At 33.4% G+C, this 140,029-nt stretch overlaps 6 protein-coding genes, 1 long non-coding RNA gene and 1 pseudogene across 7 annotated transcripts; 1 reads left to right on the top strand and 7 right to left on the bottom strand.

Moving 5' to 3' along the window:
* The first annotated feature begins 21,156 nt into the window (after positions 1-21,156).
* On the top strand, positions 21,157-21,946 carry LOC124915929. The gene is made up of 2 exons (XM_047456676.1): positions 21,157-21,632; positions 21,772-21,946. Exons 1-2 carry the CDS (start codon positions 21,157-21,159, stop codon positions 21,944-21,946), a joined length of 651 nt encoding a protein of 216 aa, XP_047312632.1.
* Positions 21,947-36,597: 14,651 nt separating this feature from the next.
* On the bottom strand, positions 36,598-39,186 carry LOC124915928 (probable LRR receptor-like serine/threonine-protein kinase At1g53430). Its single transcript, XM_047456674.1, has 5 exons — positions 39,035-39,186; positions 38,670-38,880; positions 38,339-38,576; positions 37,051-37,216; positions 36,598-36,988 (listed from the first exon to the last, which is right to left on the bottom strand). The coding sequence occupies exons 1-5, from the start codon at positions 39,176-39,178 to the stop codon at positions 36,608-36,610; spliced, it is 1,140 nt and encodes a 379-aa protein (XP_047312630.1). The 5' UTR covers positions 39,179-39,186; the 3' UTR covers positions 36,598-36,607.
* A 2,164-nt stretch (positions 39,187-41,350) lies between these two features.
* LOC124915927 (probable LRR receptor-like serine/threonine-protein kinase At1g07650) lies at positions 41,351-42,001 on the bottom strand. The gene has a single exon (XM_047456673.1). It carries the CDS (start codon positions 41,981-41,983, stop codon positions 41,351-41,353), a length of 633 nt encoding a protein of 210 aa, XP_047312629.1. The 5' UTR covers positions 41,984-42,001.
* Positions 42,002-61,240: 19,239 nt separating this feature from the next.
* On the bottom strand, positions 61,241-61,813 carry LOC124913930 (probable LRR receptor-like serine/threonine-protein kinase At1g53420). The gene is made up of 3 exons (XM_047454371.1): positions 61,579-61,813; positions 61,421-61,492; positions 61,241-61,349 (listed from the first exon to the last, which is right to left on the bottom strand). Exons 1-3 carry the CDS (start codon positions 61,680-61,682, stop codon positions 61,247-61,249), a joined length of 279 nt encoding a protein of 92 aa, XP_047310327.1. The 5' UTR covers positions 61,683-61,813; the 3' UTR covers positions 61,241-61,246.
* A 1,829-nt stretch (positions 61,814-63,642) lies between these two features.
* Positions 63,643-64,639, bottom strand: LOC124915926 (probable leucine-rich repeat receptor-like serine/threonine-protein kinase At3g14840). The gene is made up of 5 exons (XM_047456672.1): positions 64,513-64,639; positions 64,313-64,400; positions 64,147-64,215; positions 63,997-64,068; positions 63,643-63,899 (listed from the first exon to the last, which is right to left on the bottom strand). Exons 1-5 carry the CDS (start codon positions 64,637-64,639, stop codon positions 63,824-63,826), a joined length of 432 nt encoding a protein of 143 aa, XP_047312628.1. The 3' UTR covers positions 63,643-63,823.
* A 2,592-nt stretch (positions 64,640-67,231) lies between these two features.
* Positions 67,232-67,800, bottom strand: LOC124915924 (probable LRR receptor-like serine/threonine-protein kinase At1g07650). The gene is made up of 2 exons (XM_047456671.1): positions 67,720-67,800; positions 67,232-67,579 (listed from the first exon to the last, which is right to left on the bottom strand). Exons 1-2 carry the CDS (start codon positions 67,798-67,800, stop codon positions 67,232-67,234), a joined length of 429 nt encoding a protein of 142 aa, XP_047312627.1.
* Positions 67,801-68,814: 1,014 nt separating this feature from the next.
* On the bottom strand, positions 68,815-70,191 carry LOC124913931. The gene is made up of 3 exons (XR_007096791.1): positions 69,885-70,191; positions 69,742-69,801; positions 68,815-68,998 (listed from the first exon to the last, which is right to left on the bottom strand). It is a non-coding gene; the product is annotated as an uncharacterized LOC124913931 (long non-coding RNA).
* Positions 70,192-83,189: 12,998 nt separating this feature from the next.
* On the bottom strand, positions 83,190-95,296 carry LOC124915923 (annotated as a pseudogene).
* Between the last annotated feature and the right edge of the window lie 44,733 nt (positions 95,297-140,029).

The raw sequence follows: 140,029 nt of genomic DNA, 5'->3' as shown, positions 1-140,029 counted from the left end.
CTCCTCTCTTCACCCCCCCCCCCCGCGACCGTTTGCTTCCCCCCGCGACCGTTTGCTCCATTTTTTCCTGCCAGACGATCGCCAAGCCCTAGCCGGACGTTCTTTCTTTCTCTTTCTCGTTCTAATCATTCAGAAATTGAGGTTAGTTCTCCTTTCTCGTTCTAATCATTCAGTTTCTCGTAACAAACCTGAATGCAATGTGCCTAGATTACATGCTGAACAAACCTCCTTGCAGAAACCTAAATTACTGAAGTTTAGTTTAGGGATTGCTTCATTTCGGAAATGCTTAGTTAGTTCGACTACTCCCAAATGCTTAGATTACTGATGATTTTAATGAGTATGAAGGTTTGATGGTTTTAGGGTTTTAGTTTAGGGTTTAATTAGGTGAGTGCGTGGGGTAGTGCGTGGGCTTGGGCGTGGATCGTGGGGGTTAAGCGTGGGGCGTGGGGGTTGAGCATGGGGCGTGGGATGGGGCATGGGGTAGTGCGTGGAGCATGGGCTTGGGCGTGGGCTTGGGCGTGGGGTAGTGCGTGGAGTGTGGGCTTGGGCGTGGGGCGTGGGGTAGTGCGTGGAGCGTAGTCTTGGGCGTGGGCTTGTGCGTGGGGCATGGTCTTGGGCGTGGGGCGTGGGGGTGGTGCGTGGCTTCAATTATTAATATGATTTTACTGTTTTTGATCCACCAAACATTCTTTATATGATTTTATTGTCTGTTTTTGTAGATGGCACCAAACGAAACCGTTATTAATGATTTTAATGGCCGTGTTTCATGGAAATCCACCGGCCCCAGCTTGGCAAAGATAAAGGAGAGGTTTACTGACCATGATCTTTTGGATAGAGCTTTGCAGACCCAATTCCAGTATATATTCAAAGCCCCGAAATTATATTTTTCAGGAACTACACTCCATCAGATGCTTATCAAAAAAATCAGCTCAAATTCGAAGGAGATAATGTTCTTGGTCAATGGTAAAGAGGTCTGCTGGGGCATGAAGGATTATGCATTGGTGACAGGCCTCAACTTTGACAGATTTCCTTTGGTAGAGGAGGAGAAGGTTGAAGAATGTCCACCCCTTGTCCTCAAATATTTTAAGGGTAAAAATGATGTTAGACTGAAAGAGCTTGAAGACATTTTCGTCGGATGCTGTGTGATAAGGAGGATTCATGGAAGATGGGGCTCATATTTCTCATTTACCAGTATCTGTTCGTATCTGATAATAGGAGGAAGATAAGTTTCAGAATCTTTCACATGGTAGAAGACATGGAGATGTTCCTCCAATTTCCATGGGGAAATGTGTCATTTAGAGCAACCCTACAAGGTATTGACAAAGATATGAAACACCTCTATGAGTTATATCTCGCCAAGAAGAAAACCTTGGAAAAGAAAAGCATCTGTGATGTTGCTTATACTTTACATGGGCTCACACTAGCATTCCAAGTGTGGACCTATGAGCTTATCAATACATTCGTCCCCAAATTTGCTGAAAGGACACTAGAAGATGATCCTACAAGCCCAAGGATAGTGCTCTATAAATCTTTTAGGAGTTATACCCTACCGGAGGTATCCACAGCCATCAAGAAATACAATGTTCGAAGAAAAATTGATGAGTCTGTGGAGGAGAAGCGGAAGTACTTTGGGGACGACTTTGAAGATATGACAGACAACATTTATGATGAATTCTTTGAATTTGATGGGAGGAAGAGAAAGATTGAAGTTTGTGGAGAAGATGAAAAACATGAAAGGACTCCCAAACCGCCGACCAAGAAGATGAAACTAGCCAAGACAGCTCCCAAGCTCCCTGAAGTTAGCGATGAAACTAGCCAAAACAACTCTCAACAAATCCCTTCTGCGACGACTCCTCAAACTGACGAAGACAATTCTACATCTTGTGCACCCAATCTAGTGTCTCAAGCCCATACTGATGCCAAACTTGATGAGCTGACAAAGGATGTAAATGAGATTAAAACTGAAATCAAGCTCATCAAGGAGAATCAACAACTTATAATCACATTATTGGGGGAAATAAAGGGACAAAAGAATAATGGAGAAGAAGAAAAAGAAGATGCGGGTACTGTTGCACTTGATACTGAGAAGATGATGAGGACGAAGACGAAGAGGAAGAATAATGATGTTGCACTTGATACTGAGAAGAGGACGACGAAGAGGAAGAATGATGATGTTGATAATGAGAATATGACGAAGAGGAAGTATGATGAGATGATGAACTCTAAGAGGAAGAATGACGAGGAGATGAAGAAGAGTAAGTAGGATGATGTTGATGAGATTAAGAGAAAGAGGAACGAGAGGCGAGAGAGGCTGGCGAACTTGGCCAAGAAGAGGAAGGCTGATGAGTTGGCCAAGAAGATGGAGGCTGATGAGTTGGCCAAGAAGAGGGAGTTGGTCAAGAAGAGGGACTTGTCCAAGAAGAGGAAGTCGAAAAAGGTATAATTGCACACCCCACGCACTACCCCACACACAACACTTGCACTCCACTCACTACCCCACGCCCTACCCCACGCACAACCCCCACGCCCCACACACAACCCCACGCACAACCACACGCCCCACGCACAACCCCCACGCCCCACGCACAACCCCCACGCCCCACGCCCCACGCACTCACTCCACACACACCCCACGCACAATGCCCAAGCCCACGCATAACCCCACGCACACACCCCACTTCCCACGCACAACTCCACGCCCCCCGTCCAAGCCCACGCACTACCCCACGCACCCCCACGCACCACACTTACACCCCGTAAAATGTATATTAATCTCATTTTATTTTTGATTGTGCAGGTGGAAGAGGAAGAGGAAGAGGAGGAGGAGAATGAGGAGGAGGACGAGGAGGATGAGGAGAATGACGAGGTATAATTGTGCACCACGCCCCACGCCCTACACACAATGTATATTAATCTGATTTTTTTATTGTACAGGATGATGATTCGCCCCCCTACGCCACAAGTCTCTCGCAAATTGAATTTTGATCGCCCAGAGGAGAAGAATGATGATTCGCTCCTTACGCCGCCCTAATCCTCTCGCAAATTGAAGGAGGTGGAGGTGAAGATGAATAAGGAGGAGGCGGAGAAGAATAAGGAGGCTGAGGTGGAGGCTGAGAAGATGGTGGAGGTGGAGGCGGAGAAGAATAAGGATGCTGAGGTGGAGGCGGAGAAGAATAAGGAGGCTGAGGTGGAGGTTGAGAAGGAGGTGGAGGTGGAGGCTAAGAAGAATAAGGAGGTGGAGGTGGAGGCTGAGAAGGAGGTAGAGAAGGAGAAGAAGGTGGAGGTGGAGGTTGAGAAGGAGGTGGAGGTGGAGAAGAAGAAGGAGGTGGTGGAGGTGGAGAAGAAGAATGACGAGGTGGAGGTGGAGAAGAAGGAGGTGGTGGAGGAGGATAAGGAGGTGGAGAAGAAGAAGGAGGTGGTGGAGGAGGAGAAGGAGGTGGAGAAGAAGAATGACAAGGTGGAGGTGGAGGAGGAGAAGAAGAAGAAGGAGGTAGAGGAGGTGGAGGAGGTGGAGGTGGAGGAGGAGATTGTGAAGGAGATTGTGAAGGAGGTGACTAAGGAGGAGAAGAAGAAGATGGAGAAGAATAAAGAGAATGTGAATGAGGTGAAAGAAATGACTCCATCAAAATTTGTTAATAAAAGATTTCGGAGAAAGAAGTCGAAACAATTAGGGGACTACACCGACCTTGGTGGGAAAGAGTTTAAACTCAATGATCCGGTTACGGTTAATCCTATGTTACGAATTGACGAGGAAAAGATGAAGGGTGTGAGGAAATGGTTGAAAAGTAATGATGAAGACTTCAAGGATTTGACTATTTCCTTAGCAGATCGTGATTTATTTAACAGATTGCTCACGCCTCAAAAATGATTACACGATCAAGTAAGTATTTTTGTCTTTATTTTTTGTCATTATTTTTGTACAACCCCCACGCACCAGCCCACGCCCCACGCACAACCCCACGCCCCATGCCGAACCCCACGCCCCACGCACAACCACCATGCCCCACGCACAACCCCATGCCCCACGCCTAACCCCACGCACAACCACCACGCCTCACGCACAACCCCACGCCCCACGCACAACCCCACACCCCACGCATAACCCCACACACTCACCCCACGCCCCACACAAAACCCCACGCCCAAGACCACGCACAACCACCATGCACAACCCCTACGCCCAAGCCCACGCACAACCACCACGCACAACCCACGCCCAAGCCCACGCACAACCACCATGCCTAGATTCCCATATTTCTCTTGCTTAATCAATACTTTTTTTCGCAGGAGATAGATGCAATCATTTACATAATGAAACGAAGGGTTGTGCTGTTCCTTAAGACATATCCAAAGAATTTCTCAATTGCTGACTCTCATCTCTCTCAGAAGTTCGCGAAGCGCTATGATATGTTTGCCTAGAATCTTACAGGCTACAAGTTCGATGATTTCATGGATTATGTATTTGGTGATGAACAACACTTTATGTACCTTGGAATCTTGTTGATATGATATATGCACCTATGAACTTGAACCAGAAGCACTGGGTCCTATGTCAGATTCATCTACAAGATTGGTACATATACGTATATGACTGCGAATAGAAAATCTTCACAAAGGATGTATATGACAACTTCATGAAACCAATGTGTGAAATGATGTCATACTTGCTTGAACAAGGGTTCACCCTTGCCGATAAGAACAGATTTTCGTAGTGCAAATTGGAGAAGATGTCGTATTCTATAATACCACACCCAATAGTCCCAAAGACATTTGGAATATCTTACTGCCTCATTGGATATATCAAAAGTGGTATCCAAACAAATGACTTTTTGGAGAAAGAAATGGGAAGTAAGGTTATTCCGCCAAATTGTAGACCCATAATCTAAATTGAATAGATATATATTTTTGTTGGATTCAAGTTTCATTCTCAAATTAGTTAATTATTGTAGTCTTTGTTTTCTTCAAATGACTGAGACTTTCCAAGAATAATATGTATACAAAACCTTAAATTAATTCCAAGAATAATATATAAACGACCCACGCCCAAGACCCACGCCCCACGCCCAAGCCCACGACCCACGCCCAAGCCCACACCCAAGCCCAAGCCCAAGCCCACGCTCCACGCACTACCCCACGCCCCACGCACTACCCCACGACCAAGCCCACGCTCAACCCCCACGCCCCACACCCAAGCCCACGCCCCACGCTCAACCCCCACACCCCACGCCCAAGGCCACGACCCATGCCCCTCGCCCAAGCCCACGCCCCACGCTCAACCCCCACGTTCCATGCCCAAGACCACCCATGCCCAAGGCTCACTCCCCACGCTCAACCCCCACGCCCACGAACCACGACCCACTCTCAACCCCCACACCCAAGCCCACACCCCACACTCAACCCCCACGCCCCACACCCAAGCCCCATGCCAACTCCACGACTAAGCCCACGCCAATACCTACACACATGAAGACAAAACCTACACACATATAAAAACAAACACCTGCGCATATATTAAACCACCACCTACATATATATATATATATATATATATATATAACATCATTTTAATGAAAATCCCACAAAAGATATAAAAATCCCACAAAAGATATGAAAATCCCATCACCTATAAGTGCCAAAACATACAATTTAACCAAAAGATACAATTTAACCAAAAGAAATGTTGTCTAGAGAATGTGGCAAAGATGAAGATGGTGAAGGTTGGGCCAACTATGACGGTTGTGAAGGTTGTGAAGGTTGTGACACTTGTTGTCTTGAAGTAGATGGTGCAGGCATCACTACTTTGCATGTTGCCCTGTTATGGCCTCGACTGCCACATGAGTTGCACCGTCTCTGTTCCTTACGAGACTCACCTTGTGATGACCTACGCTTTGTTGTTGTCCGACCCTTCTTAACCTTGACGGGGGGTTTTAGGCAAACTCGTTCCTTGATATTTTCTAGAATATTCCAAGAACCTTCATTACAAACTGGATAACATGTATCTACATATTCCATGCACCACACTTTAGTTGTGAAAATCTGAAAAAAAATAATATTTAAGTTATATAAATTCAATCTTAGAATTAAACAATGCAGTCATTCTCTAACCTTGAGCAGTACTCATATGGAATAGTTTTCTGGGAACGGGCAGTAGCAAGGAAATGTTTACAAGGAAGACCAGATATATCAAATACCCTATAAGTACAAGTTCGAGTTTGGAAATCAACTTGAAAATCATGTTCACCGTCATTCACATGAAACTCGAATCTGTTAAGCGGATTAACGTTGTAGAATCTGGCCTTCTCGGCTTGTTCACGTAAGAACTTTTCATAATATGGAGATAAATGTTCTATGTGGTTGGAATCTTTTTCCCTTCTATTATGAAACCATTCTTGTAGTGTTAATCGTAAATACTCAGCCAATGTTGATATGAGATATTTCTTAGCATTTTTGCACTGACTATTAAAGCTCTCAGCATAATTGCTTGTCATTTGATTGTATCAAAAACCAGGAAAAAAGCACGACTCCATCTCTCCACTCCTATCTATTCCAGATAGGCAGCAATCCGAGGGTCCTTATTCTTGATCTTGTCAAAATGGTGATGGAACTGTGACACTGTGTATGCGCGTGAAGCCATATCAAACTCATTGTGGTAGTTATCAGTTTTAAATTTGGCCATAATATTCATTTTGATGTGGTATGTGCATGCAGCGTGATGTGCTTCTGGAAAAACAGCGGACAAGGCATTGACAATACTTGGGTGTCTATTAGATACGAACGAGATCCAGGACTACTCCAATTGCCACTCTTAAATGTTGCATGAAATATGTCCAAGAGTTATTATTCTCCGAATCAACGACGTCAAAAGCAACGAGAAATAGTTGTTCATTCGCAACCAATAGTTAACCTTCAATCTTGTGTTTAAGAAAACTGGCATCGACGCACAATATTGGACGACAATACCTGAAACCTGATTGAGCAGCCTAGGGACATGAACATATACCTGAAATGGCCATGCTCATCCGTCTAAATGTCAGTTATGGTACCTAGGTTATTCTTCGCCAACATGAACAAGTATGATGACAATTTTCCATAGGATTCCTCCATTGTTCCTCGCACCGCCATTAAGGCTTGTTCCTTAGACCTCCAAGCCTTATTATAGGTCAGCTTAAACCCATAATTTGTCTACATGTCTTCCATTATTTTCTTAGGCATGTGGTCATGGTGATGGTCCATGTACTTACGTTTGATGCACTCCGTAATTACCCATGAGGGTGCCTAGTCAAAATTGAGCATGAGGGTTCATTTACTAATTTTCGAATCTCAAACATCAGCTGGAATTTTCCTTTCACAGCACGCAATCTCCACTTGTAGTCCTCATTCACACATTTCACAAACCAGAGATCTATTGTTGACTTTTCGACTTTGAATTCAAAATGATTAGCCATCGCATATCTATGCACCCTCAATTGAAGTTCTTTTTTGTTCTCAAAAAACGTAACCACTTCCAATCCGTTTTCAAGGGTTAATTGAACATGTGTTTCAACCTGGATTGGTTCAAATGAATCAAGCAACTCAATATGGATGGATGTTTTCCTCATAGGGGAAGTGATGATGGCTGGTCGGGGTGAAAGAGTAGGGGTACTAGCAACCAATTCACTCGGACGCAAACATGAGACTTGTTGTTCTTCATCTTCTGCACGGTGTATGTCATTTTGACTTTGTAAGACATCCTGCTCAAATATAGGGAATTCAGGAACCTCCTCTCTTTGGATTTCATTAGTTGGGTGTGAAGGTAGTGACTTCTCTACTAAAGAGACACATAGAGGAGTGTGAAGCTCGTGTGGCGAAGTCGAAATTTCTTTTACATAGAACATCACATCTCCATCATATCGGATAGCAGCAGGAGGAGCTCTTTTAAAAGCCAAATTATACTTCACTTTCAACACTAAATCATATCTCAATTTGTCCACACCAATAGCACGATAGACAATGTCAGTTAATTCGTCATATGTAGTGTTTAGGGATAGAGGCACACCTACTAATGAACTTGAGTCAAAAAAACTAACACCATCATCATCTTTCCTCCACTCTCCATCAAATAGGACAAAACAGTTAACAAATAAATTGGGATCTGCAATTGATACAAATTTAAATGTAGTAAACAAAACCTGGGAAATTAATTAAATAACGTGGTGCATGGGTCTTGGGGCGTGGGGTCTTGGGCATGGGTGGTACGTGGGGGTGCGTGGAGCATGGGCTTGGGCGTGGGTGGGGTGTGGAGCGTGGGGCATGGGGTGGGGCGTGGATCGTGGGGGGTGGGGCGTGGGGTTGGCGTGGAGCATGGTTGGTGCGTGGGGTGTGGGCTTGGGCGTGGCTGGTGCGTGGGGCGTGGGCGTGGGTGGTGCGTGGATCGTGGGACGCAGCGGGGTAACATACCCATTTTGACAATATAACTTCCGTAATTATTATTTTAATAGAATTTATAGCACAAAATCAATCAATAAAAATATGTGAATATTAATAATTAATATTATTAACAAAAAATTACAATTCTTGATAATATAATAACTCAACAGCAATTATTAAAAATAAATAAATCAAATAATTAGTATTTTTTTTTTGCTATAAGAAAATTCAAAAAGAAGTTATGAAATAATATTTACTATTATTATAATGAATTTAAACTTTTTGTAAATATTTTAAACTAAAAACATAAATGTTTAAAAAAAAAATAGAGCACGATAGATACAGCACCTTATCGACTTCATACAGCGTCATTAATATCAAACATTCATAGAGCCTCTCTTCCTCATATTACTTCCTCATATTACTTCAGTAAACACAAATTAATATCAAAACAGTCAATAGTCTCTACATTAATTTCTATCTCCTCCACCACAGCCAATTTGTTGTCCCGTCTCTTATTGTTCATCTGGTTTGAATTATAAAGGTATATTCAAAGGAGGAACGATTTCCTCATTTTCTTCTTTTTTGGTTGAGAATGAGAATCATTTTTGTCATGTAGCTGTACCCTTTTTTTTAAGCATTTGTTCTGAATCTGATATATCTATGTCAAGCTTTACTTTCTTTAGTCCGAGTTCAATTATCAAGCAAGAGGATAATACTAATGGTATGTAGTTTTTTTACTCTAGAGTTAAGGTTATGAATCCTCAAAGAATATGATCTCGCCCCAACGATGCAGTATAATAAGGGCGAGCTATGCTTATTTATTTTGACAGAAGCACAAGGATTTAACTCTTACACATATATAACATCTTACCACATTTATATTATATTCAAGGAAAAAGGACACTAAGATTGCCTATTCTTCTCTATGCAAAATATTTTTGATAATCAAAGTAAGTGCAAGATTCATACATGTACTTTGTTTGGACAGGAAAAATAATTCACAGGAATTTCTCCACTTAATTTGTTGAAGCTAATATCTCTACAAAAAAAACTTATAAAAACGCACGTGATTTAATTTTATTTATTGATTTTATTAATTTTTCAATTTTTTTTTTATGGATTGTAATTGTTCTCCTATAATATTTAGGAATAGACTTGTGTAATTTTGTTGTTCAAACATATTATTAATATGTTTACATGTTATTGGGAGTGTATCATTTTCAATTAACGTTCTGTATGGTGTGAAATTTATTATTTTTTCTCCCTTTTCAATATGGAAAGATTGTTGAGGTGGATATGTTCCTAAATAGGTTTTCCATGTTTCTAATTTAAAAGTTCTTTCAATTATCGATATATAATTTTTTACATAGGTGCTTATGAGCCAAAGATAAAAGGGATTAAAACATTTTTTTTCTTTACAGAATTCATAGAATTCTTTTTCAAATTGTTTTATTTATCAAATGTGAAAACTTTCAAAAAAATCATTTTCTGAATTGGGTATAACCTGGATTTTTGAATTCATTGGAGATTATTTTTTTGGCTGGAGAACCAGCATTGAAGTCTATTTTGGGTGTACTATTCATCTAAATAGAAAAGTCAATTTCTGACATTGTCGGTTCTACTCCGTTTAGGGTTTGTGTATTATTTTCCCTAACAATATTTTGTCTATTGATATATAATTTTTCTGTAATTGAAGTTGAATCCTCTGAAAACGTTGTTTCCCTTATTTGAGAGGTGGATGCCCTTGAAGGGTATTCGACCTTGTAGTCTAATGGTGAGATATATGATTTAATAGAGCCATGTCTTTGTAATGGACATAACTTTAGGCTTGTGTCAAATCTTACTTCGACACTTCCCTCATCATTTTGAGAAATATCTAATATATTATTATAATTCTGGACTAGTGGTTTTACAGGTACAACTTGTTCTATTTTCTAGTTATCTGGGAATGATATTTCTTCCCATTTAATTGGTCTTCTCCTAGTAATGTTTTATTTATCACAATTTGTTTGTATTAAAGTTGTTTCATTATTGGGTTTATCCATTCTCCTACATAGTGGATTTAAAGTGAATAAGAGTTTATAGTATATTCTATAACAAACACACATTACTTCCGACCCGGGAGCATAATTATATTCATGTGTTTTAACATTTAATGTTTGGGAGTTAGTTATATTTGAATCAGATAAGATTAATTGTAAGTTTAGAAAAACGTTAAAATAAACTGGTCCCTGAGCTAGACTGGATTGTATTATTCCCATTAAGGATTGTTTCCAATTTAGATTTCTTCCATCTCTTAGAGCTGCCATAAAGCTTTCTAGTAAACCCTCTAAGGTTAAAGGTTTAAATGCAACCTGCACTAGTCCTATATGTAGAAATTTATAGGTTCGTTTATAATATACTATATCCATATCCGATAGTAATTTTATTATCATGTCACTGTTATCTAGTGAAACTGTCTCTTTAGTAGTTTTTACTACTTATTTTAAACCCATTTTTTAAATATTCCTAGTTGATATATTAATCTAGGTTCGACTTTTGGAATTGTCCACTTATTTAGGAGATCTAAGTCTTTTGGAATATCATATTCCTCTTTCTTAATATTCTTTATATTTTATATTTTGAGACCATGTTCATTAGATTCATAATTAGTAAGGTGTGTTGATCACTTAGCATAACTACCCCTGGCTCTGATACTATTATTTTTAGGATCGTATATAAATAATAAATAAAATAGAGCTCATAAAGAGTTTGAAGAGGGACAACCCTTGTTTAGGACATATAGAAATGTCTATCAACCAATTATAATACTTAACTTTAATTTAAAGTTCCACAATGTCCAACGTGCTAAATAGTGGTCAAATAGGACTAAATAGGAACACAAAATTAAAGTACCATATTATAAAAAGGATCGACACTTCATATCCATCCTTGATGTCCATTCAAACTTCTAAGATAAGCTTTAATTATTTATTAATTACTCTTTTTTTTAGGCAGGGTAGTATCCGACATGATCAACGCCTAATGAGATTAGCCTATTAGGCTTAACATTAAAACATAAAATTAAATACGTAAAAAGAATAAAAACGTACCCGAAACTGAAGGCTAAGCACACTGACCTTCACACTTTTATTGATTAAACTTGAAAATATATTACAAGAGGGTGAGAGTGATAAATAGAGAGCACAATAGAGAGAGAGAGTACAATACAGACTTCAGAGGTCGTTTTCCCTCCCCTACCAACCGAAAATGAACAGTTATTTAAAGGAAAACATTTTACAAAAGTTAAAAAACTGAACAGTGACTCCCGAGATTCCCAAGATAAGTTTTTCCCGCAAATTACGGATCTTGTCTCCTTCTTCTGCAAATAGTGTCTCCCGGGATTCCTGAGATAGGTTTTTCCGCACATTACGGATCTTGTTTCCCCTTTAAATCTTGAACTGGCTGGAAGATGATGATCCAACGTCTTTCCTTGAAATTTTTTCAACCAAAGTGTCTTTGATTGTTTCGAAAATGTCTTCAATTCCGACATCACTTTGAGCATCTTGTAGATAATCAGATCCCATAGTTGAATCTGATTTATTTGATTTATTATCATCTTCGAATTTGGACATAAAGTCTTTCTTCATTTCTTCAATGTATGTAGATATCATATGGCCTTTGGATAAGTTTTCTGACCTCATTCGGAATTTTTTGAAGATATAATCAAAAGGGGACGGCGCTTCAACTACTTGTCGTTTTTCTTCATAAATGCTTATTTGCTGGTGTAGGAAGTCCTTTGTCTCTTTCCCGAATCGCTCATGCGTTTCCTGATCTATTCTCATCATTTTATCCCAAAATTTATAATGGAATGATTTAAATAGACAGGAAATGTCTGTTTTGGTATAACCAAATTCAGGTATCCATTTCCAAATCCAGGGAATGGAATATTTTGTAAAAAAGAAACATGAAGCTATTCCTTCAATATATATATTAACTTCTTGTTTTTTCAGAAGCTGGGGGATACTTCGCTCCATTTATCAAATAGGACCTTGATTTCTTCTGGTAAAACCTTTGGGCTAGGACCAAAGCAGTAAAACCAATTTATGAACCAGTGGGGGATGTCTCCTCTATAGACATTCGCGCATACCTTGATGAACCAGGAATGTTTTTATTTATTATTCTCATAATGTAGTGCCTTAGTGAAGGCATCACAGTAGTCCCAATAATTAAATTTGATTGTCGTTGTTTTATTAAACTACAATTCTCTTTCTTTCATTGGGGATATTCCCCAATCCTCTAAGGAAATTGTCTTTTTTATTATCATTTTGCTGAAATTATAAATTTCTTTATTTGCGCCAGAGAAATGTGATATTTCACAAGATCCACTTTGAATAAGTATTTGTTCGTAAAATATTCGGGACTTATAAGTCCTCGATGGTGTGGATGTATTATCCAAATACCTTTGCATTATTGTCCATGGCTCACTTTTCCATTTGAGGTTTTTTTCCTCTAGGAGAAATATAATTTCTTTATATTCATTTATCATAAATCCAATATTATTAGATTCTGATTCCTAATCTCCCAGTATTTTGGCGTACGTTGGATTGTCCTTTTGACTGTCCGTACTTTGGGAGAGATCCATTGCTATCAACTTTTGTTTACCATACTGAGATATGATCTTTGGTGTTCTGCCTCGACCTCTTCCTCTGATAGAGGAGGATCCCCATCCTCTATTAGAGAAAGATTCATAACTCCTTCCGCTCATTCCTGTAAATTTAAAAATTTACGGGTCAAGAAATCAGGAAGATTATTATCTATCCCTTTTTTATATGTTATTTCAAAGTCAAATGGGGCTAAATGAGCTTGTCATCTAGCAAACATTTGTTTTGATACATCATGTTTAAAGTCTTTTTAAAACATAAATTTAGCTGCATTGCAGTCTGTTCGTATAATAAATTTTTGATTATATAAATCATCTTGGAATTTTAAAACACATTTGACTATGGCAAGAATTTGTTTGGCGACTATCGCATAATTTTTTTGAGAATTGTTCCATTTTCCTGAATAGAATCTGACAAGATAGACTTGTTTTGTTTCTGGATCTAATTGAGTCAATATTCCTTCGAAACCTATGTCAGAAGCGTCAGTCTCAATTACCTTTTCCCAATTTGGGTTACTTATCATTAAACAAGGAAGTACTTTTACTTTATTTTTAATTCTTTTAATTGCATCTGTATGATGGTTTGACCATGGCTTTGGGTTTTCTTCAGCCTTTCATATAAGATTGATGTATCTTTTGTTAGATTTTTATAGTATGGAGCCACATAATTGAGGCTGCCTAAAAATCTTTGTAACTGTGTTTTATCAGTGATTATATTCGGGAATTTTTTCCGCAAATTCTATGTTTCTATTAATAGGAGTTATATTTCCCTTTTCAATGATATGACCTAAAAACCTTATTTTTGTTTTGAAAAGATCCATTTTTTGTTTAGAAATTACTAATCCATTTCGAGTTATTATTGTTTTTAACATATTTAAATGTTTAAAATGAGTTTCAATTGTTTTTGAATAGACTAATATATCATCAATGTAAACAATTATAAATGTGCTATAAGGATTGAAGATATTATTCATAATTTTTTGAAATTCGGATGGAGCATTTTTTAATCCAAATGGCATCACATTCCATTCATAATGTCCTATAGGGACATTGAATATTGTTTTATATCAGTCAAAATTTTCAATCTGAATTTTCCAATATCCTGATTTCAAGTCAAACTTTGAGAATATTAAACTATCATATAGCCTATCTAATATGTCATTTTTATTAAGAATTGGATGTCTAATTCATTTTAATACCTTGTTGAGGGGTTTGTAGTTTATTACTAACCTTGGTACGCCTCTTTCGATTTCTGAATGTTTGTTTACATAGAAAGCCGTACATGACCAGGGTGATTGTGATGGACTTATTAACCCCTTTTATAATAGAGCATCTATCTCCTTTTTGCATAATTCTAGATATTCTGAATTCATTTGGCAAGATCTTGCCGTTGTAGGAATATTCTTTTCACTAAAAGATTCCTTATAGGGTAGTGAAACCATATATTTCTTTCTATCCCATAATGCATTAGGATGTTCATTACAAATATCTATTGAAAGTTGGTCTTTTAGTAGAGCTATTTTTTCTTGTAATTTAGGATTTTCTAGTTGTTCATCTATTGTTATAAGACTTATTTCTTGTTTTAGAAAGTATATTTGATCTTGTTTTGCTTTGATATTATCATATATACTATGTAACATTTTAGTAAGTGGCTCCACAATAAATTCTAGAAAAATATCATGTTTCTGAAAAGTTCCTGTAATACCTTTATTATCAATCATCTTAATCGGGTAGATGGTGTTTAAAAATGGGGTTCCAAGTATGACATGATTTCATATATCTTTAGAAATTATAAAACTTTGAGGAATGCACTTATTATCAGTACATATATAGGCTTTTGAAGCTTATATTAGATTTGGAGTTTATCTCCACCTACATGCCACATGGTATGGCTTATTTTATGAAAATACCTATTGGGGATTAGTCCTTCTTGAATAACATTTAAATCTGTTCCGCTATCAACAAGGGCAGTAAATGACCTTGTATAATGATTATCTATTAGGAGAGATATTCTTATGTGCCATTTTGGGATTTAACCATTTCTATTGTGGATAAAAAAAATTTCTGAGAAGATATTTTCTTCAATTTCTGTTTTGTTGTCATTATATTGATTATTTTCGTGAGGTTTATCCTCAAGCTTAGTTATTCTGGATTCTTGTATAATATTCTTCCTTTTTAATATCTTAATTTCTTCTTTTAAATTATTAATTTCCTTGTAAAGATTTTTGAGAGTTGTATTCTCTTCTTTGTTTTGAACCTTGTGTCTAAGTTGGTTCATTACTCCACTCATAGTGTAAGATTTATTATGATTTAATCTCTTTTCTTCTGTCTCTTCTTCTTTAGAGAATGAAGTTCCTTCTTCGGAATTAAACTGATCTATGATCTGCATTCTTAATTTTGGGTCTTTAATGGCTTTTAATAATTCAAAAGCATGATTTGATGTTAAAACATTAAATTTCATATCTAAGAATTGAGATATGATTCTATATAATTCTGATTTGTCAATATTTTGATTTCGATCTAGGTTATTTGTTTCTTTTTTAGGACAATTTAATCCTGATTGGCAAGGCTCACATTCGGAGTCTTTCATTATTTAGATCATCTATTTTAGAATCACTAATTATTGAATCTGAATCAGATTCTTCAGATTCTGAATTTTGTAAAGTTTGGATTATTAATCTTTTTGTGTTTTCTGAGATTTCAAGATTATTAATTTTTTTCTTTGCCCAACAATATTTTGATGTGTGTCCAAATTTTCCACAGTTGTGGCATTTCCTATTATTTTTGAAAAGTTTTGACTTGTTTTTAGATTTTTCTTCCCTTCTCTCATTTTTCATGTCTAAGTATTTTTCGGATGGTTTTCTATATTTGTGAAACTTATAATATTTCACCCTTCTCTCTTTTCTAGATGTTGGACTATCTATACCAAATTGTTAGCAGAATTGACTTAATTGTTGTCTTTCGCTTTGACTCTGTCTTTAAATTTGTTGGTTTAACTTTATTTCATTACATAAGGCTAGCCCTTCTTGTATACAAGTATCTATTAATACACCATATGTATAGGTTTCATATGGTATCATTGAATGACTCTTTTTGAGATTCCTTCTAACTCTTTCAACAAATAGGCATGGAAGGTCGTCAATAAATTTTTATTTCCAATGTACATTATTACATTCTGAGAGTTCCATAACTCTACTTAAAAATGTAGCTTTATACCATCTAAAATCTGAAAACGTCTTACACCTTAGATTTTGTAATAATGTTCTAATTGTATCACTATTATCATTGAACCTTCACGTGAAGTGCTCAATGATATTTATCGCTAGTGTATAAACCGCATGTTGAGTTAGACTATTGTTTTCTTGTTTTATAGTGTTAAGAATAGAATCTCTATTTTATTGGGAAAAATAATTATCCCACCAACCTTTTAATTGTCTAGTAAACTCAGCAACAATCATTGTTGCTATTGTTTTATCACTATTTTTACTATTTTTACAAAGTGTTGAGTACATCAACATTATATGTACTGTATTATAAATTTGTTTGTTTGAATATCCATCAAAATTCCATTCATATATTTTGTTTCATGAATAACTAATATCAATTGTATCTGTGTATTCTTCATGTAAAACATCCATTGGTATTGGTCTATTATAGTAAAAATTACTCTATATAGCTTATAAGCCCATTTATTAATTTTATTAATCTAATCTCTGTTTTCTTTGTCTAAGGTTTTAATACTTAGCTTGCTAAATTTTTCTTCAAGAATTTTTTTAGATTCTTGCATTGGCCTTAGTTTGAAATCAGATATTATTTGAAGTGGTTGGAAGGTTGGTAAAACTTCTTTTTCTTTTGAGGTTATTTTTAACGCACCTGATTTAATTTCATTTATTGATTTTATTAATTTTTCAATTTTGTTTTCTATGGATTGTAATTGTTCTCTTACAATATTTAGGAACAGACTTGTGTAATTTTAATGTTCAAACATATTATTAATATGTTTACATGTTATTGGGAGTGTATTATTTTCAATTAACATTCTATATGGCATGAAATTTATTATTTTTTCTCCCTTTTCAATATGGAAAGGTTGTTGAGGTGGATATGTTCCTAAATAGGTTTTCCCTATTTCTAATTTAAAAGTTCTTTCAATTACCGATATATAATTTTTTACATAGGTTCTTATGAACCAAGAGGTAAAAGGGATTAAAGCATTTTTTCTTTACAAAATTCATAAAATTCTTTTTCAAACTGTTTTATTTCTGAAATGTGAAAACTTTCAAAAAACCATTTTCTGAATTGGGTATAACCTGGATTTTTGAATTCATTGGAGATTATTTTTCTGGCTGGAGAACCAGTATTGAAGTCTATTTTGGGTGTACTATTCATCTAAATAGAAAAGTCCATTTCTGACATTGTCGGTTCTACTCCGTTTAGGGTTTGTGTATTATTTTCCCTAACAATATTTTGTCTATTGATATATAATTTTTCTGTAATTGAAGTTGAATCCTCTGAAAACGTTGTTTCCCTTATTTGAGAGGTGGATGCCCTTGAAGGGTATTCGACCTTGTAGTCTAATGGTGAGATATATGATTTAATAGAGCCATGTCTTTGTAATGGACATAACTTTAGGCTTGTGTCAAATCTTACTTCGACACTTCCCTCATCATTTTGAGAAATATCTAATATATTATTATAATTCTGGACTAGTGGTTTTACAGGTACAACTTGTTCTATTTTCTAGTTATCTGGGAATGATATTTCTTCCCATTTAATTGGTCTTCTCCTAGTAATGTTTTATTTATCACAATTTGTTTGTATTAAAGTTGTTTCATTATTGGGTTTATCCATTCTCCTACATAGTGGATTTAAAGTGAATAAGAGTTTATAGTATATTCTATAACAAACACACATTACTTCCGACCCGGGAGCATAATTATATTCATGTGTTTTAACATTTAATGTTTGGGAGTTAGTTATATTTGAATCAGATAAGAATAATTGTAAGTTTAGAAAAACGTTAAAATAAACTGGTCCCTGAGCTAGACTGGATTGTATTATTCCCATTAAGGATTGTTTCCAATTTAGATTTCTTCCATCTCTTAGAGCTGCCATAAAGCTTTCTGGTAAACCCTCTAAGGTTAAAGGTTTAAATGCAACCTGCACTAGTCCTATATGTAGAAATTTATAGGTTCGTTTATAATATGCTATATCCATATCCGATAGTAATTTTATTATCATGTCACTGTTATCTAGTGAAACTGACTCTTTAGTAGTTTTTTACTACTTGTTTTAAACCCATTTTTTCAAATGTTCCTAGTTGATATATTAATCTAGGTTCCACTTTTGGAATTGTCCACTTATTTAGGAGATCTAAGTCTTTTGGAATATCATATTCCTCTTTCTTAATATTCTTAATGTTTTTGTTTTTTGAGACCATGTTCATTAGATTCACGATTAGTAAGGTGTGGTGATCACTTAGCATAACTACCCCTGGCTCTGATATCATTATATATATATATATATATATATATATATATATATATATATATATATAAACTTAAAATGTGTTAAAACAAAAAACAACATTAAAATATGAAATTTTAAAGAGTGAACACTAATATATATATATATATATATATATATGGGGCCGGCCCTGGGTAAGCCCGGCAAGCTCTCGGCTAGGGCAGCCTACTCCACAGGGCAGCCCATTTGTTAAAAATATCAAAATATTTAGTTATATTTATTGTAATTTTAAATATAATTAGTTGTAGCTTGGTGGTTCAAGATATGCATTTAAAGTTTTAATATGGTTATGAGTTCAAATCTCATCAAAAATGAATTTTTTTATCAATTTTTAAAACTAGACTTAGGGCAACAAAAAGTATATCGAAACATTTTCTACCGAGGCTAGGGCAGCCCAAACCTCGGGTCTCTCTCTCTGGATTGAATCGAGGGCCTTTTCATGTCCGGGACAGCTCGGTAATTATGGTGGTGGTCGATCTTTCAAATATACTCATTTTATTCGGTTGGCTCATCCATTTTCAGCTCAACAGGTGGTTTGATCAACGTCTATAATTTGCATGACCTTCTTGAGACCATCGTTGGAGATCGAGATGCAATTTTTTGTGACGAAACTCGTGGCTTGGTTGTACGGGTCAGAGCTCCGGCTGGTTGTTGCTTTCTGGAATTTTTTAAGGTCAAACAAATATATTTTAAAAAATAAAAAGACCTTGATAGAAATAAAAATAAAAACATATACGTAAACAGAATACATAAGCCCTTCTCATTCATTTAGCAACAAAGCTTTTTAATTTTGCCTTATTTTTTTTTCATTGTAGATTAGTATAAAATTTGAATCCATCATTTTTTGAGGCTCCACTAAATTATTTATTTAGTAATAATATTCTTCATTTTTAAAAATACATTTTTTTCATTATTATTATATTTCAGCATGCGTTTGAAATTAATTAATTTTATAATTTGAAAAGATATATTTTTGATTTAAAATTAATGATATAAAAGTATATATTTAAAAAAATATTTAATTAAATTAATAAAATAAATATAAAAAAAGTTAATTATATAAATGATAGATAGATAAAGAACTTATAAGAATTATATTAATTTTATTAAATATATTCTAAATTTAATTATTTATATTTAAATTATTATTTTATATAATAATATAATAAATATTATCATCAATTAATATTTTTAAATATTACTCGTACTAATTAATTTAAAATATTTGAAGAATTATAATAAAATAATTTGAAGAATTATATTAAAATAACTTAACAAAAATATTATAAATTATCTTATTTTAAAATTTCTTAATATCTTATAAATATATGATTGATAACATCTCGTAGTCCTTTGTGGCTATACCTAAAAATTTATATTTCCTCAAGTAACTCGACATTACCGACCTTATCTTAAAAGAAAATTATGTCTAATCGACTTGATATTATTGACCATCACTTACTCTTATTTTGAACGTTAAGCACAGCCTACAAGTCATATTGATAATCGCATATAATCACTTTGAATATTTTACTTCATCCGTGACATGTCATATTATTGACTACATTATAACCTCATATTGTGCATTTTGCTCTAATTTAAAATCTGACCATTCCCTTAACCCATAATCGCACCCGCATATACCATCACCATTTTAATCTTATAATACCCCATCTAAAATTCGTATCAGTTGGGACTCGAACTGTGGTCTCAAATTTGAAATTTGAACACTTTAACCACTGCATCACTTGTGATTGTTGAATTTAATTTATAGTTTTGTATATATAAATTTTGTGTATAAACTCATAAAAATGAGACAAATAATAAAAAAATTCATCTGCAACTCGTCGTATTATCGACTACCTCCTACCCACACATTGATCATTTTTTCTCCATTCGATTGATCATTGTCAATCACACTACACCCTCACTTTAGGCATTTTGATCCAATTCTTACCATCATTCTCATTTTAATATTTATAATACCCTTAGTTTGCATTAATTCTCATTCTCATAATCGCACCCACATATACATTAATTTATTTCTCCATCATAAATAATTAATAATAATTTTTTAAGTTGTGCACAATTTGAATGTTTAGGAGTTAATAATTATAAAAATAAATTTTAGGAGTTTAATTATGTTCTATCAAAAAAATATAAACAAGTCTAAGAACAATTCTCGAGACATTTGGAAGTAATTTTAATATTATTATAAATGCAATATAATTAATGGATGTTATTTTGTAAGACTCTTAGTTTTCATATTCCACCATTTTGAAGATATTTGGTTTCTATGTATCTAATCCTATAAATAGGACACGTAGAAACATTGTAAATATCATTCCTTTGATAAATAATAATACATTCTCTCGTTGTTATCTCTCTTGTTAATTATCTTGTATGTTTATAACACGTTATTAGCACGATAACTCTCAATCCCGAAATAAAGGTCGAAGGCTCCCTCCTCGTCTGTGGTAGCCAAATTTCCGCACCTCATTTGTGAAAACCAAATTGATCAAGATTGATAACGATATTCTCTTATACTTTCAATCTTAACTATTTCATCTAACAATCTCATGTCAAACCTTACGAAATTAGAGTTCACGACTCTTGACATCACTAGAAAGAATTACTTTTCATGGATTCTAGATGCTGAAATTCATTTTGCCATTAATGGTCTTGGAAATACTATCAAAAATGAAAACACTGCGTCCGACCAAGATAAGGCCAAAGAAATGATTTTCCTTCATCGTCTTATTCACGAAGGTTTAAAAATTGAGTATCTCATTGGGAAAGATCCATTGGTCCTATGGAACAATTTGAATGAAAGGTACGATCATTTAAAAACTATCATTCTTCCAAAAGCTCAATTTGAATGGTTGCATTTGCGCATACAAGACTTTAAATCAGTGAGTGAACATAATTCTGCTTTATTTCGGATTACTTCTCAACTCAAACTACGTGGAGAAACTATTACTAACAGAGAAATGTTAGAGAAAACATTCTCCACATTTCATGAATGTGCTCCTACAACAGCAATATCGTGCAAAAGGTTTTGAGAAATATTCATAATTAATATCATGTCTATTATTGGCCGAACAAAATAATAAGCTTTTAATGAAAAATCATGAGGCTCCTTCAACTGGATCGAACCCATTCCCTGAAGTGAATGTGGAATCATATAATTATAGAGGACAACATCGTAGTCGTGGTCGTGGTCGTGGTCATTTTTCAGGCCATGCCCGCGAAAATAGTCATGGACGTGGTGGTGGTGGTCGACACAATATCCGCAACGATGATAAAAAGAATCAAATTAATAAGACCGTGGAAAACAAATGCTATCATTGTGGCATGAAAGGTCACTAGTCACATACTTGTTGTACGCCGAAGCATTTTATCAATCTTTATCAAGCATCGCTAAAAGGAAAAGGGACCATCGAGTCCAACTCGACTTCGGCTCTCCGTGATGACAAAATAGCTTTTGGATTCGATGACTTCTCCAGGTTTGACATAGCCGATTTTCTTGTCGAGCGTGAAAATAAGAATTAGGTCATTTGATATTTTGTGTTTTCTTTATAATATTTAATAAAATTTTAAAAAATAAATAAAAAATAATAATAAATATAAATAAAAGTAGTATTAATTAATGTCTTATATATATATATATTTAGTTTGATGATGCTTTTTGTATTATTATTATTATTATTATTTATTCATTATTAATTATTAATATTATATTTTATTTAACGAAGAAAATGAAGGTTCGTGAAAGCGAACATGTGATGAATGAAAAATGCAATTATCTCGTAGACAGTGCTCAACACATACCATTTTGAAAAGCAAGAATTTTTTATTTCTTTGGTGATGAAAGAGACATATGTGAATACAATATCGGGTAGTTCAAAAATTATTGAAGGCTTCGGAAGAGAAAATATTATATTACCTAAAGGAACAAACATTTGTATTGATAATGCATTGTATTTGTCCAAATCTTGAACAAACTTGTTGAGTTTTAAAGATATCCGCGGAAATGGATATCACATCGAGACTTCAAATGAAAGCATTAAAGAATATTTATCTATCACAAGTATCATCTCGGGTAAAAAATATTATTTAAAAAAATTACCCGCAATTTCCTTTGGATTATATCTCACAAACATAAGTGTTGGCGAAGTACATGTAGTTACAAACCAGAAGTTTGTCGATCAAAATAATTTTATTACATGGCATGATAGATTGGGACACCTTGGAACTATTATGATACGGAGAATAATTAATCATTCATGTAAGAATTCAATAAAAAACCAAAAGATTTTTCTATCCAATAAATTTTCTTGTGCTGCTTGTTCACAAGGAAAGTTAATAATAAGGCCATCACCATCTAAAATTAAGACTGAATCCTTGAAATTTCTTGAAAGAATAAAAGGTGACATATGTGGGCCTATTCATCCACCATGTGGACCATTCAGATATTTTATGGTATTAATTGACGTGTAAACAAGATGTTCACATGTGTGTTTTCAACTCGTAATCAAGCATTTGCAAGATTGCTCGCTCAAATTATCAAATTACGAGCTCACTTCCTGGACTATTTAATTAAATCTATTCATTTTGATAATGTTAGAGAATTTACCTCCAAAGCTTTTAATAGTTATTGTATGTCAATTGGAATAAGTGTTGAACATCTAGTAGCACATGTTCACACACAAAATGGCATCGTAGAGTCATTGATAAAATGTCTTCAACTAATTGAAAGACCATTTCTTATGAAAATGAAACTTCCGATACAAGCTTGGGGATATGCTATTTTACATGCAACAGTATTAATTCGTATCAGACCTACACATTATAATGAGATCTCCCCTTTAGAAATGGTTTATGGTCATGAACCAAATATTTCCCATCTAAGAAACTTCGGATGTGCGGTATATGTTCTAGTTGCTCCACCACAACGCACAATGATGGGACCTCAAAGGAGATTGGGGATATATGTTGGATATGAATCACTGTTTATAGTTAAATATTTTGAGCCATTGACGGGTGACTCATTCACGGCACGATTTGTTGACTTCCGTTTTAATGAAATGATATTTCCAACATTGAAAGGGGAAAATAAGCAGTTGGAAAATGAAGAGATCTCTATAAACTATGTTTTGACTGGAAAAAGATGGAATTGAGATGAAATAGACGTCGATGAAAAATTTTCATATGCTATTATAGCATTCGATATTGTTAAAGAAGATGAGGATCATGAACCAAAGTTTGTAGAAGAATGCAGATGGATAAATGATTGGCCAAACTAGAAAGATGCCATTGAAGCTGAATTAAAATCACTCGCAAATCATATTGTTTTTGGACCTATCGTCAGTACCCCTGAAGGTATTAAACCGATCGGTTATAAATGAGTGTTTATAAGAAAAAGAAATGAAAAAAATGAAATTGTGTTATATAAGGCACGACTTGTTACCAAGGATTCTCGCAGAGACCTGGTATTGATTATGAGGAAACATATTCTCTTGTGGTGGATGCAACAACATTTAGATATCTGATAAGTTTATCATAACACGAGAAATTACAAATGAGATTAATGGATGTTGTTACGACATATTTATATGGCTCCCTTGATAACAACATATACATGAAACTCTCTAAAGAATTTAAAATGCCAGAAGCATTTAATTCAGATCGTCGAGACCTTTACTCGGTTAAATTATGCGGATCTCTATATGTATTGAAACAATATGGACGTATGTGGTATAAACGTCTTAGTGAATATTTATTAAAGAATGGATTTCAAAATTATCCAATATGTTCATGTGTGCTTATTAAGAGATCTGGATCACAATTTGTAATAATTGCAATTTATGTGGACGATTTGAATATTATTGGAACTAGTGATGAACTATGTGAAACAATTAGTTATCTTAAGAAAGAATTAGAGATAAAAGATCTGGGAAAAACAAAGTTATGTCTTGGCTTGAAAGTTGAGCATTTAGATAGTGGAATTCTTGTCCATCAATCTGCTTATACATCAAGAGTACTAAAAGTATTTTTTTTATGGATAAAGCGTATCCCCTGAGTAGTCCAATGATCGTGAGATCGCTTGATGTAAATAAAGATCCATTTCAACCTTGTATGTGTAATGAAGGACTAATTGGTCCTAAAGTACCATATCTTAGTGCTATTGAAGCACTAATGTATCTGACTACTCATACTAGACCTGATATATCATTTGCAGTAAATTTATTAGCGAGATATAGTTCTTCACCGACAAGGAGACATTGGAATGGAGTTAAGCATATTTTCTGGTACCTTCAAGGAACTATGGACACGGGATTATATTATCCATATATATGTGAAGCCGAATTGATTGGGTACGCAGATACAAAGTATTTATCTGATCCTCATAATGGTAGGTCTCAAACGGGTTACGTATTCACATATGGTGGTACAGCTATATCTTGGAGATCTATGAAACAATCAATTACCGCCACATCTTCAAACCATTCCGAGATCATTGCTATTCATGAGGCAAGTCGATAATGTGTATGATTGAGATCAATCATTCATCACATTCGAGAATCGTGTGGGTTATATGTAAACAAGAATTCTCCAACAATTTTATATGAGGATAATGCAGCTTGCATTGCACAATTAAAGGGAGGATATATTAAAGGCGATAGAACGAAACACATATCACCAAAATTCATTTTCACTCATGATCTCCAAAAGAAAGGTGATATTGATGTTCATCAAATTCGTTCATCAGATAATCTAACAGATCTATTTACAAAAACATTGCTTACTACGACCTTTGAAAAACTATTGTTTAATATTGACATACGGGGACTCAAATTCATTGTCCACTATAATATAACATATGATAATGTTCAACCAATTCGTTTAATTAAACAAACTAATTACATATAAAGGAAAATTGATTAATAGAAAGAAGAGAAATAAACTTATATTTCACAAATTATAATATATGAGCTCCAATTAACTTCACCATGCAGATAAAAGCTTCCATCCGACCCAAGACTGAAAAAGTAACAACAAACCAACAATTTAACCAACAATTTAAGTTAAAAACTGAAAACCTTAAATTAATATAGAAGTTGAACAATAAACTAATAATAATATATGAGAACATAATAACATAAACAAACCCAAAAAATAGATCTTGTGAACATGATTTTAACCCCAAAACACTTAAAATTTCATATTCATTTTTATATTGAGTTATGGAATCTACATTTATAATAAACTCTAATTGTCAATTAGAGTTTAAAAAACTTAAAATTTCATATTCATTTTTATATTGAGTTATGTAATCTACACTTATAATAAACTCTACAATTGTCAATTAGAGTTTATTGGGTTTGTATTTTGTTTTAACTTGGGTCTAACAAAAAATTATTTAGATTTTATTATCTAAATGTTTACCCTATAAATATGTGATTATTAAGAGTTCACATAAATTAACAAAATTTTAGAAAGATAATGTGGGAAGAAAAAATTTTTATTACTTATTCTTCATAGTGAAATGCGGGTTAAAGTACACGTAGCTCAATTTGAGTAGACTACTATAAATCTGTATTTATGTTATTTTTTTTACATTTTTACAAATTATTTCAAACATGTCAAATTTCGGAGATACAAATCATATTCGTTTACCTAAATGAAAAGGTTATGTTTTAAAAAAAGTTACCATGAATGATTATAAATATAACTAATTATCAATAAAAAAAAAATGTATTAATAATAATAATAGATTGCAGTCAGAATCACTGCACCAATTACAAGGAAAGGAAATATGAACTACAAAAATAACAATTAAAATTATATAACTAACATATTTATTAAATGATACATTTAATAGCATATGTTGAATTCTAAACAATTATCTAGATTGAATTAAGACTATGAACAAAAAAAAAAAAATATTTATTTTATTGAAAAATGAGTTTAATAGATAAGATATATCATCAATATACAAATTAAACAAAATATATAATGTTTTGTTTGGAAGAAATACTAGTTTTGGTCCTCTGATTATGAACATATCAATCAATTTGAATGAATAAATATAATTATAAGATTTTTTAATTATATTTATTTTAGCAATTGTTGCTGGGCAATAGTAATACAATAACAATAAACTTTTGTTATAATATTATTAATAAATCAATTTAATTTTTCATTGATAAAAATTTATTAATTTTTGTGCTATTAAACTCAAACAAAACAAAATATTAAATATGTATTATATATTTCAAATAATATATATTTACATACTTAATTATTATTTTGATAGAATTTATAGGACAAAATCAATTAATCAATCAATAAAATATATAAATGTTAATGGTTAATATTAAAACAAAAAAGTATTATTATTTTATTATAATTACCCAACATCAATTGTTAAAATTAAATAAATATAAAGTATAAAATTAAATTAAAAAAGAAAAACAGAATAATAGACTTATCTTTGTTTCTAAATGAGAAATTATTAAAAAAAGAGTATTGATTAAAAGATGAGATAATCTTGAAGTAGCATAAAAAGAAAATAACATTTAAAAGACTTTTAGAGAGAGAAAATAATTATGGAGGGTAGAGTGTTATGAGAAAGAAATGATTTATTCTGTATTTTATAGGCAACTTTGGGTTATCAAAATCACGTGGGCCACATGGCCAGGCCTCGTGAGACTCGTGGCTTGATTGTACACATAGTTTTAATTTATTTAAAAAATATTATTTTTTTATAATTTTGTATTAATATAACGATTAAAATTAATAATATTTTGGTCAATAAAGTTTTATTTGAGTTTAGATCCAATAATGATTAATTATGATTAGTTTTTTTAAAACCCAACTCAACAAGCTCTAAAGTTTGTTTGATAGAATATTTTTTTTGAGTTTTTTATAGATTTTTTTATAAATATTAGTTTGATTAAAGAAAAAAACTAAAAACTTAATACTTAATATAATAACATGACATATGATCAAGTCAACTTATTTCCAATTTTCAATTTAGACTTCTAAGGAAAAATAATTTTTTGAAATTTTGATTAAAATTATTTAATAAGATTAAACTAATTTTTTAATATAAAAATATTATTTGTCCTATATAACACATATTTATTCACCCAAATTTAAACAACTTCATTATCAATTTAATCTTTATAATTTCTAAAATAACCCTCTCAAATATGCACCCACACTCTTACATATAATAATCTTTCAATTTTCAAACATATAATTCATTCAAATTTGCACTCATATTATATATGTTATATATGTTGAGAAATATATTTTCTCAACAATTGAAAATGAGCAAATATTGCAATATTTTCAACAAATTAAATCTCGTAAAATAAATTTGTCTTCTTTTGTACCGACTCATGGACAAGAATAATTTAGTAATTGTGCTTATTAGTATTTTGTAATTGTGTTTGTTAGTATTTTTATGTAATTACCAAGTAAAATTTTAATTAGAAAATGTATTTATTTGATCGCCAAAAAAATGCTACGTTACTATGTTTTTGCCACCCCGAGAAAATATTTTTAGTCCGTCACTGCTCATATATACCACCATCACAATATCTCTTCGAACACATATAATTTATTAGATTTGCACTCACATATACCACTATAATTCCCGAGAAATCCCCTCGTAGCTTAGTACGTGTTTGGAGGACACGTGGCAATACGTGATCTAGGGTGGCTCGAGATTTGATGGTTTTAATCTTAGTTTGCGTTTCATACATCTTTTTAAAATAAAATATTGTTTTTTAAAGATTTTGATAGTACTTGACAGTTTTTTAAAATTAATTATTGTAACCCACATGAAGCTCCCTCCGTAGCTTAGCACACGTGTCATCTAACACGTGGCAATACGAGGAATCACAAGAAAGGGTTAAAAATTCGATTTCAAATAACTATTTTATTAAAAATATAAACTGATAATCTGGTATAGCCGAAAATAAGGAATTTCATTGTAGTAGGATTCGAGGCCATCATCTTAGTTCTATATTTTCATCAAGTGTCCAGAAAGGCGCTACGCAGTCGGTTGTAAGTAAGCCAACGCTCGTCCGGGGCCACATAAAATCAACTAACGGAATGTCAATCCTGTAAGCTGAAAATGCCCAGACACGGACAGAACGTGACGGAACTCCGAAATGTCGTGTTTCGGTTAAACAAAACAACGTTGTTTTGATCTGTCTTCATCGTCGATGTAGGGAATCGCCGAAAACGCGATCGACGCTGGCGATTCTTCTAGAATAATTATCTCCGCCATTTTTTATCCTTATCCTCTGAAATTTCTCCCTCGTGCACGTCTCCTCTCCGTCATCATTTCCCCTAGGCTGCGAAGTCAAGACTTATCCCTTAGTTAGGCTGCCAAAGTTGAATAAGATACGAAGAAGAACAACTTCGATTGCCAAATCGAAGTTGAATTCGTCCAAGATAGTCGACCTAGTTGAGTATAAATACTCTCTAGGTCCTCCTCTTCCAATCCATCAAACATGAATCACATCTTACAGTCCAATTTAAAGAATCAAGATTCCGGTAAGAACTTGAATTTTGTAAAATCCTCTCCGACGATCAAAGCTTTGATCGAGGCTTCGGGAAAGCTTCTAACACTTCATTGGAGTATTCTCCAACTGTTGGTAAGATTCTTGATCCTCTATATTTCGATGTGATATTGAAAAATGATTTTTTTTCAAATTTGACCGTATTGATATGTTCTAAGGTTCAATTTTATGTTTTCTTTGTTTAGAATCACTCCTTAGATGAAGGATGAACTTTCTGTTGAAATAAATTTGATCAAATCAACTTAAAACGAAAATTTGGTTTGAAAATCTTGATTTTTTTTTGAAATTGATGTATTGAGCTTTTAGGCTTAAATTTTGATTCAATTATCCGCCTAACATGTTTGTAAATATGTTAGGATGATTTCCAAATCATTATATCAACATCACGATCATTTTTCATCCAACTGAAATTTTTGAATAATAAACTTTGAATTTTTGTTGGTAAATTTGTTATAGAGCTTGAATGATGTTCTTGTTTTGGTTGTGTTCGACTATGTTCATTGTAGAAATATCTTCAAATATGGAAAGTGAGTAGCAAATCAATCAATTAGACTAATTGATTTGTTAATTGACCGAGAATAGAATGTTATCAGTAGCAAATCAATTAGACTAATTGATTTGCTAGTTGATTGAAAATTTGATGTGAAATCAATTATATGATCTTATTGTTTAAATCATTTCCTTTTATAAAAATGTAATGTTCACTATTTAAGCACTGGAGTACTTATGTTCACTGTTTAAATAAAATTTCTCTATTTCCTTTATTTTTCTACATGGTATCAGAGCAGGTTTTTCTATCTTGAAAGAACCTGTTCACAACTTTCGCTGCCTCCTCCAATGGTGGAAATAGCCATTGGAGGAGAACTCAAATGATTATATTATTTTATATTTCTTAAGTCTTATTTTTCTTTATTTTATTACCTACTATGTTAAACAAGTGGGACGTCATTTCAAAATTGCATTTTATATTATCACTTTTCACTTCAAGAGCTGAGCCAAGAGCCAAGAGCCAAGAGCCAAGAGCCAAGAGCCAAGAGCCAAGAGCCAAGAGCCAAGAGCCAAGAGCCAAGAGCCAAGAGCCAAGAGCCAAGAGCCAAGAGCCAAGAGCCAAGAGCCAAGAGCCAGGAGCCAAGTGCCAGGAGCCAAGTGCCAGGTGCCAAGTGCCAAGTGCCAAGTGCCAAGTGCCAAGTGCCAAGTGCCAAGTGCCAAGTGCCAAGTGCCAAGTGCCAAGTGCCAAGTGCCAAGTGCCAAGTGCCAAGTGCCAAGTGCCAAGTGCCAAGTGCCAAGTGCCAAGTGCCAAGTGCCAAGTGCCAAGTGCCAAGTGCCAAGAGCCAAGTGCCAAGAGCCAAGAGCCAAGAGCCAAGAGCCAAGATCCAAGATCCAAGAGCCAAGAGTCAAGAGCCAAGAGCCAAGAGCCAAGAGCCAAGAGCCAAGAGCCAAGAGCCAAGAGCCAAGAGCCAAGAGCCAAGAGCCAAGAGCCTCAAGAGCCAAGAGCCAAGAACCAAGAGCCAAGAGCCAAGAGCCAAGTGCCATGAGACAAGAGCCAAGAGCCAAGAGCCAAGAGTCACTCCTCTAATTAAGTGAATCATGGATTAGAATTAGACAAATTGAAAGAATGTCATCAACATCTAGTGAAACTCGGCGTTTCAAGCCAACTCGTTCTCATCAAATTCCAATGAAACTTCGGCGTTTCAAACCTTTTCATTGCCATCAAATTCCAGTGCAACTTCGGCGTTTCAAGCCTTTTCACTGTCATCAAATTCCAGTGAAACTTCGACGTTTCAAGCCTTTTCACTATCATCAAATTCCAATGAAACTTTGGCGTTTCAAGCCTTTTCACTGTCACCAAATTCCAGTGAAACTTCGGCAATCCAAAGCCTTTTCACTGTCACTTCATCCCATCAGCAACACCCTCTTCAATCTATATCCAAGGCTCCATTGCACCCCTCTACGCTATATCCCGCAATCAAGTGGATGACATCTCACCAAGGCGATTCAATGAAGTATGTGGCAAGTTGGGCAGTCTCAACATCTACTACCCAACTTTAGGGAGAGTGTAGAATTATCCCGGAAGAAAAATAATTCTAAGAATGGAATGTTGAGAAAGTCAGTAGCAAATCAATCAATTAGACTAATTGATTTGTAAATCAATCAATTAGACTAATTGATTTGCTAGTTGACCGTTGATTGTCAAATTAATTATATGATTTTACTATTTAATTATTTCATTTTCTGCAAATGTAATTTTTAGTATTTAAGCACTAGACGTCTTATGTAAGAATCACAACAAAAACACAAGCAATAAAATTTATCTCTTCTATTTATTTTTTCTACATGGTATGAGAGCAGTTTTTTCATCTTGAAGAAACCGACTCACAATTTTCCGCTGCCTCCTCTAATGGTGGAAATAGCCATTGAAGGAGAACTCAAATGATTCTATAATCTCATATTTCTCTAAAATTATTACCAATAATCCCAGTGCGTTTTTTATAGTTCAGTCGAATCTGTATCGAGCATCGTTTTCGTGTCTCGACAGATTTAATTTTTCTCCTTTTTTTTGGCAAGCATCGTCTTCATGTCTCAACAGATTTCTTCCAACATTTCATCTGTTAAAAAATTATCACTTTTCACATCAAGAGCTGAACCAATAGCCAAGAGCCAAGAGCCAAGTGCCAAGAGTCAAGAGCTACTCCTCTAACTAAGTGAATCATGAATTTGAATCAGTCAAATAGAAAGAATGTCATCAACATTTCCATCTCCTCGACAACATCCTCTCCACTCTCATAGCTGCCCTATGCCTATCCTATTAGGTGACTAACATTCTAATCCAAGCTCTTCCAAGTCGATTTGAGAAAGTATGTGGCAAGTTGAGAAATCTCAACATCTATTAACCAACTTGAGGGAGAGTGTATATAAATATCTTCAAATATGGAAATTCATTAGCAAATCAATCAATTAGACTAATTGATTTGTTAATTGACCGAGAATTGAATGTTATCAATAGCAAATCAATTAGACTAATTGATTTGCTAATTGATTGAAAATTTGATGTGAAATTAATTATATGATCTTATTCTTTAAATCATTTCCTTTTCTGTAAATGTAATGTTCACTATTTAAGCACTGGAGTACTTATGTAAGAAACACAACAAAGAAACAAGCAATAAAATTTCTCTATTTCTTTATTTTTCTACATTCATCATTTAAAAGCTGTTGGAAAAAGAATTAGGGCATGAGATGGCATAATTCAAAAGATCCCAAATTTTGACCTAAAAACGGTTTTGAGAAATTGATCTTTGTAGAGATCGATTGATCGTGATTAAGGTTAGGGCTTTTAATTCTCAAAGTCATATGAGTTTATTGCAACTGACAAATCATGATTTAGAACCTCTATCAAAAGATATAAGACATGCAGTTCTTGACCAATTCAAAAAACTCGGTCTCTCTTAGACCGAGGTTCTTAGCCTAGGACTGAGGATCCTCGGTTCGGACCGAGACCAAAGACCGATGCTTTTGAGTCAAAACCGAGACCAAAGACTGATGTTCTTGAGTTAGGACCGAGACTTGGGACTAGTGTTCTTGAGCAAGGACCGAGGAATCTAACCGAGGTTTTAACCTCGAACCGAGAGGTCTGATTTGAGACCGAGCCTCCCATGTCCACAACCGAGAAAGTTAAACCTAGGACTGAGCCTCCTAGACCTAGGACTAAGCCTCCTAGACCTAGGACCAAACAACCTGAGTTTAGAACCGAGCCTCCTGAATCTCAGGACCGAGCCCTCTGGTCCCTCGACCGAGCATCCAGAGCCCTGGTCCAGACCTTCCCAGTCTAGACCGAGCTCGTCCGAGCCCAGATCAATAAGACTAAACCTAGACCCTAGGACTTCGGTCCTATGGTATGTTTGGTTCCACTTTTTAAAATCCAAAATAATTTTAATTTTGGAACCCCAATCCATTTTCAAATAATCCCGAAAGGTTATAAAATGATATTTAAATATTTTTGAAATATTTCCTAAACAAACACTTTTATAATATTTTTCAGGATTTTTACTCAATTTTATATCAACACAATCTCAAGTACGCTCTTTTAAATAATTTTGTATAATTATTTACGTAATCTAAACATATCCTTGTTTAGGATCTTGGACTACTAATTAAAGAAAATAAATATTATAAACAAATCTTATAATAGCAGACTTTGCTTTAAAAAATAAAACCGTCATTTGACGGGCACATAGTACATAGCGCGAAAACCCTTTCCCGAGCACAACAAAAACCGAACCCCTTATAGAAACTCTAGTATAAAGTACGTTTATACACGTACTCTTTACTGATTTTTCTAAAATCACTTGGCGACTCTATTTTCAAATAAATAATCTTTTAAATTAGTTATGTTTAATTAATTTAAACCGAGTTTTAATCAAATTATTATTTGTTCCAATATTATTAAAATTTGAATAAAATTATTATTTTTACATGATTAATTTTTAAAGTTTCTAATTATTTAAAAAAAAATTCTTTTAAAAAGATTGTTTGACACTCAAACTAAAGTTGAAACGCATCGAACTTCGAGCCACCCTACGATTCCCCTGTATTGTCACGTGTTGTCCAAACACGTGCTAAGCTGTGGAAGGGAACATTCCCGTGGTTACAAAAATCAATTAAGTTTTTTCTCCACATATAAATATATTAAAAAGATAAGACAAATTTATTTATTTATTTATTATTTTTAATTTATATAAACTAATATTTTAATGGTATTTTACTCTATTTATATATTTTAATTATATATATATATATATTTAAATATATATACAAAATTAATCAAATTTTTTCTTTACATATATAAATATATTAAAAAGATAAGAGAGAAAAAAAATATATTTTTTTTATTTCTAATCTACATAAACTAATATTTTTCTTATATTTTACTCTATTTAAATATTTTAATTATATATATTTAAATATATAATAAAAATATAAATTAAGATAAGGGAAAAAAATCAATATAATTATTAATTTAATAAAAAGAATATTATTCACTCCAATTAATAATAATAATAATAATAATAATAATAATAATAATAATAATAATAATAATAATAATAACATCGACAAAAATATTTGGAGGTGCAATAAAAGCATTGTTTTCCGCCCTAATCAATCAAGTTTTCTACCTATTATAATTTATATTAATTTTATTTTCTAATTAATCTATATAATTAATTAATTTATATATATATATATAATATAATTTTTTATTTATTCTATTATATAAATATTATATATATAATTAGTTTTTAGTATTTTTAACTTATACAAACTAATATTTTCATTTTATTTTACTGTATTTATATATTTTAATTATATATATATTTAAATATATATATAATGAAAATATAAATTAAGATGAGAGAACAAATAAAAAATAATCTATATGATCATTATTATCCCCTCTAATCTATCTATCTATATATATATATAATTAATCAAGTTTTTTTAGAGAGAGAATAAAATTAATTAAAAAAAGAAACAAATATCTTGATTATATATATTTAACTATATATATATATATATATATATATATATATATATATATATATTTTTGTGTCCAAACTAATTTTCTTGTAATGCTAGGTTAGATTGTTGTATTCTTACATGATAGTTTTTTTATTTATTTATAAGAATGTATATATCTGATGGATGAAGAAGTTGATGAGTTACAATATGTTATTAGATATTAGAGTTTGAGTGTGGCTTAGACAAGTGAATATGTTCAAATTAAATTATTTTTGTCAATTTTTTTTTTTATTCATTACACGAGAATTGAAAATGTTGAAAGAACTAATCAAATGATAAATTTTAGTTTTTTTTTTATAAATTTAATAAATTGAACTGTCAATCAATAATGAATACCAAAATAGCTTTTGAATAATATTATTTTTATCTAAAATATTTATATATAAATAATATTTTATTTATATAATTACCGGTGCATTTTCCTTATATTTGCTATTTTTTTGGTTTTGAATCAAATACTTTCAACCATCTTTGGGTTGATTAAATTCAATTAATGAGTCTTAATGAGTCTCCTTAGTTTTAAGAATATATTGACTAGTATGAGAAGAAATATGAAAATAGTCTAACTAAGTTTAATTTATCCTCTAATTTATATATATATATATATATATATATATAAATTAAAATAAATAAGTTGAGATATTTTAATAATTCTAATTTATTGGAAGGGATGAAATTAGAATACATTAGTTGTGATATTTTAGGGATTCTACTTTATTTTAATTCAGGAAAATCAGCTCTTACACGTGTATAAGTATGTATAACCTATTATGAACATATTATATTAAAAACATTTCTTTCTTTTCCATTAAAAAATATATTGACTAGTATGAGAAGAAATATGAAAATAGTCTAACTAAGTTTAATTTATCCTCTAATTTATATATATATATATATATAAATTAAAATAAATAAGTTGAGATATTTTAATAATTCTAATTTATTGGAAGGGATGAAATTAGAATACATTAGTTGTGATATTTTAGGGATTCTACTTTATTTTAATTCAGGAAAATCAGCTCTTACACTTGTATAAGTATGTATAACCTATTATGAACATATTATATTAAAAACATTTCTTTCTTTTCCATTAAAAAATATATTGACTAGTATGAGAAGAAATATGAAAATAGTCTAACTAAGTTTAATTTATCCTCTAATTTATATATATATATATATATATATATATATATATATATATATATATATATATATATATATATATATAAATTAAAATAAATAAGTTGAGATATTTTAATAATTCTAATTTATTGGAAGGGATGAAATTAGAATACATTAGTTGTGATATTTTAGGGATTCTACTTTATTTTAATTCAGGAAAATCAGCTCTTACACTTGTATAAGTATGTATAACCTATTATGAACATATTATATTAAAAACATTTCTTTCTTTTCCATTAAAAAATATTCACACTTTTAAATATATAATTATGTAATGATTTAAGATATGGGTGTAATTTTCAAGAATTTAAAAAACATTATGCACACAACAAAAGATAAAGCAAATAAAAAATGACTACAATCCTTGGGAAATAAGTACAACTTTCTTACTGAATTTCCTACAACCCTATGTTTGTTCCGAAAATGACTGAATCCGAACAAACATCAATAAAATGTCTCAACAATTAACCCTTTAACATCTCCTTATTGTTTTCATTATCATCTCAACACAAAGAATAAAAAAGAGAATGATGTTTCAAAATAATAATAAGAAAAAACTCTACCCATACAATTAGCCTGTTTTCAGAACCAACTTCTACAACAAAGTGAATAGAATTCTTGTTAGGATATGTCTTATTCACCATAGAGAAGAAATGAAAAGCCATTATCTCTAACATGTATTTCTGTATGTAGTATTATTTTGGTAGAGCTCAATCTGGGAGCCATGGGTAAGAAGTCTTCCACTATCTGTATATTTAACAGTAAGTTCATCTGTATCCACATCCGTTTGTTGCTGTTGATTCATCATGTTCAACATCTTCAGTTTACGAGTTATGGCAATCGAGTCCAAGTCCTTTAGCAACTCTTGAGGAATTATTCTATCCTCGAGCATGCTTACAACTGAAGACATGGTTGGTCTGGCAGTAGCCGTGACATTGGTGCAAATCAGAGCTATATTGGTCATCACCATCACCTCATCTGGCTTGAAATCTAGTCCTAACTTTCGATCTACCAAATTTGTAAGAGTTTCATTTTCTCTCAAAACATGTACCTAATTGAGAAAAAAAAAAAACAGAATTATCCATCAAACTAATTTAGTAAAATAAGGGAAACACATATTTGACTTACATAATCAAGAAGGCAGAAATATTCCTCCTCTGGTCTATAAGCTGTGTTACATATCCCACTGACAATTTCTAGAGCAACAATTCCGAAACTGTAAACATCTACTTTGTCTGTCAAATAACCATGCATTGCATACTCGGGTGCTATATATCCGCTGCATAAATAATCTAAAATTATTATTGTATGCCTTGAGGTTCTTCATCTTAAATAAATTTTGAGATGTGTTACATATATTAGGGGTTTGCATGAACAATTTGAAAAAGACACATCAACAATAAATGTGACTTCCATGTTAGTTAGTGTGGTGTCAAGTCATCCAACTAAAAATATATGAATGCATTTCCTATGTCCAGGGCGGAACTAAGATTTGGAATCTACCCGGACTAAAAGTTTTTCACGAAATATACCCGAGCTATAATGTTATTAAAATCAAGGAAAAAACAAAATCTACCTAGTTTGCTGTGACGGTTGTCCTTTAGTGATAGGAAGCGATCAATAACGACGACATTTCTCGTCGTTATTGAATTCATACTAATGTTAGTTATATATACACAAAATATTTTGGGTCACCCGGTTACAACTCAAGTAGCCTTATAGGTAGATCTCCTTGTCTCTACCTGATTTCACTTATGTAGGTTACAGAAAAAACAAGAATTAATACAAAATAAATTAAGACAAGATTTGTCCTAAAGACATTAAAAAAAATGATCTCTAACAATTGACACAACCATCACTCTTTACCTCAAAATTCAGGTAATCCAGTATTGACGTCCCTTTAAACACGTCTAGCAACCTATTTTTGAGCGTAATTATTATTACTTTAAGATAAATATGTTACTAGATAATTATTAGGAACTAGATTAAGATTTATTATTATTATTTTTTGATACCAGAATCTTCAAAACAGCAAGTTTGCACACACCTAACTAATCCCTAGTTTAAGATAAATATGTTACTTAATCCCGATGTTTTGGATGAAAATCGTACTTGAGTCCTCATGAAAGAGGTAAGTTCCTGAGGTCAAGCATCTTTCCATCTAGTACTCTAGTACTCTAATCTGTATATTTATTATTTGAAGTTCATCAGTTTAGATTAGCCTACAAGGAATGTCTCCATATCTTTAGGAGGATGACATGCACAACACTAACTTTTTATTTCCAAGATGTTGATGTAAAAATGAGATAGGAGACATAGAAAGTAGACTCATAAACTAAAGTGTCTTTAAAATTCCTATTATATTTACGTGTATAATAAGTTTGTTGATTAGAAAACTCACTAAGTCCCGGCAACTCTACTGCTTAGGTGGGTATTCTCCTCTTCATTAAGTTTGGCAAGACCAAAATCAGATATCTTGGGATTAAGATCCTTATCAAGCAACACATTTGTAGCCTTGATGTCTCTATGGACAATCTTTAGTCTTGATTCTTCATGGAGAAAAGCTAGACCACGAGCTATTCCAATACAGATCTTATACCTTGTTGACCAATCCAAGAATAAACGGCCATCATCAGTACCTTCACATTATCAGATCAAAAAATGTGATTACAAAAATAAATTTGTACCTAAAAAGTATATAGATGAAAATAAGTCTTATACTTATTAATTACCAAATAAAGAACTAGCAAGACTGTTATTTTCCATGTATTCGTATACTAACAACAACTGATTTCCTTCGATACAACATCCGTGCAGCCTCACAAGATAAGGATGACGCAACGTAGAAATCATCCCGATCTCATTTAGGAATTCGCGGTTCCCTTGTTTTGACTTAGAAGAGAGTTGCTTCACCGCGACCACAGTGCCATCTAATAGAATTCCCTACAAATTATGATGCATTTAATTGTATATCTAAGTATTCGATTTAGATTAATATGGAGAAGTTGTTATCATGACCTGTTTTAATTTTTTTATTTATGTTCAACTATTACTTATTATTTACTAGGGTAGCAAACTTTTTCTCAAAAAGAAATACCTTGTAAACAGGACCAAAACCACCTTCTCCAATCTTGTTAGCAGCATCAAAATTGTTTGTAGCAGCTTCAATTTGCCTCAACGAGAACAAATAAATCTGAAGATCCATCTCCTTTAGATCTGTGCAAGGAAAATTAAGAAACATTTCTAAGAAACTAAGGATAAAGTATCTGCAAAAGCAAATTATAACCGGTTATTAGCGCTTTGAATGAAAACGGAAGACCATGACTGGGGTGTCATGTTAATTCTCCTTAATTAAAGAAAAAAAAATATGTAACAGGTTACACAAATATCAATGTACATATTTTTAAATAGAATGAGATTGAAAGTACTGTAGATATAGTTAAAAAAAGATCAGAAAATCTCCACTAAAAAATGAAATCATTTAAAATATACTTCCAAACAATGCATGGCATCAAGCATTGTCAGATACTCACTCTCTCTAATAACCTTTCAATGCATGTAGTTCTAAACTTGAAGATCATTTGTATTTTTACTCTTTAGCTACAAAGAGAGAGAACCAGGGTTTGGAGATTTGAGTTGGTTGAAGGAAATAAAGAGAACTAAGAGCTTATGGGAAATTAGGTAAGGAAATCTATTCTTCTACAGTTTTAGTTTTTAAAATATATATATGTATAAGTATTTTGGGTATAAGAGGTTGGTTTTCATCAAACAGATGTTAGGGTTACAGATTTATTGTTAAATGAGTTTATAAATGTATGGATCAAGAATGCATGTGTATTTTGATGATGAATTTGATAAAATGATAGTTTAGGATAGATGATTCTGAAATTGTTTTGATAAGAGGATAGGTTTATAATAGTTGATTCTGAAATGGGTTTTGATGAAATGAGGGTTTATGATTGATGATTTTGAAATGAGTTTTGATAAAAGATTGGTTTATGAGAAATGGGTTTCTAAATAGATTGAGTGTATTATTTCGACAATGAAATGCATCACGATAGATTTGGACTTGAGAATGAAGTTTTACATAATTATGTCGATTGGACTATTTTTATTACTCTGGACTTGATTTTGCATTGTTTGTCTAATAATGAACTATTTGTGCCTCGAGTGCCGCTTACACCGGTTATATGCGTCAACGCAAGACACTTATGTCTTGGTTGATGGCCCATGCGTCAATGCAAGACCTATGTCTTGATTGATAGCGCGTCAACGCAAGACGCTTATGTCTTGGTTGATGGCTAATGCGTCTATGCAAGACTTAAAAGTCTTGACAGATGGCTTATTAAATTATTATGATAATACAGACTTTATCTGGATCCCAGAGTTATTACTAAAGTATATATTATTTTATGTCTAATGAGTATCTTAATTACTTAATAGTTGATTAACTTATATTTGGCTTCTTGATCCAGCTGTAGAAGGGTTTGATTTTCTTACTGAGCGTGTTTAGCTCATCCTTTTTAAATGGATTATTTTCAGATAAGAACAACGACTAGTCAAAGGGATTAAGAGACGGAAGACTATAGTAATATAGACTAGCCGGTAAAGAGTTACTCTCTTTTTGTATTAGTAAGGATATATAAAATGTATGTAATATGTAAGGAAGGTTTTTTTGGTAAGAATGGAAGTCATCATCTGTTTGAACTAGAAATGAATTGACCAAAATAATTGTAATGGAAAATGGATTTGGATAAGTTATGTGTTTCTTTTATTAGTAAGAAGGGTTAAAAGAAGTTTTTTTTGTTTAGCCTAGCATGTTATATTTGGCTAATGACATGCGGCCTCTGCACGCCTCATGTTCTTGGTTCGGGGCGTGACACTTTCAGCTCGACCAACATTATCAGATCAAATATTCACTGCCCAAAATTTGTGAAATTTGTCAAGCACAAATGGGAAGTCTGACCTACTAATCTTGCTGACTAATATAGAATGAACCTTCTTATACCTACTAATCTTGCAGACTAATATAGAATGAACCTTCTTATGTTAAGTAATATCGTAACAAAATTCCCTCATAGATATTGTTTTGGGCATAACTTATATATTTGAATATGGTAAGTCATGTGTATAGTAACTTTTCTGAAAACCACTTTCTTTATAACTAAGCTTAAAGAAAGAACATTGACATTAATACCTTGAGACATGGTGCTTCTATGTCCTATACATCCCTTTCTCCAAAGAACGCCAAGAATCAGGACGATTACAACCACTGAAACAACAATGCCAATAATAACACCAACAACAACGGATATTCCTCCAACTGCTTCATCTTCTGTTGCATCTAGAGAAAGAAAAAACATCTTATAGATATTGAATGAGATTTGATCGATAACAATGTTATAAAACAGATTCAAATCACATCTATTAGAAAGAAATATCTACCCCCGTGGAGTTGCACAGAAATAGCTGAAATGAGAGGACCGTATACTCCTCTAGTAGGAATCCCCACAGTTCCTTTACCAGACCAATATAATCTAATTTCTAACGTCCCGCTGGTCACAACAACATCAAAATCTGTCACAATTTCAATGCCAACCCCACCGGCTTCTTTCTCAATGTTAAACTCCTTCAGCACAAGCTTCCCTTGAATGTAAACATCAAATATTCGCCTTCCAAGGCTTCTATAGGTTTTGTCATTGGTAAATGTAATTTCAGCAAAGTGAAGCTTTACACTGTAAATCCCATTCATGAGACAGAATCCATAATATGTTAGTGATATGGGAGTGATTCGTGCATTCATGCTCAACTCAGAACTATTATCCAAGAGCTTAGATGTATTTTCAACGAAAAAAATATTGACAGGCGGGTCATCATCCATGAAATTCCCGGTGCTACTAAACGCCCAGTTACTTCCTCTGTAGAAATTTGCTGGCCCGCCTCGATCTGTATCACTTTCATACCTGGTACTTCCAATTTTTAATTCATTTCCTCCACAATTTATATACAAGGAGTCCAAAGCTGAAAGAGAACAGCAGAAGATCATCGCGGTTCATAAGAGTGAAAAAACAAAATGTATCTCGAGAATGCAAAACATACCGTTTGGACACGGAAACATTCTCAAGCATGAAGCAGTTTCACTAGAATGACAAAGTCAAATGATAACAGCGATTAGTCAATTATGGATTCAAATTCCTTAATAGAACAATGTAATGATTGTCATATAGTTGAAGTATTGAAACTTACTGTGCTAAATTTTCTGAATTGCTAGCAAACAAGTTTCTATAGGAATCAACAGAAAAAGAGAAAGGAAAAAACTTCATCATATCTCTTTATGTCAACGTAATGTTTAAATAGTCCCAAGTAATAATAGGTTTCTTACATTTGTCCTCTTGCACATCCATAGTTAGGAATAAAATTATTATAAGTGAGATCACTGCATAAGAAATTATTACCATTAGTTACAGTGACAATAAGGTTTAGAGAAGAACTTGAGATGAAAAGAGAAAAGGATTTAAGCCATGGAGACGGGACAGGACAAACAGATTTCAATACATTATTAATTCATGAGAATCTGCCTAATTAATGTCACGGCCCACTTGTCTTCCTAACCCAAGAGGCTTAATCACCCATGAAGGCCCAACCCAAAGAACATTCTAGAAAGCTAGAATGCCTTGTGAGTCATTTAATGTAGTGGTGGTTATTAGAGTGGTAGTTGGATAGTAACTCATTATTGTGGTGATTGGCTAGTACACCATTAATGAGGTAGTTGAATGTTATGTAATTAATGCAGTAGGTGAGGATAACCCTATAAATACCTTTGAGATATTCCTTTGTAAAGCACCAAGTATTCAAGTGAGATAATATTAATATTCTTTGTAAGAGTTTACTCTCTCTCTAGAATTCTTGTGTCAATTCTATTAAACGTCGAGTGTTGCGTCGAGAAAGGCTGACTAGTTACTCGTTCTTGCGAAGATCATAACTAGTGCCGCACGGATCGTCAGTGGAAAGACTGAGCCCGTGACAATTGGTATCAGAGCTGAAATGACGAAAAGATCGGATGAAGTTCAAAGGTCGTGGATGAAGTTGAGAATCTTCCCCACGGGACCGGAGAAGATGGTAGGATCTCCCGCAAAGTTCAAACGGGAGGATCCAAAGCTACCAAAGAAAGAGAGAGATCAATGGATGCTATTGTTGACATTATCGCCAGGTTGGAGAAGGTAGAACTCACTATGGCGTACGGACAAGATAATGCCGGGGACCTAGAGGAACGCATTGCCGAGCTCGAAAAAGAGAGAGACGAGCTCCGAGAAGAAATGCAAGGTGCCTTGAACGAGGTCTTGTCCAAATGTCAAGCGCAAACTCAGATCATGGAGCAGACCCTACTTGGCGAAATCAGTACCTTGACCGAGAAACTCGAGGTAATGTCATCTAAATTACAAGCCACTGAAGAGAATGTGGCGTTACTCAAGAAGGCGGTTGCGCAAGAGTGCGGACGTGCGCCTGTAGGAATCCTAAATCCGTCAAGGATAGATGTTCCAAGGCCTAAAGCGTATTTAGGCGAGAGGAATGCGAAGGAGATTGATAACTTCTTATGGGGTCTGGATCAGTACTTCAAAGCTCTCGGCCTGGTAGAAGAGGCGAGGAAGATAGATACTTCCACGACATACTTAGAAGACACCGCAATGTTGTGGTGGAGGCGAAGGAGTAGCGACATAGAAAGAGGTACGTGTTCTATTAACACTTGGACCGAATTAAAGGAAGAACTCAAGAAGCAGTTTTATCCTGAAAATGCTATTCGAGAGGCAAGAGCCAAGTTGCGGCGACTCTCACAAAGGGGGAGTATCAAGGAGTATGTCAAGGAGTTCATCGCTACTCTCCTTGAGATCCCTAACTACTCAGACGACGAAGCCTTGTTTGCTTTCACAGATGGTCTACAAATGTGGGCAAAGCTTGAGTTGGAACGGCGTGGTGTCCAAGATCTAAACACCGCGATCGCTGTTGCCGAATCTCTTGTCGAAATGAGAAGACAAGAGAAACCAAAGTCGACTTATGAGAGGAATGACGAGGGGGAAAATGGTGGAGACCATTTTTACAGCAATGAAGACCCAACTAAGAGGACGAAGCCCAATGGTAGAGGAGATCGGGACGAGAAACGTGGAGAGAGACCCCGGATAAAATGTTTCTTTTGTGAAGGGCCGCATAAAGCAAGAGAGTGCCCTATGAAGAACAAACTATCCGCTTTAATGGAGGAGCAAGAAGGCCTTCACGATGAAGCTCGATTGGGGTCGTTAAATCTCCTTAGTGCCGTTAAAGCAAAGTTTGAAGGGTCAAAGACCGCGAAGAAAGGACGATTATTCGTGGAAACAAAAATAAAAAGCCATATGGTTAAAGCTTTGTTGGATACGGGAGCCAACAACAACTTTCTAGAGGTAAAAGAGGCGGAAAGACTAGGGATTAAGTACACCAAAGAAAAGGGGTGGCTTAAAGCAGTCAACTCGGCACCAAGTGCAACTTATGGAGTTACTCGTAATGTAAAAGTCAACTTGGGGGAGTGGACTGGCCTTCTGGATTTCTCCATTATTGACATGGACGACTACAAAATGGTTCTTGGAATAGAGTTCCTAGACAAGGTAAATGCATTTATAGTCCCTTCTGCTAATGCTATGTACATTCTAGAGCAAGGCAATACTTACACAATACATTTAACACGAGAAGGCAAGAGAGAAACTAGGCACATCTCTGCCATGCAACTCTCAAAAGGTGTAAAGGAGGACTATTCATCATCTTTTGTTACTTTGAAAGAAGATGAGAAAGCTGTGGTCCAAGAGAAGACACCTCCGGAAGTTACAACTGTCCTAGAGAAAGTTCAGGATGTAATGCCCGCCGAATTTCCAAAGAAACTCCACCATGAGAGAGAGGTGGACCATAGAGAAGAGTTAGTCAATGGTACTAAACTATCGGCGACAATCTTTTATCGCATTGAATCTCCCAAATTGGAGGGAGTGAAGAGACAACCGGAGGAGTTGCTCTTCAAGAAAGGGAAGTGCGAAATTGACAAGACCGCCAAGAGAATGAAGAAATGTGAGGACAAGAAGAGAAGACACTTGGAGTTCGGAGGAAACCGAGTGGTAGTAAAACTTCTCCTCCATCAAGAGAGACGATTTTCCAAAGTTCACAAGGGGTCTGTGAGGCGATACGAAGGCCCTTTCTTAAAGAAGAGTCAGGTTAGAAAGCTAACATATTGCTCAAAACTTTTGTCACATTTGGAGACATCATTTAGACCTACAAAGAGGATGCGACGAGGACGTCGCCGGAATGAGTGGGGGAGAATGTCACGGCCCACTTGTCTTCCTAACCCAAGAGGCTTAATCACCCATGAAGGCCCAACCCAAAGAACATTCTAGAAAGCTAGAATGCCTTGTGAGTCATTTAATGTAGTGGTGGTTATTAGAGTGGTAGTTGGATAGTAACTCATTATTGTGGTGGTTGGCTAGTACACCATTAATGAGGTAGTTGAATGTTATGTAATTAATGCAGTAGGTGAGGATAACCCTATAAATACCTTTGAGATATTCCTTTGTAAAGCACCAAGTATTCAAGTGAGATAATATTAATATTCTTTGTAAGAGTTTACTCTCTCTCTAGAATTCTTGTGTCAATTCTATTAAACGTCGAGTGTTGCGTCGAGAAAGGCTGACTAGTTACTCGTTCTTGCGAAGATCATAACTAGTGCCGCACGGATCGTCAGTGGAAAGACTGAGCCCGTGACATTAAGCATGGAGAGATAATAAGTTATATATAGAGAGAGTTTGAAAAGCTATTTTATATATTATGATATAATGAAATAGACATGTACATTGAACATTGATCATATACACACTACCTTCCATCTATATTATGGTAATGAAATAAAATTAAATACAGTAAAACCAAATAAGGTAGAATAAACTGTGTAGGCCTTAATTCATCAAATTGTCTGCTTAACACGTTCTCTAAGATGAAATGTGTCGTGTCCCGATAGTTCACGTTTTCCAATAATGTACGTTATCAATAAATCTGTAACTCGATCTAGAATTATTTTGGTAAACAGGTAGAGAAGAAGAAGAAAAAAAAAATAGATAGTCCGGGTAAAGAAGAACAAGAAAAAGAAAACGAAAAAGAAAAACCAAGAGCAATTACTCAAGGTATTCTATTATCAGAAGAAAGATAATATGATTTACATCCAAAATATATCATATCATAACCATTAGTAATCTATATATATATACTAAGGAGTTCCAACTAACTAACTGAAATACTAACTGTTTAACTGAAATGTTCTAAGTAAAATTGATTTAGAGGGACATGACAATCCCCATTCCTTAAAAGTCTGCTTATAGGCTGAGCATACTTTCTCTTACTGTTTCACCAATGCTTTGGCCTCAATGTGATCTCTACTTACCTCCTCCTTAACATCATATAAACAAATCTTACTCTTCACTGTCCCCAAGTTTTAACCATTTCTTTAATTTGTCATCAAGTTCGATATTAAATAGTTGTCGATTAGCACATATGTGACATGTGCTATATTTCTCATCACATTTGAAACAAAGGCCTTGTTGTTTCTTTTCTCGTATCAATTCCCAATTTACATTTCTAGTTGATTGTTCCAAATTATAGTGACCTCCTGTATTATCTGTCCAGGCTGGTTTTAGATGATTTGTTCTAATTGAATCTCTAATCGTCTGTATGTGGTTCTGATATCATTCGGTAATGGAGCTAAAAAATCATTCTTCTTCATCGCTAACCTTATTTCTTTGTCCAAGGTTTCCGGTTCCAACAATTTTAACGTCTCTTTCAGTTCGTCACGCAGACCTCCTAAGAAATATTGCACATAGTAATTTTCGCTCTGGGTACATTCTTTGCAATAACTAACGATCGTAATTTCAACCATTGGTCAATGTATTATGTTAATGATCTTGTCTGTGTAAATTGATGAAATTCAATAATGATGTTCTGATGACCTGCTTCTTGAAAAGCTAATAAAACTTCATTAGTAAATTCGTCCCATGTAGTTATAGTATAATCTACCATATATTCGCTCGTCCTTTAAAGAAAATACCCTTATAACTTCTTCCTCGTTACTTTTTTTAGGTATGTTTCTTGCTTCAAGCTTGACTTCCAAATTAGTTAAGAATTTTGACTGTATCAATTTAAGACGCTTGGTCGCATCTTGTTAGAATCTTGCGGTTTCTTGGTGTATGAGTTCGAATTGTTTAGCATTTTCCTGTTGTAACTCTATGAATTGGGATATCAACTTTGTTTTTGTTACCCGTTGTTGTTCTTGAATTTTTGTTGTAACGTAATAAGTTGTCTTGCCACGACCGTTTCTAGTTTCTGTTGATTATATGGTCGTGTAAGAGGGTAAAATGCACAACTGATTTTTAGTGTCGGGTAGTTTATTTAATGAAGCTTCAAACGATTATTTACGCTCCAAGATTAGTGTTAGTAATGTATTGATCAAATATGTGGCGGTATGAAAAACATCAACCCAATATTCTGGTAACTTTGCATGAGCATGTAAGGTTAAACTTGTTATTTTTTTTTCAACAAAGCCATTTTGATCACTAGTGTATGGGTAAGAGGGTCTGTATTGTAACCATGAAGATCTATAATTGATTTTAAACTAAAATTTTGAATTTAATAAAAAAATTCAAGACGTCTGATTTTCGTGTAAACGAATATAACCACGTAAATCGACTATAATGATACACAAACAAAACAATGTATCGATAATCATATGAAGAATCAACTGGAGCGGATCCCAAACATCATAATGTATCAAATCAAGAGAGGCATGAGTTCATGTATATGAAATTGAAAATGGAGTTTGTGAGTTTTTCCAATGTTACACGATTCACAAAATGAGAGATTGTTTGTACCTACTATCCGTAGTTTAAAACGAGAAATGATAAAAATGTTGCAGAAATATAATGACTCAAACAATGATGTCCTGTGTCAACATTAGAGCGTGTTGTAATAAAAAAAAAACATCGTGATGTCTAGTTAGGTAAATTATCAAGACAATATATACCTTCTTTAAGTACTCCTCTTATCAGTTCAATCTTTGAAATCAGGTCCTTCACAACCCAGAAGGTACAGTGAAATTCAAAAAAGACATTGTTGTCGGTTCAAAACGAGTTACACTTAGTACATTTTTTGAAATATCTGGAACTTAAAAAATATTTTCGAAATGTAGTGGCCTTTGAATGCTCGGAGTAGTTGAGTTTCCAATATTAGCTATAGAGATACCCATGTCATTATGCACCGGAGTCGGGATACTATGCTGAATCCGACTTAGAATGGATAGAGTTCATTATAACTATTGGAAAAAATTGTTTCTTATCATAACTATATTTTTCTGTTTGCTGGAAATTATGATAAATATGAACTTGAAGTGCTACGACCTTCATTTCGATTATTATTCTGATTTCCTTGTTGATTTCTTTCATATGCAAGCAGTAAATTCTCATGTTGCTCGTGCATAAGAAAAATTCCCGTAAGTTCGTTGACCCTTACGGGTTCTCGTCTTATGGCGAACGCAACAACGATTGATTCAAAACTTGATCCCAAACCTCCAGGAATATATTGAACAAAATCAAAATTCGTAACCTTATGGTCAACCGTAGCCGAGACATAGTTTGACTAAAGAATTTTTTTCTAGGCTTTCCAAAATTTTCCAGCCGTATTATTAGCATCTGCTAACTTGTGTGAAAACAAATTCAGTAAAAATTGAGATTAACCAACTTTAAACTTTTGAATCTTCTCATTCTTTAAACTTTTGAATCTTAAAATCTGTTTTTGTTATCCCATCTTTGTCAATGATTCTTGTCAATGATCCTAATTATAGTTAATGAGGATTTTCTTCTCCATTAATATGTTGGATGAGACCACGTCCTTTAATGAGAGAAATAACTTGAGATTTCCATAGAATATAATTGTATTAATCAAGCTTCAAAGTAATTAAGGAGTTATCCTTTAGCTTTGATACCAAGAAAGAAATAAAAGACTTGTAAGTAAGGAAAGAAATGATCTCAATGTTCTTGAATGTTATTAATTGATATTTTATCTTTTATTAATGATTGGTATACTTTACAATATAATTGAACTATCATATTTATAACTGTAGAAATAGAGAGGGAAAATATTATTTAGATTAGTTGAGTTGAAGTTTACATAAGAAATTCAGATATTTAAAAGACATTGAGTGTGATAATAAGTAAACACTTACAACACTCAATAACACTCAACATGTTAAGCGTAAAAAAAAACATAATGTTGAGTGCAAACAAAATTACCCCAATCCAAGATGAAGAGATAATTCAACACTCCCCCTTAAGTTTGGTGTTACGAATGAAAGAATTTAATAATAGGATTTTCCATAGTTACAGCCTCTCCAATAGATGGAGATTATATATAGAGATAAGAGGCTTAAAACCTAATGTATCTGGGCCTTAATATATATATGGGTCTTAATACATAACACCCTAAATATATAAATACTATACAATATTAACCCATTATTTTAACACTCCCCTCAAGTTGGAGCGAAGAAATTCATCATGCCTAACTTGCTTATAATGAGAATAAAATCTCTACTACTAAGACCCTTAGTTAAGACATCGGTTAGTTGATCGTTAGTCTTTACATACGGGGTACAGAGGAGACCGCTGGAAATATTCTCCTTAATGAAGTGTCGGTCAATCTCAATATGCTTGGTTTGATCGTGTTGAACCAGATCATGAGCAATAGAGATAGCAGCCTTGTTATCACAAAATAGTTTCATAGGACCAGTTAGTGTGTAACCAAGTTCTACAAGAAGGGACCGAGTCCACAAGAACTCACTAACGCCAAGAGCCATAGCTCTGTACTCTGCCTCGGCACTAGACCTTGCTACAATTGCTTGTTTCTTGCTACGCCAAGTTACCAGGTTACCTCCAACAAAGGCACAATAACCTGAAGTGGAACGTCTATCATCCAAGGAGCCATCCCAATTTAAGTCGGTATATCCTTGAACATCTATGTGACCTTGATGCTTAAACAAAAAGACTTTACCCGTTACCCGATGTTGCCTTAAAGTATCTTAGAATGCGATGGACTGCATTTATATGAGTCTCGCGAGGATCATGCATGTATTGGCTCACAACACCAACAGAATATGTAATGCCAGGTCTAGTATGAGCAAGGTATATAAGTCTCCCGACTAACCGTTGATATCTCTCCTTATCCACTTCATTACGAACACCTCCGAAGAGCTTATGATTAGCTTCAAAAGGTGAGTCCGCAGGTTTGCATCTTAGTATCAGATAAGAGATCAAGGACATACTTCCGTTGGGAGAGAAAGATCCCACGAGACGATTTAGCTATCTCAATCCCAAGAAATTACCACAACGAACCCAAGTCTTTGACCTCAAACTCGGTCGCCAACCGTTGTTTGATTAAGTTAATCTCATCTTCATCATCACCCGTTACAATGATGTCATCGACATACACAATCAATATTGTGATCTTGTCTCCTTGTCTCTTAACAAACATTGTATGGTCTGAGTTGGTCTGCTTTAACCCAAACTTTTTTATAGCACCGTGAAATCTCACAAATCATGCTCTAGGAGATTGTTTTAGCCCATACAAAGTTTTCTTGAATTTAAACACTTTCCCTTCTGTAATGTGAGATGAGAAGCCATGAGGGACATCCATATAAATTTCTTCCTCTATGTTGCCATGCAAAAAGAAATTTTTCACATCAAGTTGTTGAAGATTCCATTCTAGATTGGTAGCACAAGAAATTAGGATCCGAATAAAGTTCATCTTGGCGACGGGAGCGAACGTCTCCTGATAGTAAATCCCAAGTGTCTGTGTGTACCCCTTCGCAACCAGTTTTGCCTTGTACATTTCAACTGACCCATCTGACTTATATTTTACAGTGAACACCCATTTGCATCCAACTGTTTTTTTTCCAACAGGAAGAGTCACAAGATCCCATGTGTCATTCTTCTTAAGAGCATTCATCTCTTCACCCATAGCACATTCCCACTTTGGTTCAAGTATAGCATTCTGCCAACGCTGAGGAATAGGAATAGAAGACAAAGTGGAAACAAATGCACAATAGGAAGGATATACAGAATCATAAGAAACGAAGTTAGAAATAGGATGATGAGTACATTTTCTAGAACCTTTTCTAGTAGTTATGGGAAGATCAAGGTCAAAAAGAGAAGGATTACCGTTTGTATAAGAAGAATGAGCAACTGTAGGACTAACTTTCGGATCAGAAAATTTAGGGACTCTGTAATACGTTTAAAAAATAACAAATTTGAAGTGAATGATGGAACATTTAAGACAGAGTTCAAAGGTAACTTAGAAGAAAGCTGAATAGACCATTTTCTTAAAATAGGTATAAGGTATCCATCTGCAACCGGTTGCAACTGTATTCTATTGAGATAAATAAGAGCTAAACAAGCTAGAAGAATTTTTCATATGGTCAGAGGCTCCTGAATCGATGATCCAAGACAGATGAGAGGATGTGGAAGAAGCAAAAAAGTTGGCTAGCAAGTTGCGAAGAGCACTCGTCTCCTAAACTGTCAAAGGAACCTCCGCTATAAGTGGAGGAGTATCCATACCAGAAATTTGTGTCTCCACTGAAAGGTGAACATTATACTGACGATGTCCTCTAGAGTCACGACCTCGGCCGCGACCACGACCACGACCATGAAGGTGAGGATGTAGAAGAAAACACCTATCACGAGTATGCCTTGTCTTCTGGCAGTGATCACACAGAGGTGGACTCACATCAATAAAGGGAGGTGCTACTGACGGGGCGATAACAAGAATATGGGTAGAAACAAGAGCAGAACGATCAGAGTGTTCCGATTGAGGAACCATAGTATGGCGTCGAGTCTCCTCCCCCCTGAATACGAGCATGGGCAATCGAAACATCAAGGAGTAGAACTTTCCCGATCAATTTTGTCTTAATAGGATCATAGTAGATATCTAGCCCAGCTAGGAAGTCAATCACGATCTTCTTCTACAATCCTTTGATAAACTTCTGCATCTTTCGTACATTCTGCTCTAAAGATGCGATAATAATCTAGCTCCGTCCATAACTCAGTCAACTCATAGTAATACTCTTCTAGTGTCCTGTTACCCTGTACTGTCTCCCGAACTCTCTTTCGAATCTCATAAACTTTCGAACAATGAATGGGAGTACGTCTTAGCTATCAAGCTCCAAATTTCTTAAGTAGTGACAAGAAAATAGATAGCTCTTCTGAATATTTGGTTCCATAGAATTAAAGAGCCACGTTTTCACCATGGCATTGTCCGATTCCCAATCATCCAATCTCGGATCATCATCCTTGGGTTTCTTAGATTTCCCATTAATGAATTTCTACATTCTATTGGCTTGAATTGAAAGTAAACAAGCTTATGACCATGCAAGATAGTTTGACCCATCAAATTTCACGAGGCCAAGAACGAGGGACGAGTTTAAATGATATTCCTGACTAACACCACCGTCACTATCTTTGGAACTAGGTTTACCTTCTTCTGACATGGCGAATAAATGCAAGCAATCCTCAAGAACAAACCCAATAATAATTAGAGAGGAAGGGAAAAACGAAAAAGAAACTCTAACCCTAATTCCATAGCTCTGATACCATGTTACGAATGAAAGGATTCAATAATAGAGTTTCCATAATTACAGCCTCTCCAATAGATGAAGATTATATATAGAGATAAGAGGCTTAAAACCAGTGTTCTAAATGGCGGTCGAGGCGGCCGCCTAGGCGGTAGATGGTCCAATATCGCTCCGCCTATACATGAGGCGGTCAGATTATTTAATTATTTATTATTTTTAATTAATTAATTACTAATATTATTATATATATAAATTCAATAAAAACTCTTTATCTCCCACTATTTATATAAATTTTGAAATGATTCTTTGCATTTCAATTCATTTATCTTATTCTTTTCCGTTTCTTATCTCATTCACATCACCTCCCTTATCATCTACATATCATTCGATCATCTAAACATTTATCTCTCCTACATACTTATTTTTGTTAGATATTACTATATTAGAGAATATTAATTTGACTTTTTGATAAAATGATAATTATAGAACATCTTTATTATATTTATATTTATTTATATTCAACCGCTTATGCACCGCCTAGGCACCTGAGGCAGTAGGCAGTCATTTACCGCTCCGCCACCGCCTACCGCCATTTAGAACACTGCTTAAAACCTTAATGTATCTGGGCCTTAATATATATATGGGCCTTAATACTTAACACCCTAAATATATAAATACTATACAATATTAACCCATTATTTTAACATTGGGTAATGTTAGCCACCTAAGAGGAATAGCCTTGGACAACTATGAGAGCGGAGAGGATGTTGCCGAGGGGATCGGATGTTGATAACAGCGAGTGACAGTTTGAATCGTCAGAGTGTCGCTGAATGTTGATGACAACGAGTGACGTATTAATTGACGGAGTGTCGATGGATGTTGATGACAGTGAGTAACGTTTGAATTGCCGAAGTGTCGTTGGATGTTGATGATAACGAGTGACGTTTAAATTTTCGGAGTGTCGCTGGATATTGATGACAGCGGGATGACTTTGAATCGTCGGAGTGTCACTGAATGTTGATAACAGCGAGACGCCTTTGAATCGCCGGAGTGTTACTGGATTAATTTTTTTTGTAGGCAGACTATACCATGTAACTGGACGGTGATAATGTTTGGACAAATTAAGTCCGGAAAAAAATTGTCGAAACACGAAGATGAACAGATCGGTCGAGATATAAAGTACAATTTTTTAAATGACAAAAATACTAAGAAATAGCTCAAGAACGTTATGGAATTTGTGATAAATGATTTCGGAAAATATGAGATAATAGAATTATTTGAGTTCTCCAAGGGCTATTTCCACAATTGGAGGAGGTAATGAAAAATTGTGAACAAGTTTATTCAAGATGGAAAAACCTGCTCTGATACCAAGTACAAATTTTAGAGAAGGGAAAATATTATTTAAATTAGTTGAGTTAAAATTTATATAAGAAATTCAGATATTTAAAAGACATCAAGTGTGATAATAGGTAAAGAATGACAACACCCAACATATTGAGTATAAACAAAGTAACATGTTAAGTGCAAACAAAATTGCACAAATTCAAGATGAAGAGATAATTCAACAATAACCAAACAAAAGAAACTAACTTACGAAAATAAAGAAATAAAAAATTAAAAAAAAATAAAAAGTTTTTATAATAATAGAAGTAGAAATAGGAGCACATTACTTTAATCAATTACTAAAAAGTCATTTGTCTTTTTAACACGAAAAATATTTTTTTTGCATTATTCATTTTGAATGCTTGAATGTATGTTTAAAATTGACTTTGAATCATGGTAGAATTGTTGGAAGATTTGGCCAACCACATACTTTTCTTTCTTTCATCAACCTACATTCATGTGCGAGATGTGTGATTATCAATAAAATGAGAACCATCAATTTTCATTCAAAGTGTTTATGCGGGGAATGTTGAGTTATGGAGCCTACACTTATAATAAACTCTACATTGTTAATTAGAGTTTATTGGGTTTATCTTTTTTTTGGTTTTGGGCTTGGGCCTGACCAAAGTTATTTAGGTTTATTACCTGAATGTTTACCCTATAAATATGTAATTATTAAGGGTTTACAGTGTGTAGATAGAATTCTAGAGAGATAAAGTGTGAGGCAAAAACTCTGTATTCCTTCTTCTTCTTCATAGTAAATCTGGTGATGGCTGAAGTGGATGTAACTCAATTTGAGTGAACCACTATAAATCTGTGTGTTTTTGTGTTCTTCTTTCTTGTGTTTTTACAGATTGTTTTCAAGCTGATAGGATTTGGGAGATACAAATCCTAACAACTGGTATTAGAGTAGCTAGGCTAGATCTGAGCATTGGAAATGATGGCAAGTGAGAACAGTATAGGATATGGGATTGGAAGATTTGATGGGACAGATTATGCCTTCTGGAGAATGTATATTGAAGATTATCTCTATGGAAAGAAGCTTCATGTTCCTTTGAGTGAGAAACCAGAGAAGATGGATGAAGCTGAATGGAAACTCCTTGATAGACAGGTTTTGGGAGTTGTCCGATTGACGCTAGCCAAGACAGTTGCTCACAATGTAGCAAAGGAGAAGACCACCATGGGTCTGATAAAAGCTCTTTCTGATATGTATGAGAAACCATCTGCTAACAACAAGGTACACTTAATGAAAAGACTCTTTTACTTAAGAATGGTTGATGGTACTTCTGTCACTACTCATTTGAATGAATTCAATACAATTGTGAATCAATTGCTATCTGTTGAGATTGATTTTGGGGATGAAGTTAGTGCCCTGATTTTGTTAGCATCTCTACCAAATAGCTGGGAACCTATGAGGGCAGCAATTAGTAATTCAGTTGGAAATGCTAAACTGAAATTTGTTGAAGTTAGAGATCGTATTCTTGCTGAAGAGGTTCGTAAAATTGATTCTGGTGAAACGTTCAAAGGTTCTGCTCTGAATGTAGAAAACAGGGGCAGAGGTAATGATAGAAATTTCAACTGAAGTAAGAGCAGATCTATGTCAAGGAGCAAGAGGAGTCAGTCCAAGTCTGGGAGGACATTTGAGTGCTGGAATTGTGGTAAACAGGGTCATCTGAAGAGGAACTGCAAAACACCGAAGAAAAACGGTGATGATAAAAATGATGCAGCCAACGTTGTTAATCTGTCACTGATGCGTTACTTCTGTCTGTTGATAGCCCGATAGATTCATGAGTTTTGGACTCAGGAGCGTCTTTCCACACCACTGCTCACAAAGAATTAATGGAGAATTATGTGGCTGGAAACTGTGGGAAAGTTTATCTCGCAGATGGTGAGCCACTGGATATTGTTGGCATTGGTGACATCAAATTGAAGATGACAAATGGTTCTGTTTGGAAGATTAATAAGGTGAGACACATTCCAAGTTTAATGCGCAATTTGATCTCTGTTACACAACTTGATGAAGAAGGTCACAATTTCAGTTGTGGAAATGGTGCATGGAAGGTGACTAAAGGAGCAATTGTTGTTGCTCGAGGTCACAAAACTAGAACGTTATACACGACTTCAACTTGCAGAGAAACAGTTGCTGCTGTAATTAATGACTCGAAGAACAGTGAGCTATGGCATTGCAGGTTGGGCCATATGAGCGAAAAAGGGATGAAAATTCTTTTGAAGAATGGACAGATTCCAGAACTGAAGTCTGTTGAACATCAGTTATGTGAAAACTGCATTCTTGGAAAACAAAAACGGGTGAGTTTCTTAAAAACTGGGAAGGAGCTCAAGAAAGAAAGACTAGAGTTGGTACACACTGATGTGTGGGGACCTGCACATGTTTCTTCTATTGGCGGATCATACTACTATGTGACTTTTATAGATGATTCAACAAGAAAAGTATGGGTTTACTTTATGAAGCACAAGTCTGAAGTATTTGCTATTTTCAAGAAGTGGAAGGCTTTGGTTGAAAATGAAACAAATCAGAAAGTTAAGTGCTTGAGATCCGACAACGGAGGTGAATATATCAATTCAGATTTCAAAGAGTATTGTGCTGAGAATGGGATCAGTATGGTGAAGACTGTTCCCTGAATGCCTCAAGAGAATGGAGTAGCTGAAAGAATGAATCGAACATTGAACGAGCGTGCTAGAAGCATGAGATTGCATGCAGGACTGCCTAAAACCTTCTGGGCAAAAGCTATTAATACTGCTGCCTATTTGATAAACAGGGGACCCTCTGTTCCTCTTGAATTCAGAATTCCTGAAGAAGCTTGGAGCAATAAAAAGGTAAATCTTTCTTATTTGAAAGTGTTTGGTTGTTTATCATATGTTCATATTAATGAATGTGATAGGAGCAAGCTTGATCCAAAATCTAATAAATATTTTTTTATTGGTTATGGTGATATTGAGTTTGGTTATCGTTTCTGGGATAATCAAAATCGGAAGATCATTCGTAGCAGAAATGTTATCTTCAATGAACAGGTTCTCTACAAAGATTGTGTTGGGAAGACATCAGATGGTGATTCCAAGTCTGAAGAGACTGGTACAGTCGATTTGAGACAATTTTCAGCTGAATATATACCGGTTGTCGAAGAAGAACAATGTGTTGTTCAAGATGAAATCGTTTTGAACGTGGCCCCAGAGGTAAATTAGCAAACACCGGTTATACAGTTAAGAAGATCGTTAAGAAATCGAAAACCAGTTGAGAGGTGGTCTCCATCTCTGAACTATATCTTGTTGACAGATAGAGGTGAACCTGAATGCTATGAGGAAGCAATACAATATGATGAATCAGTTAAGTGGGAGTCTGCGATGAAAGATGAGATGGACTCTTTGATGTTGAATCAGACTTGGGAGCTCACTGAGCTACCAAAGGGAAAGAAAGCACTTCACAACAAATGGATCTTCAGGATTAAAGAAGAACATGATAAAACCATGAGGTACAAGGCAAGGTTGGTTGTGAAAGGATTTCAACAGAAAGAAGGTATTGACTACAATGAAATCTTCTCTCCAGTAGTTAAATTGATGACAATTATAACTATTTTGAGTTTGGTTGTGAAAGAAGACCTTCATCTTCAACAAATGGATGTCAAAACTGCTTTTCTTCATGGTGATCTAGATGAAGAAATTTATATGCGACAACCAGAAGGATTTGAAATCAAAGGAAAAGATGAGCTTGTGTGTAAGCTTCGGAAGAGTATGTATGGTTTGAAACAGGCTCCAAGGCAATGGTACAAGAAGTTTGATAGCTTCATGAAAAGTAACAATTTTTTGAGGTGTGAAGCTGATCATTGCTGCTATATCAAGAGGTTTGATAAATCGTACATTATTCTTCTTCTCTACGTTGATGACATGTTGATTGCTGGAGCAAGCTTGTATGAGATTAACAAGCTTAAGAAAGAGTTGTCTGAAAAGTTTGCAATGAAAGATTTGAGTGCTGCAAAACAAATCCTTGGAATGAGAATTTTCAGGGATGAAAAAGTTCTCAAGCTTTCACAAGAAGAATATGTGAAGAAAGTTCTTAGCAGGTTCAACTTGTATGATGCAAAACCAGTTACTACCCCCTTAGCTAGTCACTTCAGACTATCTAAAGATTAGTCGCCTTCAACAGAGGAGGAGAAAAATTACATGGCAACGGTTCCTTATGCCTCTGCCATTGGTTGTATTATGTATGCGATGGTTTGCACAAGACCAGACATAGCACATGCAGTGGGAGTTGTTAGTAGATTCATGAGCAATCCGGGTAGACAACATTGGGAAGCAGTAAAGTGGATACTACGATACTTAAGAGGAAGTACGGGCCTTGCTTTGTGTTTTCGAAAGTCTAATATGGGATTGGAAGGATATGTTGATGCTGACAATGGTGGTGATGTTGATAGTAGGAAAAGCACAACAGGGTACATTTATACTCTGGGAGGTACTGCAATCAGTTGGGTTTCAAAATTGCAGAAGACTGTTGCTCTTTCTAGTTGTGAGGCAGAGTATGTTGCTGTGACAGAAGCTGCTAAGGAGATGATGTGGTTACAACCTTTTTTGCGAGAATTGGGTCAAGACTACGAGGGAAGTGTGTTGCGATGCGACAGTCAGAGTGCCATTCATTTGGCAAAGAATCTTGTTTATCATGGCAGGACGAAACATATACAGGTTCGTTATCATTTCATCCGGTCAGCTTTAGAAGATGGAGTATTAGCTCTTGAGAAGATTCTCGGGAGTGAGAATCCAGCTGATATGTTGACGAAAGCTGTGACAAATGAGAAACTGAAGTTGTGTGCAACTTCAGTTGGTCTTCTTCGTTAAGAAACCGAATGGAAAGCCACTACCGATCGAGAGATGATGAAGTTAGTCTCCAAGTGGGAGATTGTTGAGTTATGGAGCCTACACTTATAATAAACTCTACATTGTTAATTAGAGTTTATTGAGTTTATCTTTTTTTGGTTTTGGGCTTGACCAAAGTTATTTAGGTTTATTACCTGAATGTTTACCCTATAAATATGTAATTATTAAGGTTTTACAGTGTGTAGATAGAATTCTAGAGAGATAAAGTGTGAGGCAAAAACTTTGTATTCCTTCTTCTTTTTCATAGTAAATCTGGTGGTGGCTGAAATGGATGTAGCTCAATTTGAGTGAACCACTATAAATCTGTGTGTTCTTGTGTTCTTCTTTCTTGTGTTTTTACAGATTGTTTTCAAGCTGATAGGATTTGGGAGATACAAATCCTAACAGGGAAGTCCTCAAAAGTCATTAGTGAAAACGGGTTGGATGGTGAGTATTTGATGTTAAGAAAAGATGATCGAACTAGAAAATTTACATTTATTACACTGAAATAACCCATAATGGACTCAATAATGAATAGTGATGGAATAATTTAGCCAAATATGGAAAGCTTGAATGTACAAGTCTACGGTGACACAACATGATTTCATAATGTTTATTAGAGAAAGATGAACAACAACTCTTGGGTTTATGGTAGAGGAAAGAGTTATTGTAAATGACTACGGTTATGTGATCCGTAGCGCTCAAATCCACAATCCTTTGCTTCATAGAGTTTACAATTTTGGATAAATTATAACCCGAGAAAACTTTATGGGCTGAAGTCACATTGGGTTGGAAACAACAATGGACGGTTTTTAATATGGTTAAGTGAGTCTTATCTTGACAACAAGACTTTGATGAGTTATGGAATGCGTTAAGCTTTGCAAATAAAATGAACAAATGTTAAATAGATGACTGACACTTGGCGACATAACAAAGTTGATAGAAATATCCCTTGGATCTGAAAATGTGATATATGAAGATTGGAGCTTGATATAAAGATTTGATCGTGAAGACACACTGGTCTGGAGTGTGTTGAAGATAAGGGGAAAATTGAGAGAGTTTCAACTTACAGAATTTAATAAAACCCGTTCTGATACCACGAAAAATATGCCTATAATAAGCGATACAGAGGAGAGAAAGCATGAAAGCTATTTCTATATATTATGATTGAAAGAAATAAACATATACACATTACCTTCCATGAAAAGAAATTAAATACAATAAAAGCAAGGTAGTATACTTTAATATATCTTGATTTCAAATAAATCTGTGATTAGATCATTAGGTAGTATCCTCCAATTATCTTGATTCCAATAAATTCCTTAGATCTCAACGGACAAATATCTTATTTGGAATAATTGACTTTAACTATCCAATTCATAAGTGTCATAATACACTATAGTCAACTAACTTACTTTACTAACCTAATCACAATATTAACTTTATCAACCTCAAAACCCTAATATATAACAGTACTATATACTATCATGATTTTGGAAGATGACTTACACAATATTAGCATGATTTAAAAGCCAATCAGGCACAAATCCACTAAGCAAGTTTCCTGTAAAATATCTGCATAACATCAACTTACAAAGTGTTGTTATGTATTTAAAATCAAAATGTCAAGCGATAATTCACATGTCTAGTATTGCCCATTTCATGTAATGTTAGAAGAGTAAAGAAAATTCAAAGGTATGTTATATGTATTTTAAAATCAAAATGTCAAAGGAAAATTCACATGTCTTGTACTGCCCATTTCGTAATGTTAGAAGAGTAAGAAACTAAATGAACCTATAATGTAACATCACGCCCCCATCAAGACTTTCTTGTCCACAAGGTCTAAAATTTTAAAGCTCATCTTATAGAACAACATTGGGCCTGAGTCATATTCTTTGAGACTTCTTAAATTTTTCTTGAGAACTCCTAATCAATTGGTTGCATAACCAGTGGCTGATTAGGAGTTCTCTAGAGTTAAGGCAACGATTCAACATACTAATGTTATGAATCCTCAAAGAATATGATCTTGCCCCAATGACGCGTTGTAACAAGGGCGTGCTATGCTTAGGCAAGGAACTGAGCTCTTTAATTTATTTATTTTGACAGAAGCACAAGGATTTAACTCTCGACACATATATAACATCTTAACACATTTATATTATATTCAAGGAAAAAGGACAATAAGATTGCCTATTCTTCTCTATGCAAAATATTTTTGATAATTAAAGTAAGTGCAAGATCCATACATGTACTTTGTCTTGGACAGGGAAGAATAATTCGCAGGAATTTCTCCACTTAATTTGTTGAAGCTAATATCTCTGCAAAAAACTTATGAATTTGAGTGCATCATTTCCAAATAGAATAAATTTTACATACAACATTTAAAAACAATCAAGAAAAAAGGTGCAGATCATCATCAACTAACAAGGTTTGCAATGGCATTGTGCTGAGATAATCTGGTAATGGTCCAATGAGATTGCAACTCCTCAGAATCCTATAGCATTTGGAAAATATGTGAGGATTGAATTTAGAAAAGAATAGATTGTCATATAATATTCAACTTACAGTATTTCAAGGTTTTTCAAATTACTAATGGGTGGAAATAGTGATTCAGGTCCATTTATATCACTTATTCTCCTGAAAATCATTGAATAAAAGCAAGTATAATTATCCAGCTCAACAATATAATAAGAGTAGATATTGATGAGCTTCAAAGAGATTACAAGTCTTTCATATTTGTTAATGCAGAGATTACATTAGGGATTGGACCCTCCAAACCACTAGCCTGAACTAATCTGCATTTTAAAAGTTTTTGTTTCAAAAACATACCAGATTGAAAGAAATATGGATAGATAAAGTTGAGATTTTAGAATCTAACAATTTACTGAGATTAAGCCAGTTCTGGATGAAATTAGGTATCCTTCCTGTGAAATTGTTATCACCAATCCGACTGCATCAATAAGTTGAAGAATGTCAACATCAAATGAACTGGAATGAGAAAACAAATATGTAACATCTAATACTTACAAGTCCTTCATTGTGATCAACTTTCCAAGTTCTAATGGCAGTTCCCCAGATAAATTATTTGATGTCAAGAACCTTAATAATCAAATAAACAATATCAAATCTTATTTCCCTGAAGTTTGTTTCAAATGAATAAATATCTAAATTTTCGATCAATCAACAAAACAACCTCCTTGCTCAATATTTTCCACAAGATTCTCATGCTTCTGAAGCGAAAGAGTAACTTCAGATTAACACATTTAACATGACTTGAACAAAGCTCACAACTTGGTACGAATATTGTTTGGATTATTAGAAGACGATGACCTTGCCACAATTTTATTCTTACGAACTTTAACAATAAAAAATAGTAATTTTAGAGTGGAAGATAATTGTTTTAACAGACAAACTATAAAATTGTTCATATTTTCATGTTTGATGATAAAGAAGCTGTTAACTCAGCATAGTCAGTGCTGACTTGACCGTCAACAAAAATTGCGAAGGAAAGCCCGGAAAAAGCATCGTTTCTTTTTCTAAAAGTTCAATTTTTATATTAAAAAGAATGCAAAGATTCGTTCATGGGTAAAACAAGAAACACAATAAAAACAGGAAAAGGAAAAACAAAAATATTAGATTCCTAACAAATTGAAATAGTCTCATCTCGTGCAAACCCCCCTTCCTTGATGGATGTGAAAGCGTTGAGGAGGAAGCTTTGATCCTTTTTTTCCCATAACTATTCTCTTCAAAGGTTCTTTTGGTTGTGTTCCTTCCAAATTGGTCACCACATAATTAGGGGGATGGGCTTCCAATCTGCGTTGATGGCCCTTTGTGTTGCACCAACCGGTCCATTACTCCCATAACTCATCGACATTGTGTGGCATAACTCATGAAAGTTAAGAATGCAATCCAGAAGGGACCAAAAAAATCTTTAGCGAGATTGCAAAGGAAAAGAATGTGGTTAATTGTCTCCTAGTTCTTACTATACATGCAACACCTTTTGGCCATTTGGAATCAGTTCCTTTTGAGTCTATGAAAGTAATTACCCCCTCGTGGATGGCTTATTAAGCAAAGAAATAAATTTTGGATGGGATCTTAGTTTTCCAGGTATCCTTCCAAGGGTAACTCGATGCAATGCCCTGAAGAGTCAAAAGATAAATGTAGCTGGTTTGGAAGGCAGGGGAACCAACTAGGGATAATTCGTCTTGAGCTTCGGAAGGCAACTTATAAAGCTAGAGTACCTCCTCAAGGCTAGCAAGTATGATTGCCTCGTCAGAAGATAAGCAAAGTGAAAAAGTAACCTTCCAACCAATACTATCACTTGTAGAAGTCTGTTATTCTTGCCTCTTTGTGTTAGAGACTTCGAAAAAGTCCTGAAATGTGCCACAGAACTTGCCACTAGGGTGTCATGTGTCCATCTGAAAAAGGATATACTTATGATTGCCCACTGTAAAGGAAATGACAGGGTGCAAGGTGGCCCATGTATTAGTGATTCTGCCCCAAACACAATTTCCCTTGAAAGATCTTCTCAAGAGGGGTGGCAATTCAAAATTTTGAAGTCCTTGTACTTGGTGGTGATTGCAATGACCCAGAGGCTTTCTCTAACTTTAAGAAATTTCCACCACCATTTAAAAAGAAAAGGAGTTAGAAAGCAAAAAGTCCTTGATTCTGAGTCGTCCATCCAACTTATACTAAGAACTATGTAAATAATGTAAAATAAAACTGGATATTTGAAATCAACTAGAATAACTAATTCATTAGATATTAGGAACTGAGTAAATTTTGTTAATTAACTTATATATATTTAAATTTTGAATCATTGGCGTCTTCTCTCGGATACTCAGCTAATTTACTTGGTTTACTTAGATGGATCTTTAACAAGACTATGCAATTGAAAGACAATGAGCAAAAGCAATAAAAAAATTTCAGAAAGAGCATAATATCTTCCAATTGGAGTCTATTTGTTTCTTACAAGTACTCTATATTGGTGAGATTTCCAAGCTCCGGAGGGATGAGCCCTGATAACTGGTTGATCTCCAAATCCCTATAATCATATCTCAAACCAACATTAACATTAAAATTTAAAACCCAACCATGAATTTGACATGCATAGAGAAAATAGGGGTAATTGATACACGTACAGCCTTGTAAGTGTGCTTATGTTTCCCAATTCTTTTGGTATTCCTCCACTTATTCGATTTCCAAGTAGCGAGCTGCGTTATAATTAACATTAATATAATCACAATCACCCCCATTTTGAACCATGAAACAGTAGAGATAAAGCTACGCACATCTTTTGAAGTTGGGTGGTTCCCCATTCTGGAGGGATGGTTCCGTTAAGATAGTTGCGTTTTAGGTCACTGCAAAGATACAGTTACTGAAAACGTTTGTTTCTTTCTACGCGATGATGATGACAAATTGAAACGAAGAACTAAAGATTGAAGTAGACTTGCTCACATTTCTTGAAGGAAGGGTAGGTTAACAATTTCTGCTGGGAGACTTCCCGCTAGATTCTGTTCTTTAAGAAATCTGCAGCTCTTTTCTTCTTAATATTTTTGGCATAAACAAAACTAAAATGACAGTGAAGACATTAATTACATCTTAACCACATGGCAGACGGTATCAGTGCAGTTACATTGGACGGAGTTAATCGGAACCTTCTCTCCTGGCGGAGGAGGGTTGTCCCAGTTGGATTTTCCAGCGCATGGATCGACGCTGAAGTCCCAAGGTGTCTTCTTCTTCCCCAACGTCCTTTCGATTTGCTTCAGAGCCTCCACTAATCATGTAACATATTCAACTATATATATATATATATATATAACTAATTGTATACTTCTTCTTCTTCTTCTATGATCAGCTGCTACAACTACAGAAAGAAAGAAAAGAGAAGAAGACGAGGAGTACCTTCATTAGCAGGCAAAACAGCCGCTCCTTCACCATCAGCCAAACAAAATATTACTATTATTATTATTAGTCCAGAGATTCGTAGAAAGTGCATCTCGGATCTGAAATAATTATGAATCTTTAGTTGATTTTTCAGGATGAACCGACAGAGTTGGCCAGGTATACGAAGAAGAAGAAGAAGAAGAAATATGGAATCAGACTATAAGAGCAATTATTTTGGTGGTTGGCGCGGGCCCTAGTTCTTCATCTCTTAACTAATGAGTGGTCCGGGTGACTTAGACTTACGTTTCATCATTTTAGTTTCTTCACAAAGAAGCCGCCGCCGTACTAGAGTTATTTGTCATCAAATTCTTGAAACTTCTACCATGCATGTGTTGTTGTAGTATCATAGTTTTAAAGTTTGAATTTCATTTTTAATTTTTCTTTATAATATTTCTTAATAAATTAATATTTGACTTATTTAAATAAACTGCTCATAACATAAGTTTAACTAAAATTTGAGCAAATGATACTAAAAACAGGGTGAATTGTCTTTGGTGAGAGTGAATAAATTAAATAGCGCTGGTGATCCTTTTTTTTCTGACGAAAATGTCCCTATTGCGTCACGCATCCTCAGGTTGCGTGACGCAATTTTTTATTTTTTTATTTTTCAAAAAAATTTAATTATGAAATTTTTTGGACGAAAATGTCCCAGTTGCGTCACCTAGTTGCGTCACCTAGTTGCGTGACGCAATCGCGAGACGAAAAAAAAATTGGAAAAAAAAAATTCGGTTGCATCACGCAACTGGAGTTGCGTTACGCAAGGGTACAATTGTCATTAAAAAAAAGAGGGTCACCAACGCTATTTAAATTATTCACCCTCACTTTCCTCATTTCACCCTATTTTTAGGGTTATCTGCTCAAATTCCCTTTTTAATTATAGTCTCTTTTGCAACCTGATTTAAAATGTCTCAAAATAGAAAACTCTCATATTACAACAAAATAATAATAATCTCTTTTTGTTTGTGTTGTGTATAAATATACTATTCAACAAAATAATAATAATAATAATAATAATAATCTCTTTCTGTTTGTGTTGTGTATAAATATACTATTCATATATATATATATATATATATAATAGTAATGCTTAATTTTAAAGTGTCTGGACTGTCAGGTGGTCGAGAACTGTGTTTAATTTGAATATATATGTGAGAGTAAATTGATATTTGGGTCGAATTGTGGGTTGACATGTCTATAAATTTAAAACAGTTAAAAATAAAATTAAAAATACTACAGGTATGTTTTGAACTTGCAACTTAACAAAAGAAATTTAATCATTTATCCAACTAAACCTTTATATTTTAAATTCAACACTAAATTTGATTAACATGAGACATTCTTATCAATATAAGTTAAAAAATTTAACTAACTAATCTATATGTATAATAATGTTTAATTTATAGACATGATAGATTTTTTTTTAATTTATAAGAATGCATATATCAAAAGAAGAAGTTGATGAATTACAATATATGTTATTAGAATTAGAGTTTGAGTGTTGCTTTCATAAATGAATATGTTCAATTAAAATAATATTTTGTAAAAAAAAATTGTCTTTAAAAGAGAATAAAAAATGTTGAAAGAACTAATCAAACTATAAATTTGAGTGCATTTTCCTTAAATTTGCTATTATTTTGATTTTGAATCAAGTACTTTCAACCGGCTGATTAAAGTCTTCTTAGTTTTAAGAATATGTTGACTAGTTTAAGGAGAAATATAAAAATAATTTAACTAAGTTTAATTTATCCTCTCATTTATTTATTTATATATATATATAAATTAAAATAAATAAGTTGAGATATTTTAATAATTCTAATTTATTGGAAGGGATGAAATTAGAATACATTAGTTGTAATATTTTAGGGATTCTACTTTATTTTAATTCAGGAAAATCAGCTCTTACACTTGTATAAGTATGTATAACCTATTATGAACATATTATATTAAAAACATTTATTTCTTTTCCATTAAAAAATATTCACACTTTTAAATATATAATTATGTAATGATTTAAGATATGGGTGTAATTTTCAAGAATTTTAAAAAAATGATGCATACAACAAAAGATAAAGCAAATCAAAAATGGCTACAATCCTTGGGAAATAAGTACAACTTTCTTACTGAATTTCCTACAACCCTATGTTTATTTCGAAAATGACCGAATCCGAACAAACATCAATAAAATGTCTCAACAATGAACCTTTTAACCTAAGTTTCATCTACTTATTGTTTTCATTATCATCAACGTCAATAATCTAACTCAATACAAAGAATAATAAGAAAAAACTCTACCTATACACACTAAATTAGCTTGTTTTCATAACTAACTTCTACAACAAAGTGAATGAAATTCTTGTTAGGATATGTCTTCTTCAACATAGAGAAGAAATGAAAAGCCATTATCTCTAACATCTATTTCTGTATGTAGTATTATTTTGGTAGCTCAATTTGGGAGCCATGTGTAAGAAGTCTTCCACTATCTGTATATTTAACAGTAAGTTCCTCTGTATTCACATCCGTTTGTTTCTGTTGATTCATCATCTTCAGTTTACGAGTTATGGCAATCGAGTCCAAGTCCTTTAGCAACTCTTGAGGAATTATTATGTCCTCGAGCATGCTTACAACTGAAGACATGGTTGGTCTGGCAGTAGCCGTGACATTGGTGCAAATCAGAGCTATATTGGTGGTCATCACCATCACCTCGTCTGGCTTGAAATCTAGTCCTAACTTTCGATCTACCAGATTTGCAAGAGTTTTATTTTCTCTCAAAACATGTACCTAATTGAGAAAAAAAACAGAATTATCCATCAAACAAATTTAGTAAAATAAGGGTAACACATATTTGACTTACATAATCAATCAAGAAGGAAGAAATTTTCCTCCTCTGGTCTATAAGCGGTGTTACATATCCCCCTGACAATTTCTAGAGCAACAATTCCGAAACTGTAAACATCTACTTTTTCCGGCAAATAACCATGCATTGCATACTCGGGTGCCATGTATCCGCTGCATAAATAATCTAAAATTATTATTGTATGCCTTGAAGTTCTTCATCTTAAATAAACTTTGAGATTTGTTACATATATTAGGGGTTTGCATGAACAATTTGAAAAAGACTTATCAACAATAAATGTGACTTCCATGTTAGTTAGTGTGGTGCCGAGTCATCCAACTAAAAATATATGAGTGCATTTCCTATGTCCAAAGGGTGGCTAAAATTTGGAATCTACCCGGACTAAAAGTTTTTCACAAAATATACCTGGGCTACAATGATATTAAAATTAAGGAAAAACCAAAATCAACCTAGTTTACTGTGACTATTGTCCTATAGAATAGTCCTTTAGTAACGGGAAACTATCAATCCCGATGTTCAAAATCAACCTAGTTTACTGCGACTATTCTCCTTTATTATTATTATTATTATTATTATTATTATTATGTGATAGCAAAATTTTCAAAACAGCTAGTTTGCGCACACCTTGACTAATCCCTAGGGAAGACTAGCACTTAATCCCAATGTTTTGGATTAAATCTTACTAGAGTCCTAATGAAAGAGGTAAGTTCCTGAGGCCAAGCATCTTTCCATATAGTAATCTGGTCTGTAGATTTATTATTAGAAGTTCTTCAGTTTAGATTAGCCTACAACTATAAGGAATGTCTCCATATCTTTAGGAGGGTGATATGCACAACATTAACTTTTTTTTCCATGATGTTGATGTAGAAATGAGACAGAGACATAGAAAGTAGACTCATAAACTAAAGTGTCTTCAAAACTCCTATTATATTTACGCGTATAATAAGTTTGTTGATTAGAAAACTAATTAAGTCCCGGCAACACTACTGCTTAGGTGGGTATTCTCCTCTTCATTAAGTTTGGGCCAGACCAAAATCAGATTTCTTGGGATTAAGATCCTTATCAAGCAACACATTTGTAGCCTTGATGTCTCTATGGACAATCTTTAGCCAGACCACGAGCTAAGCCAATACAGATCTTATACCCTGTTGACCAAAAGATTAATATGGAGAAATTGTTATCATGACCTGTTTTAATTATTTTATTTATGTTCAACTATTAGTTACTATTTACTAGGGTAGCAAACTTTGTTCTCAAAAAGAAATACCTTGTAAACAGGACCAAAACCACCTTCTCCAATATTGTTAGCAGCATCAAAACTGTTTGTAGCAGCTTCAATTTGCCTAAACGAGAACAAATAAAAATCCTTTAGATCTGTGCAAGGAAAGTTAAGAAACATTTCTAAGAAACTAAGGAGAAAATATCTGCAAAAGCAAAAATGTAACATGTTATTAGCGCTTTGAATGTAAGTGGAATGTAACCTGAAAAATGAAATCATTTAAAATAGGAAGAAAGTTTGAAAAATCTATGCCAACTCCAATTTGTGTGGTACTTCCAAGCAAAGCATAGCATCAAGCATTGTCAGATAATCACTTTCAGCTAGACTAACATAATCAGATCAAATATTCACTGCTCAAAATTCTTTTGTAAATAATAGCTAGTAATGGGAAGCCTGACTTACTAATCTTGCAGACTAATATAGAATGAACCTTCTTATGGTAAGTAATATCATAACACAATCGCCTCATAGATATTGTTTTGGGCATAACTTATATAGTTGAATATGGTAAATGTAATTTCATCAAAGTGAAACTTTACACTGTAAATCTCATTCATGAGACAGAATCCATAATATGTCAGTAAAATGGGAGTGATTCGTGCATTCATGCTCAACTCAGAACTATTTTCCAAGTGCTTAGATGTATTTTCAACTTAAAACAATATTGACATGTGGGTCATCATCCATGAAATTCCCGGTGCTAGATCTGTATCCCTTTCATACACAATTTATATACAAGGAGTTCAAAGCTGAAAGAGAACAGCAAAAGAACATTGCGGTTCATAAGAGTGAAAAAACAAAATGTACCTCAGCTTGCAAAACATACCGTTTGGAGACGGAAAGATTCTCAAGCATGAAGTAGTTTCACTAGAATGACAAAGTAAAAGTCAATTAAGGATTCAAATTCCTTAATAGAATGATTGAAACTTACTTTGTTACAAATGTTCCACCTTTCTCCTCCACTTATAGTTTATTCATCTTCTTCTTTATGTCTTTATTCACTGCGCTCCTCAGAATCATTTTGGACCTCCTCCATCTTGACTCTCAACCTTCTCCTCCATCTCATTTCTTCTGATAAGGAATCAGGTGCTAATATGGAGGAGAATGTTGAGAATCAAGATAGAGGAGGGTCCAAAATAATCCTGAGGAGTGCAGTAATCAAGAATCTTCTTCTTCGCTTTATTACTGGTGTCTTAGTCGGAGGAGGGTTTCGATTGCGTGGTGTCTTTAGTCGGAGAGGGTTTGCGCCAGTGATTTGAAGAGGTTATAACTTTTATAGTAGCCATTTGTCTCTTCATTCTCTAACTTAATTGTTTTAAAAGTAATATATATCTATTTACATGTAAAAATATAACTTCCATAATTATTATTTTGATAGAATTTTTAGCACAAAAATCAATCAATAAAATTATGTGAATATCAATCATTAATATTATAACAAAAATTTACAATTCTTGATAATATAATAACTCAACAACAATTAGGGCTGTGCAAAAAAAAACGAAAAATTGGTAACCCAACCAAATCGATAGTTAACCGATTTCATTTTAACAGTTTATTGGTTAATCGATTCTAGCGGTTCCGGTTAATCGGTTTTTTACCTGTTAAACAGTTCGGTTTTCGGTTTCCCTATTTTTCTAACGGTTTAACTGGTAAACCGGTAATAATTTAATTATATATTTTTATATTTTATAATTTGTATTAGTTATTTTATAAATAATTTCTATAGAATAATTTTAAAAAAACATTATAATCTATATAAAATTTTACAAAAATAAATTAAAAACAAATTGAAATAATTTCATTAAAATATGTAAAATTGTTGTTAGGAATTATAAATTAACAAAATCAAAATAGTTAAGCAAATTAAAACTTGATGTCTTCAAAGTTCAACGTTCAATTTATGTTTTAACTTTCTCTCCAACACGTTCAATACGGAAACACCTAAAATCAAAAGTTATAATTTATAATTTACCGATTCTACTTCCCGTGTTCTATTCGCTTATACATGGTTGGTCAAAGACTAATCGACATAATAAATTTAAATTTTTCAAGAAAAATATAAAAATCTAACAAAATAGCTATAAAATATATTATATTGTTACAATAAAATTATATATTATAACATATTTCTAAATATATCAATAAAATATATTATTATAATATATTATATTATAATAATAATAATATAATATAATATAATAAAGACAAAAAAGGAAGGAGAATGGTATAATAGAAAAGTGTAAATAATAATTTTAAAAAATATATTTTATAAATTTATTACTTAATTTTAAAAAAATTGAATTATTGGTTCCTAGTTAAACCCGGTTACCCGGCCAGAACCGACCAAAACCGGTAGAACCAGAACCGGTAAAACCGATACCATTAACGGCCGGTTAATCGGTTTGTAAAATAAAAGCCAAAACCGGAACCGTTTAACTGATTAACCGGTTAACCGGCCGGTTGAACACCCCTAACAACAATTATTAAAAATAAATAAATCAAATAACTAGTATTTTTTTGTTATAAGAAAATTCAAAAAGAAGTTGTGAAATAAAGTTTTTTATTATTATAATGAATTTAAACTTTTGTAAATATTTTAAACTAAAAACATAAATGTTTAAAAAAAATAGAGCACGACAGATACAACACCTTATCGACTTCATACAGCGTCATTAATATCAAACATTCATAGAGCCTCTCTTTTTCCATTAATTTCTCATCTCATATTACTTCACCAACCAACTGTAAACACAAATTACTAGGGGTGAGCATTGAGTGGTTTAATCCGATCCAATCCAAATCTTAAATACTAATTCGGATTGGATATTTCGGATTGGACTGAGATCGGATCGGATTGAGTTCGGATTGAATTAAATCGGATTGGATTAGGATTATTCAAATTATCCAAACTATCTAAATAAAAATATTTTTTTTAATTAATTTTCTTTAAATTAAATTTCATCTCAATATAATATTTTTTTTTGTTTTTTTTTATTATTTTTTTCAGATTCAAAACTAAAAATAATAAAAAATTCGAATTTAAAAAAAAAATTAAAAATTTTTTAAAAAAAATTAAAAAATTTAAAAAAAAATTAAAAAAAAAATTGTTGACTAATTTCAAGCTGAAATATATAAATATTTTTTAGTTTGGATTATCCAAACCATTTTCAATCCGTATCCGTATTAATTTATAAAATGGTTTGGATTACGGATTGGATAAACTTAGTTTGGATTTAATACGGATCGGACAAAACGGATTAATTTTACCCATTTGCTCACCCCTACAAATTACTATCAAAACAGGCAACTGTCTCTACATTAATTTTTATCTCCTCTTATTCTATATATTATTTCATCACTGTCAATTTATCAAAACAGGCAACTGTCTCTACATTAATTTTTATCTCCTCTTATTCTAGATATTATTTCATCACCGTCAATTTGTCCCGTCTTGTTGTTCATCTGGTTTGAATTATAAAAGGCATATTCAATGGAGGAACGATTTCCTCATTTTCTTCTTTTTTTGGTTGAGAATTTGAATCTTTTTGTCATGGAGCTGTACCCTTTTCTTTAAGCAGTTGTTCTGAATCTGATATGCCGAGTTTTCATCGCCAATTCTATCTATGCCAAGCTTTACTTTCTTTAGTCCGAGCCCCAACTAATAAAAGTAAGTGCAAGTTCCATACATGTACTTTGTCTTGGATAGGAAGAATAATTCGCAGGAATTTCTCCACTTAATTTGTTGAAGCTAATATCTCTGAAAAAAAACTTATGAATTTGAGTGCATCATTTCCAAATAGAATTAATTTTAAATACAACATTTAAAAACAATCAAGACAAAAAGTACATATCATCATCAACTAACAAGCATTGTGCTGAGATAATCTGGTAATGGTCCAATGAGATTGCAACTCCTCAGAATCCTATATCATTTGGAAAATATGTGAGGATTGAATTTAGAAAATAATAGATTGTCATATAATATTCAACTTACAGTATTTCAAGGTTTTTCAAATTAGTAATGGGTGGAAATAGTGATTCAGTTCCATTTATATCACTTATTCTCCTGAAAATCATTGAACAAAAGCAAGTATAATTATCCAGCTCAACAGTATAATAAGATTAGATATTGATGAGCTTCAAAGAGATTACATTAGGGATTGAACCCTCCAAACCACTATCCTGAATTAATCTGCATTTGTAAAAGTTTTTGTTTCAAAAACATACCAGATTGAAAGAAATATGAATAGATAAAGTTGAGATTTTAGAATCTAACAATTTACTGAGATATCTCAAGCCAGTTCTGGATGAAATTAGGTATCTTCCTGTGAAATTGTTATCACCAATCCGACTGCATCAATCAGTTGAAGAATGTCAACATCAAATGAACCGGAATGAGAAAACATTATTCCCATAACTCATCAACATTGTGTGGCATAACCAGTGAAAGTTGAGAATGCAATCTAGAAGGGACCAAAAAAGTCTTTAGCCAGATTGTAATGGAAAAGAATGTGGTTAATTGTCTCCTAGTTTTTACTACACAGGAAGCAGCGTTTGGCCATTTGGAATCAATTCCTTTTGAGTCAATGAAAGTAATTACCCCTTTGTGGATGGCTTATTAAGCAAAGAAATAAATTTTGGATGGGATCTTAGTTTTCCAGGTATCCTTCCAAGGGTAACTCAATGCAATGCCCTGAAGGGTCGAAAGATAAATGCGGCTGGTTTGGAAGGCAGGGGAACCAACTAGGGATAATTCGTCTTGAGCTTCCGAAGGCAACTTAACAAGCTAGAGCACCTCCTCAAGGCTAGCAAGTATGATTGCCTCGTCAGAAGATAAGCAAAGTGAAAAAGTAACCTTCCAACCAATACTATCACTTGTGAAAATCTGTTATTCTTGCCTCTTTGTATTAGAGACTTCGAAAAAGTCCTGAAATGTGCCAAAGAACTTGCCACTAGGGTGTCATGTGTCCATCTGAAAAAGGATCTTCTTATGATTGCCCACTGTAAAGGAAATGACAGGGTGCAAGGTGGCCCATGTATTAGTGATTCTGTCCCCAAACACAATTGCCCATGAAAGATCTTCCCAAGAGGAGTGGCAATTCAAAATTGTGAAGTCCTTGTACTTGGCGGTGATTGCAATGACCCAGAAGCTTTCTCTAACTTTAAGAAATTTCTACCACCATTTACAAAGAAAAGAAGTTAGAAAGCTAAAGGTCCTTGATTCTAAGTCCTCCATCCAACTTATACTAGGAACTATGTAAATAATGACACCACGCAATCGAGTTGCAGCTGAGGCGGAGGGATCAAGACAAGAAATTTTTTCTTCCGACGACGAAGAAAGACAACATTCAGCGGAAGTTTCTTCTGATACGAAATCAGAGGGAGACAAGGGAACTCTGCCTCCACCAAAGAAGCAAATGGCTTCCGAGAAACAAATAGTCTCACAATCGAAAAAAGAAACTTTGGATTACGTATCCCTTTGAATTGTGAAACTATTTGTTTTTCGAAAGGAAGTTGTTTTTTGGTGAAGGGGTCCCTTTGTCTACCTCTGATTCCGTATCAGAAGAAACTTCTGCTGGATGTTGTCCTTCTTCGTCGAAGAAAAAACTTATTGTCTTGATTCCTCCGTCTGAGCTGTAACTCAATTGTGTGGTGTCATAGTTAGAGGATGATTTAGTTGAGTGATTTGAAGAGGTGCTAATATGGAGGAGAAGGTTGAGAGTCAAGATGGAGGAGGAGGGTCCAAAATGATCATAAGGAGTGCAGTGAATGAAGACATAAAGGAGAAGATGAATAAACTAAGACAAGATTTGTCCTAAACACATTTAAAGAAAATGATCTCTAGCAATTGACACAACCATCACTCTTTACCTCAATACTCAGGTGAGCCAGTATTGACGTCCCTTTAAACCCGTCTACCAACCTCTTTTGGGGCGTAATTATTATTATTTTAAGATAAATATGTTACTGGATAATTATTAGAAACTAGATTGAGATTTATTATTATTATTTTGTGATACCAGAATGTTCAAAACAGCTAGTTTGCGCACACCTTGACTAATCCCTAGGGAAGATGCACTTAATCCAGATATTTTGGATGAAAATCGTACTAGAGTCCTCATGAAAGAGGTAAGTTCCCGAGGCCAAGCATCTTTCCATCTAGTACTCTGGTCTGTAGATTTATCATTTGAAGTTCATCAGTTTAGATTAGCCTACAACTACAAGGAATGTCTCCATATCTTTAGGAGAGTGACATGCACAACACTAACTTTTTTTCCATGATGTTGATGTAGAAATGAGACAGGAGACATAGAAAGTAGACTCATAAACTAAAGTGTCTTCAAAACCCTATTATATTTACGTGTATAATAAGTTTGTTGATTAGAAAACTAACTAAGTCCCAGCAGCACTACTGCTTAGGTGGGTATTCTCCTCTTCATTAAGTTTGGGCCAGACCAAAATCAGATTTCTTGGGATTAAGATCCTTATCAAGCAACACATTTGTAGCCTTGATGTCTCTATGGACAATCTTTAGCCAGACCACGAGCTAAGCCAATACAGATCTTATACCCTGTTGACCAAAAGATTAATATGGAGAAATTGTTATCATGACCTGTTTTAATTATTTTATTTATGTTCAACTATTAGTTACTATTTACTAGGGTAGCAAACTTTGTTCTCAAAAAGAAATACCTTGTAAACAGGACCAAAACCACCTTCTCCAATATTGTTAGCAGCATCAAAACTGTTTGTAGCAGCTTCAATTTGCCTAAACGAGAACAAATAAAAATCCTTTAGATCTGTGCAAGGAAAGTTAAGAAACATTTCTAAGAAACTAAGGAGAAAATATCTGCAAAAGCAAAAATGTAACATGTTATTAGCGCTTTGAATGTAAGTGGAATGTAACCTGAAAAATGAAATCATTTAAAATAGGAAGAAAGTTTGAAAAATCTATGCCAACTCCAATTTGTGTGGTACTTCCAAGCAAAGCATAGCATCAAGCATTGTCAGATAATCACTTTCAGCTAGACTAACATAATCAGATCAAATATTCACTGCTCAAAATTCTTTTGTAAATAATACAACCAGTTCCCCCTAAGTCGTCATACAATAGCAAGGACAAATACAAACCATTACCAAAAGGTGAAATTTGTTAGGCACAAATGGGAAGCCTGACTTACTAATCTTGCAGACTAATATAGAATGAACCTTCTTATGGTAAGTAATATCATAACACAATCGCCTCATAGATATTGTTTTGGGCATAACTTATATAGTTGAATATGGTAAATGTAATTTCATCAAAGTGAAACTTTACACTGTAAATCTCATTCATGAGACAGAATCCATAATATGTCAGTAAAATGGGAGTGATTCGTGCATTCATGCTCAACTCAGAACTATTTTCCAAGAGCTTAGATGTATTTTCAACTTAAAACAATATTGACATGTGGGTCATCATCCATGAAATTCCCGGTGCTACTAAACGCCCAGTTACTTCCTCTGCAGAAATCTGCTGGCCCGCCTCGATCTGTATCCCTTTCATACACAATTTATATACAAGGAGTTCAAAGCTGAAAGAGAACAGCAAAAGAACATTGCGGTTCATAAGATTGAAAAAACAAAATGTACCAAAACATACCGATTGGACACGGAAAGATTCTCAAGCATGAAGTAGTTTCACTAGAATCACAAAGTCAAATGATATCTCAAGCCAGTTCTGGATGAAATTAGGTATCTTCCTGTGAAATTGATATCACCAATCCGACTGCATCAATAAGTTGAAGAATGTCAACATCATATGAACCGGAATGAGAAAACAAATATGTAACATCTAATACTTACAAGTCCTTCATTATGATCAGCTTTCCAAGTTCTAATGGCAGTTCCCAGATAAATTATTTGAGGTCAAGAACCTTAATAATCAAATAAACAATGTCAAATCTTATTGCCCTGAAGTTTGTTTCAAATGAATAAATATCTAAATTGTCGATCAATCAACAAAACAATATCATTGCACAATATTTTCTACAAGATTCTCATGCTTCTAGACGGAAAGAGTAATTTCAGATTAACCCATTTAACAAGACTTGAACAAAGCTCACAACGAATATTGATTGGATTATTATTAGAAGACGATGATCTTGCGAAAATTTTATTCTTACAAACTTAACATTAAAAAATAGTAATTTTAGAGAAGAAGATATTCGTTTTAACAAAAAAAACTATAAAAATGTTCCATCTTCTTCTTTAATGCGCTTCTCAGGATCATTTTAGACCTCCTCTATCTAGACTCTCAACCTTCTCCTCCAAATTAGCACATGATTCCTTATCAGAAGAAATGAGAGTCAAAATGAAGGAGGGTCCAAGATGATCCTAAGGAGTGCAGTAGTGAAGAATCTGAATTGCAGTAATGAAGAATCTTCTTCGTCTTGCTTTATCGGCCTGAGCTACAACTCGATTGCGTGGTGTCTTAGTCGGATGAGGGTTTCGATTGTCGGAGAGAATTTGCGCCGAGTGATTTGAAGAGGTGCTGGTTAGGGTTATAATTTTGTCTCTTCATTCTCTCCATTTGTCTCTTCATTCTCTATTGTTATAAAAGTAATATATATATAGAAATATAACTTCCTTAATTATTATTTTAATAGAATTTATAGCACAAAATCAAACAATAAAAATATGTGAATATTAATAATTAATATTATTAACAAAAACTAGCATTTAGCCCGTGCATTTGCACGAGTCACGAGTAATAATATAAAAAATTGTAAAAAAAAATTACGGATAACATTTTTTATTTTATTTTTAACTGTTTTAAGTTTATGGTGGGTCAACCCACAATCCGACCCAAATATTCATTACTCAACATCATTATATATTAGTCAGTTAAAAAGTTGAACTTATATTAATATTAAAACGTCCCGCGTTTATCAAATTTGGTGTTGAATTTAAAATATAAAGTCTTAGTATCCTAGTTGTTTAAAGAATTGTACTTGTTTTATTAGGTTGCAAGTTCGAAACATACATTTAGCATTTTTAATTTTATTTTTAACCGTTTTAAATTTAAAGGCGAGTCAACCCACAATCCGACCAAAGTATCCAAATTAACCACAGCTCTCGACCCGGCAATCCGGACACTTTAAAAATTAAGCATCATTATATATATATATATATATATATATATATATATTAGTTAGTTAAAAAGTTAAACTTATATTAATATTAAAACGTCCCGCGTTTATCAAATTTGGTGTTGAATTTAAAATATAAATTTTAGTAGCTTACTTGGTTACAGAGTTGTACTTGTTTTGTTAGGTTGCAAGTTCGAAATATACTTTTAACATTTTTAATTTTATTTTTAACCGTTTTAAATTTAAAGGTGGGTCATCCCACAATCCGACCCAAGTATCCAAATTAACCACAGCTCTCGACCCGGCAATCCGGACACTTTAAAAATTAAACATCATTATATATATATAGATTAGTTAGTTAAAAAGTTGAACTTATATTAATATTAAAACGTCCCGCGTTTATCAAATTTGGTGTTGAATTTAAAATATAAAGTATTTGTAGCTTAGTTGGTTAAAAAGTTATACTTGTTTTGTTAGGTTGCAAGTTCGAAACATATCTCTAGCATTTTTAATTTTATTTTTAACCGTTTTAAATTTAAAAACGTGTCAACCCACAATCCGACCCAAGTATCCAAATTAACCACAGCTCTCGACCCGGAAATCCGGACACTTTAAAAATTAAGCATCATTATATATATATATAGATTAGTTACTTAAAAAGTTGAACTTATATTAATATTAAAACGTCCCGCGTTTATCAAATTTGGTGTTGAATTTAAAATATAAATTTTAGTAGCTTACTTGGTTACAGAGTTGTACTTGTTTTGTTATGTTGCAAGTTCGAAATATACTTTTAACATTTTTAATTTTATTTTTAACCATTTTAAATTTAAAGGCGGGTCATCCCACAATCCGACCCAAGTATCCAAATTAACCACAGCTCTCGACCCGGCAATCCGGACACTTTAAAAATTAAACATCATTATATATATAGATTAGTTAGTTAAAAAGTTGAACTTATATTAATATTAAAACGTCCCGCATTTATCAAATTTGGTGTTGAATTTAAAATATAAAGTATTTGTAGCCTAGTTGGTTAAAAAGTTATACTTGTTTTGTTAGGTTGCAAGTTCGAAACATATCTCTAGCATTTTTAATTTTATTTTTAACCGTTTTAAATTTAAAAACGTGTCAACCCACAATCCGACCCAAGTATCCAAATTAACCACAGCTCTCGACCCGGAAATCCGGACACTTTAAAAATTAAGCATCATTATATATATATATAGATTAGTTACTTAAAAAGTTGAACTTATATTAATATTAAAACGTCCCGCGTTTATCAAATTTGGTGTTGAATTTAAAATATAAATTTTAGTAGCTTACTTGGTTACAGAGTTGTACTTGTTTTGTTATGTTGCAAGTTCGAAATATACTTTTAACATTTTTAATTTTATTTTTAACCGTTTTAAATTTAAAGGCGGGTCATCCCACAATCCGACCCAAGTATCCAAATTAACCACAGCTCTCGACCCGGCAATCCGGACACTTTAAAAATTAAACATCATTATATATATATAGATTAGTTAGTTAAAAAGTTGAACTTATATTAATATTAAAACGTCCCGCGTTTATCAAATTTGGTGTTGAATTTAAAATATAAAGTATTTGTAGCCTAGTTGGTTAAAAAGTTATACTTGTTTTGTTAGGTTGCAAGTTCGAAACATATCTCTAGCATTTTTAATTTTATTTTTAACCGTTTTAAATTTAAAAACGTGTCAACCCACAATCCGACCCAAGTATCCAAATTAACCACAGCTCTCGACCCGGAAATCCGGACACTTTAAAAATTAAGCATCATTATATATATATAGATTAGTTATTTAAAAAGTTGAACTTATATTAATATTAAAACGTCCCGCGTTTATCAAATTTGGTGTTGAATTTAAAATATAAAGTATTTATAGCCTAGTTGGTTAAAGAGTTGTACTTCTTTTGTTAAGTTGCAAGTTCGAAACATACCGTTAGCATTTTTAATTTTATTTTTAACCGTTTTAAATTTAAAAACGGGTCAACCCACAATCCGACCCAAGTATCCAAATTAAGCACAGCTCTCGACCCGGCAATCCGGACACTTTAAAAATTAAGCATCATTATATATATATATAGATTAGTTAGTTAAAAAGTTGAACTTGTATTAATATTAAAACGTACCGCGTTTATCAAATTTGGTGTTGAATTTAAAATATAAAGTATTTGTAGCCTAGTTGGTTAAAGAGTTGTAATTCTTTTGTTAAGTTGCAAGTTCGAAACATACCTCTAGCATTTTTAATTTTATTTTTAACCGTTTTAAATTTAAAAACGGGTCAACCCACAATCCGACCCAAGTATTCAAATTAACCACAGTTCTCGACCCGGCAATCCAGACACTTTAAAAATTAAGCATCATTATATATATATATATAGATTTACAATTCTTGATAATATAATAACTCAACAATAATTATTAAAAATAAATAAATCAAATAATTAGTATTTTTTTTAGCTATAAGAAAATTCAAAAAGAAGTTATGAAATAATATTTTCTATTATTATAATGAATTTAAACTTTTTGTAAACATTTTAAACTAAAAATATAAATGTTTTAAAAAAATAGAGCATGATAGATACAGCATTCATAGAGTCTCTCTTTTTCCATTAATTTCTCATCTCCTCATATTACTTCAACACACAAATTAATATCAAAATAGTCAACACTCTCTACATTAATTTATATCCCCTCAATTTGTTCAGTCTATTTTGAATTATAAAGTCTGTTGTTGGTTTGGTTTGAATTATAAAGTTATATTCAAAGGAGAAACTTTTTTTTGGGTTGTTTTTTTTGGTGGAGAATGAGAATCTTTTTTGTCATGAAGCTGTACCCTTTTCTTTAAGCAGTTGTTCTGAATCTGATATGCCGGAGTTTTCATCACTAATTCTATTTATGTCAACTTTACTTTCTTTAGTCCGAGGTCAACTATCAAGCAAAAGGATAATACTAAATGCAGGTAGTTTTTTACTCTAGAGTTAAGGTTATGAATCCTCAAAGAATATGATCTCGCCCCCAACGATGCAGTATAACAAAGGCGTGCTATGCTTATTTATTTTGACAGAAGCAAAAGGATTTAACTAAGATTATATAACATCTTACCAAATTTATATTATATTCAAGGAAAAAGGACACAAGGATTGCCTATTCTTCTCTATGCAAAATATTTTGCATAATCAAAGTAAGTGCAAGATCCATACATGTACTTTGTATTGGACAGGGAAGAATAATTTGCAGGAATTTCTCCACTTAATTTGTTGAAGCTAATATCTCTACAAAAAACTTATGAATTTGTGTGCATCATTTCCAAATAGAATTAATTATACATACAACATTTAAAATCAATCAAGAAAAAAGGTACAGATTATAATCAACTAACATTGAAAAATAGTAATTTTAGAGTAGAAGATATTTGTTTTAACAAAGAAACTATAAAATTGTTCATATTTTCATGTTTGATGATAAAGAAGCTGTTAACTCAGCACCGTCATCAAAAATTGCCCGAAAAAAGCAGCGTTTTCTTTTTTAAAAGGTCAATTTTTATATTAAAAAGAATGCAAAGATGCGTTCATGGATAAAACAAGAAACAAATAAAAACAGGAAAAGGGATAACAAAAATGTTAGATTCCTAGCAAATTGAAATAGTCTCATTTCGTGCAAACCCCCTTTCCTTGATGGATGTGAAAGCGTGGAGGAGGAAGCCTTTGATCCTTTTTTCCATAACTATTCTCTTCGAAAGTTCTTTAAGGGGATGGGCTTCCAATGCGTTGATGGACCAAAAAAGTCTTTAGCGAGATTGCAATGGAAAAGAATGTGGTTAATTGTCTCCTAGTTCTTACAACACAGGCAACACCTTTTGGCTATTTGGAATCAGTTCCTTTTGAGTCTATGAAAGTAATTACCCTATCGTGGATGGCTTATGAAGCAAAGAAATAAATTTTGGATGGGATCTTAGTTTTCCAGGTATCCTTCCAAGGGTAACTCGATGCAATGTCCTGAAGGGTCGAAAAATAAATGTGGCTAGTTTAGAAGGCAGGGGAACCAACTAGGGATAATTCGTCTTGAGCTTCCGAAATCAACTTAACAAGCTAGAGCACCTCCTCAAGGCTAGCAAGTATGATTGCCTCGTCAGAAGATAAGCAAAGTGAAAAAGTAACCTTCCAACCAATACTATCACTTGTAGAAGTCTGTTATTCTTGCCTCTTTGTGTTAGAGACTTCGAAAAAGTCCTGAAATGTGCCAAAGAACTTGCCACTAGGGTGTCATGTGTCCATCTGAAAAAGTATCTTCTTATGTATATTTATAGTTTTGTATATGTATATAAATTTTGTGTATAAACTTAAAAAAATGAGACAAATAATCAAACAAATCCATCTGCGACTTTTCGTATTATCGACCACCTTCTACCCACACATTAATCATTTTTCTCCATTCGATTAGTCATTGTCAATCACACTACACTCAAACTTTGGGCATTTTGATTCAATTCTAACCATCATTTTCATTTTAATATTTATAATACCTTTCTAAAATTCAACAATTTTCTTAATCCATCATCAAACTCACGTATACATTTTAATCTTTATAATATTTCTCTAAAATCTGAATATTCACTTAATCTATCATAACACCCACTTATACCATCATTATTTTAATTTTTATAATATACCCTCTGAAATCCGTACCACCTAAGACTCAGAAAATTTTGTCTCAAATTTAAAATATGAACATTTTAACCTGATTGTTAAATTTAATTTATAAGTTTATTTATATATATATATATTTGTATATAAACTAATAAGAGAGAAAAATAATAATTTCCTTTTATTTAAATATATCATGAGTTAATAAATAGATGTTACAAAATTTATAAGAAATTAATATAAAATTTTAAAATTATATAAACACAATAACATTATTTTATCAAATTTTAAATTGAATTTAAATATAAATTATTATTAACTTAATTAGTTCTATTTATCAAACTTTATATTAAATTTAAATATAAATTATTATTCGTTAATTAAAAAGTTAAACTTTGTGTCTCAACAATGAACCCTTTAACCTAAGTTTCATCTACTCAACACAAAGAATAGTAAGAAAAAACTCTACCTATACACACTCAATTAGCTTGTTTTCAGAACTGACTCCTACAACAAAGTGAATGGAATTCTTGTTAGGATATGTCTTCTTCAACATAGAGAAGAAATGAAAAGCCATTATCTCTAACATGTATTTCTGTATGTAGTATTATTTTGGTAGAGCTCAATCTCGGAGCCATGGTTAAGAAGTCTTCCACTATCTGTATATTTAACAGTAAGTTCCTCTGTATCCACATCCGTTTGTTGCTGTTGATCCATCATGTTCATCATCTTCAGTTTACGAGTTATGGCAATCGAGTCCAAGTCCTTTAGCAACTCTTGAGGAATTATTATGTCCTCGAGCATGCTTGCAACTGAAGACATGGTTGGTCTGGCAGTATCCGTGACATTGGTGCAAATCAGAGCTATATTGGTCATCACCATCGCCTCGTCGGGCTTGAAATCTAGTCCTAACTTTCGATCTACCAGATTTGCAAGAGTTTTATTTTCTCTCAAAACATGTACCAAATTGAGAAAAAAAACAGAATTATCCATCAAACTTATTTAGTAAAATAAGGGAAACACATATTTGACTTACATAATCAAGAAGGCAGAAATATTCCTCCTCTGGTCTATAAGCTGTGTTACATATCCCACTGACAATTTCTAGAGCAACAATTCCGAAACTGTAAACATCTACTTTGTCCGTTAAATAACTATGCATTGCATACTCGGCTTCCATGTATCCGCTACATAAATAATCTAAAATTATTATTGTATGCCTTGAGATTCTTCATCTTAAATAAACTTTTGAGGATCTATTACATATATTAGGGTTTGCATGAACAATTTGAAAAAGATTCGTCAACAATAAATGTGACTTCCATGTTAGTTAGTGTGGTGCTGAGTCATCCAACTAAAAATATATGAATGCATTTCCTATGTACAAGGGAGAAACTAAGATTTGGAATCAACTCGGACTAAAAGTTTTTCATAAAATATACCAAAACAAAATCAACCTAGTTTACTATGACGGTTGTCCTTTAGTGACAGGAAACAATCAATAACGACGACATATCTCGTTGTTATTTACCTCTTTATAATGTTAGCTATATACAAATACTTTGGGTCAACCGGATTACAACTCAAGTAGCCTTATAGGTAGATCCTTGTCTCTACCTGATTTCACTTATACAGGTTACAGAAAAAACAAGAATTAATACAAAATAAATTAAGACAAGATTTGTCCTAAACACATTTAAAGAAAATGATCTCTAGCAATTGACACAACCATCACTCTTTACCTCAATACTAGGTGAGCCAGTATTGACGTCCCTTTAAACCCGTCTACCAACCTCTTTTGGGTCGTAATTATTATTATTTTAAGATAAATATGTTACTACTAGATAATTATTAGAAACTAGATCAAGATTTATTATTATTATTTTGTGATACCAGAATGTTCTAGTTTGCGCACACCTTGACTAATCCCTAGGGAAGATGCACTTAATCCAGATATTTTGGATGAAAATCGTACTAGAGTCCTCATGAAAGAGGTAAGTTCCCGAGGCCAAGCATCTTTCCATCTAGTACTCTGGTATGTAGATTTATCATTTGAAGTTCATCAGTTTAGATTAGCCTACAACTACAAGGAATGTCTCCATATCTTTAGGAAGGTGACATGCACAACAATAACTTTTTTTCCATGATGTTGATGTAGAAATGAGACAGGAGACATAGAAAGTAGACTCATAAACTAAAGTGTCTTCAAAACCCTATTATATTTACGTGTATAATAAGTTTGTTGATTAGAAAACTAACTAAGTCCCGGCAACACTACTGCTTAGGTGGGTATTCTCCTCTTCATTAAGTTTGGGCCAGACCAAAATCAGATTTCTTGGGATTAAGATCCTTACCAAGCAACACATTTGTAGCTTTGATGTCTCTATGGACAATCTTTAGTCTTGATTATTCATGGAGAAAAGCCAGACCACGAGCTAAGACAATACAGATCTTATACCTTGTTGACCAAAAGATTAATATGGAGAAATTGTTATCATGACCTATTTTAATTATTTTATTTATGTTCAACTATTAGTTACTATTTACTAGGGTAGCAAACTTTGTTCTCAAAATGAAATACCTTGTAAACAGGACCAAAACCACCTTCTCCAATCTTGTTAGCAGTATCAAAACTGTTTGTAGCAGCTTCAATTTGCCTCAACAAGAACAAGTAAAAATCCTTTAGATCTGTGCAAGGAAAGTTAAGAAACATTTCTAAGAAACTAAGGATAAAATATCTGCAAAAGCAAAAATGTAACATGTTATTAGCGCTTTGAATGTAAGCGGAAGGCCATGACTGTCATACTAGTTCTCCTTAGTTCAAAAAATAAATGTAACCGATTATACAAATATCAATGTACATACTTTTAAATAGAATGAGATTGAAAGTACGGTAGATATAGCTAAAAACGATCTAAAAATCTCCCCTGAAAGTTTGAAAAATCTAAATAGGAAGAAAGTTTGAAAAATCTATGCCAACTCCAATTTGTGTGGTACTTCCAAACAAAGCATAGCATCAAGCATTGTCAGATAATCACTTTCAGCTAGACTAACATAATCAGATCAAATATTCACTGCTCAAAATTCTTTTGTAAATAATACAACCAGTGCCCCCTAAGTCATCATACAATAGCAAGGACAAATACAAACCATTACCAAAAGGTGAAATTTGTCAGGCACAAATGGGAAGCCTGACTTACTAATCTTGCATACTAATATAGAATGAACCTTCTTATGGTAAGTAATATCATAACACAATCTCTACATAGATATTGTTTTGGGCATAACTTATATAGTTGAATATGGTAAATGTAATTTCATCAAAGTGAAACTTTACACTGTAAATCTCATTCATGAGACAGAATCCATAATATGTCAGTAAAATGGGAGTGATTCGTGCATTCATGCTCAACTCAGAACTATTTTCCAAGAGCTTAGATGTATTTTCAACTTAAAACAATATTGACATGTGGGTCATCATCCATGAAATTCCCGGTGCTACTAAACGCCCAGTTACTTCCTCTGCAGAAATCTGCTGGCCCGCCTCGATCTGTATCCCTTTCATACACAATTTATATACAAGGAGTTCAAAGCTGAAAGAGAACAGCAAAAGAACATTGCGGTTCATAAGATTGAAAAAACAAAATGTACCAAAACATACCGATTGGACACGGAAAGATTCTCAAGCATGAAGTAGTTTCACTAGAATCACAAAGTCAAATGATATCTCAAGCCAGTTCTGGATGAAATTAGGTATCTTCCTGTGAAATTGATATCACCAATCCGACTGCATCAATAAGTTGAAGAATGTCAACATCATATGAACCGGAATGAGAAAACAAATATGTAACATCTAATACTTACAAGTCCTTCATTATGATCAGCTTTCCAAGTTCTAATGGCAGTTCCCAGATAAATTATTTGAGGTCAAGAACCTTAATAATCAAATAAACAATGTCAAATCTTATTGCCCTGAAGTTTGTTTCAAATGAATAAATATCTAAATTGTCGATCAATCAACAAAACAATATCATTGCACAATATTTTCTACAAGATTCTCATGCTTCTAGACGGAAAGAGTAATTTCAGATTAACCCATTTAACAAGACTTGAACAAAGCTCACAACGAATATTGATTGGATTATTATTAGAAGACGATGATCTTGCGAAAATTTTATTCTTACAAACTTAACATTAAAAAATAGTAATTTTAGAGAAGAAGATATTCGTTTTAACAAAAAAAACTATAAAAATGTTCCATCTTCTTCTTTAATGCGCTTCTCAGGATCATTTTAGACCTCCTCTATCTAGACTCTCAACCTTCTCCTCCAAATTAGCACATGATTCCTTATCAGAAGAAATGAGAGTCAAAATGAAGGAGGGTCCAAGATGATCCTAAGGAGTGCAGTAGTGAAGAATCTGAATTGCAGTAATGAAGAATCTTCTTCGTCTTGCTTTATCGGCCTGAGCTACAAGGGTTTCGATTGTCGGAGAGAATTTGCGCCGAGTGATTTGAAGAGGTGCTGGTTAGGGTTATAATTTTGTCTCTTCATTCTCTCCATTTGTCTCTTCATTCTCTATCGCAGTTGTTATAAAAGTAATATATATAGAAATATAACTTTCGTAATTATTATTCTAATAGAATTTATAGCACACAAAATCAAACAATAAAAATATATGAATATTAATATAAATTAATTAGTTAAAAAGTTAAATTTATATTAATATAAAAACGTCCCGCGTTTATCAAATTTGGTATTAAATTTAAAATATAAATTCTTAATAGCCTACTTGGTTAAAGAGTTGTATTTGTTTTGTTAGGTTGTAAGTTCGAAACATACTTTTAACATTTTTAATTTTATTTTTAACCGTTTTAAATTTAAAGGCGGGTCAACCCACAATCCGACCCAAGTATCCAAATTAACCACAGCTCTCGACCCGACAATCCGGACACTTTAAAAATTAAGCATCATTATATATATAGATTAGTTAGTTAAAAATTTGAACTTATATAAATATTAAAACGTCCCGCGTTTATCAAATTTGGTGTTGAATTTAAAATATAAAGTATTTGTAGTTTAGTGGTTAAAGAGTTGTACTTGTTTTGTTAGGTTGCAAGTTCGAAACATACCTCTAGCATTTTTAATTTTATTTTTAACCGTTTTAAATTTAAAAACGTGTCAACCCACAATCCGACCCACAATCCGACCCAAGTATCCAAATTAACCACAGCTCTCGATCCGGCAATTCGGACACTTTAAAAATTAAGCATCATTATATATATAGATAGATTAGTTAGTTAAAAAGTTGAACTTATATTAATATTAAAACGTCTCGCGTTTATCAAATTTGGTGTTAAAGTTAAAATATAAAGTATTTGTAGCCTAGTTGGTTAAAGACTTGTACTTTTTTTGTTAAGTTACAAGTTCGAAACATATCTCTAGCATTTTTAATTTTATTTTTAACCGTTTTAAATTTAAAAACGGGTCAACCCATAATCCGACCCAAGTATCCAAATTAACCACAGCTCTCGACCCGGCAATCCGGACACTTTAAAAATTAAGCATCATTATATATATAGAGATTAGTTAGTTAAAAAGTTGAACTTATATTAATATTAAAACGTCCCGCGTTTATCAAATTTGGTGTTGAATTTAAAATATAAAGTATTTGTAGCCTAGTTGGTTAAAGAGTTGTACTTGTTTTGTTAGTTTGCAAGTTCGAAATATATCTCTAGCATTTTTAATTTTATTTTTAACCGTTTTAAATTTTAAAACGGGTCAACCCACAATCCGACCCAAGTATCCAAATTAACCACAACTCTCGACCCGGCAATTCGGACACTTTAAAAATTAAGCATCATTATATATATATAGATTAGTTAGTTAAAAAGTTGAACTTATATTAATATTAAAACGTCCCGCGTTTATCAAATTTGGTGTTTAATTTAAAATATAAAGTATTTGTAGCCTAGTTGGTTAAAAGTTGTACTTGTTTTGTTAGGTTGGAAGTTAAGGTTATGAATCCTCAAAGAATATGATCTCGCCCCAACGATGCAGTATAACAAGGGCGTGCTATGCTTATTTATTTTGACAGAAGCAAAAGGATTTAACTAAGATGATATAACATCTTACCAAATTTATATTATATTCAAGGAAAAAGGACACTAGGATTGCCTATTCTTCTCTATGCAAAATATTTTCGATAATCAAAGTAAGTGCAAGATCCATACATGTACTTTGTATTGGACAGGGAAGAATAATTTGCAGGAATTTCTCCACTTAATTTGTTGAAGCTAATATCTCTGCAAAAAACTTATGAATTTGTGTGCATCATTTCCAAATAGAATTAATTATACATACAACATTTAAAATCAATCAAGAAAAAAGTACAGATTATCATCAACTAACATTGAAAAATAGTAATTTTAGAGTAGAAGATATTTGTTTTAACAAAGAAACTATAAAATTGTTCGTATTTTCTGTTAGGATTTGTATCTCCCAAATCCTACCAGCTTGAAAACAATCTGTAAAAACACAAGAAAGAAGAACACAAGAACACACAGATTTATAGTGGTTCACTCAAATTGAGCTACATCCACTTCAGCCACCACCAGATTTACTATGAAGAAGAAGAAGGAATACAGAGTTTTTTGCCTCACACTTTATCTCTCTAGAATTCTGTCTCTCAATGTAAACCCTTAATAATCACATATTTATAGGGTAAACATTCAGGTAATAAACCTAAATAACTTTGGTCAGGCCCAAGCCCAAAACCAAAAAAAGAAAACCCAATAAACTCTAATTAACAATGTAGAGTTTATTATAAGTGTAGGCTCCATAACTCAACAATCTCCCACTTGGAGACTAACTTCATCATCTCTCGATCGGTAGTGGCTTTCCATTCGGTGTCTTAACGAAGAAGACCAACTGAAGTTGCACACAACTTCAGTTTCTCATTTGTCACAGCTTTCGTCAACATATCAGCTGGATTTTCACTCCCGGGAATCTTCTCAAGAGCTAATACTCCATCTTCTAAAGCTGACCGGATGAAATGATAACGAACCTGTATATGCTTTGTCCTGCCATGATAAACATGATTCTTTGCCAAATGAATGGCACTCTGACTGTCGCATCGCAACACACTTCCCTCGTAGTCTTGACCCAATTCTCGCAAAAAAGGTTGTAACCACATCATCTCCTTAGCAGCTTCTGTCACAGCAACATACTCTGCTTCACAACTAGAAAGAGCAACAATCTTCTGCAATTTTGATACCCAACTGATTGCAGTACCTCCCAAAGTATAAATGTACCCTGTTGTGCTCTTCCTACTATCAATATCACCACCATTTTCAGCATCAACATATCCTTCTAAACCCATATTAGACTTTCGAAAACACAAAGCGAGACATGTACTTCCTCTTAAGTATCGTAGTATCCACTTTACTGCTTCCTAATGTTGTCTACCCGGATTGCTCATGAATCTGCTAACAACTCCCACTGCATGTGCTATGTCTGGTCTTGTGCAAACCATCGCATACATAATACAACAAATGGCAGAGGCATACGGAACAGTGGCCATGTAATTTTTCTCCTCCTCTGTTGAAGGCGACTGATCTTTAGATAGTCTGAAGTGACTAGCTAAGAGGGTAGTAACTGGTTTTGCATCAAACAAGTTGAACCTTCTAAGAACTTTCTTCACATATTCTTCTTGTGAAAGCTTGAGAACTTCTTCATCCCTGAAAATTATCATCCCAAGGATTTGTTTAGCAGCACCCAAATCCTTCATTGCAAACTTTTCAGACAACTCTTTCTTAAGCTTGTTAATCTCATACAAGTTTGCTCCAGCAATCAACATGTCATCAACGTAGAGAAGAAGAATAATGTACGATTTATCAAACCTTTTGATATAGCAACAATGATCAGCTTCACACCTCAAAAAATTGTTACTTTTCATGAAGCTATCAAACTTCTTGTACCATTGCCTTGGAGCCTGTTTCAAACCATACAGACTCTTCTGAAGCTTGCACACAAGCTCATCTTTTCCTTTGATTTCAAATCCTTCTGGTTGTCGCATGTAAATCTCTTCATCTAAATCACCATGAAGAAAAGCAGTTTTGACATCCATTTGTTGAAGATGAAGGTCTTCTTTCACAACCAAACTCAAAATAGTTCTGATTGTCATCAATTTAACTACTGGAGAGAAGATCTCATTCTAGTCAATACCTTCTTTCTGTTGAAATCCTTTCACAACCAATCTTGCCTTGTACCTCATGGTTTTATCATGTTCTTCTTTAATCCTGAAGATCCATTTGTTGTGAAGTGCTTTCTTTCCATTTGGTAGCTCAGTGAGCTCCCAAGTCTGATTCAACATCAAAGAGTCCATCTCATCTTTCATAGCAGACTCCCACTTAATCGATTCATCAGATTGTATTGCTTCCTTATAACATTCAGGTTCACCTCTATCTGTCAACAAGATATAGTTCAGAGATGGAGACCACCTCTCAACTGGTTTTCGATTCCTTGATGATCTTCTCAACTGTATAACCGGTGTTTGCTGATTTACCTCTGGGGCCACGTTCTCAAAGATTTCATCTTAAACAACACATTGTTCTTCTTCGACAACCGGCATATATTCAGGTGAAAATTGTCTCAAATCGACTGTACCAGTCTCTTCCAACTTGGAATCACCATCTGATGTCTTCCCAACACAATCTTTGTAAAGAACCTGTTTATTGAAGATAACATTTCTGCTACGAATGATCTTCCGATTTTGATTATCTCGGAAACGATAACCAAACTCGATATCACCATAACCAATGAAAAAACATTTATTAGATTTTGGATCAAACTTGCTCCTATCACATTCATTAATATGAACATATGATAAACATCCAAACACTTTCAAATAAGTAAGGTTTACCTTTTTATTGCTCCAAGCTTCTTCAGGAATTCTGAATTCAAGAGGAACAGAGGGTCCCCTGTTTATCAAATAGGCAGCAGTATTTATAGCTTCTGCCCAGAATGTTTTAGGCAGCCCTGCATGCAATCTCATGCTTCTAGCACGCTCGTTCAATGTTCGATTCATTCTTTCAGCTACTCCATTCTCTTGAGGCGTTCGGGGAACAATCTTCACCATACTAATCCCATTCTCAGCACAATACCTTTTGAAATCTGAATTGATATATTCACCTCCGTTGTCGGATCTCAAGCACTTAACTTTCTGATTTGTTTCATTTTCAACCAAAGCCTTCCACTTCTTGAAAATAGCAAATACTTCAGACTTGTGTTTCATAAAGTAAACTCATACTTTTCTTGTTGAATAATCTATAAAAGTCACATAGTAGTATGATCCGCCAATAGAAGAAACAGGTGCAGGTCCCCACACATCAGTGTGTACCAACTCTAGTCTTTCTTTCTTGAGCTCCTTCCCAGTTTTTAAGAAACTCACCCGTTTTTGTTTTCCAAGAATGCAGTTTTCGCACAACTGATGTTCAACAGACTTCAGTTCTGGAATCTGTCCATTCTTCAAAAGAATTTTCATCCCTTTTTCGCTCATATGGCCCAACCTGCAATGCCATAGCTCACTGTTCTTCGAGTCATCAATTACAGCAACAACTGTTTCTCTGCAAGTTGAAGTCGTGTATAACGTTCCAGTTTTGTGACCTCGAGCAACAACAATTACTCCTTTAGTCACCTTCCATGCACCATTTCCACAACTGAAATTGTGACCTTTTTCATCAAGTTGTGTAACAAAAATTAGATTGCGCATTAAACCTAGAATGTGTCTCACCTTATTAATCTTCCAAACAGAACCATTTGCCATCTTCAATTTGATGTCCCCCATGCCAACAATATCCAGTGGCTCACCATCTGCGAGATAAACTTTCCCACAGTTTCCAGCCACATAATTCTCCATTAATTCTTTGTGGGCAGTGGTGTGGAAAGACGCTCCCGAGTCCAAAACCCATGAATCTATCGGGCTATCAACAGACAGAAGTAACGCATCAGTGACAGATTCTGTAACAACGTTGGCTGCATCATTTTTATCATCACCATTTTTCTTTGGTGCTTTGCAGTTCCTCTTTAAATGACCCTGTTTACCGCAATTCCAACACTCAAATGTCCACCCAGACTTGGACTGACTCCTCCTGCTCCTTGACATAGATCTGCTCTTACCTCGGTCGAAATTTCTATCATTACCTCTTCCCCTGTTTTCCACATTTAGAGCAGAACCTTTGAATATTTCACCAGAATCAATTTTATGAACCTCTTCAGCAAGAATACGATCTCTAACTTCAACAAATTTCAGTTTAGCATTTCCAACTTAATTACTAATTGATGCCCTCATAGGTTCCCAACTATTTGGTAGAGATGCTAACAAAATCAGGGCACTAACTTCATCCCCAAAATCAATCTCAACAGATAGCAATTGATTCACAATTGTATTGAATTCATTCAAATGAGTAGTGACAGAAGTACCATCAACCATTCTTAAGTAAAAGAGTCTTTTCATTAAGTGTACCTTGTTGTTAGCAGATGGTTTCTCATACATATCAGAAAGAGCTTTCATCAGACCCATGGTGGTCTTCTCCTTTGCTACATTGTGAGCAACTGTCTTGGCTAGCGTCAATCGGACAACTCCCAAAACCTGTCTATCAAGGAGTTTCCATCCATCTTCATCCATCTTCTCTGGTTTCTCACTCAAAGGAACATGAAGCTTCTTTCCATAGAGATAATCTTCAATCTGCATTCTCCAGAAGGCATAATCTGTTCCATCAAATCTTCTAATCCCATGTCCTATACTGTTCTCACTTGCCATTGTTTCCAATGCTCAGATCTAGCCTAGTTGCTCTGATACCAGTTGTTAGGATTTGTATCTCCCAAATTCTACCAGCTTGAAAACAATCTGTAAAAACACAAGAAAGAAGAACACAAGAACACACAGATTTATAGTGGTTCACTCAAATTGAGCTACATCCACTTCAGCCACCACCAGATTTACTATGAAGAAGAAGAAGGAATACAGAGTTTTTTGCCTCACACTTTATCTCTCTAGAATTCTGTCTCTCAATGTAAACCCTTAATAATCACATATTTATAGGGTAAACATTCAGGTAATAAACCTAAATAACTTTGGTCAGACCCAAAACCAAAAAAAGAAAACCCAATAAACTCTAATTAACAATGTAGAGTTTATTATAAGTGTAGGCTCCATAACTCAACATTTTCATGTTTGATGATAAAGAAGCTGTTAACTCAGCATAGTCAGTGCTGACTTGACCGTCAACAAAAATTGTCAGGAAAAAGCAGCGGTTTTTTTTAAAAGGTCAATTTTTATATTAAAAAGAATGCAAAGATGCGTTCATGGATAAAACAAGAAACAAATAAAAACAGGAAAAGGGATAACAAAAATGTTAGATTCTTAGTAAATTGAAATAGTCTCATCTCGTGCAAACCCCCTTTTCTTGATGGATGTGAAAGCGTGGAGGAGGAAGCCTTTGATCCTTTTTTTTCAAAACTATTCTCTTCGAAAGTTCTTTAGGGGGATGGGCTTCCAATCTGCGTTGATGGACAAAAAAAGTCTTTAGCGAGATTGCAATGGAAAAGAATGTGGTTAATTGTCTCCTAGTTCTTACTATACACGCAGCACCTTTTGGCTATTTGGAATCAGCTCCTTTTGAGTCTATGAAAGTAATTACCCTATCGTGGATGGCTTATGAAGCAAAGAAATAAATTTTGGATGGGATCTTAGTTTTCCAGGTATCCTTCCAAGGGTAACTCGATGCAATGCAATGCCCTGAAGGGTCGAAAACAAAATGTGGCTAGTTTAGAAGGCAGGGGAACCAACTAGGGGATAATTCGTCTTGAGCTTCCGAAGGCAACTTAACAAGCTAGAGCACCTCCTCAAGGCTAGCAAGTATGATTGCCTCGTCAGAAGATAAGCAAATTGAAAAAGTAACCTTCCAGCCAATAATATCACTTGTAGAAGTCTGTTGTCGTTCTTGCCTCTTTGTGTTAGAGACTTCGAAAAAGTCCTGAAATGTGCCAAAGAACTTGCCACTAGGGTGTCATGTGTCCATCTGAAAAAGGATCTTCTTATGATTTCCCACTGTAAAGGATATGACAGGGTGCAAGGTGGCCCATGCAAAATAAACTTATATATTTAAATTTACTTGGTTTACTTCGATGGATCTTTAACAAGACTATGCAATTGAAAGACATTGAGAAAAAGCAATAATTTTGTTTTAGAAAGAGCATAAAATCTTCCAATTGGAGTCTATTTGTTTCTTACATGTACTCTATATTGGAGAGATTTCCAAGCTCGGGAGGGATGAGCCCTGATAACTGGTTGAACTCCAAATCCCTATAATCATATCTCAAACCAACATTAACATTTAAAACCCAACCATGAATTTGATATGCATAGAGAAAATAGGGGTAATGCATATCTGATAACTTGTAAGTGTGCTAATGTTTCCCAATTCTTTTGGCTCCACTTATTCGATTTCCAAGTAGCAAACTGCGTTATAAATAACATTAATATAATTACCCCATTTTGAAGCATGAAACAGTAGAGATAAAGCTAGGAACATCTTTTGAAGTTGGTTGGTTCCCCACTCGAGGAATGGTTCCGTTAAGATAGTTGTGTTTTAGGTTACTACAAAATACTATATTTTGAGTTTGAGAATAAATTTTTGTGTTGGAAATAGTCCGCAAAATAGTCTACTCCTTGTAGGGCCGGCCCTGAGATTTTGGGGCCCTATGCAAATTTAAATTTTGGGGCCCCTAAAATAGTAAAAATTGTTTTTTTTTTTAAATTTTAATTAATAGAATAAAATATAAATAATTAATATATTATAATACGAGACTAAAAAGGAGATAAAAAAGTTATTTTTATAATATATCTTTAATATTAAAAGAGAAAAAAGAGGAAAAAATAATATTAATAATAAAATATTATTAAATATAAAAAATGGGGGCCCTATAAAAGTGGGAGCCCTATGCTTGTCACGGCCCACTTGTCTTCCTAACCCAAGAGGCTTAATCTTTCATGAAGGCCCAACACAAGGAACCTTCTAGAAGCCTTGTAAGAAAGAATGTCATGCTCTACATTAGTGGGTCATTTAATGTAGTGGTTGGTTGGTAAACTATTAAGGTGGTAGTTGGGTAGTAAGTCAATGTAGTAGTTGGATAGTACACAATTAATGGGGTAGTTGAATGTTATGTAATTAATGCAGTAGGTGGGGATAACCCTATAAATACCTTTGAGGTATTCCTTTGTAAAGTACCAAGTATTCAAGTGAGATAATATTAATATTCTTTGTAAGAGTTTACTCTCTCTAGAATTCTTGTGTCAATTCTATTAAACGTCGAGTGTTGCGTCGAGAAAGGCTGACTAGTTACTCGTTCTTGCGAAGATCATAACTAGTGCCGCACGGATCGTCAGTGGAAAGACTGAGCCCGTGACAATTGGTATCAGAGCTGAAATGACGAAGAGATCGGATGAAAGTTCAAAGGTCGTGGATGAAGTAGAGAATCTTCCCCACGGGACCGGAGAAGATGGTAGGATCTCCCGCAAAGTTCAAACGGGAGGATCCAAAGCTACCAAAGAAAGAGAGAGATCAAGGGATGCTATTGTTGACATTATCGCCAGGCTGGAGAAGGTAGAACTCACTATGGCGTACGGACAAGATAATGCCGGGGACCTAGAGGAATGCATTGCCGAGCTCGAGAAAGAGAGAGACGAGCTCCGAGAAGGAATGCAAGGTGCCTTGAACGAGGTATTGTCCAAATGTCAAGAGCAAACTCAGATCATGGAGCAGACCCTACTTGGCGAAATCAGTACCTTGACCGAGAAACTCGAGGTAATGTCATCTAAATTACAAGCCACTGAAGAGAATGTGGCGTTACTCAAGAAGGCGGTTGCGCAAGAGTGCGGACGTGCGCTTGTAGGAATCCCAAATCCGTCAAGGATAGATGTTCCAAGGCCTAAAGCGTATTTAGGCGAGAGGAATGCGAAGGAGATTGATAACTTCTTATGGGGTCTGAATCAGTACTTCAAAGCTCTCGGCCTGGTAGAAGAGGCGAGGAAGATAGATACTGCCACGACATACTTAGAAGACACCGCAATGTTGTGGTGGAGGCGAAGGAGTAACGACATAGAAAGAGGTACGTGTTCTATTAACACTTGGACCGAATTCAAGGAAGAACTCAAGAAGCAGTTTTATCCTGAAAATGCTATTCGAGAGGCAAGAGCCAAGTTGCGACGACTCTCACAAAGGGGGAGTATCAAGGAGTATGTCAAGGAGTTCATCGCTACTCTCATTGAGATCCCTAACTACTCAGACGACGAAACCTTGTTTGCTTTCACAGATGGTCTACAAATGTGGGCAAAGCTTGAGTTGGAACGGCGTGGTGTCCAAGATCTAAACACCGCGATCGCTGTTGCTGAATCTCTTGTCGAAATGAGAAGACAAGAGAAACCAAAGTCGACTTATGAGAGGAATGACGAGGGGGAAAATGGTGGAAACCATTTTTACAGCAATGAAGACCCAACTAAGAGGACGAAGCCCAATGGTAGAGGAGATCGGGACGAGAAACGTGGAGAGAGACCCCGGATAAAATGTTTCTTTTGTGAAGGGCCGCATAAAGCAAGAGAGTGCCCTATGAAGAACAAACTATCCGCTTTAATGGAGGAGCAAGAAGGCCTTCATGATGAAGCTCGATTGGGGTCGTTAAATCTCCTTAGTGCCGTTAAAGCAAAGTTTGAAGGGCCAAAGACCGCGAAGAAAGGACGATTATTCGTGGAAACAAAAGTAAAAAGCCATATGGTTAAAGATTTGTTGGATACGGGAGCCAACAACAACTTTCTAGAGGTAAAAGAGGCGGAAAGACTAGGGATTAGGTACACCAAAGAAAAGGGGTGGCTTAAAGCAGTCAACTCGGCACCAAGTGCAACTTATGGAGTTGCTCGTAATGTAAAAGTCAACTTGGGGGAGTGGACTGGCCTTCTGGATTTCTCCATTATTGACATGGACGACTACAAAATGGTTCTTGGAATAGAGTTCCTAGACAAGGTAAATGCATTTATACTCCCTTCTGCTAATACTATGTACATTCTAGAGCAAGGCAATACTTGCACAATACATTTAACACGAGAAGGCAAGAGAGAAACTAGGCACCTCTCTGCTATGCAACTCTCAAAAGGTGTAAAGGAGGACTATTCATCATCTTTTGTTACTTTGAAAGAAGATGATAAAACTGTGGTCCAAGAGAAGACACCTCCGGAAGTTACAACTGTCCTAGAGAAAGTTCAGGATGTAATGCCCGCCGAATTTCCAAAGAAACTCCACCATGAGAGAGAGGTGGACCATAGAGAAGAGTTAGTCAATGGTACTAAACTATCGGCGACAATCTTTTATCGCATTGAATCTCCCAAATTGGAGGGATTGAAGAGACAACCGGATGAGTTGCTCTTCAAGAAAGGGAAGTGCGAAATTGACAAGACCGCCAAGAGAATGAAGAAATGGGAGGACAAGAAGAGAAGACACTTGGAGTTCGGAGGAAACCGAGTGGTAGTAAAACTTCTCCTCCATCAAGAGAGACGATTTTCCAAAGTTCACAAGGGGTCTGTGAGGCGATACGAAGGCCCTTTCTTAAAGAAGAAACGGGTTAGAAAGCTAACATATCGCTCAAAACTTTTGTCGCATTTGGAGACATCATTTAGACCTACAAAGAGGATGCGACGAGGACGTCGCCGGAATGAGTGGGGGAGAATGTCACGGCCCACTTGTCTTCCTAACCCAAGAGGCTTAATTTTTCATGAAGGCCCAACACAAGGAACCTTCTAGAAGCCTTGTAAGAAAGAATGTCATGCTCTACATTAATGGGTCATTTAATGTAGTGGTTGGTTGGTAAACTATTAAGGTGGTAGTTGGGTAGTAAGTCATCAATGTAGTAGTTGGATAGTACACAATTAATGGGGTAGTTGAATGTTATGTAATTAATGCAGTAGGTGGGGATAACCCTATAAATACCTTTGAGGTATTCCTTTGTAAAGTACCAAGTATTCAAGTGAGATAATATTAATATTCTTTGTAAGAGTTTACTCTATCTAGAATTCTTATGTCAATTCTATTAAACGTCGAGTGTTGCGTCGAGAAAGGCTGACTAGTTACTCGTTTTGCGAAGATCATAACTAGTGCCGCACGGATCGTCAGTGGAAAGACTGAGCCCGTGACAAAGTGTATTGGTTGCCTTACTCCAGGGCCGGCCCTGGCTCCTTGACCATCAGCCAAATAAATGTCTATATATTAGATATCACCTATGTGAAATATCCTCGTAAATGTGGAATTCCCTCGTCAACTTTATCTATCCTCACTAATGTAATTTGACTCCACATATCACTATTTTGGTTCATACCATCCCATAGGAAAGGTTTGAAAAGCTTTTCGCCTCAATGACCTAAATATTATCACATTAGAATAAACTTTGTGACCTAAATATCAGTATTCTAAGTATTCTCAGTGTAGGCTGTTTAGAAGATTTCACTTAAGAATAAACTTTGTATTTATGGATGATATCATCACATTCACGTGCATTCACTCACGTGAATGAGAATTTTATTTTAAAAAAAAATGATTACTTCTCATAAACTTGTAAGTCGTTAAAAATAAAAATATATTATTTAACAACATATAATGTAGAAATCTATATGCAAGTAGGGATGGATCTAAGATTTAAAATTGGAGTGGACTTAAAATATTTTTGGGATATATTTAAAAAAGTAATAAAAATTCAGAATAAAATAAGTGGATAAAAATAATTTTTTTTTTTAATAATTAAATAAACAAATAGTAAATTATATTAAAAAAAATTAAAAATTAACTGTTATGGTCAAATTTAAAAGAAAATAAAAATATGAGGTGAGTTTTACATAGTTCCGTCTCGTCTGCAATGGAAATTACTTTCCCAATATATAAAATTATAAATTAAAAAAATGAAGTTCATATATCCATATATAAATTAAAATATCATTGAGATAACATAATACATTTTTAAAATTGAAGATTAAGCTAGCATAAAACTAAAATAATTAAAATAAAATAAAATACAATTAATTAGTCTAGTTTTTTTCTTCACGTCACTAATAAAACTAGCGAAAAGTCCATGTGTTTGGACGGAGTTAAGTTAACACATATATTAACTAAAAAAATATGTAAAAAAATAAAAATTAAAAAAATTACATTTTTTATTTTTTTGTCTTAATAAATCGCCGTGTTCGTCGAACAACCATTTCACTAAATGCTTGTAGTTGTCCACGCTGTTTTTAAGTTGTGCATAATTTGAATTTTTAGGAGTTTAACGATGTTCTTCTAAGAAGTGTTAACAATTATTGAAAATTTGGATGTAAACTCAATATTAAAATATGTTTTTTAGAATGAAGTTCATTTTAATTATTCAATTGCATAACTTACTCATTTTGTTATCTGAATGTAGACTCCTATTGATTTTCTAATTAAAAAAAAAAAAAAATCAAATGACTTTATGTTGTATTATTTTATCTACATTAATATCTTGAAATGTATTTTAGAATGAAAAAAATATATTTTAATAAATAATAAAAATTAAGAAACTGCAATTTTTTGTAAAACAATAATGTTTACAAATATTGAACATGTGACAACTAAAAATCATTTAAATCTAAATAGACAATTTTTCTTGAAAAAAAACTTCTAAATTCTATATGTTTTTCTTGAACTCTTTAAGATCTTTAAGAATACTATTTATAAAATATCTACTAGTATAATTATTAATGACATCTGTCAACTATAATTACAAAATTACTTGACTATACACGAATACAACAAATATAATAATAATAATAGAGGTAATTGAGACTTTTGATTGGGCGTTTAATTCAGGCATCACTAGTAGAAAAGGCATAATCAACCAAGACAATAACCGAGAGCTATTTAAAGTTTTCAAAAATAAATATATCACCGAGATGCTTCGAGAGCATTTATGGTCCTCGATAAAGACTATCACCGAAGGAATTTAAGATTTTTTCGAGAATTTTTATTATCCTTAATAATCATTTTTTTACTAATGCATATAACTTAGCGTGCTGAAACAGTAACCCAATATTTTTGCTCATAATCAATGCACCCATGGTAAGAAAGCAAAAACATCTCTAAAAAGAAGACAAAAGAATATTAAGAGCTATCAAAATTGAGGTTTAGTGTATAAACATATTAATTAAGTTTACATTTAATAATTAGTAAAAGGTGAATTATAAACATTAATTATCTAACAAATTTGAATTAATACTATGAACAAAATAATGTTTATTTTACTGAAAAATGAGTTTAACAAATAAGGCATGATCAATCTATATACAAATTAAACAAAAAATAATAATTAGGTAGTGAGTCATTTATTTGGAACAAATGCTAGTTTTTGTCTTTTCATTATGAACATAGCTAATATATAAGAATATAACATATCAATTAATTTAAATGAAAAATAAAATAATTAATGTAAATGAATAAATATGATTTTTTATAAGATTTTTGAATTATATTGATTTTTAGTAATTGTTGTTGGGCTATAATAATAACAGCAATACTAATTTTGTTATAATATTATTAATAAAATTAATTTACATTTTTTATTGATGAAAATTGATTAATTTTTGTGCTATTAAACTCAAACAAAACAAAATATTGAATTGTATTATATTTTTTCAAACACACACATATAATAAGATGTATCAATTATAAATTACTATTTATTATTTACTCTAACTAATATTAATTATTAATAAGTAATATATATCTATTTAAATGAAGAAATATAATTTCCTTAATTATTATTTTGATAGAATTTATAGCACAAATTCAATTAATTAATCAATAAAAATATGTGAATATTAATAATTAATATTTTAACAAAAATTTACCATTCTTGTTAGTATAATAGCTCAACAACAATTATTAAAAATAAATAAATCAAATAACTAGTATTTTTTGGCTATAAGAAAATTGAAAAAAAGTTTATGAATATTCTCTATTATTATAATGAATTTAAACTCTTGTAAATATTTTAAACTAAAAAAAACAAGTGTTTAAAAAAAGAGAGAAAATATTAGACTGCCATTTGTGATTTGAGAAAGAGTGAAGTTATTCTGCATTTTATAGGCTACACGATGCCTCGTGATACTCGTGGCTAGGCGGTACGATGTACGGATATTTTATTTATTTATTTATTTTTATTTATTTTTGTTCTATTCAACCTACTCTCTTATGATATTATTTTATTATTAGATGGATTTTCACTTTTTTTTTTATTTTATTTATTTATTTTAGAGTATTAATGGTCAATTATTGTTTGATTAAATTTTTTTCAAAATTGCTCATCAATAACGATTAAGGACAATTTTCAGTCGCTAGAGAAGAAATGAGTTATTGTATATAAAAATGATTTGGGAGACAAAATTTGGAAGAAAGAATTTTAGAACGTATTCATATATGATTATATTATATGATATTATGATTGGGGAGTGTATTCATACTAATTATATGATATTATGATATTTATTTTATAGATTCATTTGATATCATAATTTTATAGATTCATTTATACTGTTATTTGTTATTTGAGTGTATTTATAATTAATAAGTATTTTTTATCTCTTCAATTTGTGTTTTTATGTATATTCAAATAATATTTATAATAATTTTTTTTTTTAAATAATTAACATTAAGTTAGCATGTTGAAGACATATTTATACATATTTCAACATTTTAAAAATAATAATAATAATAATAATAGTTATATTAGTTGTCTGGTGGTTAAATTGATATATTTTTTTTAAATCACTATAGGTTCTATTTTGTCTTGTTATATATTATTATTTTCTTTACTTTTTTTAAATTCATCATAATTTTTATAATTAACTTCTTATTTGAATTAATAAAAACTATTTTTTAAAAAAAGTTCATACTCACTCATCATCACCTATTAATTATATAATTTAAATTATTAACTAAACTATCAAATTACTTTTTAAAAAAACACATTACACATTTTTAGCACTTATATATATATTTTTCTTAAAAAAACTAAAACAAAAAAATTATTTTGAAATCACTTATTTGATATTCAAATAACTCATATCAAACTAGGTCTAATTACCAAAAACACTAAAGTTTACAATGTCAATTATGTTTGAAACCTTCTTGCTCTACTTGGGAAATTTGACGAAATTAATAACCCAAATATGGGGTTATTTGACCTGGTGGCAAAATATAATTTTTATTGCGTTCGTGGTATTTTTTTTTACGAAATTACCCTTGTAGCGTTTCGCTAAGTGGGGACTTAGCGTTTCGCTAAGTGGATTAGGTTTAGTATAAATACTCTAATTTTTTCATTTATTTTCTCTCTCTTCTCTTGTTCTCTCTTTCACGGCGGCGACGACGGAGGCGGCGTGGCGGCGATTCTTATACAGATACAGATTTATGTTCTTATTTACATGATCTTTATTTCACCCTAACCTAAATCGATTTTTGTTTTTATTTACACGATCTCCATTTCTTTCAAACCCTAACCCTAAACCTATTTTGCATGCAGGTCAGGTGAAGGATTCTAAGGATTTGAAGGTCGAAGAAGATGTTCATTTCAAACCTAATTCGATTTATGTTCATGTTTCCATGATCTTCATTTCAAACTCTTTGATTTAACCTGTTCTTATTTGGTTCATATTGGTTCATATTGGTTCATATTTGGTATTTGGTTCATGTTGGTTCATATATGTCGATGATGATATTTGCAAATAATTTCGGATCATATGGGTTCTGTTTTAGAGAAGTTTCGCTAAGGACTTACCGTTTCGCTAAGTGCTTACCGTTTCACTAAGTTCTTAGCATTTCGCTAAGTGCTAATTGCCTCTTGATCCAACTGTTTATAAACTTATGATTTTTTTACTGGACAAGTTTAGCTCATTCATTTTTATTGACCACTCTTTCAGAGTAGAATAATATTGATTAATAGTTGAGGTTGTACGGTATCGAAGACTTGTATATTATAATCGGTAAGGATTATTAGTCTCTCATATATATAAAGTAATAGAAGAATTTATATCCTTAAGACATGAAATATGTAACCAACGATTTTTGTTTAAGGATGGGGTACAATGACATTTTGTGTACATAAATACTTTTGTAAGGAGTAAGGATGATTTTTGTGTTAATGAAGTTTAATGAAAATGTTATTGGTTAGCCTTACCTGTTATATTAGTTGTTAGAAAATAAACCGTTAAGTCATATAAAGTATATTAATTGGTTTAAATATAACAAGAAGGTGTTGTAGCGTAGTGGTAAACACCCATGCCTGTCACACATGTGACCAGGGATCAAATCTCATCGACAGCAAATAATATTTAAAGTTTTGCTATTTCAGGGAAGCTGAGCAAAATCCGAAATTTACCTATAGGCAAGATCGGTTCGACAATGTATACCGGCTCAGTCAACCGGAGTTCGGTCAACCGGTTCGGTCAAGAAGTTAGAAATCCGGACAGGTTCAAGTTCAGGACCGATTGAGTTGTAAACCGAAAGAACGGTCAAGAAATCTAACCGATTGAATATCAAACCGGCCAGAAGAAGCTATGAAAAACCTAAAGTCATCCGGAACCGGCTAAAGAAACCGAACCAGTCAAGCTACCAAACCGATCAAGGATATTCGGTACGCGACCGAACAGAGGAAGGATCGGCCAAAGCTCAAACAGCCGATCAATCCACAAGACCGGAAGAAGTCCGGTCACTTCACTATCAAAAGATATTCGGCCAAGTCAAGCGGCCAACCTAGGCCAAGTCAAGAGGCCGACCTGCACAAGAAGACACTTTGGGTATCTGTTGAGAATGATACCAAAGGAACAGACTGAATACTTCCATATCCATGCAAGTCTGAGGAAAGCCTGTAGGCTGCAGAAAACAGTACTACCGGATCCTTCTACTTCGGGATAAGCCAGAAAGGAAATCTTCAAAGTACAGACAACTGTCCAAGCAGACAGTGCCTACATTGAGTAAAAGACAAACCGGCAGGTTTGCTTTACAGACCAGCAGGACTGAAACAGGATGCCAGGTCTGAGATTGACCGTCAGGTCTGAGGAGAAGACCGGCAGGTCTGAGACACTGAATCACTGCATCTCTGATCAGCCAATCAGATTCAAGGCTTCGAAATATGACCGTTGGCATATTTCACCTATAAAAGGAGGCAGTTGCAGAAAAGTAAATGCGGGAAAAACATTGGGATAACAAGAGCTAAGCGCATTTATTACAAGTGATAACAGTGTGGTATTCTAAGAAAGCCTAAGTGCTAAATTCTGAGTGTGTGCTACAATTTCAGTGAGAATTGTAAGAGTGTTATCGAGCAGGAAATAAGTCTCGATCGGATTGTATCTGTATTCCTTAGTGAATATCCTTCTCGCGGTTTCGAGAGGAAGGGGTGACGTAGGAGTTTTATCTCCGAACATCCATAAAATCTGTTGTGTCATTTACTTTCTGTTGGCTTCTTTACCTAACCGACTAACTTAACCATATCGCTCCAAACCTAATCTCTACTTACCATACCGAATATCCAGATAACCGAAACCGACCCACCATTCTTCAAATCTCCATCATCCGAAACCGACTTCGCCTATCATACACGTGTACCGCTTCAACTTGAAAGCAAACCTCTTCCGCGCTTGAACCTAGTTCAAGGGTTTGTGACAGGTTGTGTAGTATTGAAACCCCGGTGTTAATCTCTAACAGGATTAACCACCACCCTACGAGTGAGAACCGCTAACCGGTCCAACCCCCGGTCCACCAGCGGCGACCTAGATCCTAACAATTGGTATCAGAGCAGTTAGTTTCAATACTCAAGCAAGCATGTATCAGGATAGGCCTCCAATGCTAGAAGGTGAAGACTTTGCCAACTGGAAGGCACGGATGTATCTACATCTAATCACCTTGGATGATGAAATGGAGTCCATTCTAACAGAAGGACCGATATTCATTGATAAAGATAGAAAAGAATGGACGGCTGAAGATAGGAGAAGGAACAATCTGGACAACCATGCAAGAAACCGGATCTCCAACAGCGTAGACAGAAACACATATTGCAAGATCAGAGATTGCAAAACCGCGAAGGAGACATGGAACATAGTTATCCAGATCTTCGAGGGAAATGAAAGAACCAAGGAAAACAAGTGGGAATGCAGAAAACCGAGGAGAGATGACCGGAAACCGGACAATCAAAATAACCGAAATAACTATCAACAAACCGGTGAAGGAAGTGAGGTACCGAAAGCACTAATAGCCGACGATGGTGGAAGTTTGTGGGCTCGCAGTGACAGCGATGATGAGCTCACGTGCCTCATGGCAAATGAGGAACAGAAAAATGGGAACCAGATTTTCTATTGTCTATGAATGTAGGTAAATCAAGACAAAGGCTTGGAAAAGACAACATTGCATTCGGACAGTCGGCTGCTGACAGACACATCACATGAAGGGAACAAGCATGAAGTGGCTAACATCCTCACAAAGCCACTTCTCGAGTCTAAGTTTTCTTCCCTTAGAAATATTTTAGAATTATTAGATTAAACCGGCCAAACAAACATAAGATTTTTAAACCGGCCTACTTCTTACTTCTTGCATGGTTTTGAATATTTATTCTAAATAATCAAAAAGGGAGAAATTGTTAGATAAAAGATAAAGACTCTTCCAAAACCTTTCTCAAAATTTTCTCCCAAAATTTTTCGAAAAATTCTCTAAGTCTTTTTCAAAAAACCGGACAAACAAAAACAACCGGCCTACGGTTGCAAACTTACATGATTTTGATAATTTTAAATAAAATAATCAAAAAGGGAGAAATTGTTAGAAAATAAACCGTTAAGTCATATAAAGTATATTAATTGGTTTAAATATAACAAGAAGGTGTTGTAGCGTAGTGGTAAACACCCATGCCTGTCACACATGTGACCAGGGATCAAATCTCATCGACAGCAAATAATATTTAAAGTTTTGCTATTTCAGGGAAGCTGAGCAAAATCCGAAATTTACCTATAGGCAAGATCGGTTCGACAATGTATACCGGCTCAGTCAACCGGAGTTCGGTCAACCGGTTCGGTCAAGAAGTTAGAAATCCGGACAGGTTCAAGTTCAGGACCGATTGAGTTGTAAACCGAAAGAACGGTCAAGAAATCTAACCGATTGAATATCAAACCGGCCAGAAGAAGCTATGAAAAACCTAAAGTCATCCGGAACCGGCTAAAGAAACCTAACCGGTCAAGCTACCAAACCGATCAAGAGTATTCGGTACGTGACCGCACAGAGAAAGGATCGGCCAAAGCTCAAAACCGGAATCATCAGGAACAAGGAACCGGACCGGATGAACAAGAGAACCGACTGAAGAAAACCTAACCGGTCAAGCTACCAAACCGATCAAGAGTATTCGGTACGTGACCGCACAGAGAAAGGATCGGCCAAAGCTCAAAACCGGAATCATCAGGAACAAGGAACCGGACCGGATGAACAAGAGAACCGACTGAAGAAAACCTAACCGGTCAAGCTACCAAACCGATCAAGAGTATTCGGTACGTGACCGCACAGAGAAAGGATCGGCCAAAGCCTAAAAGCCAGATCCATCAAATAGCCGATTATCTACAAGACAAGAATAACCGGAAGAAGTCCGGTTACTTCACTACCAAAAGACAATCGGCCAAGTCAAGAGGCCGACTAGTACAAGAAGACACTTTGGGTATCTGTTGAGAATGATACCAAAGGAACAGACTGAATACTTCCATATCCATGCAAGTCTGAGGAAAGCCTGTAGGCTGCAGAAGACAGTACTACCGGATCTTTCTACTTCGGGATAAGCCAGAAAGGAAATCTTCAAAGTACAGACAACTGTCCAAGCAGACAGTGCCTACATTGAGTAAAAGACAAACCCAGCAGGTTTGCTTTACAGACCGGCAGGTCTGAAACAGGATGCCAGGTCTGAGATTGACCGTCAGGTCTGAGGAGAAGACCGCAGGTCTGAGACACTGAATCACTGCATCTCTGATCAGCCAATCAGATTCAAGGCTTCGAAATATGACCGTTGGCATATTTCACCTATAAAAGGAGGCAGTTGCAGAAAAGTAAATGCGGGAAAAACATTGGGATAACAAGAGCTAAGCGCATTTATTACAAGTGATAACAGTGTGGTATTCTAAGAAAGCCTAAGTGCTAAATTCTGAGTGTGTGCTACAATTTCAGTGAGAATTGTAAGAGTGTTATCGAGCAGGAAATAAGTCTCGATCGGATTGTATCTGTATTCCTTAGTGAATATCCTTCTCGCGGTTTCGAGAGGAAGGGGTGACGTAGGAGTTTTATCTCCGAACATCCATAAAATCTGTTGTGTCATTTACTTTCTGTTGGCTTCTTTACCTAACCGACTAACTTAACCATATCGCTCCAAACCTAATCTCTACTTACCATACCGAATATCCAGATAACCGAAACCGACCCACCATTCTTCAAATCTCCATCATCCGAAACCGACTTCGCCTATCATACACGTGTACCGCTTCAACTTGAAAGCAAACCTCTTCCGCGCTTGAACCTAGTTCAAGGGTTTGTGACAGGTTGTGTAGTATTGAAACCCCGGTGTTAATCTCTAACAGGATTAACCACCACCCTACGAGTGAGAACCGCTAACCGGTCCAACCCCCGGTCCACCAGCGGCGACCTAGATCCTAACATTAGTCGTGCAGTAAAATAACATGGGCGGAAGTCGCGCCTCATGACTCGGTTCGGGGCGTGACAACTTTAGTGATATCAGAGTATATGTATATATCAATGAAAATGAAAATTGTTATGGTTTATCAAGGAGTTTAAGTTGAAAATTTTGGGAAAATGTTTATATGTAGTCACACATATTTATAAAGTCAATAGAATAACAATATGGTGGAATTTAAATGATGTAGGAATGGAGGATAAAAACTTAAACAATATGGCACAACGGGTAAAAAAAACCGCAGTACTAATAATTCTGAACCAAATGTGCGAGGACAACAAGAGACTAGAGAGACCTCTAGGCCGGTAATAGTTGATGATATTGTTAGAGTTATGACGGGGTTGACACAATAACATGCACCGACAAATAAGTTTATCGAATTTAAGAAGTTGTCTCCCCATACTTTGACGGTAACAATAGTCCACTAGAAGCTGAAAATGGATATATGAGTTGGAATTTTTTTATGAAGTACTAAACTATGGAGATATAGAAAAAGTAATGTTTGCAGCATTTCAGTTGCAAGGAAATGCACGCAACTGGTGGGAAATGGAAAAGCAAAACTACGGGCACGATATAAGTGCACTATCTTGGGAGGCATTTAAGGAAACATTTTACAAAACCTACTTTCCAAAGAGTTTGTGGCAAGAGAAAAAGATGTAGTTTATGAATCTATAACAAGAAAGTATGATTATAACTATTATATCAAGCTAAGTTTATGGAATTAGCCAAATTCGCGCAAGTATGGATCGGGAGCGAGATTACGAAGGAAAGAAAGTTTGAAATGGGTTTAAGTCCCTAGATTAGGCAAATTGTGGTCCCTTTTCATCAAACCTCTTTTATTTCTGTGGTGGAGAAAGCGCGATTGGTTGAACGAGAGTTGGGTATTACAAAGAGACTAGAAGAGACAAACTCAAGGAAAAGAAGTCATTAGAGTGCCTTAAGAGTTGAAGCTCATTTCGGAGTTGAAGGCCTTTTCCTACGAACAACACGACTCAAGTCTCTAGGAATATGTCAACACAAAATTCATCTTCATTTGGGCAATATTCACACTGTTCTGGAAATTATCGCACAAAAGATTGTCGCTGGTTGTTTGGAGCATGTGTTTTATGTGGGCAGCATGGTCACCTGAGGGCTAATTGTCCACGATTCAAAAAGTCCTTCACACAACCTAATGCACGTGAAGCTGGAGGTTCGACAAATTGAAGGCCCTTTCCAAATTAAAATTGTAGAATTGGACAACCCAAGAAGGCCAAGTTAGAGTGTTTTCTACGATGAATTATATGTAAGCTTGTGCATCTAATATTGTGGTCCCATGTACCATTTATGTTTCTTCCGCATATGGTTTAGTATTATTTGATTATGGTGCTACAGATTCTTTTGTTTCTCAAAACTTTGTTAAAAAACATAATTAGAAACTATCTATAATAAATACCCGTTACCAAGAATATATGATTTTTTCGATCAATTGAAAGGAGCCCAAGTTTTTAGCAAGATCGATCTTCGGTCGGGTTATCACCAGTTGAAAACTAAACCAAATGATATTGCAAAGATGACATTTTGGACAAGGTATGGACATTATGAATACGTGGTAATGCATTTTGGTTTGACTAATGCTCCATCTATTTTTATGAATCTCATGAATCGAGTATTCAAACTATTCCTGGATAAATTTGTTATAATATTTATTGACGACGTACTGGTGTATTCGAAATCTATGGAAGAGCATGAGGAGCATTTAAAAATTGTACTCCAAATATTGAGAGAAAATCAGTTATATGCTAAATTCTCGAAATGCGAATTCTAGTTGAATAGTATCGCATTTTTAGGGCACATTATATCTAAAGATGGGATATCTGTAGACCCTAAGAAGGTGGAAGAGATATCAAATTGGCGTAGACCATCTACTATTATAGAGATACGTAGTTTCCTTGGTTTCGTAGGTTATTACAAGAGATTTATTAAGGGATATTCTCAAATAGCAATGTCACTAACTCGTTTGACTCAAAAGCCGTGAAATTCGAATGGTCAGCAGAATGTGAAGAAAGTTTTCAGGAACTTAAAAAGCGGCTGACTACAGCTTCAATGCTGGCTATACCATCGGAAGATGGAGATTTCACTGTCTATTGTGATGTTTCACATAAGGGATTGGGTTGTGTTCTCATGCAAAATAAGCAAGTTATTTCTTATGCATCTTTGACAATTAAAACTGCACTTACAAAACTATTCTACCCATGATCTGGAGTTAGCAGCGATTGTATTTGTTTTGAAGATTTGGCGACACTACTTGTATGGTCCAAAAGTCGAGGTTTATATGGATCATAAAAGTTTAAAGTATATTTATACTCAAACTAAATTAAACATGCATCAAAGAAGGTGGCTAGACTTGATTCAAGATTATAACTTATCAATAAATTATCACCTCGGAAAAATTAACATTGTAGCTGATGCATTGAGTAGAAAATCATCAAAGGGGGAAGGGCCAAGTCTGATTTCAAATATTGTGATTTTTCCTACATTACTTGAAAAGATCAAAAACTCGCAACAAAATAATTCTCGAATTATCAAGATCAAGGAAAATATAAAATCTGAATTAGGGAAAGGATTTTTTTTTTTGGGAAAAAAGCTTAGTGCCATTTCATTAAAAAAACCCAAAAGAGGGAAAAAAAATACAAAAGTTTAAGATCAGATCTAGACAATTTCTAGATTTGACAATGAAACAATAATTGAATTACAGACAATAACAATAATCAATTAGCGCCTACAGCGTTTTTACTTTTATTCTACTTGTGACCTTCTCAAATGAAATATCCCATATATGGCAGAGATTTCTATTCTCTTCATTCCTTTCGATTCCTCTCCAGGATTGAATGAGTGCATTTCCATCTGAAGTTATATCTCTCCAAATATCTCCAGCGGTTCTACTTCTTCCACTGTGAGTTCTTGAATTTCTTTCTTTCCAGATATTGTAGATTACTGCTCCAAAGTAGCATTTCAACATACTTACATAGAAGGATCTTCCTTTTGCTTTATTCTTCATCCACTCTTGGATTTCTTCCCATATTCTTGGAAAGTTGATGATGTTCATGTTTGCAGCATACATCCTCCAGATTTGTATTACAAAAGAGCATTCCCCAAATAAATGGTTTATGCTTTCCTCAACTCCCGAACATAGGACACAGTTGATATCAGGAATGCTTATATATTTTCGAATTCTGTCTTTTGTTGTCAACCTTTTCCTGTATACCAGCCAGAGAATAAATTGGTGACGAAGAATAATCTTTGGAGACCATACAACATTATGCCAATCTACCTCCTGTCCTCTTGTTCTAATCATTTCCCATGCTTTTCCTGTAATAAACTTCTCATTGCTTTCTGTTTTCCAGCTTATTTCATCATTATTTTCATTGAGTTGCTTCTGCCTCATTAGGTTTAGGATTCTATCACCTTCTGGAATACGCCTCAAAAGTGAATCACATCTACCTTCATATACGTCTCTAAACGAGTACTTGATGTATTCTCTTCTAACTCTGTTTCTTTGCATTTCTTCTTTGAATATAATGGGAATATTATCCAGCCAAGGATCATGCCAGAATAGTACCCCTCTTCATTTCCAATTGTGGTTTTCACCATTTGAAAGGCATCTTTTCTTGTTTTTAGGATTTTCTTCAATGACCATGCCATTCTTTCGTTGATGCTTAGTGTCCATATACTCTGCTCTTCTTTCATAAATCTTGTATGCACCCATTTGACCCATAGGGAGTCCGCTTTTTGCTCCAACTCCCATAAGCTCTTGATGGTGAGGGCTTTGTTCCATTCAACACAACTTTTAGGGAAAGGATTTCAGCTAGACAAAAATGGAGTTTTGCGTTTCCAAAATCAGTTATGTATTCCTAATGATGATATTTTAAAGAAAAAATATTAGAGGAAGCACATTACTCCAGATATATTGTTCATCCTAGAGGCACAAAGATGTATCGGAATTTGAACATCAATAACCAGCATGCTTGTTGCACCGTTACTTCTTCCTCTGTGGAAGTGAGAAGGCATGTCCATGGGTTTTGTATGAGGATTGTCGAAAACAAAAAGGAATAATGCAGTTGTATGGGTAATCGTTGATAGATTGATCAAATCCACTCACTTTTTAGCGATTCCAATAGGATTTTCATTGGACAACTTGACACGATTGTATATTAAGGAGATAATGAGATTGCATGGGATACCAAAACTATTATCTCTGATAGATATATTAGGTTTGTGTCAGATTTCTGGAGAAGTTTGCATCAATGTTAGTAGGAGTGAGCAAACGGGTAAACCCAACCCGAATTACCCAACCCATATTCAACCCAAATTAAATTTACCCAACCCATATTATTTACTAATATGGGTTAAGTAACCCAAATTATTTTTTATTTTTCATTTAACATGTATTTGACTCATTTACACATTTTTATCTATTTAACATGTTTTTGACATGTTTAACACGTTTAACATATTTTTCACGTTTAACATATTTTAAACTGAAACAGAAAATGTGGAGATAAAGAAGTTTTTTTTATAATCGGGATAGGATTATGTACTACTTATTTGATAATGGTTATTTAGGCCTCGAGTGTTTAAACTAGTAATGAGTCAACACGTGACAGTTAAGTCCGTTTTATGGTTAATGAGTCAACACAGGACTCCCAAATCCTGGTTGATGGTTAATGAGTCAATGCAGGACTCCCAAATCATGGTTGATGGTTAATGAGTCAATGCAAGACTCCCAAATCCTGATTGATGGTTAATAAGTCAATGCAGGATCTCAAATCCTAGTTGATGGTTAATGAGTTATCACAATAATGTAGTCTTGATCACTAATCCCGAGCTATATACGAAAAGCATATTAGTTATTTAAATTAGAAATTATATTTTAAATAGAAGTTAATTTTTTATACATAGTTAATTGCCTCTTGATCTAGGTATTTAGAAACTTATGATTTTCTTACCAGGCTAGTTTAGCTCATCAATTTTTATGGACCACTCTTTAAGATCAGAATGTTATTGATCAATAGTTGAGGTTGTGCGGTACCGAAGAGTTGGATATTAGAATCGGTAAGGATTATTAGTCTCTCATATATATAGAGTAATAGAAGAATTTGTATCCTTAAGACATGAAATATGTAACTATCGATTTTTGTTTAAGGATGGGGTAAAATGACATTTTGTGTATGACATTTTTAAGGAGTAATGATGATTTTTGTGTTAATGAAGATTAATGAAAATGTAGTGACATAAAGGAAGAAAGCAAGTGTAAGTTATTTCTTATTATTTGCATATTACATATCAATATACATGTCTCATTTTGTTAATATAATATATATGAATATTAATGTTCTTAACACAAGTTAAATAACTAAAGTTTAAACAAACATATTAACCAAATAATCATAAAAATTTATAAAATTTGAATTTAAACTCCTTTTAAGTGTTACTAAAGGGTGAATTCTATGATGGGGTGTTTTAGGTGGGATTATATTCAAGAAGGGAAGAAGATATGTCTAGATATGGAAAGTTTGGTTCATTTGAGAAAGTCATTTCTACTTGGTCAAAATGGGCAAAGTAGTCTTTAAAATCGATATTTCAAAAACATTCGAACTCGTAGTATATGATACTAACTTTATACATATAAATTAAAAATTCTATATCAGGTTTTATTATTTTTAGGCAAAAGGGAATATAATGCCTTTGTTCAGACCTCACTATCAATAAGGTTAGCATCATAAACTAGCTAATTAATTATAATTAATTATTATAGGTAACCAATGTTATTATTATTTGTAATCCTCTCTTCTAATCTGCGACAATAAGAGATGGATATCCCAGACCTCTATGGAGGACCTGTGTTCGAACAGGTCATGTGACAAATTTTGAGCATGGTTAAATGGTTAAGTGTGTTCGCGGACTATGTGTTTAACCCGTGGGGATACATCACAATTCAAAAGAGAAACGAAACCCAACGTTCATAATTTTTTTTTTATTATTTATAAGTAGTATATTTATATAGATGATAGTCTATTAATAATAACCACCAAAATAATATAAAATACTCTCACAAATATGATGAAATTAACCATTTGAACAATAATAAATATATAAATAATTTTTTTATCAACAAACATAAAAACTAACATTAATGGCCTTAAAAATCTTCAAAGAGTAATTGAATTCAAATATCAAATATTATTATTACTAGAATTTAGCCCGTGCATTTACACGATTAATAATATAAAAAACCGTGAAAAAAAATTACGGATAACATTTTTAATTTTTATTTTTAATCGTTTTAAGTTTATGGGTGGGTCAACCCACAATCCGACCCAAGTATCCATTTACTCAACATCATTATATATATATATATATATATATATATATATATATATATATATATATTAGTTATTTAAAAAATTGAATTTATATTAATGTTAAAATGTCCCGCGTTTATCAAATTTGGTGTTGAATTTAAAATATAATGTCTTAGTAGCCTAGTTGGTAAAAGGTTGTACTTGTTTTTGTTAGGTTGCAAGTTCGAAACATACCTCTAGCATTTTTTATTTTATTCCGTTTTAAATTTAAGGCGGGTCAACCCACAATCCGACCCAAGTATCCAAATTAACCACAACTCTCGACCCGGCAATCCGGACACTTTAAAAATTAAACATCATTATATATATAGATTAGTTAGTTAAAAAGTTGAACTTATATTAATATTAAAACGTCCCGCGTTTATCAAATTTGGTGTTGAATTTAAAATATAAAGTCTTTGTAGCCTAGTTGATTAAAGAGTTGTACTTGTTTTGTTAGGTTGCAAGTTCGAAACATATTTCTAGCGTTTTTAATTTTATTTTTAACCGTTTTAAATTTAAAGGCGGGTAAACCCACAATCCGACCCAAGTATCCAAATTAACCACAGCTCTCGACCCGGCAATCCGGACACTTTAAAAATTAAGCATCATTATATATATATAGATTTGAACAAAATGTTTTAACTATTCTAAATAATTTAATAAATCTCTACATTTTTTTTATAATTTGATTCTTTTATGAAGGTTTTTGTTGGACAGTTTCTGACAATCTTAGAAATGAGTGAAAATGCATAGTTTAAGAAGGAATTAGGTTAAATGTTAGGAGGAGTTAGAGCAAGGTAAAATTAGGGTATTTTGGTTAAAAACAAAATGAACAAAAAAATTTAAAAATCATAAAAGAAAATATTAAAAAACATATATGGGATAGAAGAATAGAAGGAATGAATAAAAGAATATATTTATTATATATAAAGTGTGACAATGAAAAATATAAAGGAATTGAAATCCTCTTTATTTAAAAGAGTTTTCAAAAATATATTAATGTCATTGTTGGGGATTAAGAACTGTCATATTTTGATTAGTTAAAGTTGGAAAAGTGGATTTTGATATTAGTTTTTGGATCATCATAATGGCAAATATTATTTCACATTAATTTATTTCTCCATCATAAATAATTAATAATAAGTTTTAAACTTTTGCACAATTTGAATTTTTAGGAGTTAATATTTATAAAAACAAATTTTAGGAGTTTAATTATGTTCTATGAAAAAAAATATAAACAAGCCTAAGAACAATTCTTGAGAAATTTGGAAGTAATTTTAATATATAAAAAAAAACTAGATTGAAGTTCATTTTAATTATTCAAGTTGAATTTTAATTATTTAAGTTGCATAAATTATTTATTAATATCTTGGTATGTATTTTAAGAATGAAAAACATTCTAATAAATAATAAAAATTTAGAAACAATTCATGTTTACAAAATTCTACAAATCTAAATTATTTGTCCACTATAATATAACATATGATAATGTTCAACCAATTCATTTAATTAAACAAATTAATTACATGTAAAGGAAAATTGATCAATAAAAAGAAGACAAATAAACTTATATTTCACAAATTATAATATATGAGCTCCAATTAACTTCACCATGCAGATTAAAGCTTCCATCCGGCCCAAGACTGAAAAAATAACAACAAACCAACCAACAATTTAAGTTAAAAACTGCAAACCTTAATTAATAGAGAAGTTGAACAATAAACTGATAATAATATCTGAAAACATAATAATAACAAAAACAAACCCAAAAAGGTATATCTCGTGAACATGATTTTAACCCCAAAAAAACTTAAAATTTAATATCATTTCTCATATATATATATATATATATATGAAAAGATTTTGTTTTAAAAATGTTACTATGAATGATAATAAACATCACTAATCGTGAATCACAAAAAAATGTATTAATAATAATAGAACATCAATATATTTGTGGTCAGAATCACCACCAATTACAAGGAATGAAAAAAGAACTGCAAAAAGAACTATTAAAATTGAAGCTTTTAGTATATAACTAACATATTTATTGCATGTGTTGAATTCTAAACAATTATCTAGATTGAATTAAGACTATGAACAAAAAACATTATGTTTATTTTATTGAAAAATGAGTTTAATAAATAAGATATATCATCAATATACAAATTAAACAAAATATATAATGTTTTATTTGGAAGAAATACTAGTTTTGGTCCTCTGATTATGAACATATCAATCAATTTGAATGAATAAATATAATTATATTATATATTTTTATAGGATTTTTTAATTATATTTATTTTAGCAACTGTTGTTGGGCGATAGTAATACAATAACAATAAACTTTTGTTATAATATTATTAATAAATCAATTTAATTTTTTTGTTGATAAAAAATTATTAATTTTTGTGTTATTAAACTCAAACAAAACAAAATATTAAATATGTATTATATATTTCAAATAATATATATTCACATACATAATTATTATTTTGATAGAATTTATAACACAAAATTAATTAATCAATCAACAAAAATATATAAATGTTAATGATTAATATTAAAACAAAAAATTACTATTATTTTATTACAATTACCCAACATCAATTGTTAAAATTAAATAAATTAAAATAAGTTATAAAATTAAATTTTTTTAAAAAAAGAAGAAGAGAATAATAGACTTCCTTCAATCTTTCTTTTTCTAAATGAGAAATTATTAAGCGAAGTAGTATAAAAAGAAAATAACATGTAAAAAAGACTTCTAGAGAGAAAATATATTATGTCTGGTGGAGTGTTATGAGAAAGAGATAATTTATTCTGCATTTTATAGGCGACTTTGGGTTATCAAAATCACGTGGGCCACATGAGGCCTCGTGAAACTCGCGGCTTGATTGTACACATAATTTTAAATTATTTAAAAAATATTATTTTCTTGTAATTTTGTATTAATATAACGATTAAAATTAATAATATTTTGGTCAATAAAGTATTATTTGAGTTTAGATCTAATAATAATAATGATTAATATATTTTTTTTTTTAAAACCCAACTCAACAATTTCTAAAGTTTGTTTGATAGAATAATTTTTTTTGAGTTTTTTCTAGATATTTTTATAAATATTAGTTTGATTTAAGAAAAAAAAGACTAAATAACTTGATATTTAACCGAATAACATGACATATGCTCAAGTCAACTTATTTCCACTTTTCAATTTAGACCTACAAGTTTATTTATAAGAAAAAATAATTTTTTTGAATTTTGATAAAAATTAATTAATAAGATTAAACTAAATTTTTAATATAAAAATATTATTTGTCCTATATAACACATTTATTCTTTCAAATTTAAACAACTTCACTATTAATTTAATCTTTATAATTTTTAAAATAACCCTCTCAACCCACCCCCTTACATATAATAATATTTCAAACAGTTCATTCAAATTTACACTCATATATACCATTGTAAACACATATAATTTATTAGATTTGCACTCAAATATACCACTATAACCCCCGGAAAATCCCATCATAGCTTAGCACATGTTTGGAGGACATGTAGCAATACAGGGTCTAGGTGGCTCAAGGTTTGATGGTTTTAACCTTAGTTTGCGTGTCAAACATCTTTTTAAAATAAAATATTATTTTTAAAGATTTTGATAGTACCTAACAACTTTTTAAAATTAATTGTTGTAACACACAGGAAGCTCCCTCCGTAACATAGCACGTGTCGGATGACACCTGACAATAAGAGGAATCATAGGGTGACTCGAGGTTCGATGTGTTTTAACTTTAGTTTGCGTGTCATACATCTTTTTAAAACGAAACAATATTTTAAAAGATTTTGATAGTACTTGACTGTTTTAAAAAATAATTATATAAAAATAATTAAATTTATTCTAATTTTAATAATATGGGGATCAAATGATAATTTGATTAAAACCTAGTTTAAATTAATCAAACATAATTTATTTAATAAAAAATTATTTATTTGAAAATAATGTCGCTAAATGATTTTAGGAAAAATCAGAAAAATGTACGTGTATAAACGTACTTTATACTAGAGTTTCTATAAAAAGTTTCTTTTTTGGTTACGCTCGGAAAAGGGCTTTCATGCTATGTCTTCTGCGCCTGTCAAAGTTGGTTTTATTTTTTTAAAAGTCTATTTATCAAAAGATTGATTTATAACATTTATTTTAATTAGTAGTTTGGGATCATAAACAAAGGTAAGTTTAGATTACATAAATTATTGTACAAGAAAATGCGTATCTACGATTGTATTGATATAAGATTGAGTTAAAACCTTGAAAAATATCAAAAAAGTATTAGAATTTAAAATAAATTCCAAACGGGGCTTTAGCCAAAATATTTGTTTAGGAAATATCCCGAAAATATTTAAAATTCATTTTCTAACCTTTCGGATTATTTAAAAATGGATTGGGATTCCAAAATTACGAAAATAATTTTGGATTTTGAAAAGTGGAACCAAACAGGACTTAGGACCAGTGTCGTAGGGCTTGAGTCCATTTTTACCAATCTGGGCTCGTACGTGCTCAGTTTAGTCCTGAACTTGGATTGTTCGTTATAGGTCTTGGAGTCTCGGTCCTAACTCAAGATTCCTCGGTCGTGGACTTGAGAGTCTCGGTCCCAAGTCTGACCTCTCGATCCTAGGTTAGAATCCTAGGTCGGATTCCTCGGTCATTGCTCAAGAACATCGGTCATAGGTCACGATCCTAACCAAGAACTCTTGTCCTTGGTCTCGGTTCTATGTCTATTTTCTTGGTCCTTGGTTTTGGTTAGGACCAATAATTCTCGGTCATATTTCTCTGTCTCGGTCCTACAAGACTAGGTTGTTAGGGACCGAGTGTTCTTTATTTGGTATAAAGAATTACAAGTTTGTATCTTTTGATATAGATCATAAATCATGATCTTTAAGTTGCAAACAACTCATATGAATATAAGGATCATAATCTCTAACCTTAAACACGATCAATCGAACTCTATAACAATTAATTTTTCAAATTGGTTTTTAGGCAAAATTTGAGAACTTTTAATTTAGGCCATATCATGGCCTAGTTCTTGTTCCAACATCTTTGAAATGATGTTTATATTATACACAACCAAAATAAGAACATCAATCAAGCTATGTAACAGAATTCAAAACTGAAATTCAAACCTTTTTTTTAAATTTCAATTTGAACAAACATGATCAAGATGTTGATTTTATAATATGAAAATCATCCTAACATGTTTACAAACATGTTAGGAAACTATTTGAATAAAAATTCAATCTTAAAGCTCAAGAACACAAAATTCAAATTTTCTAGTTTTCAAATCAAATTTGGATTTTTTCAATTAAGGTTGAATCGATAAAGTCTCTTTCGACAGAAAGCTTAGACATCATCCAGGGAATGATTTAAAACAAAGAAAATAAAAAATTTGAACACTAAATATGATCAATCCGATCAAACTTGGAAAAATGCAATTTTAAATCACAAATTGAATTATAGTGGATCTGGAAGCTTACAAATGATTGGAGAACACTCCAATGATGTGTAGGAATCTTTCCCAAACCCTAGATCAAAGCTTAGATCGTCGGAGAAGTTTTTACAAAAACCAGTCGCTGTAATTCATTAGAATTCTTCGAATTATGATATATTTTGTGATGATTGTTTGATGGATTGGAAGCTTAACACCTAGAGACTATTTATACCCGAGCTAGGTCGGTTCCATGACCGAATTCGTATTGCTTATAAAATAATATCCCTTGAATTCTGTTTTGTCTTCGGCAGCCTAGCTAGAGAATAGATTTTGAATTCAAAGTTTAGAGAAAATGATGGTGAGGAGGATACGTGCACATGGGTGAGAATGGAGGGATAAGATTGAGAAAAGGAGGAGATATACCTTTTAGAAGATTGTCGGCATCGAGCGCGGTCTCCGACGTTTGCGAAGAAGAAGAACAAAACAAGGTCATTTTGTTTAAGCAAAACGCGCCGCTGCATTCCGTTGGCACTATAGCGTTTAGGATAACGGGGTTTGCATCCCCGTTAGTTGTTCTGGTGTCAACCGGGCGTGCGCGTGCTTCCTCTACAGTGGGATGCGTGGATTCTTCTTGGGCGCCGAATGAAAATTCAGCGCTGATCCAATGGCTAAGAATCTTGCTGTAATGAAATTTTTTATTTTCGGTCACAATGGATCATTAGTTTTTATAATTAATAAAAGGGTTATTTGAAATCGAATTTCTAACCATTTCTTGCGTTTTTCTTCACCAAATTAATACACAAAATATTTTTGACAACATAATAAAAAAAATTCATTTATTTATCTTTGGGTATTTATTTAATTGTTTTAAGCCATAAATTGTATTTATGTTTATAATCATAATAAACAATTTCAAACCCCATTTTGAGTTTAATTTGGGTAAAATAAATATATATTTTAACTTCAAATTATTTTTGGATTTTTATTTATTTTATTTATTAAGGTTTAATTATCATAATAATTAACCCTCATTTGATTTTTAATATTTTTTTTGGATTATTTTGAATTTAAAAATTCAAAATATTATTATAAATTGGGGTTCAAATTTTCATGCTTAAAATAATGTAAAAATAATTAATTTTATTCAAATTTTAATAATCTGGGGATTTGTCATAATCAAATAACGATTTGATTTGAAATTCATTTTTAAATTAATTAAACAAATTTAATTTAAGAAATATTATTTATTTGAAGACAGAGTCACCAATTGATTTTAGAAAAATCAATAAAAAGGTGTACGTATATAAACGTATTTTATACTAGAGTTTTATAAAGTTGGTTTTTGAAATTTGGGTTTATAATGTTTAAGTTTTAATCAATTATTCTTCTGGTCCTAGTCATGCTTCTTGGTTTAACTTTATTTAAAGTATTGAAACATCAATATTTAAGTCCTGGTACTTGTTACGGATGATAACTAAGGTGAAAATACCTTAAGAATATCAGTTATTAAAGGCATTAGGGTTTAGAAATAAACACCAAACAAGACCTTGTTAAAATAATTTGTGGAAATATCCAAAAAAATTTAAAATGTATTTTCTAAATTTTCGAGATTTTTAGAAAATGTTGGAGTCCCAAAATTACAAAAATAATTTTAGATTTTAAAAAGTGGAACTAAACAGGCCTTAGGAGCGGAGTCCTAAGGCTTGGGGTCTGATTTCATCAATTGGGGTCCGTAAACCCTCGGTCGCTCGGGAGCTCTCGGTCGAGGTGTTAAAGAACTTTTGGTCCTTAACTAATCTTATAGGTCTATGTGCAAAAACCTATCGGTCTTAAACTAACTTGGGGTTAGGTTTCTCAATCATTGGTCTCGGGAGTCTTAGTCCCAGTTCTGGGATTCCCTGTCCCAAGTTTGGACCTCTTGGTCCTAGGTCCGAATTCAATCGGTCCTAGGCCGAATCTTTCGGCCATATGTGAGAATTATCGGTCGTATTTCTCGGTCCTAGCTCAAGAACAATGGTCCTAGGTCTTGGTCCTATCACATGAACACTAGTCCTAGGTCTTAGTCTTAGATTATTTTTATCGGTGTTTGGTCATGGTCTAGACCGAGGATACTCAGTCGTCGGATCTTTTGGTCCTAGACTCATAAGCCTCGATCCTTAAGAACATATGAATTTGATTTTTTAAATTCATTTTTTAGTTCTAATTCTTTGATCTAAGAGCTTGGGTAGCTTCACAAAGCTCCCAAGAACATGTTAATCATCATCTCACTTGAATGATGATCAATTTGTTTAAAATAGTTTATGATTAAAATTTAGATTTTTAATTTAAAAGTTGTTTTGAAGTGAAATGAGCTATCCAATAGCTTCCTTATAACACATATATACTTGATTGGTACAAAACAAAAAAATACTGGCGGTTCGTTTTGAATAATTCAATAAATCAATTTTTTTCATTTTAGTTTAAAATTTTTGATTTTGATCAAAATAATCGAGATGGATCAAACATGATCCAAATAGTTGCCCAACATCATTACAATAATGTTGGAAAGATTTCAGGGCTATGATTCGATCGAAATAACCCAAGAACATCAAACCCGTTTTTTTTTATTTTTGAAATTCAATTTTGGGTTTTTGTTATTTAGAACGATTAATTGGTTCATCATATCACATACAAACTTTTGATCTTTCTTGAGCAGCATAAATAGCGGATCGCATTTCATAGTAAGCTTGCTAATGAATTGGCTAAATGAATGAGATTTTACACAAAAATTTGCGGCCTCTCTTTCGTTTCGAGGGATCAACATAGTCGTCATTGCTTCAATCTTTGAGGGATCGACTTTGATGCCCCTTTGTGTGTTTAAGAAGCCTAGCATTTTACCAACTATGACTCCAAATGTGCATTTCATCTGGTGCGTCGTAGCTGATATTTTCTGATTCATTGGAGGAATTTTGCGAGGTTTAGAACATGTCCTTTTCGATCCTTTAATTTAACAATCATGTCGTCGACATATACTTCCACTTCTTTGTGGATCATAATGGATGCCCTTTGATAAGTGGCTTCCACATTCTTAAGACCGTAAGGCATAACCATAATTTTGTTATAAACGTGGTCTTTTCCCTATCTTGATGGGCGGCCAGGATTTGGTTATATCCTAAGAATCCGTCCATAAATGATAACAATTCATGATTGGCGATATGATCGACCAGTATGTCATTATGTGGTAATGGAAAATAATCTTTAGGGCTAGCCTTGTTCAGATCCCGATAATTTACACACACACGTAATCTTCTATCTTTCTTTAGGATGGAGACTACGTTGGAAATCCAGGTAAGATATTCCACTACCTCGAGAAATATAACTTCGAGTTGCTTTCAGACTTCTTCCTCTTTCATACGTCTAAGCTTTTGCTTCGCAGGCTTAAAATCAGGATATAGAGGAATATGATTTCGTGTGATCTTTAGATCGATGACTTACATGTCTTTGTATGACTAGGAGAAAATATCTTTGTTATCTTTCAGCAGCTCAACAATTTTTAAATTCTCTTGGGTGTTTAAACTTTGGCCGATTAGGACAATCTAAGGATCGTTAGTTGTGTTTAAGTTGATTTCGATTGTCTTTTCTACGGTAGAGACAATCTCATCCCTAGTTTCTAAGAAGTGTTTGGTTTTGAAATTTAAGTTTGAGTAAAAGGAAATATTATTTTTACTTACAAATTCGAAATCTACTTCTTGTATTACATTGAGGGATTTATTACATGTAAGCGAAAATGATCCATAAGATCATTAGTCATGGGTTTCTTACAATGTATAATATTTAACATCTCTCTACACATGAGAGGAGAAAGACTTCTACTTTTATCGATCACAGTATCGATGGATGAAAGGGAGTTAGTTTCTTGAGAACTGAGAGAGCTATATACTTGAGCAGGAGCATCTTTCCTAAAACTCCGAGCCACATTTTGGAGGCATTGTGCCAATTGTTCATTCTTTCCCTAATCATACAAACATAAGGGTTAGGATTATAACGACAAACTAAAAAGATTTCGAGACTTGGAAAACGTCTTTGTAAATCTAGGTTGGTAAAGGGTTTGGGGAAGTCAAAGCATAGGGTGCTTTGTCCCTCACGGATGAACCGTTCATTCACGGTTGGTGGAACAACTATATGTTGTTTGGATATCCTTTCATGCGAATTTCTTCGAATCCTGTAGGGATGTATTCTAGACCGTGGTGATCCATGTTAAAAAATCGTTGCGGAAATGAGGTCATGTCTTTGCATTTAGGCCTAAGTCCATGCTAGGGAAATATCTCATTTAGAGCATCATTCTGATTGAGAAGAGGCTAAACATACTAAAGTCGGGTTGTTTGGATGAGTCTTTATCATCTGAGAGGATTGGACATATCTCAAACCCGCTTAGTTTCAACCTTAAGGATGTCAATGTGGGTAGATCCTATGACTGTTGTGGTGTAATTTGCATTGTTGACTATATGACTTGGTCGTTGATGATGAACCTGAGCTTTTGGTGTAGGGTAGAGGCTAAAGCCTTGGCTTGATAAAGTCATGGTCTTCCTAAGATTTTTTGCTCTTCCCACTTTTTAGTTTCCTAATATGTGTTTAAGAAGTCCCTAATCTATTCTATCAGTACTACTAGCGAGCTAACAAGTTATAAGAAGGTTTCATGTTGATGAAACAAAAGTCAACATAGAAAGGGATGTCAGCCACTTAGACGGTGCAATTTAAACAACCCATTATCTTATGGTGAGAGTTGTCGAAACCTCTGACACATAGGTTAGATGGCATGATCTCATCTCAAGATACACCTATCTTCTAAAGAGTCCTCGAAAGACATATGTTGAGAGCAAATCCATTATCTATCAAGACCATTGGAACAATCTTTTCCTCTATTTGCACAAATATGTATAGGGCTTTGTCATGATTAGTTTCGACTGATGAAAGATTCTTGTCTTTAAAGCCAATCATGTTGTGTTGTAAGCTAGAGGATACGATCATACTAACTCTTTATGGGTAGTGTTGGTAGAGACGTAAGTCTTGCTTTACTCATTGAGGACTGGTTTCCTGTGCTCGATAGAGTATATCGGGATTTTCTAGATGGAAATGTTAGAATTTGTCCTTTTCAGTTGATTGAAGAGGCTATCTCCTAAGTTAAGAGCTTTGGGCTCATCCTCCTTTATGGTTCCTACAAGAAGCTGGGAGGTAGATGGCACATTCGCGGTGTGGTTTTCATGAAACTAGGTTGAAAATCCATTCCACCATGCGTTGTCGCGATGTCAATCGGGGGAATAAATGTGGGCAATCGTTTTTAACTTCCACCATTTAGAAGTCTCATCAGAGTAGGCTTTTGACTTCTCTTTGGGCTATGGATCGATCATGAAGATCTCTGGTTTAGTGGCATAGATCATTTCCAGTAACACATTGTAGTCATAAGATGCTTCATCAATGGGGAGCATATTGACTTTATGATCCAATATCAGATTCTTTTCTATTTCCGGCTTGGTGATCACGTTTTGATCGATCAAGTCTTGGAATAGGTATTTAAGGGCACTACAACTGCCGGTATTGTGGACCTTTACTCAGTGATAGTCACACCAAGCGTTCTTCTACTTTCCCAAGAAAGGTCTATTTGTTCTTGGGGAAAGTGGTTTGAAGAGATTCTTTTTTTAGAGAATCTTCTTCATTTGACTCAAAGGAATCCATAGGCCCTCAAAAAATCTAGGGGGTTTAGGTGCCTTTGGAGGTATACCCTTAGTAGGAGTAATTGTATCTACTTTGGGAAGTGGAGACTTACTTGGGATCGCCTTTTGAGGCGAATTCTCCTTCTAGGTAGCGATTACATGGTGTACTTGCGTATTTTCCTTTCCCGGGAAACGACTTAAAAGCGGGGTAGCTTTCACTACTTTTCCCTATTTTCCTTTCTTCTCGATAACGTCATCAAGGTTAATGTCAGTTTCAGAAATTTCTTCATTGTTTGAAAAGTTTTAACGGTGAGTCTAACAAAATATCGTCCGTTAACGTTTTCCAAGATCATGTCGATTTGACGTTAATCGCTCGGGAGGGAATTGATTTCCTCAGCGACAACTTTCCATCGTTCGATAAACACATAAAATTTCTCATTTTCTCCCTATTTGATTTTCTTTAACCTCTTTTCTGGTTGTTCGAGGTTGAGATGCATTGAGAAGCGCTTTATGAACGTTGAAGGTTGTTCTTCTATGCTTTGTAGATAAATTATCTTTTATTGGTGATACCAGCGTAAAGTAGCAACATCAATATACTAGAGCATATGTAGAGAATAGTTGGTTCTCCAAGTCACAATGGGGTCATTGAGAAAGCGTATATTTTAAAAAAGACAAACATATCGCTTTTTCCTATGTACTTAAAGAGAGCTGAAAGTTTGACACCTAATAGAATAATTACTCATTCGAGAACTTTCAAAACGATTTTTCAGTCATGATGTTCTTTAGTGCTTTTGCTCTTAGCTAACTTGTTTAGATGGGCTTGCATCTTTTTCTGCATGGCTTGAACTTGAGCCATTTAGCGTTCATATTCTGTTAGCAGTGGTTTGTCAATCGATGGAATTTATCTTTCTTGTGAACCTATGGGGTTGATTACTTACTCATGTTGTACCCGTGTAGTTTAATTGATATCCTCTTCAGAGTCCTCAAAAAGAGAGACTTCTTCTTGATATTTTTGACCAGGGGCGGGGGTTAATAGGAGTGAACATAACTGTGATTGCCTGGCTAGGAAAATGAGGAGAAGGAGGGATGTTCTAGGATATAGACAGAATTTTCTGATTAGCTAAAGAAGTTGTGTTCAATGCAAGTTACTTTGTTACATGTTGTAGAGTTTCCATCATTTCTCTAAACTCAACCGTTGAGACCGATACATGTACAGAATGTTGTTTGGCCATCTAGTGGCTTATAAAACGTCTGATTTTTTAATCTCTCTTTCTTAGGACTGTGTCAGTCTGTCGCATTCGTGGACTATTGTGAAGATAAATAGGTGAGAGTTTGCAGATGTAACAAAGTACAAATACAATGCATATGCATATAAAATGAATCCTCGAGAATGAGCATCTCTTTTGTGATTCGATTAAACAAACATAGAGTTATATATAAACAAACTCACAAAGTTTGTTACAGACATGACTCTCTTATTGATATTATACAGAGAGAGTCTAAAAGGAAAAAAGTGATTGACGGAGATCGAAGACTTTGGTCCAACTGTAGCCTTGTCTGACACTAGCATCTTCTTCTACTTCATTTTCTTGAACTTCCTCGTATTGTTTGAGGACGTGATCTAGGTATTTCATTTGCTTTGATAAGATATTCTAAAGGCGTCATACTATTTTTTGAGATATCCTGCATATGCGATACGGTCGATGGGCTTATCCTTAGCGAATGCCGTTTCAATAAAATTTTAGCTGAAATGCTTGACTAGGCTATGGGTGTAGTAGTAAGTAACCCATTATAAACCCATAAGCATGATTCGTGGCTTGTCATCCATCATGAAAGTAATTTCCTTGATGGGATACCATGGGAGAATGTCCCAGATTTCATCATTGCTCTGTACTGAAAGTTCAGAAAAGGCTTCCTTCATTCTCCGATATTGGATAGAAGGGGACATGATGCCATCAGGCAGAACTAGCGGTAAGGACTTGAGCTTGTCAAGAAACCAAATTTAGAGGATTAAGGGGGGGCTTTTACTCATGTTATAATATAGACATGAGTTGTTCAGGCCCATTAGCGTTCCCGCTAGAATAACATTAGAGGGATCTTTATTGTCTCTACGCATTTTGTGTACTACCTCGATGATTCTCGAGGAGGGCTTACTATTTGTTGGTGCTAGAAAGAAATGAGCCAATATGATTGACATTGTTATTATGGATGATCTTAGAGTCAGAGGGATCTCTATGTTTCTTATTTCCATTTTGGTTCAAGTCTAAAAATCGATGTACGTCCTTACGAGGATAGTATCGAATGTGACTTTGAAGTATTCAGACTCTTCTTGTAAGAGCTTTTCGATGGGCATTGAGTCTACAAACGGCCTAAAATGTAAAACATTTTTTTTATGCGTCATAAGAATAGAACGGAATTCCTCTATGGTTGGGCACATAGATCTTTTACTGATAGTGGAAGGGGTAAACCCCCGTTGTAAACCAGGGAATATCAACTCAATTGGGAATTTACCCCAACCTCCACAATGTCTGTGTCCTATCGGACGACTCATCTCCAAATGGTGGGTCGATCCCAGTTACTTAGTTTTTCTCTCACAACATCACTCGGTTTGTAACAAGTTGTCATTTTGCATTGACAATCTTTGTACGTAAGTGCATAAGTACCAATCCCAGTCGAGTACTTCTTTGCAAGAAAAGGATGATGTACCCTTTCACATAAAGGATGAAGGCTTTAAATAAGGTAAAACATATGTGTCTTTTAAGGTGTTGTACCTGGTAAGACAAGTCTATTGAGTGTGAAAACGTGATACAAACATTTAAAAGTCAAGTTTATGTTTTCGAGTTAAACATTTTAATCCCCAATAGAGTAGCCAGAAAAGTTGTAATCCCTAGGAAATCCCCCGTAGCTTAGCACGTGTTTAGAGTACACGTGGCAATACGAGGGTCAGGGATGCCTCGAAGTTCGATAGTTTCAACCTTGGTTTGTTTGCTAGACATATTTTTAAAATAAAATATTATTTTTAAAAGATTTTGATAGGACCTGACAACTTTTTAAAAATAATTAATTTTATTCAAATTTTAATAATTTGGGGATTTGTTATAATCAAATGACAATTTGATTTGAAATCCATTTTTAAATTAATTAAACATAATTAATTTAAGAAAGATTATTTATTTAAAAAGAGAGTCGCCAATTGATTTTAGAAAAATCAATAAAAAGATGCATGTGTGCAAACGTAATTTACTCTAGAGTTTCGTTTGGTTCGACGGGAAAGGGCTTTCGCGCTTCATCCTCCGTACTCGTTCGAAAACGGTCTCTACTTATAAATTTGGATTTTGAAAATCGGTTGTATAACGTTTTAGTTTTAACTAATTATTCTTTCGGTCTTAGTCACGATTCTTGGTTTAGTGTTATTTAAAGTATTGATGCATCAATGTTGGACCTGTTGCAAATGATAACTAGGGTGGAAATACTTGGAGAATATCAGTCATTTTAAAGACATTATAGTTTAGAAATAAACACAAAACAAACATTTGTTGAAATATTTTTGTGGAAATATCCCTAAAATATTTAAAATGAATTTTTAATCTTTTTGGGGATTTTTAGAAAATGATTTAGAGTCCAAAAATTACAAAAATAATTATGAATTTTAAAAAGTGGAATCAAACAGGCTTTAGGACGAGAGTCCTAAGGCTTAGGTCTGATTTCATCGATCGGGGTCTGGAAACCCTCGGTCTGGGTTTGGGAGCTCTCGCTCTGAGTGTCGGGGGCTCTTGGTCGAGGTGCTAAGGACTCTCGGTCCTTAGTTAATCTTACTAGTCTAGGTCTAAAAATCTATCGGTCCTAGACTAGCCTGGGGCTAGGTTTCTCGGTCATTGGTCTTATGAGTCTCGGTCCCGAGTCTAGAATTCTTGGTCCCAAGTTTGGACCTCTCGGTCCTAGGTTCAAATTTATATCGGTCCTAGGTCCTTAGTCGGATATTTCGGTCCTAGCTCAAGAACACCAATCCTAGGTCTCGGTCCTGGCTTATTTTTATCGGTCATTGGTCTTGGTCCTAGGTTCATAGGCCTTGGTCCTCAAGAACACAAGGATTAGATTTTTAAATTTATTTTTTTAGTTTTAATTTCTTTGATCTAAGAGATTGGACAACTTTACAAAGCTCCTAGGAACATGTTGATCATCTCAAGGTATGGATCAACCTATAGGATGATCAATTTGTTCAAAAAAGTTTATGATTAAAATTTGGATTTTTTTATTTAAAACATGTTTTGAAGTGAAATGAGTTATTCAATAGCTTTCTTATAACATATATACTATATACTTGATTGGTACCAAAACAAGAATATTTGCGGTTCATTTTGACCAATTCAAGATATCAAAATTTTCATTTTATTTTGAAAATTTTGATCTTGATCAAACATGATCGGGATGGATTAAATATAGTCCAAATAGTTGCCCCAATATCATTACAATCATGTTGGCAAACTTTCTAGGCTGTGATTCAATAAAATTAACCCAAGAATAACAAATCCGTTCTTTTTATTTTTAAAATTATAATTTGGGTTTTTGTTATTTAGATCAATTGATCATTTCTATAATATTCCAAATAATTTTATTTTTTATTTTGGCATTTACTCTTAATTAATTTGATTAATTAACACATTAGTTAAGTATAATTAATTGTTTTAAATAGATTTTTGGTCTGTGTTAATTATTTTGATCTTATTTATTTAAAACATAATTCATAATAATTATTTTAATATTATAAATTGGGATGTAGATTTTTAATGTTTACAACCACTATCACATTATTCTCTCACACAAATATAATTTATTCAAATTTGCACCATCATATACCACCATCACAATATCTTCTCACACATATAATTCATTCAAATTTACGCCAACATCCCTAGCTATCAATTAAATCTTTATAATTTCCCAAATAACATCCTCAAATTTATACTTATATATACTATCATCACATTATTTCTCAACCATATAATTAACTAAAGTTTAATCCTAATCTTGAGCGTAAAAATTGATTATTAAATCACTTATAGTTATTTAATTTTATTTATAATTTTGTATTAATATATAATTTCTAAGTAACTTTTGACCGGATATCCGCATATTGACTCGCAAATTAAATTGTAAAATAAAAATAAAAAATATTATTTATTTTTTGTTCAAATTTAAAATAAAAAAACTTGATAAAACCTATATCGATCTTAAATTGTAAAAAAATGAATTATAAATCCAACAAAATCGATTGTAGTGTCATATTATTTCGATATGAGGTCATTTTATTGTATTGAATGTTGTATGTTTATTTTTATTTTAGACATACAAAATTATCAAATTTAATCCCTTTGAGTTGTGTGTCATATATACCATGAAATTTTTATAATATCAAAAATAATAAATAATAAGTCATTTATATATATATATATATATATATATATATATATATATATATATATATATATAATATTTTATTATTTGATTTTTCAATTTTTTTTCTTTGTTTTATCTTATGCAGTTTCGTGTTAAATTTAATATATAAATAATTATTAGTTGAATTGGTTAGAATGTCAATACTATTTAAAATATTATTTCATCTAAATCAATCCTATAATCAGATAATATAAAATTTAAATAAATTAAAAAGTAAACGCCAGAAACCAAGCTCTCCTGAGCTAGGCAAACCAAACAGGGCCAATTATATATTTTAATATCATTATAATACAATATGTTTAGCATATATTTTATTTAGTTTTAATATATTATTATTAAAGTTTTTTAAAATTGAAAACTAAAATTTGATTTAACTTTTAAGTATAAATTTATTAATTTTAACATTATATATATATATATATATATATATATAATATAGTTAAATGTAAATAATTTTAATAACACAAATCCTACGTGAAAGGTTGAAGGAGAAAGAGTATATATATATATATATATATATATATATATATATATATAAAAGAGCATAAAATACAGAGACCTCAAACTCGAAACTCGAAAATTGAAGAGGGAGAAATTATCTTTTCTGACGAACTTCTTCCAATGGGTGTAATTAGTATTGGGTGTGTATCTAATTAGTCCGAGTGTACGTGTCTAATTAGTCCAAGTTACGTGACATAATTCATGAGATAGCTAGAGGTTTGCGTTAACTTAGTAGATTGACGTCTAAACAATTTTACTAGTCTTGTGATTGCGTAGTTTAGAGAGCTAGACGCCTAATCACACTGGGTGGTTTGTATTGCGTCATTTGCATAATGAGCGACTTACTATTTAATCTTTGTAATTACTTAATGTCTTGGTGGGACGCTTATGTGTAAAGATATCGTGTAATACTTGTTTGACGTACAGATCTCAAAAAGGCATAAAAGCGGAAAAATATACGATATAATTCTAAGGAGATTGTCTCAGATTGTTTCATCATTTTGTTTTTGGATTTTTGAATTTCAGGTCGTAACCACTTTGGATTTTTTTTATAAAGCATTTTTTACCATTATTCAGGTTTCTCTTTTTGTTTGAAAACTTTGAAGTTTCATTTTTCAAAAATTCCCATAGTTAATGATTTTGTGGATTTTCTATTCTTTTGTTTTACATACTTTGACACATTATTATTTTGAGAAATGCCTTAGTGCATGACTTGGAGGTTTTTGTAAAGACTTTGACTCTTCAACTATTTTTTGAAAAATGCCATAATGCATGACTGTGGTTTTTCTCTTCTTTTTTTAAATTTTATTTTGAAGACTACGATGTTTATTTTTTTTAAATTCCCTTAGTGCATGATTTGAGAATTATTTTGGAAAATTCCCCTAGAACTTGTATATGTTTTTCACTTTTCCTTTTTTGATTGCGAGTTAAGACGTGCCTTGATTAGAACGAATCACATATCAAAACATGTTTAGAGTCTCATTTTGTGTGTCGCTTTTTGACTATTTCAAAAGAATTGCAATTTTCTTATCTTTTTATTTCGACGCAAATTTCATCAATAATGCACTTGAATCCGTATTCTCGTGATCATTTTGAAAATGTTTACTTTTGTGAGAGATATTTATGCCCAAACATCATTTCTGACGTCTTAAATCAAGGTTTTTTTGCGTCGTGTACTTTGAAATTTCGTCCCGCTTCATTTACCATTTTTTTAGAGATTCTTCATAATTTTCTACTTGAGAGAGCTCTTATTGTACTTAGGGTACTATTTGACAGAATCTGTACACTCGTGTTGTTTTGGGGCAAATCGAGACACTTGTCTCAATAATATCGAGTGGTGATTTCAATGTCTCATCTACTTTGAGTGTTGTTATATTGTTTTTTTGTTTTATGGAGACTCAATATATCTAATAGAATCAATACACTTATATTCTTGCTTTTAGCAAAAAAATGAGAGTCTAGGTGAGCAATATGTGGTAATTTTAATTTCTCAATCATGAGGGAAACTCTTTTTTTTCTCTTTTTAGTAATATGAGTATATCTAACATAATCGATACACTCACATTCTTGACTTTAGGACAATAAAGACAATAGTCTAGATGAACACGCATTAGTAATTTCAATGCCTCAACCTTGATGACTACTTTGGTTCATCATTTATTATTATCTTTCAAGCTTTGAGTTTCGAGTCATTTCTCATTTTTTTAAACATGTTTTTAAGAAGTGGAACAACTTTCTTTATTCACGTGGTTTAAACTTAGTCATAAATCTTTTCAATGAGCTTCTCTCTTTTTTTGGTCGCTAGTATACGAAAAGCTTTTCTCGAACTGTCGAGGAAATTATCGAATTCATTTTGAAATGATTATTGGAGAAACACTCTCATCTTGACTGATACTCGTTTTCAATTTTTTTCTCTTTATTTAGAGAGAGATCTTAGCAATATTTACTCACATTTTTAGAAGACAAATTATTATAATCGAGCCTCAAGACAAGGCTGCCTACATATCCACTTGAAAGAGGAATCATGTCAAAATGTATTTCAAGGTGTAAAAGCATTGATTTTATTTTAGAAATGCCCTTAGTGTGAATTATAGTTTTATTCTCTAATTTTTTTCTCTTCGTTTTTCATTTTTTAGAATGCCCCCAAGTGTGAACTAGAGTTTATTTTTTTAATCTATTTTTTTATGAATGGTTTAGAATGTACTATTTACGATAAGCAACTTACATTTTATGACCATTTCTTTTTAATTTAAGATGGCTTACTACGTGTTATCAAGGATATGCGTTTTGCATCGCATATTTTTTATTCTTTTTTTTGGATGACTTAGAATGCGTTGTCGGTGATAGACGTCTTACAATGCATTGAGATTAAAGTAATTTGCATATAAAGGATAAAACACTCCTTTTTTCTTTTCTTCCACTATAGGAGGGTTGTATATGAAGATTTTACATCTGTCAATCTCATTTATCGGGCAAGTGATGTCATCCTTTAATGCAATACTTGATTAGCCTTAGACTCCTATTAGGGTTTGATGGTTTTGCAATGCGTTATCATGGATAGTCAGTTTACATTACTTGTTAGTTATTTTAGATGACTTACAATGTGCTATCCAGGATAGACATCTTATGTCGCGTAGTTATTTAGTTTTATTTTAGGTGTTGTACGATGCGTCGTTGGGGATAAACGTCTTATATAACATCACTGATTGAATAAGAAGATAACCATTATTTTCCATTTTGTCTATTTTAGTTTTGGAGGGTTGCATCTGAAGATTATGCATCTGTCAATCTAGTTGGTCATGTGAACTTTTTCATCTCCTATGGAAAAATTTGGAGCCCTTCTCACTTGGCTTCCTAAATCCAAGAGTTTGTCAAAGATAGCTTGGACTGACTTGTTTATTTAGTCAATTCCTTGAGCATTGTCGCGCCATCTCGGCAGACTGATTACGTTTGAACGCATCTGAAGATGTATGAAACTTTTCAGCCAAACATGTCTTGAACTTTGAATAATCGAAGTTAGGGAGCCTCTTATATCAACGTTCTCGTTGGAAGTCGAGTGGATGAGAGCGAATCACTTTGCATGTAAAACTGTTTGCATACGAATATAGATTCTTCGTCCAAAGAAAAAACCTAAGGGCAGGTTAGAATGCTAGAAGAGAGCTTGATCTTAAACTAATTTTGCTTGTTGTTGGTTTTTTTAGAATTAGTTATTTTATTCACATTTTCTGAAGAATACTCTAGTCTTCACATAATGATTTGTTTGTTTTTTATTCTTTTGAAATAAGGATCATTGTCCTATTAATTTTTAACATTTAAAAGAAAATTGATGATTGTGACCGGACTTAATGAATAGGCTGCCTAATTATCTTTTAGAAAAGAATCAAATCATTACGTAGTTTCTGGTCATGAAAACTCTTTTTCATTTATTTTGTTTTCATTTTTTACATTTTTCTATTTTAAAAATGACTTAGTGTATGAACTATGATTTATTTTATTAGAAAATCCTTAGCATTAGAACTAGGGTTTTATTGTTTTTTATTTATTTTGGTGATTTACTTTTTTTATTGTTTTTTATTCATCATTTTTTTAAGTGTCATTAGTGTAAAACTAGAGTTTTATTCTTGTGAATGTTTTTATCATTTTTAATATTTTTTATGTCCATATTTTCAATGTAAATGATGTTAATGCATGCATATGCAAATGCAATCTTACAGTGTGTCAATCGTTTCCAAATTCTTCATTCATGATATTTTTAGACTTCTAAGTGTACCATCACTCAAGTATGGGAAATCTTGTGCTACGGTTGTTTAGTAGATTCTAAATTATTTTATGTGATTTAATTTAGATGTTTGACTCTCTAGCTCGAGTAAACGTTGGAATTCTTCTTCCACGAGAATTTCCTTAGAGTTTGAGCTCTAATCGTTCTTGGGATCTAAAGTCATTTTCTATGATCAAGAGATAATGTCTTGATTTTGTGTTCATATTTTCTAGGAGATACTTCATTGTATTTCATGATTTACCTAAGATATTTGACTCGCTAGCTCAAGTAAAAGTTTAGATTCTTCATCCACAATAATTGTTCTGGAGTCTAAGCTCTAGTCATGGTCTTGGGGACATGGATTCATTGTTTATGATCAAGAGATTATGTCCTAATTAGAAAACTAATGAATGAGCACAAACATCATCAACTTTATATCCATATCTAACATCGTCACATGCTTGAGTTTATCTAAGATGTCATATGATAACTCGTTAGCGCCATGTCAAAACTATAATAGGTCTCACATTAGTGGAGTGTATCATCTCTTTCTTTTTATACTGAGTTAACATTTCTCGCATTCTTTCTTATCCACAATTCATTACTCCATATACATGTTTGGATGTTCTAGTTACCCCTTTTGTTCAAATGGAATCAAAGATTCTTCAAAATGATATGACGAGGTCACTTTAAGTTTGTTGAGTGTACCAAATGTATTAGACAGTGAGGAGTGATATTCATTCTCATCCTTGTATTTGATCTTCAATTGAGCTCAAGAGATCCGAAGTTGTGGGTTATGATCAAGAGATCGTGTCTTGATTTTTAAGATTGATGAATAGGTGTGACCATCATGGATCACGGGTTCATCCTTAACATTTTTGCATTCTTGAGTCGCTTCGATATGTCATTGTTTATACATATGGTAGTATGCACAACTCCATCAAACTATAATGGACCTCCCATCAATAGAGTGCCTCGTCTCTCAACTTTTACATCGAGTTAGTATTTTGGGCATGCTCGTGAATCCACTATGCATTGCTACATTATCATGTGGTTAGATTTTCTAGTTACTCTTTTTGTTCGAATGAATACAAAGATTCTTCAAGAGAATAAAATGGGTTTACGTTTATTATGTTTAGCATACCAATGTATAGGACTCTGGGTAAATGATTTCCACTATCATCTTTGCGTTTCTCATGTTCGTTGTGTAGATCAAGAAATGTATTCATTCAGATGACATGATCGTCCTTGTCTCAAAGCAAAGAGAAGACAATTAGCATGAGTGTGTTATTCATAATGATGACCCGTGTTGTGTGTATGAAGCCTAATCAACTATATGACTTTTGTGATAATTTTATTGAATATATCTTGTTTTTGGTTCATCATGAACAACGATCTCGAAAGAGGGTTAAGAAAATAAGTCACATCAATCACATGCCAATCGTGTTGTCATTTATGCATACTTATGAGAAAATAAGCACACATTTTCCAACTCGTCATTCTTATTAAAAATAAAAATATGGGGGTTAGTCATAAATCATATGAATCGTTACAAACCTTCACCCATCGTCCTCTCTTTACAAATACACTCAATGTTTTGAAAAGTCATTATAAAAAAAAGATATGAAAATGGAACAAAGTTTTCTTTGAACTCTTTCTTTCCTCGCCATTTTACATTTTCCTTTCATTTGTCTTGGTTTGCTCGTCGGGCACAAAGATCAAATCTTTCTTGTCGAGATTGCCATCATCTTTGTGTCACTCCACTTGGAAGAATAACATATGACATATGGTTGATCATGAACTTTATGGTTAAGACATCATCTTTGAAAGATGGCATCTCGTCTAGTTTAAACGTCGCGTGGTTCAGACCATTATGCTCGTGATGGATGACATAAATCAATAAGAGTCATGGTGTCGAGCTTAGACCTTCCTACAAGATAAATACCAAAGACAAACAAATATGATGTTTTTTTAAAGTTAGAAATATGATGATTTTTTAAAGTTAGAAAAAATACTCGTGGACGCCTATCTAACTCTATGCATACACATAATTACATAAGTATAGTAAGCACGAAATCAAACCTCTGACGTGGAGATCGATGAATATTAGTGATCTGTTTTTTTTTATCTAATTATGCCATAAGAGAAGGTTAAACCCCAACAAGTCAAGTGAATCCATCGACGTAAGATATCATACCCTCAATTGAGAATTTCTCCCCCGCCTTAGCGCCGCTACCTTTAAAAAGCAAACACGCTAAATGTAGAAGTGGGGTCGATCCCGAGAATTGGCTTCTCATTTTCGACCACATACAAACATCATAAGCATTCTTATTTTCTAAATGACATTATATGCATACCGTTTGAAAATAAAGAATTAAGCATTCAAGAAATCAGATCTACACAGCTAATACCCTATCATTTTTTCAAAAATCAACCTTCAATTCATTTCAGATTTTCAAAGAAAGCATTAAGATGCTAAATCCATTTAGCACGTCTAAGTGAATCTAAGAATAATTGGGCGAGCGGACTACAATTTTAACTCACTGATCTAAACAAAACAGAAGGAGACTAAATATTTTCTTATAAACTATAGAAATGATCAAAAGCTTACAAAAGTTTTTGTCTTCGAAAGTTCGAGGACCCTTCTTTCCTTCTTAGAGTCAACCCTTTTTTTTTCTCCAAAAGCCTCTCCCGTCTCCCTCTCTGAAAAAAAGTCCTCGTAAATTCCTTAGAATCATTTGATTTAGGGGTCGTCGTTTGGAGTTTTCTAGAAGGAGCTTATGTGGGCGATGCTTTGTTGCCTCGAAGAGAGAGTGAGAAAGAAGTAGGCGAAGTTGAAAAGAGAAAGGTCATGCCTTCCGTGTGTTTCCCTTCTCTCTACCTAAAAGCACAAGATTGATCGTCTGATCTTACACTGGTCCCTGCCTCGAGTCACCGAAGAAATACCCCAAAATGGGCTTCTATCCTATATCTTCGAAGAAATTGGTAGAGGTTCACCTATAGGAGAATCTGGTACTTTTTTTTCCTGACCTTCCACGAAAATTTTTACTAAAATAAAATAAATATACAAAATCTAATAAAGATAAGAATACTCATTTAAAAAAAAAATTTATAAATTTAAAACTATATAAGGAAGAAAAATTAAGTTTAAAAATGTGAAAAGTTAAATTAATTAGATTTTAAATAAGAAAAAATTAATTATATATATATATAAATAAAGAAAATATGAAAATTAGTGGAACCTGATTATGTGAAAATATAAGAAAAAGAAAACAAAACATGAAAATAATAACGAAAATACAAAATACAAAAACAGTTTAGAGTGAATAGACACTCGAGAAGAAAATTATAAAATATTAATACATATAAATCGTTTTTAGAAGAATAAATAATATATCAATTTATTTAATTTATATAGAATTGAGTCTCTATTCTGTATATCTCCAAAGCCAACTCGACTAAAACATATTTGTTAAATATGAAGAGGTAAATTGAGATTTTCAAACTTCAAAATTTAGGTTTTTTTTTTTAATGAATATAAGACTTTTAGCAAACTAATTAGGATGTCCAACTAATAATTTCATACATGAAATTTATATATATTTATTTAAAAAGTCACTAAAAATGAACTCATTATTTTTTAAACATAAAATTCTAAATACCTATAGCCCTCCTCTTCCCATTCTTCTTCCCGGACTCTCCCCCTCAATCACTCTGTAAAAGTCAAAATTTCAACTAGATTGGGAATAAATGATGTTGAACTAAGAAAAAGTCTCATCGATTTAGAGGAGGCATTATTCTTCTTCTCAAGTATGAACACTCTATAAAGAAAATATATGGTTGCTTTTTCGTGCTTCCCATTGCGAAAAGCTTGCAGCTTGTAAGTGTTAGTAATTCTTGTCTTTAAATTAAATAAAACATATATAAATACGATGTTACAAAAAAATATAACTATAATCTACAGAAAACAAAGTCACCGATTTAGAGGCTTTATTTGAGGCATGTGTTGGACATATTATCCTTAAAATAGTTTCATTGTCTCTCATTTGTATTAGAGTTTATCACAGATAGTTGTATTCCAGTGTACAACGAATTCAATAGTGATTCTACACTAGAATCACTATGCATTGAACTTGACAATCTACTTGAAATATTACCGGGTTTAAAAAGAAAATGTAGAGACAAAAAAAAAATCTCTT

The sequence above is a fragment of the Impatiens glandulifera genome, chromosome 9 (assembly GCF_907164915.1).
Source record: "Impatiens glandulifera chromosome 9, dImpGla2.1, whole genome shotgun sequence".
Classification (NCBI taxonomy): Eukaryota; Viridiplantae; Streptophyta; class Magnoliopsida; order Ericales; family Balsaminaceae; genus Impatiens; species Impatiens glandulifera.
This window is presented reverse-complemented; position numbering and strand designations above follow the sequence as displayed.

Coding starts and splice junctions, on each gene's coding strand:
- LOC124915929 (XM_047456676.1), top strand. CDS start 21,157: ATGTCAAACCTTACGAAATTAGAGTTCACGACTCTTGACATCACTAGA. Junction 21,633..21,771: donor ACAGCAATATCGTGCAAAAG/GTTTTGAGAAAT, acceptor ATATAATTATAG/AGGACAACATCGTAGTCGTG.
- LOC124915928 (XM_047456674.1), bottom strand. CDS start 39,178: ATGTTTCTTAATTTTCCTTGCACAGATCTAAAGGAGATGGATCTTCAG. Junction 38,881..39,034: donor GTTTTGGTCCTGTTTACAAG/GTATTTCTTTTT, acceptor CATAATTTGTAG/GGAATTCTATTAGATGGCAC. Junction 37,217..38,338: donor AGTAGAGTTGCCGGGACTTA/GTGAGTTTTCTA, acceptor TTATTTATGCAG/CGGATATATAGCACCCGAGT.
- LOC124915927 (XM_047456673.1), bottom strand. CDS start 41,983: ATGATCTTCTGCTGTTCTCTTTCAGCTTTGGACTCCTTGTATATAAAT.
- LOC124913930 (XM_047454371.1), bottom strand. CDS start 61,682: ATGTTTTTGAAACAAAAACTTTTAAAATGCAGATTAGTTCAGGCTAGT. Junction 61,493..61,578: donor TTAACAAATATGAAAGACTT/GTAATCTCTTTG, acceptor AATGATTTTCAG/GAGAATAAGTGATATAAATG. Junction 61,350..61,420: donor TTGAAAAACCTTGAAATACT/GTAAGTTGAATA, acceptor CAAATGCTATAG/GATTCTGAGGAGTTGCAATC.
- LOC124915926 (XM_047456672.1), bottom strand. CDS start 64,639: ATGATTAGTGGAGGCTCTGAAGCAAATCGAAAGGACGTTGGGGAAGAA. Junction 64,401..64,512: donor CTCCTCCGCCAGGAGAGAAG/GTTCCGATTAAC, acceptor AAAAATATTAAG/AAGAAAAGAGCTGCAGATTT. Junction 64,216..64,312: donor CTACCCTTCCTTCAAGAAAT/GTGAGCAAGTCT, acceptor GTATCTTTGCAG/TGACCTAAAACGCAACTATC.
- LOC124915924 (XM_047456671.1), bottom strand. CDS start 67,800: ATGGCACCCGAGTATGCAATGCATGGTTATTTGCCGGAAAAAGTAGAT. Junction 67,580..67,719: donor GAATTGTTGCTCTAGAAATT/GTCAGGGGGATA, acceptor TTTCTCAATTAG/GTACATGTTTTGAGAGAAAA.